This window comes from Pelophylax lessonae, assembly GCF_965119305.1.
Source record: "Pelophylax lessonae genome assembly, chromosome: 4".
Lineage (NCBI taxonomy): Eukaryota > Metazoa > Chordata > Amphibia > Anura > Ranidae > Pelophylax > Pelophylax lessonae.
In genome coordinates, this window is record NC_138771.1 from 62,458,676 (window position 1) to 62,602,854 (window position 144,179).

Here is a 144,179-nt window from a genome sequence, read left to right on the forward strand (position 1 = left end):
CTAGAAAATATGTGGTCACACCAGCACTGTCACTTCTACTGACCTGAGCCTGTGGCCGGAGAAATATGTGCAGGCTGTACACTGGGTGGAGCAAAGGGCGGGACCTGAGCGGAGCTTAGAGACACAGAGGTGTGGGGGGTGGAGCAAAGGGCGGGCCCTGAGCGCAGCCTGGGGACACAGAGGTGTGGGGGGTGGAGCAAGGGGTGGGCACTGATCGGGGCCCAGGGCGGACACAGAGAGCCTGGAACTTAGGGGTGGAGCAGTGGGCGGGCATTGAGTGGCGCTCGCGACGTACAGTGGAGTAGGGGTGTAAGAACATGACACAGAGGTGTGTAAGGGTGAAGCAGGGGGCGGGCACTGAGCGGTGCGGGAGACGTAGGGGTGGAGTAGGAGGCGGGAACTGTACTAAAGGAGGACACAGATGTGTGTGGGGGTGGAGAATGGGCGGGCACTGTGCGGAGCCTCGGGACACAGAGGTGTGTGGGGGTGGAGAATGGGGCGGGCACTGTGCGGAGCCTCGGGACACAGAGGTGTGTGGGGGCGGAGCTGCAGGGAAGGTGTATGGGAAAGTTTGGCGGAAGGCTGGAGCAGACACATACAGGAGATCGGACTTCCTAATCTCATCATGGAGCGGACACTGGGGACTTCTACCTGGGAGAGACACTGACAGCACACCGACTATGGCTGCACTGGAGGCAGGGGGGACTTCTACAATTTCTGGGATCACCAGCTGACGGGAGTGACACTCCTCTACATATAACGTTCTGTCTGTATACTCAGAGGAAGAGCTCATCTATATACTGATACATTGTATACTCAGAGGAAGAGCTCATCTATATACTGATACATTGTATACTCAGAGGAAGAGCTCATCTACATACTGGTACATTGTATACACAGAGGAAGAGCTCATCTACATACTAATACATTGTATACACAGAGGAAGAGCTCATCTACATACTGATACATTGTATACTCAGAGGAAGAGCTCATCTACATACTGGTACATTGTATACACAGAGGAAGAGCTCATCTACATACTGATACATTGTATACTCAGAGGAAGAGCTCATCTATATACTGATACATTGTATACACAGAGGAAGAGCTCATCTACATACTGATACATTGTATACTCAGAGGAAGAGCTCATCTATATACTGATACATTGTATACACAGAGGAAGAGCTCATCTACATACTGGTACATTGTATACACAGAGGAAGAGCTCATCTACATACTGATACATTGTATACACAGAGGAAGAGCTCATCTACATACTGATACATTGTATACACAGAGGAAGAACAGATCTATAAACTGATACATTGTATACACAGAGGAAGAACAGATCTACATACCTATACATTGTAAATAGTAGCAGTGCTGATCCTCACATTAATACACAGCATACATAGAGGATCTTCTCATTGATATATAGTATACATAAAGGAAGTGTTGATCTTTACATTGATACATTGTATACATAGAGGATCTTCACATTGATACATAGAGCATCTGCACATGTATACATAAAGGAAGTGCCAATCTCCGCATTGATACATTGTATACATAGAGAAGTGTTGCTTTTTACATTGATACATAGTAGCAGTGCTCTCCCTCTCCTGATCCGGTGTCTCTGGACGGTTTTACCCATGTTGATCACCTAGGAGGACTCTGCCACCCCCCCCCCGGAGGTGATGGGCTCAGCACCCAATCTCTCGCACCTCCGGAGCCTGTTCGCCGCCTGCGATGTGAATGGCTCCGGGTTGGTGGAGTTGGAGGACTTTGCGACGGTGTGCACGGATCTGGGGGTGCAGCCCAGTCTGGTCCGGCCTCTGTTCCGCAGGCTGGATGTGGATCAGGACGGGATCATCGACTTCCAGGACTTCGCTGCCCGCTTTGAGGAGGTATCCGAAGCTCTCAATCTATCGGCTTTCCCATCCACTGAGCCGCCCCCCGCCTGGGAGGAGCTGGAGAGGAGGCTGGGGGGAGAAACTCAGCACCTGGCCAGGTATGGGGTCCCTCTGTGTGTGTGGGTGGAGGGGGGGGGGTTCCCTCTGTTTGGGGGATGATTTGTTATCCTTTTATTGTTAGTCTTGCATGGAGTGGGGAGGGATTAGAACAGCTATCAGTTGTCTTTGATGTCTGTGTTCCTGTTTGGGTCCTGGTGACAGTTATCACTGACAGTGAAAGCCAATCCAAAACAGTAACAGAGGGGAAATCTTCCAATGGTGACAACCAAGGATTCCTTCACTATCTTGTGGTGGTTATGGGGCAGGAAGTGAATGGAATTCTCCCCAATGAAACACAGAAGGTTAAAAAAAAGTGGCTTTAACCCTCCCTGACTCTATCCAAAATAAAAACAAGACTTTGCCGTTAGTTCTTTTTAAAGCCCAACTACAGTCACATCTATTTTTATTATTTCTAAATCTGGCCATACACTATACAATCTGATTGTTATAGAGATCTACTAGCACTATGCAGTGCCTGCCTGATTGGATACATAATAATTGGGCTGTTTACATTAGTCCTTCTGTTAAAAGTAGAACTATAAGTAAAACATTTTCTATTTTGGATAGCGTAAGAGAGGGTTATAACCACTGTCAGGTTCTTTTTGCCATTTGTGCCTCTTTGGGAAGATTTTTCCTTCACTTCCTGTCCCATAGCCCAACAGGAAGTGACAGGAAATCCCTGCAAGTTAAAGGAAACTCTAGCCAACTTTTTCTCTTACAAGAGACCGCCACTGAGCCTATCCTTCTCCATTTACACGTGCCAACAGCCCAAAGGGGGGAGGCTCGTCCCCCGAAATGCGTTGGCTTGATCTGTACTCTCATTATTTTCAATAAAAGATTGTAATCCTTCCATCACTCTGATACCGGGTGCTCCTCTCTCCCCATCCCAAATATCTTCCCCATTGAAGTGAAATCACAGTTGTACCAGTAAGGTAGCAGCCCATACCTCCAAAGGGAGTCCAAGACCGCCACTCATCCGTGTAACCACCTAATGCTGACTTAAGAATTACTAAGGACCAGTTCACACCATAGAAATGGAGGAGTCCGGATGCTTCCCAGTTGCTTTTCTGCCTGCATGTTTTTGATGCGTTTCGGTGCGTTTTTGATGAGTTTTTGGTGCATTTTTGATGCAGTCCAGTGCATTTTCCCTTCTTTTTTCTTAACCTCAAATAAGGTTCCGGTGTGTTTAGGTGCATTCTGGTACGTTGAGATGCATTGTACAGCGTTCCAGTACAGTCTAGTGCAGGAAAAATGCAGCATGTTCTACTTTTTTTCTGGAACTGCAAGCACTTGTGTGAACTATGCCATCCACAGCCATATAACTAAAGCCCCGTACACACGTACCGATCGTCGGCCGACCGATCGGCCGTCTTTTGTCCAGGGATGTCATGTCTGTTGAAAACTGCAAAAGACTGCACACGAATTTTGTCGGCCAACAACAGCCGACTGCAGAAGTGATGTCCTGTTCTGGTTTACTTTCCTTGTCTTTTTTCTTTTCTGAGCATGCCCAGTCTTGCAAATCTGCTGTCTGTCGGCCAAAATCTGTACTGACTGGCGAACAATCGGCCGTTCTGGTGTTGGCCAACAAAAATTTTAATGCCTGCACGACAGATTCTGTTCGGCCGAAAATGCGCTGTCGGCTGTCGGAAGCATCATACTAACAAGCCTACAATCGGCCGATCGGTCGTGGGCCGAATATTTACGGCCGACAATCGGTACGTGTGTACGGGGCTTTAAGCCTTGTACACGCAACGATTGTTGGCTGTGAATTTTCGGCCAACATCCGATCGGCCGATTGTCAGCTTGTTAGTATGATGCTTCCGACAACCGACTGCGACTTTTCGGCCGAAACAAATCTGGTCTGCAGGCTATAAAATTTTTGTTGGCCGTCAACAGAACGGCCGATTGTTCGTCAGTCAGTACAGATTTCGGCAGACAAAAATCAGATGAGCAAGACTGGGCATGCTCAGAGAAGAAAAAACACACGGAAAGTAAACCAGAACATGACATCACTTCTGAAGTTGGTTTTTGTTGGCCGATAAAATTTGTGTGCAGTCTAGAGCACATTTCAACCAACACAACAACACTGGACAAAAGACGGACGATCGGTTGGCCAACAATCGTTGCGTGTTTACGAGGCTTTACTTTCCATGTGTTTTTGATGCAGAAAAAAAGACCACACTGGATTGCATGTGGTGTGAACTGGCCCTTAATCAGTCCAGTGTGGTCTCTATTTCAAGTCCGTTACGATATAGTACTGTGACAGCCGGAACCTGCCAGAATACCCAAACAATGGCTGCATTTAATTGGATTGGTTAACACAGTTTTAGGCCCGGCTTCATTGAACTTTTTATTTGAGCGATGTTTGGCAGGAGGTGGCCAACAGATTCACCCATTGAGTGAATTTTGGCCACCCATAAAGAACATTTTGGCTGATTCTTCAGGAACTAGCCCAAATTCACTCCATGTATGGCCAGCTTAGAGATATTCTACAGCTCTCCTCAAAAATTAAAAGTCATTAGAAACAAATACTGTAGCTGCTGACTTTTAACCACTTAAGCCCCGGAAGATTTTACCCCCTTCCTGACCAGGGGGTATTTTGTGATTCGGCACTGCGTGACTTTAACGGACAATTGCGCGGTCGTGCGACGCTGTACCTAAACGAATTTGACGTCCTTTTTTTCCCACAAACAGAGCTTTCTTTTGGTGGTATTTGATCACCTGTGCGATTTTTTGATCACACGCTATAAACAAAAAAACAGCGTCAATTTTGCAAAAATAACAATATTTTTCACATTTTTTTATATGAAATTCCCCCCAAAAAAAAGTAAAAATCAAAATTTTTTAAAATTTTCGGCCAATTTGTTTTATGCTACATATGTTTGGTAAAAAAAATTGCAAAAAGCGTATTTTGATTGGTTTGCGCAAAAGTTATCGCGTTTACTAACAAAGGGAAAGATTTTTGTCATTTTTGTTGTTTTTTTTTTAACGCGTAATGGCGGCGATCTGCGATTTTTTTTTTTTTTTTTTGCGGTACTGCGACATTGGGGCGGACAGATCGGACCCTTGACTGACATTTGTGACACTTTTGGGGTTACCAGTGACATTTCTACAGTAATCAGTGCTATACATATGCACTGTTACTGTAAAAATACACTGGTTGTGAAGGGGTTAACTTTATTTGGGAGGGAGGGGCTGTGTGTATCCCTAGGGGCGTGCTTTCTACTGTGATTGGCTGTGGCTTGAGCTGTAAGGACACTGATCAACGGATCTACATACTAGATCCGTTTGATCAGTGTCTTTACAGCGAGGAGAATGACAGGTGGCTTGTTTACACAAGCTGCCTGACATTCTCCCTCTCCCCCGCCGATCGCCGAGTGACCGGCAGACATCGGGTCCGCTGGTCACACGCGCGGGTGGGTCCGTGACCACGCGGGAGCGCGCCTCCGGGGGCGCGCGCTCGCTCCCTAGACCCTCACACGCTAGTGACGTAGCCCTACGTCACTTTGCCTGTGAGGGGCTGACTGCCGACGTAGATCGGCGTTAGGCAGTCGGCAAGTGGTTAATAAAAGGAAACTTACCTGTCCGGGGATTAACTGCTGTCCTCACCCGGGCCCCCCCCCCATAAAACGTGCCTAAGGACCCTTTCATGCAGTCTTTCTGATGAGGTCCTGTCAGTTTTTCAGGTGGACCTGTTTGGATGCTCCATGTACCTGAATGGAGCAGCGGATGTCAGAGGTGACACCCCTTGCTATCCGATCTGATCCTGTCCATGAAATCTGGATGGATGGAAACCCTATTTTCCATCCCTCTGGAGGATTGGATCGAATGAAAAACGGACAGGCGGTCAGTTCTCATCCGATCTCCCATAGAGGAGAGCGGGGATCTGACAACTCTGTCTCTGCAAAGTAAGTGGAGACCGAGCTGTCATCCGCCTGCTCAGCGGTGATCAACGGATCGATCCCCACTGAGCAAAACAAAGTCTGCCGGGGGCACCGCTTGTGTGAAAGGACCCTGAGAGTCGGTTCACACTACTCTGACTTGTCAGGCGACTTGGTTGCCTGACAAGTAGCTCCCAATGCTGTGCAATGGAACCGTTATAATCAGAGCGACTCAAGTTGCTCCGACTTAGAAAAAGGTTCCTGCACTATTTATGGGCGAAGTCGGAGCGACTTGCATTGACTTCTATTATGAGAAGTCGTTTGCAAGCCGCAATGAAGTTGCGCTGCACGGGTGACTTCAAAGTCGCCCAAAGTCCGGGCGACTTTGAGTCGGATTAGTGTGAACCGGCTCTAGAAGTTAAAGAGGAGGGGGAAGGAGGCAGAGAAGCAGAACTTAGGGTTGAAGTTCCGCTTTAAGATGAGCTTTATGCTTTATCCATTAAACTGGTGGTAGGGACCTAAGGATATAAGAACAGCCCGGGGCTCATGGTACAAATATCCCACTGAAGGGCGAAGAGTCGCTAGGACAGTGGGGTGTTATATATGGTCCAAATATCGGCCGGTATTACAGAAACCGGCCAGCATTTGGCCAGTGTGTATGGCAGCCTGTACAGCGATCAGCCCTGGTAGCCAATGGTTACAAGCAATGACTGGAAAGATAATAGAGGGGAAATCTTTCAATGAGGACTCTACTTCTGGTGACTTGGGAGTCCCCAAGGAATTCCCCTAATTTGCAGTGATTTCCTCTCACTTCCTGTTTGGTTATGGGACGGGAAGTGAAGGGAAATCTCTGCAATGGGACCCAGATGGCGAAAAAAAAAAAATCTGACCGGGTTTATAACCCTCCCTTGCTGTATTCTACTTTAAGGGGATCCCTATAGAAATAGCAAAATATCTATATATGGGAATCAGGACCACCTTCCTCCTGCTGGTAATCCTCTACTGATAACTAAAGATCAATATAGAGGGGATGGTCAGCAACCTGTAGATGGCGGACAGGTGACTGGTAGATGGCGGTCTGGGCTTGCTGACCCGCCATCCCCGGAACATCAGAGTGCAATGCAGAGGGACTACTTGTAAAGTTGGAGGTGTAGTAGGGAGAAAGAGCCGCATAAGCCGATGCCTCCTCTGTAGTGCCGGCTCCTGTCCCATGCGGAGTGATACCAACTGCACTCCACCTCTTATCCCTGCTAGCGGTCTCCAGTGTGGTTCCATCAGCAGGAAAGAAGAGATCTTCAGGTCAGTGTGAAGCAATACACTGGGCATATAGTATACGGCTGCTTTCACACTGATGTGTCATGGTTTACCCACACCGCAGGTGCAATATGGTGTTGCAGGTTTTCTGCACTTAGCCAAAGATATCTGTTATATCCTCCTGTTTTACCACCCCCCAACTTTACATGTGACTGAGCCCTAAGGGTACCGCTGCCGAATGCAATAAGGGCTTATTCACAAATGCAGCAGCACTGCTGCTCCTCTGAAAAGCGATCTGACTGTGTGTTGACAGGTGATGAGCAGGTGATATATTGCCTCCTCACCACCTAATTTAAACCCTTGATTGCCGTGCAATGCACGAGATTGCGACATGGTAGTACAGCAATCAGAGGTTTGAATTCAGGTGTGAGAAGGCGGCACTGGCCAACACCGTACCCGGTGATCTTTGACTTATTACATGTTGTTGAGGTAGGTCCTCACCTCTTTATGGTTGCTTACTCCGGATATAGAGGAATTGGGACCGTCTTCCTTCCTCTGGGGATACTTCTAGTGCAGGGGTGTCAAACTCAATTTAATTGAGGGCCACACAAGCATTATGGTTGTCCTCAAAGGGCCGGTTGTATCTGTAAGACTATATATATTTTTTGTCTCAGAGAATAGGTGCAGGAACCTAACCAGGCCCCCCCACTGAACCGCATTGAACTATGGGTGTGGCCAAATTGCACTAACAGTGGGAGGATCTTAAAGGGGCTTTAAATACCAGGAGTGTTGAATATGCGGAGCTCAGGGATGCACTACGTATAGTGTGCAGAGTTCAGAGGTGCCCTATGTACAGAGTTTAGGAGTGCGCTGTGTACAGAGTGTAGTACTGAGGAGTGTGTTACATACTGAGTGCAGGGTTTAGGGGTGTGCTATGCAGTGTGCAGGAATCGGCTCTCTTTCACATCTCTCTCCCACCCTTTCCTGGTGCGAGGGCCACATGAAATGGCCTGGAGGGCCGGATTTGGCCCGTGGGCCTTGTGTTTGACACATCTGCTCTTGTGATAACTAAAGATCTGTATAAGGGAATCGGGATCACCTTCTCCTTGCTGGTAATCTTCTAGAGAAGTGTTTCTCAACCTTTTTTCAGTCGAGGCATCCTTTAAAAATATTGACAGCCTTGAGGCATCCTATTCTAAAATGTAAACTATTAGTTTTACATAATGCAACATCCACACATGTAGGACACCCAACGTTAGAGGTGATTTATTCTTCCAAATCCAATACACTATTGCACGCTGGTACTGACTAGTAGTCCAATGTTTCTCTTCTTCCTCAGTTTTTCTCCATCACTCAGCAAATTTAACCTGACAGAGAGGGGCAAGGAAGAATCAAACAAGGATGACCGACATCCTCCTTATCAACTGATGATGTCATTGGTTGTTAGGATCGCTCTGCTGATCCCCGCTGAGCAGGCAGATGACCGATCCTGTCCGCTCCGCTGTGCAGAGCAGACATGGACAGAGTCCCGCTCTCCTCTATGGGTAAATCAAGCGTAAACGGACCGCCTGTCCATTTTCATTCGATTCGATCTGCCAGACAGATGGAAAATAGGACCATCATCCATCTGGATTTTGTGATCAGATAGCAGCGGGTGTCAGTGAATATGTGTCGACTGACAAATGCGCTGCTCCATAGGGGAGACTGCAAGGTCCGATCAGGCCCTCCTGAAAAACTGACAGGCAGACAGGATCAGAAAGCCCGTGTGAAAGGGCCTTAAGGTAACAGGTTTAACCCTTCCTGAAACGAAAAAAAAAAAAAAGTATACGCTTACTTTCATGGTTGTACAGTAATACCTTGGTTTGCGAGTAACCTGGTTTATGAGCGTTTTGAAAGACAAAGAACATTTTTTTTTTTTTTTTTTCTTCTTCCTTGACATGCGAGCGCTGTCTTGATATACGAGCAGTATTAGACTCACAATGTTAAAGTGGTTTAGTACAGTATAAGCATGCCATCCCCTCTGTTATATAACATTATGTCTCCCTGTACTGTAAATAAAAGATGTGGATTTCTACTGTATCAGAGTGTCTCCTGGTGCTCACGTGATTCCTCGTCTCTCTCCCTCCCCCCCCCCGGCGGGCAGGGCCAACCACTCCTGCTGACGTCTTCTGGGGAGGAGAGAAGCAGAGAGCCGTGGAGTCACGTGAGCGCCGGGAGACGCTCTGATACAGTAGAAATCCACATCTTTTATATACAGTACACAGGGACATGTAATGTTATTTAACCACTTTACCACCGGAGGATTTTGCTGCCTTACGTCTGAGCCACTTTTTGCGATTCGGCACTGTGCGACTTTGACAATTGCGCGGTTGTGCGACGCCGTACCCAAACGAAATTACGTCCTTTTTTTCCCACAAACAGAGCTTTCTTTTGGTGGTATTTGATCACCTGTGCGATTTTTACTTTTTGCGCTATAAACAAAAAAAGGGCGAAAATTTTGAAAAAATAAAAATATTTTTCACATTTTTTTATATGAAATTCCCCCCCAAAAAAATGTAAAAATCTAAATTTTTTTAAATTTTTGGCCAATTTGTTTTCTGCTACCTATGTTTGGTAAAAAAAAAATCACAATAAGCGTATTTTGATTGGTTTGCGCAAAAGTTATTGCGTTTACTAACTAAGGGAAAGATTTCTGTCATTTTTGGTGTTTTTTTTTTTTTTTTTTAACGAGTAATGGCGGCGATCTGCGTTTTTTTTTTTTTTGCAGGACCGCGACATTGCGGCGGACAGATCGGACCCTTGACTGACATTTTTGACACTTTTGGGGGTACCAGTGACATTACTACAGTAATCAGTGCTACTGTTACTGTAAAAATGACACTGGCAGGGAAGGGGTTAATTTTATTGGAGAGGGAGGGGTTAATGTATGCCTGGTGCTTACTGACGTGTGTGGGGGGGAGGTGACTGAGTGACACAGGGACAGATCGCATGTTCAGCTATGCTGAACCCTGCAATCTGTCACTGTTTGTCACTTAGGAGATCCGCCCGCTCTGTTTACAGAAGCGGGCGGATCTCCAGACTCGATTCCCCCGACGATCGGGGAAGAGCGGCGGCGATCGCCGCTGCTCCTCCCCTGGCCTGACTCCCGCTGTGACTGAAAACAGCGGGAGCGAGCCTCCGGCCACGCGCGAGCGCCGCCCACAAGGGGAGGAGTCCAGCGACGTAGGTCTACGTCGCTGGACGGAATCGAGCCACTTTGCCGCAGTACAGTCCCAGTGACTGGTCGGCAAGTGGTTAACAGAGGGGATGGCTTATACTGTACAGTCCTGTACTTTAGATATGACAGCAGCATATCTTTATTTATACCAATAAATGGTTGTGGAACAAATTATCTGAGTTTCCATTATTTCTTATGGGAAAGTTTGCTTTGATATGAGTGCTTTGGATTACAAGCATGCTGCTGGAACTAATTATGCTCGCAATCCAACCTATTACTGTATCTTGCTTTCTTTCCTCCATGTTGTTTTTGCGTGTTTTTTTTTTACAGTTTCTAGGAATGTATAGAATTCAGCCAGGTTGTTTTTTCTGGGAGCTGCGTGTTTCGTTAGGTAGGGTGGTTCAGCTATATAGATAGACATTGTTGTCTATTGTAGGGGTGGTCTTTGTGTAAAATTGTTGCTGTGTATCCTTGGAGACTAGTAGCTGTAGACAAGGAACTGTAAAAAGGAAAACCCATTTTTTGGCTGGATTGGCCAGTTTCCATTTGTAAATGTGGTTCCCTAACTACTTCACTCCCGGAAGGTTTACCCCCCTTCATGACGAGGCCGTTTTTTTTTGCGATACGGCACTGCATTAATCTAACTGGCAATTGCGTGATCGTGCAACACTGTACTGAAATAAAATTGATGTCCTACTTTTCCCCACAAATAGAGCTTTCTTTTAGTGGTATTTGATCACGCGTTTTTTATTTTTTGCACTAGAAACAAAAATAGAGTGACCATTTTGAAAAAAAAAAAAAAAAAAAATATATTTTTTACTTTCTGCTGTAAAACATATCCAATAAAAAAAATGAAAAAAAATCGAAATTCTTCATCAATTTAGGCCAATATGTATGTATTCTGCTACATATTTTTGGTTAAAAAAAAAAAAAAATTTAAAAATGAGCGTATATTGATTGGTTTGTACAAAAGTTATAGCGTCTACAAACTGAATCTTTATTTATTTATTTATTTTTACTAGTAATGGCAGCGATCAGCGACTTATTGCGGGACTGCGATATTGCCGTAGACAAATCGGACACCTAACTGACACTTTTTGGGGACCAGTGACACTAATACAGTGATCAGTGCTAAAATATAAACACTGTCACTGTACTAATGACACTGCCTGGGAAGGCATTAACATCAGGGGAAATCAAAGGGTTAAATTTGCTCCTAGGAGTGCTTTCTAACTGTGTGGGGGAGATGCTTTGAATGGGGGGGAAGACAAAGATCTGTGTTTCTGCTTAGCAGGAACACAAGATCTCCATCTTCCCCTCTCACAGAATCTGTACTGCCCCAGACCAGGTGCCAGAATTCATGTACAGGTACGTTATTTCATGCAGGAGGGCTGCCCTGCCGCAGTACATTTGCGTGGGGCGGTCCATAACAGGTTAGAGTCTATCTCCATGTTTACTTTCACTTTAAATCGTTTTTTTTTTGGGCCAAGTTGTCACAATCATAGTGATGCATTGTAAAAGTGATGTGAATAAGAACTACATACATTTTGTACGTGTCGGAATTTTTATTGAAACTGTTGCAATGCTTTCATAAATTTGGATTGCTTTCATAAAAACCTTTATGAGATTTTAAAGGGTCCATATTGCTAGGAATGCTAGAGACCCATTTTTCGATCGGGGTTCCTGCACCGCATTCCAATCGCACTGATATTTGCGATCTGCAACGTGCAAAGTTAACGACACCCCAAACACAGGTCATAAATGCAGTGCGTTTGCCTGCACCTGATTGCACTGTGTCACATGGTACAAAAGTACCAAACGTTCCGGATGTAGTGCGTTTCCAAATGTACTGCAAAAGTACTTGTGGTGTGGTGCGATTTCAGCCGATTTAGAGTGAATGGGCTGAAATTGTACTGCACAGAACTGCATATGAATCGCAAAGGAACGCACAACAGCATTACCATAGATCCTATACTGCCCGTGCCTTACATAACTTGTTACAAAGTTTAAGTGGTTCTAAAGCCTTAAAGCGGAGTTCCACCTAAAAGTGGAAGTTCCGCTTTCAGGACTCCTGACCCCCTGACATGTAATTTTTTTTTTTGGGGGGGGGGGGGGGAGCAGGTACCTAGTTTTGACAGGTACCCGCTCCCACTCCTGCTCAGGCGGCCTAGTTGACTCGAGCCAAAGTTATCTCTCCCCCTCCTTCCTGCAGTCTTCTGGGACACGTCACAGGCCCCAGACGATTGCCCTGCCATTCAGGACGCGCAGCGTGACTCCCGCATGCACAGTGTGCACCTGGCTTACGAAGCAGCAAGCTGTCACAGCCAGGTGCCCACACTAGTAATACAGGGGAGAGGGAGAGAACCAAGGGTTCGGACGGCCGCATTGCTGGATCGTGGGACAGGTGAGGGTGTGTTTAATAAAAGTCAGCAGGTACACTTTTTGTAGCTGCTGACTTTTTATAAACACAAAAATGGCTGGAACTCCGCTTTAAGGTTTTTCATCTTATTGCAGTCTATGCTTTAGGGTAAAAAACCTTTTGTGCTGCAGCTCCCCCACCTCTTTTCTTCCCTCTCACTCCCGCTGCTGTCTCCCTTCTCATTGGAAAGATTGGTAGCTTTATCTCTTTTGGTTGTGCCCCCACATTCGTCCCTCCTGGGAAAACGTCATTGGCTCCCACTGCTGTCAGTCATAAGCTGTGACACAGGAGTGGGGGGCTGGGCCCAATCCCACTGCTGTCAATCATAAGCTGTGGCTAGTGACGGCTGGGGCTCCATGGGCCCGGGGTGGGGGGGGGGTGTCAACAGACCGACCGCACCATACCCCCTCCCTCCCGGACCACACCGGGCTGCACACCATCCCCCCTCCCCGGAACCACAGCGAGACAGGAGAGGAGAGGACAGGAGAGGACAGGCAGGACCCCCCCCCCCCACTCACTTTGCCTGGATGCAGCAGCAGGCGGCGGCAGCTTTGGCCTTTTCCCCGTCTTCTGCGTCTCCTTTATCCTCCTCCATGCCCAATGGCATGGCTTCTCCTTTCGGCCAATCGGGAAACGGGTCTCAAAACCTGCTTCCTGATTGGCCAGGAGGAGGATCCATGTCACAACTGGGTGGGCTCGGGGTGCACTGCTCTGCTCTAATCACATGGTTAAAAAAAAAAAAATAAAAAGCCCCATTGAACTCCATGCGTCCGCATGTAGATTAGGGGGCCGGACGCATGGATAGGGGCGGCGCCCCTGCACCCCATATGACGAGCCGCCACTGGCTGTGACATGGGGGTGGGGGGCGGGGCCCAGTCCCACTGTCTGTCAATGGACGCAGCAGTGGGACTTGGGAGTGAGATGCTTTCCGTGGGGCATCTGCCAAAGGGGAGGGGCCCGGAGCACTGCTGGGGGACCCCAGAAGAAGAGGTTTGAGGCTGCTCTATGCAAAACCATTACACAAAGCGGGTAAGTATAGACATGTTTGTTATTTACATTTTTTTTTTTTTTTTTTTAAACGAGGCTTTAGTAACACTTTAGAGCCGGTTCACATTAGCGCAACACGACTCCTTACTACTTCGGGGGCGACTTGTGCATTACATTGCACCACGACTTCGGAGCGACTTGCAGGGACTTCACATAATGGAAGTCTATGCAGGTCGCTCCGAGGTCGCCCCGAAATAGTACTTTTTCTAAGTCGGAGCGACTTGTGTCGCTCCTATTAGAACGGGTCCTGTAGCGGTCAATGGACCGCGAGGGAGCGCGACTTGTCAGGCTGACAAGTCGCGCTAATGTGAACCGGCTCTAAATCTAGTTCAACCAATTGAAAAAAAACAAACAAATAGAAAACCTGCATATACACAATCCCTATACCCACAATTGATCCAGAGGAAGGCAAAAAAAAAATCAGTAAAGTATGATCCAATTTCCTGTGCAAGGGGGAGTTTGTTCCTTCCTGATCCCCCGGGAGTCAATCCGATATTTCCTGGGTCAACCACCCCTGGTGTTATTACCTATAAATGGTGTATAAATGCCTTCCCTTCAGCCAAACCTGGAATCCCTGTGTTAAATAGGGGGGCAGTAATATCACTCCCTCCATCATATGACAGGCTTAGCAATTGCCTAGTTCACTGACGGGAGGAAATCACCTTTTCCTATACCTGGAAGTATGTTGTTTTTTTCTTTTTTTTTTATGCAGCAAAGACTTATGTGGTGCAGAATTTCTGGTAATGTGAATATGAGTGGGGTGGGGGGTAAAGAACATAACAGGAAAACCTGCCACTGCTTTCCTCAATCTGAAAATGAGGAATCGAAAGGGTCAGATAATTAGAAAACAATGGTCATCATCCTATAAATTGCCATATTTAATTACATTCACAGCAGGACAATCATTTTCCATTAGTCTGAAATTAAAATGTCTCAAGCTGACTCAAGCACAACACCAATATGAGTGACATTTATGGATGTGGTAAAATCAAGCAACCTTTATATGATTTGCATTTACTGGCATGTGCATTCTATTCTTCAGAGTGCATTACATATTATTTCTGTAGCCTTCCTGGTAGAGTTGAAAGCTTTTCTTAGGGCCCTTTCACATAGGCTTTCCTGATCAGATCCACCTGTCAGTTTTTCAGGCGGATCTGATCGGAGGCTCCATGCACCTCTATGGAGTAGTGGATGTCAGCGGTGACATCTCCGCTGACACCCGCTGCTCTCCGATCCGATCCTGTCCATGAAATCCAGACAGATGGAAGCCCTATTTTCAGAGATGTATAGTAACTAATTAGAACTACTTCACTACTGTACTTAAGTACAGAAAGGCGGTATCTGTACTTTCCTAGAGTAGAATTTTTTTCTCCTACTTCCACTTTTACTTCACTACATTTTTTCAATGATTTCAATACTTCTACTCCGATCATTTTTTTTTGTGCTGCATAGTTACTCGTTACAATTATAAAAATGACCACTGCCAGAACAGTAGATGGCAGGTTTCATGAAGCTCAAAACATGTGTATTATCAGCGCATACGAAAATAAAAGCTACTGTATGTATAAATAAAAGCTGCATTTGAAATAATAAAAGACAATATGATGTTCAAACTTTTGACTTCTTTCTTTAATAACTACATAACACAGTACTTGTACTTTTACTTTCAGTACTTGAGTAGCAATTTTTTTTTCAAAACTACTGGTACTTTTACTTTCAGTACTTGAGTAGCAACATTTTTAAAAAAACTACTTGCAATACTTAAGTACAAAAAATGTTGAATACTTTAGTACTTCTACTCAAGTCACTTTTTGATCGAGCACTTCCACTTCTACTCAAGTCACTTTTTGATCGAGCACTTGTACTTTTACTCAAGTATGGGTTTCTAGTACTTTATATAACTCTGCCCATTTTCCATCCGTCTGGAGGATCGGATGAAAACAGACAGGTGGCCGTTTTCATCCAATCTCCCATAGAGGAGAGCAGGGCTCTGACAGCCGTGTGAAAGGACCCTGGCTCCATCCATACTTGAGCATATTCAGGCAATTTAAAGTCCTTTTTTTGCCTGTTTTTTTTTTTTCACGTTTTAGGAGCAATGTGCCATACAGGGGCTCCTTTGGGTCAGGAACATTTTTTTTTTTTGTCCCCATAGACTGTAGTAACTGGAGCACCTGAAAAAATGTGTGTAAAGGCTAGTACACACTATAAGAAAATTGGGCAAACATTTTCGTCCATAGAATTTTTGTATGATTTTCGTATAGTGTGTACAGATCTTTCCACAGCCCATTCAGAATTTTCGTACGAAAATTCTCGAAGGGACAAACTCCATAATGTTTCTTGTACAGAAAAAAAACTAACAATATTCGTTTCTGTCTTCGTACGATTTTTGTACAAGAAAAATCAGAAAAGAAAGACTGCGCATGATCAGAAACAGTAAACAACTTAAAAAAAGGCCTTTGTCGTACGAGAATTTTTGTACAACTTTTCTTTCATCGGTTCCGATTTACTGTGAAACAACGAGGAAAATCGGACAATCATTCGCCCAATTTTCTTATAGTGTGTACCAGCCTTTATACACACTTTGCAGGTGCTCCCATAATAAAAGTGTATGGGCCCAACAACGCATGCACCATTGAAGTCTGTGGGGCCAAAAACACACAAAGCTGCCTGGAAAAATCCTCCTCCTCTACTTCTTCTTTTTATGTTTATATTTTTTTATTTCACTCTATAGCAAAGCACCATACAATCTACAGATGATAGTCTTCATAGAGGAAGGAATACATAACAGGCATATATCACAGTATAATGAGACCAAAGAAGGTTAAGTCCACATCACAGAGATCTTACGTCAGTGTCAAAAATGCCATACGTCTCAGCCCATTGCAAGGCTACGTTACAATTGAGGACCCCATAAAGTTGTATCCTTATACCCACACACCAAGTTTATCAGCTGAGATCTGGACAACTAGTGCTGAAGCCAAGAGAGCAGCGGGATAGGGGATAAGAGACAAGCCTGAAGTAAAGGGGAGAGGGAGAAAGAGAAAGAAAATATAACAGATAAGAAGGGGGAAAAAGGAAAGGAAATGAGAGGGGAAGTATGGAAAGGATAAAGGTAAACCAGAGGTACATAATAGAGATAGACCGATTATCGGCAGGGCCGGAACTTTTGTGTTGCCAATATTTTTGTGACGTCATTCTGCCTTCTTAGGCCGCCTCCCTCGCTTTGGACAGTCTCGTATGGAGTCGGGACTAGTCTCGTGGGAGTGTATCACAGCCATACACCCACCCACAGCAGCCAGCCATGCACAGCCACAGGCCCTGTACCAGCCAGCCACAGGCGCTGTACCAGCGAGCCAGTCAGCCACCCACAGGCTCTGTTCCAGCCACCAACAGGCCCTGTTCCAGCCAGCCACAGGCACTGTACCAGCGAGCAAGCCAGCCAGCCCCCCACAGGCCCTGTACCAGCCAGCCCCCCACAGGCCCTGTACCAGCCAGCCCCCCCACAGGCACTGTACCAGCCAGCCACCCACAGCCCCTGTGCCAGCCAGCCACCCACCATAGGGTGCCAGACAGCCAGTCACCCACCCACCCACCACAGGGTGCCAGACAGCCAGCCGCCCACAGGCACTGTACCAGCCAGCCGCCCACAGGCCCTGTACCAGCCAGCCACCCACAGCCCCTGTGCCAGCCACCCACCTACCACAGGGTGCCAGCCAGCCAGCCACCCACCACAGGGTGCCAGCCAGCCAATCACCCACCACAGGGTGCCAGCCACCCACCACAGGTTGCCTACCAGCCACCCACCATAATGTGCCAGACAGCCAGCCACCCACCACAGGGTGCCAGACATCCAGCCACCAACCACAGGGTGCCAGACAGCCATTAAGCATTAAACAAAAATTAACATGTTCAGTACAAGATTTGTGTCAAAAATTGTCTTTATTTTTCAAAACATTAAATGTACAATATATCGGCCCATATCGGCCGATACGTTGTGACCAAAATACCGGTATCGGCCCTGAAAAAAACATATCGGTTGATCCCTAGTACATACTACATGATGGCCTGCCTTTACTGAGGCAGAGCCTGCACTACCAGTGTGGACATATAAGAGGCATAGACCTGCAAATATTGGTAATTATTAGACATGTGCAATTCATTTTGGTCCGGATGTAAATTTTTGGTTATGAAATAGTAACAAATATTCGGATATATCCGAATCTCTGAATGGAAAAGTAACGAATTTCATTGAAATCCATTAAAATTAGTTTAGTTTATTTGTTTTCCAACGAATTCCAACTTTTCAGAAAGATTAGAATACGGATCAGTCGAAAAACGATCGACCAATTTGAATTCTGTGTGAATAAATAGCTGGTTATTAAGCAGCCTAACGGGAAGCCGCATCCTCAACAAGCATGAGTCATCATCTGTCAGCGGACTTCCCCAATGACAGATGAATGTAAAGAAAAGAATGCCGGTGTCATAGATCAGCTGCGGAGCTAATCTGTGTCTTATTGTTTTTACCTTTTGCTGCTGTAGGTCTGCTGGCACCTGTGGTTCCACAAGCTTGTGCTCTGCTCTTGCTGTATTGACTTAGCAGCTATGGGTGTCGCCCGCTTCACCTGATGGTTAATATACCTTCCTTCCTGCTACTTCCTGTCCAACCTCCCATGTGTCTCCCTATGTAAATCCCACTCAGACCAGTTTCTGGTTTCTTGAGCAACACTTGTTCCTGAGCCCCTTCCGTGCAATCATTCCTAACCTGACTTCTCGTGGACGGATCTCTTGTGTACTGACTCCGCTAGTTCTCCTGATTAAGTTTGTTTGCTGCCCACCCTGACCTTGGCTAGTTATCCGGCTCTCCTTTTGCTCCATCCATCCGTGCCTGCACTGTGTCTTTGGGTACTCTCCTCAGGAGCAGGGTGAACCTGGAGGTCGTGACTTGAGGTCAGCACGCAGCTAAGTCCAAACTCCCGTGAGGGGGTCCCTGGCAGAACCGTGGCTGGCCCTTAGATTCCACGCCTCCGGGGAACCCGTGTCACCTTCTTGCCTGTGGGCTCACACCTGTAGAATTGCAACAGCCGGCAATAGCCCGACAAAAGAAAAATGTTAGAAAAAGGTGTAAGGCCCCCCCTCTAGTCCATACCAGGCCCTTTGGGCCAAAATGTAAAAAATAAAATTGCGTTGGGACCCCCCCCCCAAATCCATACCAGACCCTTATCCAAGCATGCAGCCTGGCAGGTCAGGAAAGGGGGGGGGGGGAGAATAAGCGCCCCTCCTACTGAACCATACCAGGCCACAACATGCCCTCAACATGGGGGATGGGTGCACCTTTCCCAATGTTGATGGGGACAAGAGCCTCTTCCCGACAATCCTGGGCTGTGATTGTCGGGGTCTGTGGGCAGGGGGCTCCCGCTGCTGTCAATCAAAAGTTGTGACACGGGAGTGGGGGGCGGGGCCGAGTCCCACTGTCTGTCAATGGATGCAGCAGTGAGACTCGGGAGCGAGCCCACACGGGTGCCCCTCATGGAAAGCAATTTTCCTTGGGGCACCTGATGAAGAGGAGGAGCCAGAAGTGCCGGCGGAGGACCCCAGAAGAAGAGGATCGGGGGTGTTCGTTGCAAAAACATTACACAGAACAGGTAAGTATAGGCATGGTTTGTTTTTATTATTTATTTATTTATTAAAACATCATACTTTTACAACCCCTTTAATTGAGGAGAATCTCTTAGGGTCCTTTCACACGAGCGCTCCGATCAGATCCGCCTGTCCGTTTTTTAGGCGGATCTGATCGGATCCTCCATGCATCCCTATGGGGCAGCAGATGTCAGCGGAGACATGTCCGCTGACACCCGCTGCCATCCGCATGCGATCCTGTCCGTGAAATCCGGACGGATGGAAACCCTATTTTCCATCCGTCCAGGGGATCGCCTGTCCGCTTTCATCCGATTCCCCCATAGAGATGCATGGGGCTCTGACACCTCCCTCTCCGCACACAGAGCAGCGAGGGAGCTGTCACCTTCCTGCTCAGTGGGGATCTGTGTTTATGATCCCCTGCTGAACAGCACGGATCCGCCTACGGTGGCAGACCGACCGTGTGAAAGGACCCTTACAGGAATGTTTTTTGGGTTTGAGGTCTGAGAACTAAGTTCTGCACCAAAAATTACTTGTAAAGCTCATATTTTCTTTCGTTGCCCACATTCTGCCTTTAAGACTGTAATGACATATTTTGTGACAATTATAATAATTAAATTTATACAATAATTACCTGTTTTGTCTACACTCACTTGTTGCATGCAAATTAAGGTTACATCCGGCTGTAACACTGAAAGTAGTGTAATAGCAGAGAACACGCTTTTTTGACTGCTTTGCCCATCCAAACTTTGTTCAGGTGTAATGCTGGAATTGTGCATTTTCCCACACTGCACAAAAATACACTGCCTTGTGCAGGCACGTGCGGGTGCCATTCGTTTTTTTTAAAGCCACCCTAACGTATCTAGCAAACACGCGGGTGTTCGTGCCCAGCAAAGTGCACTGTAAAGCAGTACCATGTATTTTGGCGCAGTGCAATTTTAAAAATCATGGCCGAAACTTGTTATGCATTTCACACTCATAGTGCAGTCCATTGAAATCTAAGGGCTGCCCTAAAATTCAATGTGTGGGGGAATGCGCAAAAAAGCGCATGTGCTCAAACGCACCTCCTGGTGTATACCAGCCCTTAAGCTAGGCATACACTAGTAAATTTAGGAACTAATCAGAAAAGATCAGAAAATTGAACGTACATTCTTGAAACCAAAAATTTAGATTCACAAGTTACCGGTATACTGACGACTCCGTCGCCACGGCCTGCTAGGACTTACGATGGGCTCCTTTCCTATACAGTATAAAACTATGGTGTCCCATATTCTTTAGCAGCGAGACTGACTATTACCTCAGTGTCGAAGTCATGTAACGCATTAAAGTTTTTGTTACCCTAAAAAAAAAAAAAAAAAATAGAGATCCTGTTTCCTTATAGCAGTACAGTGCTTGTGCTGTCTAAAGCCTCGTACACACGCAACGATTGTTGGCCGTAAATTTTCGACCAACGTCCGATCGTCCGATTGTCGGCTTGTTAGTATGATGCTTCCGACAACTGACTCCGACTTTTCGGCCGAACAAAATCTGGTGTGCATGCTATAAAATTTTTGTTGGCCGTCAACAGAACGGCCGATTGTTCTTCAGTTAGTACAGATTTCGGCAGACAAAAATGTGATGAGCAAAACTGGGCATACTCAAAGAAGAAAAAACACAGGAAATGTAAACCAGAACATGACATCACTTCTGAAGATGGTTTTTGTTGGCCGATAAAATTTGTGTGCAGTCTAGAGCACATTTCAACCAACACAACAACACTGGACAAAAGACAGCCGATCGGTCGGCCAACAATCGTTGCGTGTGTACGAGGCTTTACCTGCCTGTTACAAACTCACCGAGGACAGAGGCTTTTGAAGGAGACTGCAGGATAGCCTCTTGCCTACTGACTATGGGCCCTGGCTTTTAAGGGAACACTACTCTTTTTGAGGTGTATGCTCGGGGACCCTTGGAGTAATATTACTTTGGATTCAAGTCCCTGGCTCCCCAAGACACACAGAGTCTGGGACACTAGGTCTAGGATCCATGTTAAAGGCCTAGCTGCTTATTACAAATAAAGGACTGCTCCACACAGTCAAACTCATAGCAGAGGCTAATATCATCAGCTCAACCACCTGTCTTCCACACATTGTTAATTGTGCTAATTAACTCACCTATTGTCTACTGTGGGGATGTGTTTATACTTATAATAAGTATGTGTATAGTACTTCGATGTAGGAGAGGGACAGTCTGCTATTTGGGTCTCCTGATATTGTCTATTTAATAAGGTGTTCTGTGTTTATACTTAGGATTATGTGTAATGTACTTTGTTTTAGCCTTGTTGCAGTGCTTATTTAATTACCATGTTAACCGATTGCCGACCGCTGCACGACTATTTACTGCGGCAGTCAGCCCCGTACAGGCAAACCGACGTATAGCTACGTCGGTCGCCTACGAGCCTCTAGGGAGCGAGCGCACGCCACCGGAGGTGCACTCCCACCCTTGCTCGTTCACTGACATGTCTGCGCGAGTGACCGGCGGCTCCGATGTCTGCCGGTCCCCCGCGATCTCCCGGTGGAGAGGGAGAAAGGCAGGCGGCTAATGCAAACAAAGCCGCCTGTCATTCTCCCTGATCTAACTGCAGAGGCTACACGATCTTGCTATGTAGGATCGTATGTCTCTGTGGTTACATCACTAGCCACGCCCCTTTACAGTTAGAATCACGCCCCTAGGGACACACTTAACCCCTTGATCACTAACAAAGTTAACCCCTTCCCTGCCAGTGTCATTTTTACAGTAACAGTGCATATGTATAGCACTGATTACTGTAGTAATGTCACTGGTACCCCCAAAAGTGTCAAAAATGTTGGTTAGGGGTCCGATCTGTCCGCCGCAATGTCGCAGTCCCGCAAAAAAAATCGCAGATCGCCGCCATTACTAGCTAAAAAAAAACAATAAAAATGACATAAATCTTTCCCTTAGTTAGTAAACGCAATAACTTTTGCGCAAACCAATCAAAATACGCTTATTGCGTAAAAAAAAAAAAAAAAAATGTGAAAAATATTATTTTTTCAAAATTGTCGCTCTTTTTTTGTTTATAGCGCAAAAAGTAAAAATCGCACAGGGGATCAAATACCACCAAAAGAAAGCTCTGTTTGTGGGAAAAAAAGGACGTCAATTTCATTTGGGTACAGCGTCGCACGACCGCGCAATTGTCTGTTAAAATCACGCAGTGACGAGTCTTTGAGCAGGAAAATCCTCCGGGGCTTAAGTGGTTAATTTATAATATTGTCTGGGTCTGGATTCCCATTCACCTTTTGTTTTTGTCCAGATGGCTAGGTAATTAGCTCAGGTTATTTATGTTTCTGTATACAATTTCATCTGCATATGATGTAATCAGGCTCACCTGACCTGGTGTGGTATGTATTCTGTGTGAGTCTGTTCAATAAACTTTCCAGATCTTATACAAGCCAAGTTCTCGGCTAGTTTTGTATGGGGCGGCTATAATATCTGATATCTATGTTCAGACTGGAAGGAAGCGGTATACTGACGGAAGCACAAAAACTCAGTGTGTCAATTTAGTCACACTGCCACCTCTGGGAACTGTGAAAAACCTGGCCGATCCTCCCACTTCCTGTGTCCCCCTCACTGTGCTAACCACGATAATCATGGCTGCTGAGCCCTGATCACCGCAGTCTGCCTGCGCGCCTCTGTCATCCGCTGTTTCTCCTCTCTGCTGTCCCCCCTTCCCTCCCTGTCTGTCAGCTCCGTGTGTCTGTCTCCCCCCCCCCCCCCCCCCTGCTGCTGATAATAAACCAGTCAAATGTCACTGCGAGCCCCTCTCTTTTTTAATCTCCTGTCCTGCATTGTATAACTGCTTGTAAGAAACAATCCCGCTAAATACCTTTTTAAGAAGTGTTTTTAGGTCTATCATGTGACTCCCAGCCGCTGTAATACTACAATCCACGGCTACAGCAGGAGCCGAGCGGACAGCCCGGCAGTCACCTGACTACTGGCTGACGTCAGAGGGAGAGCTCGGCTCCTCCTGCTGTAGCCCTGGATTGTGTTATCAGAGCGGCCGGGAGTCACATGACACACCTAAAGACCCTTCTCAAAAAGGTATTTAGAGGCATTGTTTCATACAAACCGTTATACAATGCAGGATAAGAGATTGAAAGAGAGGGGCTGACAGCAAGGCAATAATTTAGGGTTACAAACCCTTTAAATGTTTCGGAAGTCCTCAAAAGGGTTAATTCCCACTACTTTTTTTAAGAAATGCACTGTATTCAATAATTAAGGTCTGAAACTTTTCTAAAGTAAGTGGAGCTATTGGGATTCTATCCTATTATCAGAAACCTAACAGCAAGTCTTTTACTGGTTCTGGATATTTAGGATTACTGGGTTTACTATAAAATATGGTGCGGGATAGTTTTAGTTGTTTTACTTTTAGTTTTCTGTTTCTTTTAATTTACATTTTACCTCTGGATACATAGGTATGGCACATGCCATTAAATTGCACTATCCACTTGATAGACCGACAGATTATGCATGATAGAGTGAAGTATTGCCCAGCGATAAGTGGATAAGGCATGACAAGTATGCGACTTCTAAAAAGTTCATGCATGTTTTCCTCTTTCCCGCGTTTTATTTTTGCATCAGCGGTACCTGCAGGTTCCTCTTATAAATATGTTGACCGACACTATTGTATCTACATTGCATTTAAACTTTAATTAAAATGAATTGAAAGAATCAAAAAATTTGGAAACTTCTACTAGTGTATGCCCACTTTTTTGCAATCCCAAGTGTGAATTTACATTACAAAACCGCACTGCTAACAATGTGCTTAGCAGTTGGCACGCCAATACAGGGCGGCCCCATTGACTTCAGACAAGCGGAGTTAAATTAGCTGTGCCATGGTATTGGGGATAAACCTAAATGGCTGCCATGGTACTTTGTAGTTGGATAGTTGAGGAGGTAAAAATGCAGATCAAATGTACGTTCTTAAAATGAAAAACTTCAAACAAAGTTCTGTGCATTGGCAGCTTTAGGCCTTGTTCATGCTCTTAGTAAGCTTACCGCCCCTCTGAAAAGCAATCCACAACGACGGTAAAGTTATGGTTTTCAGGTATTCAGGAGATGATGCTAACGCCTTGTGAATGCCCGCTTTTTGTTTGTTTTCCAATCCCAAGTGGGAATTTGCATTGCAATACTGCACAGCAAAATATTAGAAAATTAGATTCGAAAATTGAACGTACATTCCTAAAACAAAACATTTCAAAAGCTCTCCTATTGTCTGTTCACTTTTTTTTTCCAATCCCAAATTTGAATTTGCATTACAAAATTGCACTGCGACCACGTGGTAAGCAATTGGCACGCCATTACTGTTTAGTTTTTTTTTTTAATTAATTGAAGTGTACTTTTTCCCGAAAAATTGCGTTTGAAAGACCACTGCGCAAATATAGTGTGACATAAAATACTGCAACGATCGCCATTTTATTCTCTGGGGTCTCTGCTAAAATATATATATATATATTGTTTAAGGGTTCTAAGTAATTTTCTAGCAAAAAATACTGATTTATAACTTGTAAGCAACAAATGTCCGGAAAAGGCTTAGTCCTGGTTCACATTAGTGCGATGACAGACATTGCATTTGATTCGGAGCGCACTGCTCTGCAAATCACATGCGATGTCTGTGTGATGCGAATTTAGCCATACGGATACCATGGATGAATTTGCATCGCATTCGGACACAACTGGCACAGGACCCTTTTTTGATTCATGTCCGAACTGACAGTTCGCATTGCGATATGCGAACTGATCTGGAGGTGTCGTTAACTTTGTATTGACACCCCCAGCGATTCACATATGGCAGTGGGAATTGCCTGCGAGTTGAATGCGATGCGGGAACCCGCAGTGGATTTGCATGGTTCCCGCATCGCATATATGTGAACCGACACTTAGGCTACGTTCACATCTTGGCGTTGCTATTACGGGCGTTTTTATGGGCATTTTTTCAGGCGTTTTTTCAGGCATTTTACAGGCGTTTTTACAAGCGTTTTTTGTGCAGGCGTTTTTAGATTGAATAGAGACCAATGGAAAACGCCTGTAATCTGCCCAAAAAGAAGCTCATGTACTTTTTTGAGCATTGGGCATTTTGCTCATGGCGTCAAAACGCTCAGATTTGAACAGGGGCCATTGAAATGAATAGGATTTGTCTTCTTGGGCGTCTTGAGAGCTGATCCTAGAGCAGAAAAACGCCCCAAAACGCCTACATGTGAACGGAGCCTTAGTCTTAGTTAAACTTCCCTCATTTACAGACCGAAGTTTACCCCTTTGATCTAAAAGAACCAAATGATACAATGTTTCTCTTTAGCTCTCAGTGCTGAGCAATGTTATGATAAACTTTGCCAGCTGTTTTTTTTTTTCTTTATCAGCTGTGATGAGAGAATGGCTCTGCAATGTTACATAAATAGTGGAATTCCTGGATTAAAGTGTTACTAAACCCACAACAGTAAAATCAGTCTGTAGATGGAGAATAGCATGTTTGTTATATTCACTGTGTAATTTAAGTAATTAATCCTCTGCATTTTTTTAAAAAAAGGCTGTGTGATCCTGTATGCACAGACCCCCCCCCCCCCCTCCTGCACGTTCACCCTTCACAAGTCCAGATAACACACAGTAAGGCTGGCCATACATTATACAATTTTCTTACAATTTACTTTAGATTTACCTTCAACTATGTAGTACAAAGGCCTGCCTAAGGCCCCTTTTCACACGGGCGCACCGCCCGACAGTCTGTTCTGCTCAGCGGGGGATTGATCCGCTGAGCACGCGGATGACAGCTCAGTCTCCGCTCTGTGTGCAGAGAGGGAGCTGTCAGATCCCCGCTGTCCTCTATGGGGAGATCGGATTAGAACGGACCGCCTGTCCGTTCTCATCCGATCCCATCCTCCAGACGGATGGAAAATAGGGTTTCCATCCATTCAGATTTCACGGATCGGATAGCAGCGGGTGTCAGCGGAGGCGTCTCCACTGACACCCGCTGCCCCATAGGGATGCATGGAGCATCCGATCAGGTCCGCCTGAAAAAGTGACAGGCGGATCGGATTGCCCGTGTGAAAGGGGCCTAATAGTAGACAATTGAAAGTGATCTTTAATTTTGACCTCATATTATATGGTTTTTGGTAAATCTAACAGAAAATTGTAGAAGAAAGTATGTATGGCCAAACTAAGTGTAGTTCAGCTGCACATTCTTAGTTTGGTCTCTATTGCCGGAGAGAACACTTTGTGGTTTTAAGCTGAGCTATTCCGGTCACAAATTATTGACATCACACATGTGGGCATGTACACAGATCCTAAATGACAGCCCAGTTCTTCCCTCCTCCTCCATGCCCAGTAACTAAAAAAGAACGCAGTGGGTGGGATGTCACATCTTGATTGATGATCCACCTCCCAAAAAAGCATGAGGACACAGGCTATAGTGGATTTCAAGAGGCAGTGATTCCCATAAATGAGATAACACCACTGTACTGTGCATGTTTTTGCAGTGTTCTTTTTTGACTTCTCAACAGCATCAGTTACAGCCTGCAGACGCACATATTAAGGTCATAGATATTTCAACATTTTTAAAAATGTATTTCCAAATTTCTAAATTCTTAAAAAATACAGATCATGCCAAAAATGTGTTGTTTTCCTTTTTTTCATATTTGTGATCCTTCTTTCTCTCTTTCTGTGCCTTTCCTCCTTTTTTTTTATTCTCTCTCTCTCTCTCCCCCGTCATCCTTATCCCACTTGGCAACCCACTGCAGCCTTGCTAACACCCCACCCCCTGCCATTCTAATCCTCATCTTCATCACACCTGGCACCCCACTGCAACCATCCTAAAACACTACCCCCTGTCATCCTCATCACACCTGGCAACCCACTGCCACCTTTGCTAACACCCCACCCCCTGCCATCCTCATCCCACCTGGAAAACCACTGCAACCGTGCTAACACCTCACCCCCTGCCATTCTCATCTTCATCACATATGGCACCCCACTAATACCTTGCTAACACCCCACCCCTGTCATCCTCCTCTTTACCACACCTGGCACCCCACTGTAACATTCCTAACACGCTACCCCCTTTCAACCTCATCACACCTGGCAACCAACTGATAACTTGCTAACAACCCACCTCCTGAGAAAGCAGCTTATTCCAAAGGACAAGGGTCTCTTTCCCACAAATGTGTAGTGGCGGGTAGCGTGGTCTGTGGATAGGGGCATATTGAAATATAGAACACTATGTTAACAATAAAGATGCCACCCTAGGTGAATGATTAAGTGTTACTAAACCCACAACAGTAAAATCAGTCTGTATATGCACGCACCAAAGCATGCTTGTTATACCCCTTAGTGTGGAACCTAAGGGGTTAATCCTCTGCATTGTGTAAAATGGATGATCCTGTCTTCTCTGATCATCTCCTTCTACGGACTCCAAAAAAATAACCTAATATTTACAGTCTATAGAGTCAATCTGCACATGCTCAGTTTGGTGTGTATTGCTAGAGAGTTTTTTTTTTCATGGGAGGATGCATAGGACCAGCACAGGGCCAATCAGCACTGTTCAGACATGTTCAGACAGAGTATTCTGGTCTAGAAGCCTTATAGGACAATCGTGGGAGAAATGAAAACTCCTCCTACCAGCTATCAGGACTCCCAAGTCACAAGATTGCTCTAATTGCTATATACAGCTGATGAAAAAAGGTATTTATCAGTTTATATTTACTAATATAATTGTATTTCCATGTTCTGTGTACTGTGGGAGACCAGATATAGTGAATTCAGTATCTGGATTTAGTAACACTTTAGGATCGTGAGGAGGTTTGATTTGAGATCGCAATTTTTTTAACAATCGTGCAGCCCTATTTTAATGGGCACATTTGGCAAGCAGAAAAACCTGCCAAGCATGATATGCTGTGTTAAATTTGCCGTACCTCAAAATGCCATGGGTGCTGTAATGTGAGCAGACAGTGGCCACCAGGCAATTTTGTAGGTACTTCAATGCACTAAACCAAGGGACCTCCTACTGTGCATTGTGGTATGCTGCCCTGGAAAAATGCTGCGTGTTTGTTTGTTAATTACATTATAACATTGGCAGCCTATTCACTTGAATGGGCTTCCTAAGGCCCCGTTCACACTGGGGCGACGCTACTTCCCGGGGCGACCTCACAGATCGCGGCGCGCTGCTCGCACCGCTACCTCGGAGTGGCCGGCACGGACTACATAACATTGAAGTCAATGCAGGCTGCTCCAGGTCGCCCCAAAGAAGCTCCGGATCCTTTTTCTAAGTCGGAGCGACTTGTGTCGCTCCTATTGGAACGGGTCCACAGCTTCTCTATGCCAGGCGACCTACGGCGACCTGTCAGGCGACCAGGTCGCCTGACAGGTCGCTCCAGTGTGAACAGGGGCTAAAAGTAACACACTGGAATGATAGTGTCAATGGGCCCTTACTATCACGATGACAACAGTTTCACCAGACAGGAAATGGGGAAAGCTGTGCAGCGGAGACAAAGACAGCAAAAAAAAAACAGACAGGGGTTCTAACCCTTCCACTACTCTAAAACAAGCATTTTTAGTTTTGTCTGTATTTCTGTTGGACATTTTTGTTGCCTGGTGAAACCGTTGTCACTGGGACAGGAAGTGAGGAAACATTTCTGTAATGGAGCCCCAGATAGCAGTAAAACCAGGACAGGGGTTTCAACAGTTCCTTTCTTTATATAAAACAAAAAAATGTTTATCTGGACATACTTTACCAGAATATTGCTCCTATTCTGTCTATAAAAATCTAATTTTATTTTATTGTTATATTTGTTGGCTATAAATAGTTTTCTCCTTTGTCAGTAGGCTAATCCCCAGAAGACATCAACATTTTTTTTTTTTTTTTTAAGAGACCGTGACTAACATGATACTTAAAAGTGTACTCCCGATAAAAGACGTAATCAGTATTATATTAGAGAAGAATAAATACATATATGTACAGAATTTTGTTTTTATGTTTTTGAAAGTGTTGTTCTATATCAATTGTTTAAATTTACAATTTACTTTTTTTTTTTTTTAAATAAGGTTTCTTTTTAGCTGGCAACAAAATCCTACGTAATGTCTTGTCTGTACGTTGTATGCATGTAACATTGTGCTAATGTTACAGTGAGGGGAAAAAACTGCTGATTTTGTACGTTCGTCCACTGACAAAGAAATGATCATTCTATAATTTTAATGGTAGGTTTATTTTAACAGTAAGAGATAGAATAACAACGAAAAAAATCAAGAAAAACGCATTTGAAAAAAGTATAAATTGATTTGCATTTTAATGAGTGTAATAAGTATTTGACCTCTTCGCAAAACATGATTTAGTACTTTGTGGCAAAACTCTTGTTGGCAATCACAGAGGTCAGACAAATCTTTTAAGCCTAGTACACACGCAACGAATTTCCGCCGACCGGTCGTCCATCTTTTGTCCAGAGTGGTGTCGGTTGGTTGGAATGTGCTCTAGACTGCACACGAATTTTCCCGCACGACAAAATTCTACTTCAGAAGTGATGTCATGTGTTGGTTTGCTTTCTTTGTGTTCTTTCTTCTCTTAGCATGCCCAGTCTTGCTCATAAGATTTTTCCCTGTCGAAATCTGTACTGACTGCACGAAAATCGGACGTGTTTTGACGGAGGACAAAAATTTTATAGCCTGCACATCAGATTTTTTTCGGCTGAAAAGTCGGAGTCGGTTGTCGGAAGCATCATACTAACGACGATCGGTCGTCGGACGAAAATTCCCAGCAGAATTTCGACTCCTGTGTACGGGCCTTTAGTTGGCCACCAGGTTTGCACTCGTCTCAGGAGGGATTTTGTCCCACTACTCTTTGCAGATCCTCTCCGAGTCATTAAGGTTTTTGAGGCTAACGCTTGGTAACTCAAACCTTCAGCTCCCTCTACATATTTTCTATGGGATTAAGGTCTGGAGACCGGCTAGGCCACTCCAAAACCTTTGATGTGCTTCTTCTTGAGCTCCTTTGTTGCCTTGGGCGTGTGTTTCGGGTCATTACATAGTTGAATAGTAGTTGAGGTTGAATAAATACAATAGTCCATCCAGTTCAACCTGTGTCTGTGTGAATCATTTCCCATACCCCTGAATGTTTTTATCCTTGAGATGTATGTCCAAGAGTCTTTTAAAAGTAGCCATACTCCCCGGGTCATTGTCATGCTGGAATACCCATCCATGACCCATCTTCAGTGTTCTGGCTGAGGGAAGATGGTTCTGACCCAAGATTTGACGGTACATGGCTCCGTCCATCGTTCCTTTGATGCAGTGAAGTTGTCCTGTCCCCTTAGCAGGAAAACACCCCCAAAGCCTGTTTCAACCTCCATGTTTGTAGGAATGGTGTTCTTGGGGTCATGGGCAGAATTCCTCCTCCTCCAAACACAGAGAGTTGAGTTGCTAAAGAACTCGATTTTGGTATCATCTGACCACAAAACTCTCACCCATTTCTCCTCTGAATCATTCAGATGTTTATTAGCAAACTTCAGACGGGCCTATACATGTACTTTCTTGAGCAGGAGGACCTTGCGGGCGCTGCAGGATTTAAGTCCTTCATGGCGTATTGGGTTACCAATTGTTTTCTTGGGGACTATGGTCCCAGCTGCCTTGAGATCATTGACAAGATTCTCCCGAGTAGTTCTGGGCTAATTCCTCACCATTCTCATGATCATTGAAACTCCATGAGGTGAGATCTTGCATGGAGCCCCAGACTGAAGGAGATTGACAGGTATTTTGTGTTTCTTCCATTTGCGAAAAATCGCACCAACTGTTGTCACCCTCTCACCAAGCTGCTTGGCAATGGTCTTGTAGCCCATTTCAGCCTTGTGAAGGTCTACAATCTTGTCCCTGACATCCTTGGACAGCTTTTTGGTCTTGACCATGGTGGAGAGAGTGGAATCTGATTGATTGCTTCTGTGGACAGGTGTCTTTTATACAGTTAGCAAGCTGAGAATATAAGCACTCCCTTTAAGAGAGTGCCCCTAATCTCAGCTCGTTACCTGTATAGAAGACACCGGGAGCCAAAAAGCCAGAAATCTTGCTGACTGATAAGGGATCAATTAATTATTTCACTCCTTAAAATGCAAATCAATTTATATATTTTTTTAAATGCGTTTTTCTAGATATTTATTTTTTTATTCTGTCTCTGTTAACATAAACCTACTACTAAATTTATGGACTGATCATTTTTGTCAGTGGGAAAACGTACAAAATCAGCAGGGGGATAAAATACTATTTTCCCTCACTGTATGTACAACGTACTGTCAAAAAAGTACATTATGCCACCTAGCATTTTTGGTTGCTAGTATGCAGGCAGCTCCTGCCAACTAGCATCCTTTCTTGCTAGGATGAAGGTAGCTCCTGCCAACTAGCATCCTTGGTTGTTAGGACGCAAGTGGCTCCTGCCACCTATGGTTTTTGGTTGCTAGGATGCAGGTAGTCCCTACCACTTAGTGTTAATGGTTGCTAGGATGCAGGCAACTCCTGGCAATTAGCATCCTTTGTTGCTAGGATGCAAGTGACTCCTGTCATCTAGCGTTCTTGGCTGCTAGGAGGCAGATGGCTGCCGGCGCTTAGTGTTTTTGGTTGCTAAAATGCTCCTGCCAACCAGCATATTGGTTGCTAGGATGCAAGCCTTTTCTGTCAACTAGTGTCCTTCATTTTAGGATGCAGGTAGCTCCTGCGAACTAGTATCCTAGGTTATATACAGTGGGTAAACTAAGTATTGAACAGTTCACCATTTTTCTAGGTAAATATATGGTAATGAGACCCCTTTTATAGGCCATAAGTTGGGACTGAACCAGCTGATATTAATTTGCACTGACAAGGAGCAGGATTGCTTTTTAATTACTGATAAATTTAGGCTGGTGTCTTGGCTTTTCATGCCTTTTTGCACCTCTCTTTCTTCACGTTTTCAATACTTTTTTCCTTGTGTCATTCCGTTTTATTACACATAACTTAATTTCTGAACGCATTTGTTTTGGTTTAGTTGTATGTATGGATTGCATGGGTTGTTACCGATGTGGTGAAAATTTCATGTCAATAGCACCTTTAAAAATCAATTTACCTAGAAAAATGGCGACGCGTCCAATACTTATTTTACTCTTTGTACTAGTTGGTTGATTCACCCTCTCCATTAGTCCTGGTGACCAATATCACTGAAAGTGAAAGTAAATCACAAATTTTAAGTGGTCATTAGGACAGGAATGGAGGGGAAATATTCCAGTGGGGGCACTCACAGTTCTGGTAACTATAAGGGATTTTCCTCTTACTTCTGGTAACTATGGGATAGGAAGTGAAGGGAAATCTCCCCGATGGGACACAAAGGGCCAGGGGGTATAATCCTTCTTTCCTTCCATCTAAAATGAAAAAAAAGTTTTGCCTTCAGCTCTCCTTGAAAGACCTGGCCGCCTTTTACATTTTGAGTCACAGATTATTGAATTACTTTCCCCCACCTCTTTCTTAGGCCTTATTTAAGCAATTGATTCCCAACCAACTCACTATAAATCACCACCACTGGGCCATGACTAATCCGTAAGTTTTTCTAACAGGGGAAATGAATGCGAACCCTTGTGTGGCTTCAGACCTGTAATAATTGTGAATTACTGCAGCCTTGTCAAGTCAATTGTCATGGGTGTCTGCAGCCGGTACATCTGCTCACGTTAACTTGTCGGCAGTCCTACCCGAAGTCATGAGATGGCGGCAACAGATAAATCAGAACTGTGAAATCAAGAAATCTCATGCTTATTGGTGCCTAGCCAAAATCAGAATCCTTTTAAGCAAACTATAAAGACGTGGATCCACAAAGCTCGTGCAACATAAAGTTTCAGACCCAAAATAATTGTGAATAACTGCAGCCTTGTCAAGTCAGTTGTCATGGGTGTCTGCAGCCGGTACATCTGCTCACGTTAACTTGTCGGCAGTCCTACCAGAAGTCATGAGATGGCGGCAACAGATAAATCAGAACTGTGGAGTAAAGAAATCTCATGCTTATTGGTGCCTAGCCAAAATCAGAATCCTTTTAAGTGAACTATAAAGACGTGGATCCACAAAGCTCATGCACCATGAAGCTTCGTTCTGGCTTGGCTGGCCTAAAATGGGACAATGATATCAAAGCATCTAACACAATCCATAAAATATGTAAAAAAAAATGTCTGCGTATGATAACCTTTCCAGTGACTGTGATAGAGCGTGTTTGGCCGAATGCCTGTACAACTGACTCACATGTCACTGAGTCATCGCACTAATCCTCCACCTAGACTGCAAACATTTCCCGAGATGTCAGTGTAGGTCTACCTGACGGTACAGGAGCGGTGTAAAAACCGGCCTCAAGAGTTACACCTGTTTAATGAAGATAAAAGAAACATGCCATCGCCCACATTCTTTGCAGTCCTAGTCCCAGCCTGCTGCGAGTCCTTCCTGTTTTACTATGTTGATACAACTAATAATCCCCGTTTATTGCCTCTCCATTAAGGACGCAAGCAGTGTGCAATCATTGGCAATTAACGTATTCAGCAAACAGTAGAACTTCAGCAGAGGTTTGGTTTTCTAGACAAGACTTGTATGGATAGACTTCATTTGGAGTTGTTTATACATGTCAGCATTTTTAGAGCCCACATCAAAAAGTGCTGCTCATTTTATGTATCATATGTGAATTAGAGGCTTTGGTGATATTAGATGACTGCAAAAAAGATGCCTGCCTTTTTGAATTTTATGTATCTCTTACATATGTGGTTAGCATTTCTACCTTGTAGGCAGGTGCAGGTTGACCTCCATACATAGGTGGTGCTGTTGCATCCACCTTGCAGGGAGAGTGGAGGACATGATACTGTTTTTTTCACTGAAACGCGTTGGTTTTCTGTGTTGTTTACACCACTTTACAATAAAACTTCAAACAAAGATTTACTGTGCTGCTGGCTCTTCTCCTATACTAGAGTGGAGGACAAAAAAGAGTATTCATTCCTCATAGGCCTCCGTATGTGCCATCAGGTGGGCTGCTGTCCGATTAAACCTAGGTGACTGCTGCGGTCATCTTTAGGGAAGGCAAAGCTTACAGAAAGCCCTGGTTCACTGCAGTTGGCGTGCATTTTGCATATGACCAGGTTAAGGACAGGAACCCTTCTTGACAGGGAGAATATCCTAGCGTAGGGGAAGAATCCAGAGGAGGAGGGACAGCGTAGGGACTGTTGAAGATTTTTTGGGAAATGTTTCCACTACTGTGCGTACTGCATCTGCTTGCCCACCGCCCCTGCACCAAGTGTTGCCGACCCTGGTGTACCGCTCTCCTGCTGTGAGTTTCATCCACTGTTGTAAGTGTTGCTGTTAAGCCCTTACTGTTGAAGGGATTCTGCTGTGTCTGGAATGGCTAACAATATATTACGCCTTCTCCAACACTTTGTGTGCTATGTTTTTCTTCTGGGTTGTCCTCTACCCCTCAGCCTACAGCCTTGAAGCACTAGGGTCTTTGGGTCAAATCCCAATCAGCACACTATTTGCATGCAATTGCAAGTTTTTCCTGCACTTACGTGGGTTTCCTCCGGGTACTTTGGTTCTTTCCCACACTCCAAAAACATGCTGGTAGGTTAATTGATTCCTGTCTAAATTGGCCTCAGTCTGTATGGATATGAGTTAGGGACCTTAGATTGTAAGGTCCTTGAGGGCAGGGATTGATGTATGTCAATGTATGGTATGTAAAGTGCTGTGTAAATTGTTGTTTTAAAGGAAGACTAGGAATTAAGTTGTAATTTTGTTACTGGCCTAGCTTCCAGCTATATACATCACAGAGCAGTAGTGTCAGCTAAAAGAGTCTAAGGGGCACGTTTGTATCCACATGTCAACTTCTCATTTTCTTTTAATTTTTTTTTATAGAACTCCCAGTTTAAAAATATCAGGCAATGGCCATAGGAGTGCACATACTAATCACTCTGCATGGCACAGTCCCCCCCCCCCCCCCCCTGCTTGGACCCCCGATATTTCACCAAAGCCTCCTAACGGGGCTCCTAATAAAATAGTAAAAAAAAATAATTAAAGTAATACAATTTAAAAAAATATAAACTACTGACACTGTCCACTGCCCTACTTACACTGTCCACTGCCCTACTGACACTGTCCACTGCCCTACTGACACTGTCCACTGCCCTACTGACACTGTCCACTGCCCTACTGACACTTCCACTGCCCTACTGACACGGTCCACTGCCCTACTGACACTGTCCACTGCCCTACTGACACTGTCCACTGCCCTACTGACCCTGTCCACTGCCCTACTGACACTTCCACTGCCCTACTGACACTTCCACTGCCCTACTGACACTGTCCACTGCCCTACTGACCCTGTCCACTGCCCTACTGACACTTCCACTGCCCTACTGACACTTCCACTGCCCTACTGACACTGTCCACTGCCCTACTGACACTGTCCACTGCCCTACTGACACTGTAAAACTGCTCTACTGACACTGTCCACTGCCCTACTGACACTGTCCACTGCCCTACTGACACTGTCCACTGCCCTACTGACACTGTAAAACTGCTCTACTGACACCGTCCACTGCCCTACTGACACGGTCCACTGCCCTACTGACACGGTCCACTGCCCTACTGACACGGTCCACTGCCCTACTGACACTGTAAAACTGCTCTACTGACACTGTCCACTGCTCTACTGACACTGTCCACTGCTCTACTGACACCGTCCACTGCTCTACTGACACTGTCCACTGCTCTACTGACACTGTCCACTGCCCTACTGACACTGTCCACTGCCCTACTGACACTGTCCACTGCCCTACTGACACTGTCCACTGCCCTACTGACACTGTAAAACTGCTCTACTGACACCGTCCACTGCTCTACTGACACCGTCCACTGCTCTACTGACACTGTCCACTGCTCTACTGACACCGTCCACTGCTCTACTGACACTGTCCACTGCTCTACTGACACTTCCACTGCCCTACTGACACGGTCCACTGCCCTACTGACACTTCTACTGCCCTACTGACACGGTCCACTGCCCTACTGACACGGTCCACTGCCCTACTGACACGGTCCACTGCCCTTCTGACACGGTCCACTGCCCTACTGACACTGTCCACTGCCCTACTGACACTGTAAAACTGCTCTACTGACACTGTCCACTGCTCTACTGACACTGTCCACTGCTCTACTGACACTGTCCACTGCTCTACTGACACTGTCCACTGCTCTACTGACACCGTCCACTGCTCTACTGACACTGTCCACTGCTCTACTGACACTGTCCACTGCTCTACTGACACCGTCTACTGCTCTACTGACACCGTCTACTGCTCTACTGACACCGTCAGTAGATATACACATGCACACACACATATGTGTTTGAGCTTTGGGGTGCACACCTATGGCAATATAAGTATAGTAACATAGTTAGTACTAGTAATAAAAGCTGGAAAAGACATACTTATAACGGGGATTACCCCCTCCAGAAAGCTCTGTCCTTAGGTGCATGTTCTGCTGCTGGATTCCCCTTCCACATCAGTCCATATGAAAATGACATGACATGGGGTTCAGGTCAGAGTGGAATCTACAATATTATCCGCCCACCCCTGTGATGTAAGTGAAAGCAATAATAACACTCCCCCCCCCCCCCCTTCCCTTCATTGGTACCAGTGATGGAGACAGCAATATTAACACACTACCTGTACATTGGTTTGAGTGACAGGGGCAGCAATAATAACCCCTCTTGCTTCATTAGTGTCAGCGACAATGGCAACAATAATTACTGTCCCCCCTTCATTGGTGACAGTGGCAGCAATAATAACCCTCTCCTTTCTTTATTGGTGTCATTAACATAGAATAGATTGTTTTAGGCATACTGGTGAAATGTGAATACATTATGATTCCCTCCTAACACCACCACCCAACCTATATTGGTTAAAATATAACCAATAATAATAATATCACCCCCCGCCCCCTTCCCCTTTGCTGGTGTCAGTGAATAACCCCCTCTACATTGATGTCAGTGACCGAGACCGCAGTTTATTGGTGTCACTTTATTGATATCAGTCAGTACCAGGGACAGCAACAATAACCCTTCCCCTTCATTGGTGTCAGTGACAGGGCAGCAATATTAACCCTCCCACCTTCATTGGTGTCAGTCACGGGGCAGCAATATTAACCCTCCCACCTTCATTGGTGTCAGTCACGGGGCAGCAATATTAACCCTCCCACCTTCATTGGTGTCAGTCACGGGGCAGCAATATTAACCCTCCCACCTTCATTGGTGTCAGTGACAGGTGCAGCAATAATAACTCTCCCCTCTTCATTAATTTTAGTGACCGGGCCGTCAGTAATAACCCTTGCCCCCTCATTGGTGTCAGTAACAGGGGCAGCAACAATAACCCTCCCCCTTTATTGGTGTCAGTAATGGGGCAGTAATTATAACCCTCCTCCCTTCATTGGTGTCAGTGACGGGGCAGCAATATTAACCCTCCCACCTTCATTGGTGTCAGTGAAAGTGGCAGAAATAATAACTCTCCCCTCTTCATTCGTTTTAGTGACCGGGCCAGCAGTAATAGCCCTTCCCCCTTCAGTGTTGTCAGTAACAGGGGCAGCAACAATAACCCTCCCCCTTCAGTGGTGTCAGTAATGGGGGCAGCAATTATAACCCTCCCACCTTCATTGGTGTCAGTGAAAGTGGCAGCAATAATAATCCTCTCCCTCTTTATTAGTGTCAATGACAGGTGCAGCAATAATAACCCTTCTCCCATTCATTGGTGTCAGTGACAGGGGCAGCAATATTAACCCTCCCACCTTCATTGGTGTCAGTGACAGGGGCATCAATAATAACCCTCCTCCCGTTCATTGGTGTCAGTGACAGGGGGAGCAATAATAACCCTCCTCCCGTTCATTGGTGTCAGTGACAGGGGCAGCAATAATAACCCTCCCCTCTTCATTAGTGTTAGTGACAGGGGCAGCAATTATAACCCTCCCCCCTTCATTAGTGTTAGTGACAGGGGCAGCAATAATAACCCTCCCCCCCTTCATTAGTGTTAGTGACAGCGGCAGTAATAATAACCCTCCCCCTTCATTAGTGTTAGTGACAGGGGCAGCAATAATAACCCTTCCCCCTTCATTAGTGTTAGTGACAGGGGCAGTAATATTAACCCTCCCCCCTTAATTAGTGTCATTAACATAAAAAAAAGGATGGTTTAGGCATCACTTTTTGATCTTACATGTTAGCATGAAATGTGAAAACGCCATGTAGCTTAATCATGAAAATTATTTTGCATAGAAAATTGAAAACGGTTTTTCATCATTTTTATAGAAAGAATTAGTTATTCACTAAATGATTTACAGAGACTGTCTCTTGGGGAACTTCTTTAGAAACATATTGCTGTTATATGATGAAAAGATAGTATAATATTGTAAATTTTAAACTTTTTTCATGGTTCTAAAAACTACAGTATCTCACAAAAGTGAGTACACCCCTCACATTTTATGTAAATATTTTATTATATCTTTTCATGTGACAACACTGAAATGACACTTTGCTACAATGTAAAGTAGTGAGTGCACAGCTTGTATAACAGTGTAAATTTGCTGTCCCCTCAAAATAACTCAACACACAGCCATTAATGTCTAAACCACTGGCAACAAAAGTGAGTACACCCCTAAGTGGAAATGTCTAAATTGGGCTCAATTAGCCATTTTCCCTCCCCATTGTCATGTGACTCGTTAGTTTTACAAGGTCTCAGGTGTGAATGGGGAGCAGATGTGTTAAATTTGGTGTGATCGCTCTCACTCTCTTACTGGTCACTGGAAATTCAACATGGCACCTCATGGCAAAGAACTCTCTGAGGATCTGAAAAAAGAATTGTTACTCTACATAAAGATGGCCTAGGCTATAAGTAGATTGCCAAGGCCCTGAAACTGAGCTGCAGCACGGTGGCCAAGACCATACAGCAGTTTAACAGGACAGGTTCCACTCAGAACAGGCCTCGCCATGGTCGACCAAAGAAGTTGAGTGCACGTGCTCAGCGTCATATCCAGAGGATGTCTTTTGGAAATAAACGTATAAGTGCTGCCAGCATTACTGCAGAGGTTGAAGGGGTAGAGGTCAGCCTGTCAGTGCTCAGACCATACGCCCGCACACTGCATCAAATTGGTCTGCATGGCTGTCGTCCCAGAAGGAAGCTTCTTCTAAAGATGATGCACAAGAAAGCCTGCAAACAGTTTGCTGAAGACAAGCAGACTAATGGGCCATATAGATTTTCTGAAGACTTTTTTTCCTTTAGACTTACCAAAACCATATAATATGAGGTCAAACCTAAACACTTTCAATTTCTATGCAATCTGGCAGGCCCTTGCACTACATAGAAAAGGTAAATCTGAAGGAAAAAGTCTTCAGAAAATCTTATAGTGTGTATGGCCCTTAAGGACATGGATTACTGGAACCATATCCTGTGGTCAGATGAGACCAAGATAAATTTATTTGGTTCAGATGGTGTCAAGCGTGTGTGGCGGCAATCAAGTGAGGAGTACAAAGACAAGTGGGGGTGTCATGGTCTGGGGCTGCATGAGTGCTGCTGCACTGGGGAGCTACAGTTCATTGAGAGAACCATGAATGCCAACATGTACTGTGACATACTGAAGCAGAGTATGATCCCCTCCCCTCTGAAACTGGGCCACAGGGAAGTATTCCAACATGGTAACGACCCCAAACACATCTCCAAGACGACCACTGCCTTGCTAAATAAGCTAAGGGTAAAGGTGATGGACTGGCCAAGCATTTCTCCAGACCTAAACCCTATTGAGCATCTGTGGGGCATCCTCAAACAGAAGGTGGAGGAGGGCAAAGTCTCTAACATTCACCAGCTCCGTGATGTCGTCATGGAGGAGTAGAAGAGGACTCGTGGCAACCTGTGAAGCTCTGGTGAACTCCATGCCCAAGAGGGTTAAGGCAGTGCTGGAAAATTTTGGAGGCCACACAAAATATTGACACTTTGGGCCCAATTTGAACGAGTCACATGACACCGGGGAGGAAAAATGGCTAATTGGGTCCAATTTGGACATGTTCACTTAGTGGTGTACTCACTTTTGTTGCCAGCAGTTTAGACATGAATGGCTGTGTTGAGTTATTTTTGAGGGGACAGAAAATGTACACAAGCTGTACTCTCACTACTTTACATTGTAGCAAAGTGTTATTTCTTCAGTGTTGTCACATGAAAAGATATAATAAAATATTTTCAAAAATGTGAGGGTTGTACTCACTTTTGTGAAATCCTGTATATGGTCATACTACCAGAGAGTTTGAGGTTGATTTACTAATAGCAAATAGGCTGTTCACTTTGCAAGACAATTCCCCTTCACTTAGTGAAGGTTGAAGCTCTGCTGATGTCCATTATCCAATCAAGCACAAGCAAATATAACATTTATTTTATTGTCCTTGCATGTGATTGGGTATTATTTGCAAAGTGAATTTTCACCACATTCACTAAGTTAAGGGAAAAGTCCTTAGCAGAGTGAAAACTCTCTTGCAAGGTGAAATGTCTATTTTGCCTTTTTAATAAATTAAACCCAGTATGTCAAAATATATAATCTATGTATGTAGATGACATTTTGAATCTCAATATTTTCTTTTTAGTGATACCAGAGAACAGCTGTGGAACGTATACCAGGAAATCCAGGGGGTCCCGGTGCCCGGACTGCTTCAACAATATGAAAAGCTGATTGAAAACATGTCCTATGATTTCCGCACTCAGCGACTGAACACTGAAAAACTCGAATCTGTCCTCAAAAGGTTTGTGTGTTTGGGGACGGGGAGGGGGGGACAACAACCTGTAAAGAACCTCCTAGCATCTGGTACTGGATGGGGATCAATGAACATGCTTTCATGGGGACTGAACTTACTATAGGACAAAGGCATGTAAGGTGTATTCATATTTGTTGTAAGGGGCGTTTATTGTAAACAGGACATGGATGGTGTTTTATTTATTTATTTATTTTGCCTTTTATCTTCATTTAAAGCAGTATTAAACCCAATACCTAATGGGTATTATATAACAGTTTACTCATTCTTAGTGACTGCATTCGTTTTCTTATTTTCTTGCTTTTTTTTTACCTGGTGATCAGGCCAGTAATTCTGCCTTTTATCAACATTCTTTACTTGCCAAGTGGTCTAGCAAAAGTGGCAGTTACAGCTCTGTAACACTTGTGGTAAGCTGGTAGTAATTGTAGGCAGTTTAGTCATGTTTTTAATGCCCCTAAAGTTGCAAAGGCAACCACACACGGTTTTATGCATGCCGTAGTTGTAAAGTTTTTCTTCGCATCCGCAGAAAAAGTTATACTCCCTGTCACATTTAAGCAAAAGTGGCAGTTGGGTTAAGACAAACCAGTTAACACTAACAGAGCTGAATTAGCCCTAATCCTCTTCTTCATGCCCAAAATCCATTTGGAATGTGTGAGTAGGGGTTTTATTAAGTATAAAGCGTCTTTATAAAAATTGGATTTGTCTTATGTTGTAAATATTAATTTGCTCTAGTGCACACATTACTAAGTGGTAGACCGCGGTCCACACCTGGACCGAGTCAGTGTCTTAACTGGACCCATGGTCGCTCCATTTAGAAGCCAGTTTTCCCAGTCTACCAGCTGCTGCTGCTGTCATTATCACAGCAGAGCAGGGTGTGGGAGACACATGATGAGAGACACAGGAGCACTGGATGGAGGGCGGGAGCAGGCGCGACCCCGGATAACTTTCCAGATTAACCGCAGGTTATTGGTTGCTAGGACACAGAGTGGTCCTAGCAATCAGTCACCAGCTTGTTAATATACAAAGTTAACTCTGGCAGCTCCTGCTCCCACCCTCCATCCAGTGCTACTGTGCCTCCCATTCTTCGTCTGGCCTGCCTCCTGCTCTCCGCTCTGTGTAAGGTAGCAGAGTGAGGGGGGGGGAGAGGACCTGGCTCTAAAGGATGGGGGAGTAGGGGTATGTTTGTTGCGAGTGTAAAGCAAGCTCTACTGTGGAGGGGAAGGGGGGGTAATGTAGTAAAGGGGCAGAGAACACTACTGTTGGGGGGGAGGAATGGGGAAGGTGACGTGAAGTGGGCAGAGTTCCCTATTGGGGTGAAGTGGGGGTGTAAAGGAGCAGAGAGCACTACTGAGAGGTGATGATGGGGGGGGGGTCGATGTGTAGGGGGCAGAATGCACTACTATTGGGGGGATGTAACAGGGCAGAGAGCAATACTTTGGGAGTTTGATGTAAAGGGGCAAAGAAGACTACTGTTGGGGGGGGGGGATGGGGAAGGTGAGGTGAAGGGGAAAAAATGCACTACTATGGGGGAGGGGGGTAAAGGGGCAGAGAGTAATACTGTGGGGGCGGGGGGTGATGTGAAGAGGGCAATGAATTTCTTTATTCCTCATAGATGAATACATACAGACAGTGCAAAACAGACGTGTCAGGTTGACGTGTTTCATGATACAACCGATCACTTACTCATCATGGTTATGAGTAAGCGATCGCTTGTATCGTGAAACGCTTCAACCTGACACGTCTGTTGTGCACTGTCTGTATGTATTCATCTATGAGGAATAAAGAAATTCATTGATTTCAACAAATTACCTCGAGTGCGGTCTCACCTTTGGATTTCTACTGTTTGGGATGACGGATCTGACCTGCACCAGGCTCAGAGACTACACCTGAGCGGCTTTTCTCTGTGTGCTTTCTGTAAAATCTTTGTCACTATTCTAGAGGAATGTGTCCTTTCATCCGTGAAGGAATGAAGCAGGGAAATGCATGGAAAGGATTATGATACTCTTTAAGTTCAATGCTCTCTCTGTGCAGAAATCCATTCCTTCTTTGCTGAGGATCTAGCACAGCTTTCATTACAGGCAGTGATCCAGAACAATATGTTACTTCATTGTATTGAATTATCTGACGTGACACTCTGCTAACTTCCATTATCCGATCACTTACAAAAATACAGTTTAATTTAGTTCCTTGTACGTGATTGGGTATGCTTTGCAAAATGAAATGTTCATCACATTCACTAAGCTAAGGGAAAATTCCTTAGCAGAGTATTATGATTCTCCTCAATGCTTTCATCATGCAGAAATCCTTTCCTTCAATGCCGATCTACCACAACTTTCATAACAGCCAGTGACCCAGAACAAAATCACTTCATTGTACTGAATCATCTGAACACAGAACTTGCAGGAAAAAAATATTTTATCTTAAACACATAACCACACATTTATTAAAACGCTTCCCACTTTCTCATTGTCTTTACTGATGATAAATATTCCAAATAGTAAACTTAAAGCCGTATTAAACCCAGAAGCAAACATTTATTATATTGCAGCTTACCAATCATTAGATGTGGTGGCTGCATTTGTTTCCTTTATTAGGCTTTTTTCCCCTCTGTTTTATCTAGTGATCTGCCCAGTAACACACCTCCACTCTGGATGAAGGAGCACAGAAGGCTGATTTGGACAGCAGCATTTTCTGTCTGGGGGGGATGTTAGATGGACTAGCAGACTTAAATACAGTAACATATTGAAGTTGAACTCCAGCTAATACTTTATAGTTACAGCAAACAGTTTTTCTTTTTAGGATAAGTAAAAGCGGATTATTTTAGGTGCCCCTACCTGCCAATGTTAAGATGCCGACACCAGGGAGGGACCTCATGGGCATCAGACCTTTGGAAGGGAAGTGGATCTTAAAGCAACAGTTTTCTTCCCCTTCTTTCCTTAAAGCGGAGTTCCACCCTGGATTTGTATTTTTTTTTTTTAATACCCCCGGGACAGTCAGGGCTAGTGCATTCCACAATGGCTAGCCTCTGATCTGTCCCGGGTTGCACTTACCTGCAAGACGAAATACTTACCTTGCAAACGTCTTGTCCAGCGCTGCCATCTCAGATGTGGGCAGCTTGAAGCCAGCGCGTCCTCTTCGGCGTCTTCTTCCGCCTTCTGTGGTCCCACGATGCTCTGCGCCGGCCCCGACGTCACTTCCGGGTCGCGCGCGTCACCCCTCCACAGCTTCTGGGCATGCCCAGAAGCTGTTTAGAAGGGGATGACGCGCGCGACCCGGAACTGACGTCGGGCCGGTGCAGGCGCAATGATTCCTGGGAGCTATGACGTCCAGCTCCCAGGAATCATTGCAGAGCCAGGAAGTGACGACGGGCTGCGGCCGAGGAAGGAGGAAGAAGGAAGTAAGGTAAGTATATTTTCTTCGCTACGAGGTAAGTAAAAAAAAAAAAAATATGCGATTATCCATTTCTTTTTCAGGTGACCCGGAGCGAGAAGATGGAGGTAAGTATAAAAATAGGGTGGAACTCCACTTTAAGGATGCCAGCATGAATCAGAGTGATTCTGATTGGTCAAAGCAGTCATGTGCCAGCACGTGACCAATCAGAATCACTCAGATCGACCCCTGAAGAAAACTGCAGCTTTCACATTCCCAGACCCCTGCACAAGCTGCATGGGCAGTGAAATCTCATCCTTAATGGAGGTAAGTGCAGCAGGTTCTGGGGGGAGGGGGGTTAGGTGGGCCGAGGGAGGGTGTTTTGTGTTCACCTTCTCACATTTTGTGAAAGCTTATTTTTATTGGGCACCTCAAGCATTGGTGCCAAGATGATGACTTGGTGCTGAGAACTGCAAATCCGTGTTTTGGAGGGGATGGGGGGGGGGGGGGGGGGAATGAACAAAAACACATGGTGAATGTATAAACTCAATGCAAATGGCAACCTTGGCGTATTTTGGAGCTACCATGGCAATGTGACCGTTCTAATCTTTGTCCCCCTGATGCTTAACATTTCCTTTTATTTTAGGACTGAGGAGACCACGGCCATGCAGATGGCAGAACTTGAAGAAGATTTACAGCACCATTTGGCCAAAGTTGAAAATCAAATACGTGGACAGGTGAGAGGAAGCATCCCGTATAATGGGGAAATATAACAATGTTTTGCTTTTTACATAAACAGATCCCGATATAGACTATTTTAGTAAGTTATCATTTTATTATTGTTACTGTATTAACCACCACAATACAGGGCCAATTCTGACACTTCTCACATACATGTAAAAATGTACTTTATTTTGTTCGAAAACTACCCCCAAACATTATATATTTTTTTAAGCAAAGGCCCTAGAGAATAAAATAGTGGGTGTTGCAATGTTTTATGTCACATGGTATTTGTGCAGCAGATTTTCAAATGCAAATAATAAAAAAAAAAAAAATACACATTAATAAATTTTAGTGAACACAAACACAATATACGGTAATATCACTTTTTTGGTAAAATATAAAAGATGTCATACTGAGTAAATAGATACCAAACATGTCACGCTTTAAAATTGTGCACCCTCGTGGAATGGTGACAAACTACGGTACTTTAAATTATCTATAGGTGATTTTTTAAAGAAATATTGCTAGAGATGAAGTAGAAAGCACCACATCCCTTTGTTTAAAGTGGCTACAATGGAGGGGGGCAAAGTGGGACTTTAACGGTGCAAAATGATGGAGAAAAATCTGAATTCTCAAAAATTGTACATTTTATTACACATAGAAGGTGAGGACAAGACAGTCCTCACCTTCTATGTGTAATAAAATGTACAATTTTTGAGAATTCAGATTTTTCTCCATCATTTTGCACCGTTAAAGTCCCACTTTGCCCCCCTCCATTGTAGCCTATCTATAGGTGATGCTTTAAAAGCCTTTGCAGGTTAACAGTTTAGATTTACACAGGAGCTCTGATGTTCACGGTCATACCTCACATGTGTGATGTGATCACCATATATATACGTTTGCGGGACCAATGAATGTGTTCACCACTCCGTGTGAGCACAAGGTGACGGGGGCACTTTAAATGTTTTGATCACTTTCATGGCTTTATATTACTTTTATATTTCATGTAAACATCCCTTTTGTCAGCAATAGGAATGACCGGTACTGTTTATGGAGAGATGGGGGGTCTATTAGACCCCTCATCTCTCCTTTGGGCTCCAATGTAGCTGATCCGACCCAAACCCCTCCTCTGCACTTAAAAGCATTCAAAACGCCAAGTTTGACTGTTTTGAATGCTGTAATGTTTTTGAATTTGGCGCCGCCAGTACCCGGAAGTGATGTCATGACAACACTTCCGGATTTTTTTCATGGAGACCCGATCAGAGCCGAATGCGGCTTTGATCGGGTCTTCTCTTCGGCGGCCGTGCAGACTGGTTGCCCAGGTCTCCCAGTGGGACGGGAGACCCGGGCGAGCCGCGGGAGGGAAGGGACGTCCCCTCCTGCTCCTTGTAATGACAGCCGAGCTGCTTCTCAGCCGCATCTGTTGTCATTACAAGACAGCCGACCGTCGGCTATGGACGCCATTATTGGGGTGATGCCTCTAGCTGTAGGCATCACCCCAGTACAAGCACTTTCCGAAATATTGGCAATATCGGTAACCTCGGGTGCCGATTCCTATATATCGGGGAAAGTGCATATCGGCCCCCGATATATCGGCTTTGCCAATAATCGGTCGATCCCTAGTCCTAACCCTTCCCTACTCTAACCCTGAAAAAAATTTGGTCATACTTACACTTTAAATTTATTCACAGGGGAAGTTTGTTGATACATAATTTAAATGCATGCTTTTATGTATCCATGAGGAATTATGGGTACATAACCGCATGTAATAGATTTATAATTGTTTGCATATTACTAATACACATTTCTTGCGAAATTCAGGGCTTTTTTACACTTGTTTCCACTCTAAGACACATTAAAGAGCCTACCTCTTCAGCATGCTTTTTTTATGTGTTTTTGATGCTTCTGCCATGCTTTTTTTGAATCTTTAATGAAGCGTGCCCAATGCCCTGTGTGTGTGTGTTGATTTTCTCTTTGTTTCTAAGAGCCCCAGTAGAATTCAGGCTCATTAGTACCCTCGCTTAGCAGATCCCCAGCTCATTAGTATCCCCGTTCAGCAGATCCCCAGCTTATTACCCTCCTTCAGCAGATCTCCAGCTGAGTGGTAACCCCCAGCTCTGCTGATCCCCCCGCCCAGTGGTAACCCCCAGCTCTGCTGATCCCCCCGCCCAGTGGTAACTCCCAGCTCTGCTGATCCCCTGCTAAGTAGTAACTCCCAGCTCTGCTGGTCTGCCACTTAGTAGTATCCCTTAGTTCTGCTTATCCCCCACTCAGTAGTAACTATGGTTTTCTGATCCTCTTTTCTCTCTGGTCCCTGCTCACCTCCTGCTTTATTGCTCCAATGCTGAGTACTACGTATGACAGCTGACATCTGCCATTCACTCTCCAGTCCCATTCACTATCCATTTTAGCGTTCACATTTTGCACATCACGTGTGCTCTCTGCTAGTTGCTCCACTCCAGTCAAGACCCCGCTCACCTTACTGCTGCTCCACGCTGCACACCAGATGTGACATCTTCACCAGACACTCCCAGAATATAAACTCCTGAACCGGAAGTGACTACTGATGACATCTTTCTGGTTCGCTTGTTGGTTTCCCCTGTGCATCCTGGGATATCTCATACCTGCAATACCTCCAAAACCAAGCTAAGCTAACTTTAAATAAAAGCCTCTCACCAGCTGCAGGTGCTGTTAGCGAGCGTTGTGATAGATTACTTTGGAGGTTTTGAAGACACTTTGAGGCACCAAAAAAGCGACATGGGGTAAAATTTTTGAAGCAAAACAAATCAAACGCAATGTGTCAACAGGACTGTAAGCTTACGGTTTTATTTAGTGACAGATGCTATGACTGGCATTCAGAGTGCTTTAAAAAAGTGTGTCCAATGCCACATTTTGAAGCAAATGTAAACAAGCCCTTAAACTACTAACCGTAGATAGCAGAGAGATACACCACCATATTTTGAATAGACGTTCATATATTAGCATATAAAAAAAATACTGACGATTTTGTTTTTTTCAGGAACAGCAAAGACTCGAAGCTGCTCTTCAGGAGTTACAAAGGAAGCATGAAACCGAAAAGTCAGACCTGCAGGCCAGGATTGACCGGATGGCAAGGGTAACTTACACAGTTTTTTTTATGCACAGAAACCTCGGCCACCATGGACGCATAAGTGCGGCGTGTGGGTGCTAAGGCCCGCCTTCCCTGCCACCAAACATATGTATTATATGGTCAGCAAGAAGTTTTTAAAGCAAAAATTAAAAACATCTGTCTGTAGTTGAGTATTTAAGAAGTTTATCTTGGTGGTATTGTATGCAGTGTATGGTTCAGTACTTCCTTAGCTAACCCCTCCTTTTATAGTGGATGTACCCTGCCCCCTCTGCTCCCCATTCAGGGACTACCTAGACATCCTGCTATGGGGAAGTTACCTTTGTAAGGAAGCTTGTGGAAGCTGTGTGTTGTATTGCCAGCTTGGTCTGATGGTTCAGCATATATTTTTTAGCAAAGATAAATCCCTGTCTTAAAATACCTACTTAGCTTCATTGTATCTGACCTGCTTAGTGTTCATAATGTCAAAGTCAGTCATACAATTATTACAACTGAATCTGAGTTACCGTACCTTTCAATTGTTTACAGAGTTGTTGTTACTGGCTTGTATTTTCTATGTTCTTGATAAATATAAACTGAAGGAAAATAAAGACAAAAGGTGAAATACTAATTACCCAGAGTGCTTTGCTGTTGCGGATGTACTTTGATTTACTGTATGTGGTTAGGCAGGTTTTTCACTTGTGTTAGTAAAAATTCCTGTCTCTGAACTCAATACTTTACAACTTAAAGCAATACTGAACCCAATACAAAAATGTAATATATTGCAGCTTACCAATCCTTAAAATTGATGGCTGCTTTCATTTTCTTTTTTAGACTTTTTTTTTTCTTTTTTCTTTTACCTGATGATCTGCTGAGTAACAGACTTCCTGTCCTTAAGTGTTTCCACTATGGATGGAGGAGCAATGGAAACACTTTTAGACAGCAGCATTGTCAGTGTAGGTAGAGGGTAGTGTTAAATGTACTAGCAGATTTAGATGAACTTGACTAACAAATGAACTCTTTTTAATAATCAGTTGCAGCAACAGTTTTCTTTTCATTTTAAAGGTTTTACATAGATGAGTAAAATCTGACCATTGTAAGCACCCTTGTCAGTGTTAAATGGTTTGTCTCAACTCTCTAACTGCTACATTTTCTGGACAGCTTGGTCTGTTAAAGGAAGTTGAAAAATAATAAGACACTTGTAGGCAGGTAGAGTTTTATGCTGCCCTAGTTGGGAGGGTTAGTGTTAATTATGTTTCTTGGCGGGCTTTTTTGGGTCCAATCCACTGGTTCTGTGTGTAATAAAAAGGACAGGGGTCTGGACCCCAGCCCGATAGAGTTATCAGGAGTCCATGGGAGCGGCTGTTGGCTGATTGTGGTACCGCTGCGTCAGTCCTGCTGAAAGATGCCGAGACCAGAGTGCCAGTTAATAAATATCTGGCAAGAATAAAGGGACTGCTTATGTGACCCTTGCATGGCTCCCAACAAGGAGGGAAACATGGAAGAAGTAACTACCACCCCACTATCCCACCCCCCCCCCCCCACAACACACTGGCTGGGTCACCAGGCTAAAATAAGGAAAAAACATTAAAAAAAAAAGAAATCTAATGCAGCAACCACATCTAAGAACTGGTAAGCTGCAGTATATTAATTTTTTTTTTTTTTTATCTTTAATGCCGCTTTAATATAGTGCTTTTTAAGCTGCCTGAAAGTAAAATTGTGACCGGAGTATACACATCAAATGACTTGGATATTCACAACAAGCAATAAAAGCTGCCTGAAAGTAAAATTGTGACCGGAGTATACACATCAAATGACTTGGATATTCACAACAAGCAATAAAAGTGTTTTAAAACAAAGCCCCATTCACCTCTGTAGGTTTTGTCATTGTGGAGAAATTGATCTTCAAAATTTGCAACAGAGGCATCAAAATCTCAGCCCTTGTTCCCTTTATTTTCTATGGAGAGCAGAAACTTGACTGCCTGCCAGCCTTAAAATGCAAGCCAGGTATTGGAAACCAGCTGAAACCCAACTTAGGGTGCATTTAGAACAAGGCAATCTATTGTGGTGCATTTAATGCCTCATTCACTCAGCCATCGATCGCTGTATACACCCATATGATCAATGAAAAGCTCCATGGCTGTTCACATGTATTTGCACATGGAGGGTATGGGGTCGCTCATCTGTCCCTAGCTGTATGTAACAACTCCTTGTTAGACCGTGTTAACCATTGAATTGCTCAGGCTGGGCAGCAAACGTTGAAACACCTTGCCGTACCCACCACAGAAGTAAGCTGATCTGGGTAGTGTCTGGCCCTGGAGGCAATGTAAATGAGGCCTAAAACACACGGATCATTGCATGTTGAATTACTGCATTCTTTTAGTTTAAATTGGCTGCCAAACACCAACCACAACAGCTCTATAATGATACCTGCTGCATTTGTGGTAACATAGTATAACATCATTGTCACAATGCAGTTTTCTTGCAGCTGGCACTAATGAGTGCCCAAAGCAGTGTGGACCACAGGTTATACCATTTGTAGCCTTCATATTTAAACATTGGCATGTTTTAATTTAGGTTTTTTTGGGATTTGTCTTTACTGTAGACCAAAGATGAGAAGAAGGCTCAAGAAACCAAAGAAGAAAGTACTAAGCTGAAAAACCAAATCTTTGACCTTTCCCAGGTATGACCTAGTCTATTTGAATACAATATCACTCCAGTTTGGAGATCTTGCAAATGGAAAATGAAGAAATATGGTGTAATTCTACCATTTTGGTGGGTCAAACCCCAATTATCTATTGGTTCTTTTGCAGGACCTGCCCATATCTCCTTTTTGTATATATAATGTATGGGGTGCATTGATAAAATAGCTTTTCATTATGTATGTAGATTCACTCTGTGCGAATGTCGGGAAATTGAATATTATTTGGCTATTTTCTTTCCAGGTCAGATGTTCCTCCATTCATAAGTGTGAATCAGGAAAATACAGCATTATGTCCACTAGATGGAGCTCTTCCTATTAACTCCGTCTAGTGGTATTCTCCTGATTCACTCTATTCCTATGAATGAATAACATCTGACCTGGAAAGAAAAGAGCTTGGTAACATTCCGTTTTTCTGGCATTTGTCCAGAATGAATGTATAGGCAGTTTCACAGGAAGAATAACTTCCTATTTAATAAAAGTACCCCCAATACAGAAGGAATAGGAGGCCCCTGCTCATGGAACTTGCAATCTGAAGGGAGGGGGAGGTGTCACACAAGGTAATAACTGCAAGGGAAGATCTGATGGAAGTCTGCAGGGGATGATCTGATGACTTCAGTAAAGTTTTTAGGTGGAGGTGTGGTGGGCTTCCCTAAATAAATGAGTATTCAAGGATCGCCTAAAGGCAGACAGGATAAGAGCTGACCAGACATACTGGGATAGGGAGTTCCAGAGGATGGGAGAGGTTCAGAGAAAGTCCTGGAGACAAGCATTGGAGGAGGTAACAAAGGAGCTGGAGAGCAGGAGGTCTTGGGAGGAGCGGAGAGTAAGATTTGGGTGATATCTGCAGAGATTGGTGATGTAGATGGGGGCAGTGTCGTGAATGGGTTCATGAAAACAAATGTAATTTATTAGGTTGTTATATCTGTGTATGTAATTTCCATTATCTAAATCTGGGAGCAAGAGCATGAAGATGTCCTTTTATAAGCCTGGTACGCACGGGCCGAATATTGGCCGGTATTGGCCAGTTCAACAGAAGCCAGCCGACATTTGGCCTGTGTGTTTATCAGCCTGTGCGACAGAAGCCGGCCGAATGTCCCCCTGTCAGAACACAATAGCTCAGTGGAGAAGTCGCTGTACTAACATCATATAGTTAGTACAGCAGCTCCTCCGTTTTTTTTTTTCGCTCAGCCTGCTGGGTTGAACAAAAAAAAACTGATAGTGTGTACCAGGTATAGTCTGTATTTTCTAAGGGCTCATTCACACCAGCAGCTTCCCTGAATGCACAGCTGCGGGTGTGTACTGTTAGCAGCTGTGCAGATGCACCAAATCCGGTACAATTTTGTTATAACTTTATTGAAATGGTCTCAAGTGACATTTCATTTACTTGTATGCTGCTGTGGTTTTCAGTATGAAGCATGTACCCACATGCCAACCGCCTAACTGGGAATTTACGCCATTTACCTCATAATTTTGGTGCATCTAGATGGCATAACCCCGGTATAATTTTTTACCTTAGGCAGCCTGATTTCTGATAAAAGTGCTCCCAGCGGCGGATTCACCGCGGGATCACTTTTAGGAGTGGTGGGAGAGGTGCCCCTCCCGCCGCTTGCCGGGCTTACCTTTGCGATCGGTGAGCTCGGTAACCATCCGGCGTTGGCAGTGTTTTTTATAGAGATGAGCGATGGCAAGATATCCACCGCCCATCTCTATGCCCTTGGAGGAACGGAGCAATGTCATAGGTCACTTCTAGTTCTCAGGCCATCAAAACGTGCTTGTTTTTTTGTTTTCTTAAAGCAAAAGATACTTTTTTTTTCTTTTTTATGTTTTGCTTTTTAAAGGATAAAGGAGAGATTTTGGGTCCCAGATCTATCCATAAAGAGAAACTGTCATGCTGTATTGTTATCACAAGGGATGTTTACATTCCTTGCTATAGCAAATAAAATGATCACATTTTTTTTTTTTAAAGGGACAGTATAAACATATAAAAAATGTAATAAAATAGATGAAAATTTTTTTTTAAAGCGCCCCCGTCCCCACTTGCTAGCGCTTAGTGAATGCATACGTAGGTATCTCCCACATGTGTAAATGGTGTTTGCACCACACATGTAAGGTATCACCGCAAACCTCTGCGAGAGCAAAAATTCTAGCTCTAGACCTCCTCCGTAACTCTAAACCAGTAACCTGTTGACCTTTTTAAAGTGTCGCCTATGGGGTTTTTGTATTACTGCCATTCCACAAGCGTGCCCAATTTTAAAGCATGACATGTTAGGTATCTATTGACTTGGTGTGATTTCATCTTTCATATTATACAACAATTTTGGGTATATATTATTATGTTTTGCTTTTTGTTTTTTAAATTCATTAAAGTGTATCCTTTTCAAAAAACTGCTGCACAAAAACCGTGTGACATAAAAAATTGCAACTGTCATTTAATATTGTAGAATCTCTGCTGAAATATATATATATATATATATATATATATATATATATATATATATATATATGTATGCATGTATGTGTATGTATAGTTTGGGGGTTCCAAGTAATTTACTAGCAAAAAAATACTGATTTTTACTTGTAAACAAAATGTCATAAAAAGGGTGGGTTCTTAACTGCAGTGCTCATGATGTGAACTGACTTCATAGCAACCAAGGGACTTTCCCTTGCCTTTGTGTAGGAACTGTTCTGGGTAAAGTTGTCCACTGCAGCCCAATGCAAATGGTGTGAACAGGCCCTTTAATGTCTATTAATGTCCTCTTTTGTTAGGCACGATCAATAATGTTCTATGCAAAACTTGGAAGCATCAGCTGTAGTGTTTGTTCTCTGGATGCCAGAAACGTCCTCTACCTACCATTAGATCCGGCTCAATGCTTGTTCCTTATGGCATGACCCTACCTCCAGGCAGTTCCTACACTCAGTGCATGCATGCGTTTGATCAAACTATCCCATTGACAAGCTGCCAGCGGTATGACGGGGATTACCGTGAGCAGCTGTTACATATGCAATGCTTCAGCGTTCTCAGCCAGTATCGTGGCGCTGATCAGTGAGGTGTACTGAACACGGCGGGTTCCCAGTGTTTGTACTGGGCACGTTTCTGTGTAGAGAAATGTTTACTTTCAAGTTCACACACTGAACTTGTGAAAGGATCTGTCTGAGGCTACTACAATGCATACATTACTGCAAATAGGCAAAACCACTCTTCACTTCAAAGTTTGTTTTTATGGTTGATTGGGAGCAGGTACATAACAAACACATCTAAATGTTACATGCAGCATACACCTAAAGCTAATATACAGTGCCTTGCGAAAGTATTCGGCCCCCTTGAACTTTTCAACCTTTTGCCACATTTCAGGCTTCAAACATAAAGATATAAAACTGTAATTTTTTGTGAAGAATCAACAACAAGTGGGACACAATCATGAAGTGGAACGAAATTTATTGGATATTTCAAACTTTTTTAACCAATAAAAAAACTGAAAAATTGGGCGTGCAAAATTATTCAGCCCCCTTAAGTTAATACTTTGTAGCGCCACCTTTTGCTGCGATTACAGCTGTAAGTCGCTGGGGGTATGTCTCTATCAGTTTTGCACATCGAGAGATTTTTGCCCATTCCTCCTTGCAAAACAGCTAGAGCTCAGTGAGGTTGGATGGAGAGCGTTTGTGAACAGCAGTTTTCAGTTCTTTCCACAGATTCTCGATTGGATTCAGGTCTGGACTTTGACTTGGCCATTCTAACACCTGGTTATGTTTATTTGTGAACCATTCCATTGTAGATTTTGCTTTATGTTTTGGATCATTGTCTTGTTGGAAGACAAATCTCCGTCACAGTCTCAGGTCTTTTGCAGACTCCATCAGGTTTTCTTCCAGAATGGTCCTGTATTTGGCTCCATCCATCTTCCCATCAATTTTAACCATCTTCCCTGTCCCTGCTGAAGAAAAGCAGGCCCAAACCATGATGCTGCCACCACCATGTTTGACAGTGGGGATGGTGTGTTCAGGGTGATGAGCTGTGTTGCTTTTATGCCAAACATATCGTTTTGCATTTTTGCCAAAAAGTTCCATTTTGGTTTCATCTGACCAGAGCACCTTCTTCCACATGTTTGGTGTGTCTCCCAGGAGGCTTGAGGCAAACTTTAAACGACACTTTTTATGGATATCTTTAAGAAATGGCTTTCTTCTTGCCACTTTTCCATAAAGGCCAGATTTGTGCAGTATACGACTGATTGTTGTTCTATGGACAGAGTCTCCCACCTCAGCTGTAGATCTCTGCAGTTCATCCAGAGTGATCATGGGCCTCTTGGCTGCATCTCTGATCAGTCTTCTCCTTGTATGAGCTGAAAGTTTAGAGGGACGGCCAGGTCTTCGTAGATTTGCAGTGGTCTGATACTCCTTCCATTTCAATATTATCGTTTGCACAGTGCTCCTTGGGATGTTTAAAGCTTGGGAAATCTTTTTGTATCCAAATCCGGCTTTAAACTTCTTCACAACAGTATCTCGGACCTGCCTGGTGTGTTCCTTGTTCTTCATGATGCTCTCTGCGCTTTAAACGGACCTCTGAGACTATCACAGTGCATGTGCATTTATACAGAGACTTGATTACACACAGGTGGATTCTATTTATCATCATTAGTCATTTAGGTCAACATTGGATCATTCAGAGATCCTCACTGAACTTCTGGAGAGAGTTTGCTGCACTGAAAGTAAAGGGGCTGAATAATTTTGCACGCCCAAGTTTTAATTTTTTTTATTTGTTAACAAAGTTTGAAATATCCAATAAATTTTGTTCCTCTTCATGATTGTGTCCCACTTGTTGTTGATTCTTCACAAAAAATTACAGTTTTATATCTTTATGTTTGAAGCCTGAAATGTGGCAAAAGGTTGCAAAGTTCAAGGGGGGCGAATACTTTTGCAAGGCACTGTACGGATCAGTGAATTGGCACAAATTGCAGGTGTTGGGGATTGGGGAGGATAATAGTTGCTTGAAGGGATTATACACAGCTGCAAGGGGGGCATACAGCATGCATAAGTGTGTAGAACATCTGTAAAACGTTCCCGGTGTGGCTGTATGCGGGTATGCGCAAACACGCACACAGACAAATGCCTCAAGCATAGAAGTGATAGCGCCCACCACTATCTGCAAGCCCAGTGTTGGCATTTCATGTCAGAGCTTCTACATTTCATTTAGACATATCATGGTAAATCTCATATTTATGTCGTAGTCCTCTCTAAAGCTGACTACATTAAGATTATAGTTAATTAGGGCTGATTAAGGTTAACTAAGGCCTACTAATGGGCTAAACAGGAGCACAGTTTATATTTATTTATCTTATTTTTACTTAAACTTGCAAGGTTGCTTTAAATGACATCATATGAAGATCAAAAGTCGATTTGCTATGAAAAAACCCAGCAAAGTTACAATGAAGTGTAGCACTACTTCCAAGGGAGCTGCTGGTTATGGGTTCCCCTGGGTTACCATTAGCAACAGTAGAACAGTCTGACAAGTGTTTTACCTCAGACAAGAATCAGTCCAGTTTCTTTGGTTTTTATGTCTTATTTAGAACTTGGATAGGAGAAGGGATGAGTGGGATACTCCAACTGAATGAAACTATGCACAATAGGCAGAGACGACATGGATAAGTGCTGGTTAACGCTGAGTAACGCTGAAATTGAGCTAGTCACGACTAGGCCGCTGCTTCACTTTGCCCTTGGCTGTGAACGGTTTTGCTTAAGCTTCCTGAGGTAAACTCTATCCTGAGGTAAGCTGTACTCTGAGGTAGACTGTACTGCTGAACAACTTCAGGGCCCTTCCTGGCGCCCTCTTCATCCCTATCTTCAGGGTTCACTACTCTGCACCCCCTTTACTGAAACACTCTGAGTGAGCTGACTCCTTGATCCCCTGACTTCTCTGGAGTGGTCCCCTCTCTTAGGCAGACCCTTAGGCAGATCCCTCAGTACTCACGATACTGGTTTTCCCGAAGTCTTCTGCCCAACAGCTCCACTGGTCAGCACACTGGATACTCTGCAGCCCAGCTCCACTCCTGGTCCCTAGGCTGACCGCCTGAACCACCTTCCTCACTCTGCAGGAGGAGAGACAGCCGTCCACCTCCTCCTGGGACTTTGCTCCTGCCAAAAGACACCCTGTCACATGCTCCCTCCGGGTTTATAGCCAATCCCAGGATGCATTGCAGCAGTGCCCACTCACTGAGACAGCCATAAACCCTGGTGCACTATTGGTTAGGTTTCCTCCACTGTCCAACAAGCTCCCTTATTGGATAAAGTGGGGAGACTCCCCTAGACCCAATAAATCACACCTGGAAACATGGGACAGGTCAAACTATAAGATCAGGCTCTCCTGATAAGCAGAACAGAGCCACCAAATATATTTTCCTAGCACCTACCTAGGAGGGTGCTACAGAAGAATAATGACCTTGCTTTGTGGTAACGCTACTTGACACACAGGGGTTTATTTACTAAAATGTGAGAGTGCAACATCTGGTGCAGCTGTACTGTTTGGTGAGACAGACGCCAGTGCTGGTGGATGCATGCATTGAGAACTGGCTGATTGCCTATAAGGGTGGGTCATATGCTACTTCGGGAGAGGAAGTGCTCTGTACATTGAGTGCAAAGGGTGCCTGGAACTAGATACTGTGGTGGGGAACGCTTTATGTGTGCCTGACTCTGATGTGAGTTTTCTAATTCAAGCTTTTCGTATGCTGTTGTTGTCCTCTCAAAAATCTGAGGGTCAACACCATCTGGTAAGCAGGATTGCCCCCTTTTTTTCCACATTGGTGACGTGGGCACCTTTCTCACTGCAGTTGGTGTGGGGATTTTCTTCTACACCTTCTCAAGTTGTAATGTGTGGACTTCAAATTGCAGTTTTTCATAGAACGTGTCGGTGCTGAACCTTTTGTTTTAAAGCTGTACATGGTAGCCAATCAGCTTCTAAATTCAGCTTGTTCAATTAAAGTAGAACTATGGGCAAAATTTTTTTTTTTTCATTTTGGATAGAGAAAGGAAGGGTTGCGACCCCTATCAGTATTTTTTTTTTTTTTTGCCATCTCTGTCCCATTGTGGAGATTTCCCTTCACTTCCCTTCCCATAGCCAAACAGGAAGTGAGAGGAAATCCCTGCAAATTAAGGGAATTTCTTGGGGACCCACAGGTCACCCAAATTAGTGTCGGCATTGGATGATTTCCCCTCTTTTACTTTTCTGGGACAACCCAAAACTTTGGATTTTCTTTTACTTTCACTTTTAATGATAATTGTAAACAGGCCAAATAGAGAGGGTGAATCTCCCCAACGGGGGGCACAGACAGCAATAAAAACTGACAAGCCTTCTAATCCCTCTGCATTCTATCTAAAACTAAAAAAAAGTTTAGCCTTTAGTTATACTTCAAGCTTTGACAAAAAACGTTCTATGCAGAGCTGCTCCAGATTTTGCACTCTCCAGTTTTAGTAAATCAACCCCACAGAGAATGTCCTGCTACTGTCAATATACAAAAAGGCAGCAAGATCTGCTTCTGTGATACCAAACATGACCAATTGCTGGTTCGTGTTGCCGAAGAGCTCCTGGGGAAGAAGATGGACTAGTTGTGTTCCACACTCCCAAAGTATTTGGATTACATTTTTTGGACATGTGTAGCACACCCACTAACCATTATTGGTCATTCATATAATGGATATGGGGTGTTGAATCTCCTATTTTATAAAATTTTGGGTTTACATATTCTTTAAAGCTGTGTGCATCTGTCAAATGGTGAAAAACAATTTCACAGTTCCGTAAAAGTGATCAAGCAGCTCTACAGCTGCTTGGGTCACTTTTACTTGATAGCCAAGAGTCACCTGAACAAAACGGTAACAAGCTAATGGCTACTGTTTTAACCTCTTGATTCCCAAGACATATTTTTGAACAACCATATAATATAGTCATTTTACTTCTTAATAAGTGATTTGATTAGGCTAATACTCGTAGAGGAATTCTGGCTGAGAGGACTCCTACTTTTTTAAAGTCTGCAGTTGTGATCCTAGGGGGGCCACAGTAAAAATTAGTTGCCAGGGAGATATCCTGGAAGTTTAAAGCTATACTTCAGGTCTGATGGTGTCCTATCCACCACTGCTATTCTGACCACTTCTGTTCAAATGCTCTTATGTAACAAGTTTGGTGTTCCCTTTTTTAGGAGAATGAGCTTTTGAAAATGAACCTGCTAGAAACACAAACCAACATCTCCCTTCTACAGACTGAATTGGACCGGTTGAAGAATGACCTTTCTGATCAGAATTTGCACCACGAAAGGTAACGGTATATGTATGGGAATGAGAACAGCAACTGAATTGTATTGATTAGATATGGAGAGTAAAGCTGGCCATAACCTATATGAATTTTGGCTGGTTCCTCGTGATTTGGCTGAAATTTTCGCCATGGGTGCCCTGTCATCACCCTCCTGCCCAACATCCTTTGATTTAAAAATCAAATAAGCCAGACAAAATTTTTGCCTCAACAGTAGTGACATCCAATCCTATACAGCTGCTGTTTGGGTATTCGGACAGCCACCATTGCGGGTTGTCAGAATATAACAATTTATTACCTGCAGAGGGATATTAGTCCATCTATGCTGTTTAGCATGCATGAAGGAATGTTTTTTTTTTTATTTGAGCATGCATGAAGTAATCATTTTTCTTGTTTAGCATGGATGAAGGAATCCTTTTTATTTTTTTTTATTGTGTAGCACGAATGAAGGAATCGTTTTTTCTTTTGTTTGTTGTTTTTTCGTTCAGAAAAGAAAAGTCTAAGAGTATATGGCCAGCTTAGGGCATAACCACCCTTGTTCCCATCTGGTTAAAATAAAACTAAAGTCTCATCACAAATTAAGATTAAAACATAGACCCTCTCTGCATACATATCTCCATTAATGTGAAATCCTTCACTTCTGTCTTTGTACATCCATACTCAAGTTGCGGGTACACGTTCAAAGTCAGACACGTGATTCTGCGGCTAATATTTTCGCCCACTGACTCGTGCGCAATTTTCCATTTTCACATGTCAGACTTGTGATTCTTTGTCAAAGACAAACTTGCTATCCCTACTCTCAAACTTCACGTTAACATCCCGTTAAATGCAAGGTGGGGTAGGATGCAGATCAGGCATGCTTAAAGTGCTTAAAAGTGGTTGTAAAGGATTATTATTTTCTTTTTTTGTTACATAAAAAACATCTTTTCGTGTCCCCCGCTGGTGCTGCTGGCTCCTCATCTCTCTCCAGTGCCCCCACCGGAAGCCACTTCCCATGGGGGCAATTATACGTGCTCACTCTCGAGCCCCACTGCTGCGTCCATTGAAACAGACAGCGGAACTTGCCCCCTTCTCCCTCATCACTGGCTTTGATTGACAGCACTTGGAGCCAATTGTCAATGGCTCCCGATGCCCCAGCAAAGACCGCGAGACTCGGAAGTGAGGGCAGAGAAGAGCCGCAGACAAGCACAGCGCTGGGTTAAATGAGGGCTCAAGTAAGTATAAGGAGGGTGAGGGGCCAAAATCAATGCCTGAACATTTTTTACCTTAATGCAAGGAATGCATTAAGGTAAAAAAATGTTTAGGCTTTAGAACCACTTTATTGCAGTCTGCAGCAGGGACAAGCAACCTGATTACAACCAGGGTGCTGTTTAAAAGGTGGTTGTCACTGGAGTTCAGGCTACTTGAATAGAACAATTCTGTATGTCTACATATAAAAGGAACAGAGAACGTCCACTGACATGAGAGTTAAGCCTTGTACACACCACTAGTTCTTTTTTCGTTCAACCCCCTAGGTTGAGCGAAAAAAAAACCTGAAAGCTCCGGTTAGCGCTTCTGTACAGCTTCTGTACAACGATCTGATGTTAGTACAGTGATCTCCCCTGCTGTTTTCTGACCCCCTCACCAGAACATTCCAGTCAGCGCTCTTAGCCATTGGCTGAGAGCGCTGAACAGGTGTCGTCGGCTGTTGATTTTGCAGCATGCTTGTCCAAGAGGCTTCTGTCAGACCGGATGCCTTACACACGGGCCGAATGTTGGCTGTTTTTTATTGAAAATGTCCTATGTCGCCCGACATTCAGTCCGTGTTTACTAGGCTTAAAGGACGGCACACAGGGTATGGTAAGCAACACAAGAAAAAAAAGAAGGCTGTTCGATACACCTTAACGGTCAAGTCCACCTTTTATACCATGCTACATGTTATACCCATATTTAGAGTGCAACATGGTGCCAAGTTGCACCATCCCCACACCCAACCCCTCCCAGTCCTTACAGGATTGGGGGTTCTCACCAGCTGCTCCTGTCACATTTTGAATTTAGCGCAGCGGAGCAAGATTTGTAAAAAAAATAAACTGAAACTACCATGGCATAGGGACTTATGATAGTTCTCAATGGAACACAAGTAATCAGCATGCTTGTACTCCATTGGCACTTCCAGCAGCTCTGTAATCGAAAGTCCCTACCTTGGTACAGACATGGGGAAGGAGGAAGAGTTTGCAGGAGTCTGTGCACTGGTCATGGTTGCAATTGTTTGCAAATTTTTATTTCTGCAAATGTGGATGCATTTATTATTATTATTACTTTTTTTTTTTTTTCAAAAGGTAGACTTAGCCTAACAACAGCGGGAATAGATGGGTTTGGAATTATTTTCATAAAAAAAAATTTCAAGGAAAATTTTGATCCCTAGTCTTGTCATCACAACTCAATATAGCCACAAATTGGGGATGAGGTTATTTCCTACAAGTCTCTTTTAAGCCTCGTACACACGCAATGAATTTCCGCCGACCGGTCGTCCGTCTTTTGTCCAGAGTGGTGTCTGTTGGTTGGAATGTGCTCTAGACTGCACACGAATTTTCCCACACGACAGAATTCTACTTCAGAAGTGATGTCATGTGTTGGATTGCTTTCTTTGTGTTCTTTCATCTCTGAGCATGCCTAGTCTTGCTCATAAGATTTTTTCCCCATCGAAATCTGTACTAACGAGACGAAAATCGGACGTGTTTTGACGGTCGACAAAAATTATATAGCCTGCACACCGGGATTTTTTCGGCCGAAAAGTCGGAGTCGGTTGTCGGAAGCACCATACTAACAAGCCGAAAATCGGCAGATCGGTCGTCGGACGAAATTTTCCGGCCGAATTTCTACTCGTGTGTATGGGGCTTTAGTCTCTTGTTGCCATGCTTCCTTTTTCTCATCACCATTACATTACACTTACATTATATTTTTATGCACAAGGATTCCCTTGCAGCACATGAACTTTGCAACTGCCGCTCTCTACAGATGGTGCAGTACCCTCTTCACACACATTGCATTGTGCTTTTATAGGAAAAGGGACTTCATCATAGGTAGTGACAGAAAATAAAATATTACAATTTTAATTAGAATTTATGGTGAGAGGTATTCCCATCATTACATGGTTGGTTTTACTTAATGAGTCTTCTAGTGTTTGCTGCAGTCATTCGTTACACACAGAGCCAGACTTTGTGAAACTTTAACACACACTATAGTTAATCACACAGCAGTCATTATAGCTGAGCCACTTAGGCAGAGAAAGAAGAAAGAGATTAAAGATCTGGCCACTTCTGAGGTCCATTGACGTCAGGTGAGTCATAGCGGGATAGCAGACACTATTCCAACCGGAAGCTCTGCAGGAAAGCAGCTGGAAGAGCTGCTGATGATGTGCCAGCTATTATATACATGTAATTATATATAGTATTTATTTTTAATTTAACACAGGGAGAAGGATCTGCTGAAAACAATGATAGATGAAAGCAGAGGATATACTAGCCAAATCCAGATACTAAAGTGAGTGTAAAAAATTCTTCTTCTCACAGTTTGATTTATCCTTTTTTGCCCCTTTGCCCTGATGCAACCTAATACACCCTCCCCCTCCACTGATGCCTACTTACCATGTTCTGACAGCCACGGGCTTCATTGTTTGTGTACATCCAGCACCACAATTCTCACTGTCATGGCTGCTACTGTGCATTACAGCCCCATATACTTCTAGAGGGCTTTCTCCCTTTATCTTTGGCCTTGGGACATGGCTACTGTAAAGGGGATGCTCTGGGGAGTAGGAGGGTGGTCTAGGTTGGAGGAGAGTGGGTTGGGATTTAAGAGGGTGGGTTAGGTTGGAGGAGGGTGAGTTAGGTTAGACAAAGGTGGGCTAGGTCACAGGAGGGTGGGTTAGGATAGAGGAAGGTAGGTTAGGTTAGAAAGGGGTGGGCTAGGTTGGGTTAGGATAGAGGACATACGGTTGGAGAAGGGTGGGTTATGATAGAGGAGGGTAAGTTAGGTTGGATTAGGGTGGGTTAGGATAGAGAAGGATGGGTTAGGTTGCAGGAGGATTGGTTAGGATTGAAGAGGGTGGATTAGGTTGGAAGAGGTAGGTTAGATTGGAGGATGGTGGGTTTAGGTTAGATGTAGGTGGGTGTAGGTTAGATGAAGGTGGGTTAGGTTAGACGAAGGTGTGTTAGGTTAGACGAAGGTGGGTTGGGTTAGACAAAGCTGGGTTGGGTTAGACCAAGATGGGTTAGGTCAGAGGAAGGTGGTTTTAGGTTGGAGAAAGATACGTTTTATTGTTGGATGAGGGTGGGTTAGGATAGAGGAGAATGGGTTAGGTTGGAGCAGGGTGGGTTAGGTTATATGAAGGTGGTTTAGGTGGTAGGGGGGTGGGTTAGGATAAAGGAGGCAGAGGGGTGGGTTAATATAGAGGATAGTGGGGTAAGTTAGGAGTAGGTTTTTAGCAGAGGTATCTGAAAAGGCAGTGCATTTTCGGGTGTGGAATATCTATTGTGCTTTTTTGGCTGCAATTTTAAAAAGGTGCAAGGACCTTTTTCCTGCAGGTACAGCAACTTTTTTAAATGAATGGGCTGCTGTGCCCATGCTAATGCTTTCCAACCAACCGCATATGTGTGAATGGGACAGAAAAAAAACAATGTGTACATGCAAAAAACCAACAGATAAATAATCACATTCATTTATGTAAACCTAAGTTGGAATGTGATTGGCTGCTAGGGGGAAAACCGACCTGAATCATTCTTGACTATTCTAATAAACAATTCTCAATCTGTTAAAGTGTAACATATACATAAATAAATAAATATCAAGTGCTATCCGTGTAATATATACGTAAAAAAATAAATAGCAATGTGCTAAAAAAAACATGCAAACCCGTGACCATAAATATAATGTGAATCATAAATACATAAATGGCTTGTTTCCACTGAGCGGTACGGTTCGGTTCGGTACGGTACGCAATTTTTGCCGTTTCCAATGTGAATGGTACCCTAATTCCAAACCGCACCGTACCACTTTTTTGGGACCCTTTCGTTGGGGTACCAAGCACATTAGTACCGTACCAACAGGGTGGAGCTACACTCTGCAGAACTTTGATTGGTTGACAGAGAATCGTCGATCGCAGCTTTCCTGCTACACCACGTCTATCATGAAAGGGTACTATTGGCAGTGGAAACGCAAGGTGTACCGTACTGAACCGAACCGTACTGAACCGAACCGTACCGTACCACTCAGTGGAAACGAGGTAAAAGTGTCACAATTCCTATAGGTCTATGTAAAATTTCTGAAAATGTAAACATTAAAAATGTCATAAATTTTACATGGACCTAAAGGAATTGTGACACTTTATGTATTTCTGATTCACATTATATTTATGGTCACGGGTTTGCATGATTTTTAGCACATTGCTATTTATTTATTTATTTAATTACTTATATATTTCACGGATAGAACTTGATATTTATTTATTTATGTATATGTTACACTGATAGAACTTTAATTGCGTGGCATTTTTTATTTGTTTGATCCTACACTTATGAGAGAGTGAAGTGCTCGCTGCGGTATTTATTCAGTGCTCACTTCGATTGCTCGCAGGAATATTTAAATAAAATATAAAAAGTGACCATATATTAAATCTGAATATTTAATCCCTGAAAATCAACAAGAATACTTTGCCTTTGTTCTTATAAGACCACATGTCTTAACTTGCTTTTTCTGATTCCAGCGAGGCCAATAAGTCTCTATATGACAGTAATGACTACATGCGGTCAGCTTTATCAGACCTTGAAAATGAGCGCAGACGGGTGAGTTGTGTTTAGACAGGACAGAAAATGATGTAATATACAGGCTAAGAAGGTATTGACTGATTCATTCCATAAAGTGTGTTTCTTGAGGGTCTTAAAAAAAAAAAAATTTTTAATAGGCATTCATGCAGCGAATCTGCATGTACGTACATTGGTTCTGTGTGAATTTGATAAAACTATCATTCCTTAGGCTATTTTCTATACTAAATGAATGTTCTTTTATTATGGGCAGTAGTAAACTATGGCATTATAGCCGCTAGATAGAGCTGAGGCACATAGGAATTATATACTCTTTGTAACAAGGGATACAATGTAACAATTCTAGAGAATGCTAGAGGGAATTAGACCCCGTTCACACTGAAGTCAATGCAGGTCGCTCCAGGTCGCCCCAAAGAAGCTCCCATTAGAACGGGTCCACAGCTTCTCTATGGCAGGCGACCTACGGCGACAGGTCGCCCCAGTGTGAACGGGGTCTTAAAGTATAACTAAAGACAATTTTTTTTTTTTTTTTGATAGAGTGGAGCTCTTCTTTTTGTCTTTCCCCCTGTTTGGGAGACTCGCTGTCTCAAAAGGCCTAGTTAATGTTATCACTGAGAGTGAAAGTGAAGGAAAATCACAAATAGATTGTCACCATAACAAGAATCGAAATCTTCCAATAGGGGCACTAGCTCGATGAAAGTGAAAGAAAATCCCAAATTTTGTGACAGGAATACAGGGGAAATCTTCTAATTGGGACACTGGTTCTGTTGACAAGCATAGATTCCTTCACTTTGACTAACTTCCTATTTTGGCTATGGGACAGGAAGTGAAGGAAAATCTCCCCAATGGGACACAGAGGGTAAATAAAAAAATTGTATAACTAAACCCAAGAAAAAATCCAATAAGTTGCAGCTTACATGTGTTGGCTGCATTAGTTTATCTTTTTTTTTTCAAACTAGAAATGTTTTTAAAAATGCAGAAACTATCTGTCGATCCTGCCAGAAATGCAGTGTCCTTGTCACTTCCTGCGAGCTGAACAGAAGAACATCTTCCTTCCTAGCTATCTTCTGTACACTACCAATTGCCCTGCTTCCCTTTTAATGGAATGAAGCGATACAGACATGTTTGTAGTCCAGATCAGGAGAAGAGCCTAGAGTGACACCTGTGGCCCCCTCCATGAAAACAGTGGAGGAGGGACGTAGCCACCCAAGGATAAAAAGTGTGTTATTTGCAGGATTTCTAGGTAAAAATAAAGCAAAGGGATGCTTGAAAAAAGAAAACGAAGGAGCAGGGGCAGACTGAGAACATTCAGGGCCTCCGGGCAAAATAAATCTAGGGCCCCCTTCCAGGCCCCACCCATCTTCCACCTTCAGCCACACCCACATCCTGCCTCCAGCCACACCTTACACAATCTTTAGACACAAGGAACAAAAGTGCAATAATTTATAAACAAGTGCAATATAAATAATGAATGCAAAAACCGGGCCCCATTAGAGACTACAATGGAGTCTAATATGCTTGGAGGGGGGTCTTTCTAACAGAGGCCATCTCAGCGTCGATTAGAGAGCCTCTGTTAGAAAGAGTCCCTTCCAGGCCCCAGTAGAGACTACAATTGAGGGCTAATAGGCCATGGAGGGGGGTCTTTCTAGTAGAGACTATCTCAGTGTCCGTTAGAGAGTGTGTAAGAAAGAATCCCCACCAGGCCCCAATAGAGACTACAATGGAGTCAGTCTAATAGGCTTAGACAGGTCTTTCTAACAGAGACCATGTCCGTGTCCATTAGAGAGTGTGTTAGAAAGAATCCCCTCCAGGTCCCATTAGAGACTACAATGGAGTCTAATAGGTCCTGGAGGGGGGTCTCTTCCTATTCACAATAAAACACAACATAGCTCTCTGATATCTAGGCCAAGTTGGCTCCTCTTACCTTAATTACGGTTGCTGGTAGTGGGCCTGTGGCTTGCTGGCTGTGGGCCTGTGGCTGGCACTGGCAGGCTTGTTGGCTGTGTGCCTGTGGCTTGCTGGCTGTGTGCCTGTGGCTTGCTGGCTGTGGGCCTGTGGCTTGCTGGCTGGCTGTGGGCCTGTGGCTGGCTGTGGGCCTGTGGCTGGCTGGCTGTGGGCCTGTGGCTGACTGGCTGTGGGCCTGTGGCTGGCTGGCTGTGGGCCTGTGGCTGGCAGGCTGGGGGCCTGTAGCTGGCAGGCTATGGCTTGCTGACTGTGGGCCTGTGGCTGGCAGGCTATGGCTTGCTGACTGTGGGCCTGTGGCTGGCACTGGCAGGCTTGCTGGCTGGCTGGCAGGCTGTGGCTTGCTGGTTGGTGGCAGGCTGTGGCTTGCTCTGGCAGGCTTGCTGGCTGTGGGCCTGTGGCTGGCTGGCTATGGGCCTGTGGCTGGCTGTGGGCCTGTGGCTGGCAGGCTGTGGCTTGCTGACTGTGGGCCTGTGGCTGGCACTGGCAGGCTTGCTGGCTGGCTGGCTGGAAGGCTGTGGCTGGCAGGCTGTGGCTTGCTGGCTGGCAGCCTGTGGCTTGCTGGCTGTGGGCCTGTGGCTTGCTCTGGCAGGCTTGCTGGCTGGCTTGCAGACTGTGGCTGGCAGGCTGTGATATATATATTTTTTTTTTTAACAAAATCCGACTGGCCTCTGCGGCCTGTGGAGGCAGCGCACGTCGATGTCGCGTACGCAACGTCAGTACGTGACGCACCTCCGCTCACGGGAGGACACACACCATGGAAACACAGCACCAGCCTCTCCTCCTACGGAAGCAGCCCCTCCTCCCACCTACGTATTGCCAGCCGCCGGGACCCGATAGCCCGATATTGACTCTGAGACAACATCGGGTTGGTCGGGGTGCATTTTTTCTGTACTGGGTGGCATGCACCCTTCCCAGCTGGGCCCCCTTTCCCGGCTGGGCCCTTGGACCACGTCCGAAGTGCCCGACCGCTCAGTCCACCCCTGCTAAGGCGGCCACCACACCAAGGACAAATAAGCTGCAATAGATTACATTTTGGTTTTAGGTTTAGATACTTTAACCACTTAACGCTGAGTGGCCACATATATTCAGCCCCATTAAAACAATTTACCGTGCTGAGAGCGAGCTCCTTGTGCTGTAGCCGGTGGGTACCAGAAAGCTACCAATGCATTTTAGCGTTCGGGAGCTTTCTGATCATGTGACTGCTGTGACAGCCAATCACAGTGAATAAAACAGGTGTGTATTATCCCGCGCTCCCTAACCTGATGTGTCTCTCACTTCTACCCTGTGTCTGATGGCTGCAACCAAATAATTGTGTTCCCACAACTGCAAACGAAATAAAATAAAAAATGTTGGCTGTGCCTATCCGTGTGCAATCCAACTAATGTTTTTAAACCAAAACCCTACATTTAAACCACAACACTGCTATCAATATTCAGTGACAAACTTTCTTGTGTACAAAATAAAACAAATGTGACAATCCCAAATGATTATAATTCAATTAGTAGTGCTTTTCTTCTTTCAAATATTTTTCAAATATTTTTCCCTTTTAGAAGTGCTTCTCATATTCCGCAGTTTTTCCACCTTCACCCTTGTGGATTTCAGTTTATACAATTGTGCGGTGACTCCCACCACCTTTCACCACTGCGCTCACCTCCAGTTTAGACCTGTTTCCAGGCCTAAAATTGCTTTCCCCTGCTGAGGTAATTTCAGGATCCTCAGCTGTTCAATCTCCTTCCACTCTCCTCTCTCCTCACTGAGTTGGCTTTGTCTGGGCTTTCTTTCCTCCACGACCCCTCAGTATAAAAGATACACTCCCATTGTGTAGTATATAAAGATTTCACATTTATTGCACAATATCCACTTACAATAAAACTTGAGACAGTGCACTTTAAAAAAAAAAAAAAATCATCCAACGGGGCAGCAGCTCCCATATACTCCACAAAACAGACCTCTGTCCCCTGACTCCTCCCACACGTATCGTCACAATCACGTAACTTCCTCAGTGATTATCCCAATTTGGACATTTTTATTTAGGCGTGTACTCACTTTTGTTGCCAGCGGTTTAGACATTAATGTCTGTGTGTTGAGTTATTTTAAGGGGACAGCAAATTTACACTGTTACACAAGCTGTACACTCACTACTGTAGCAAAGTGTAATTTCTTCAGTGTTGTCACATGAAAAGATGTAATAAAATATTTACAAAAATGTGAGGGGTGTACTCACTTCTGTGAGATAGTGTGTGTATGTGTGTGTATATATTAGGGATTGACCGATTATCGGCAAAGCCGATATATCAGGTGTCAATATGCACTTTTCCCGATATATTGGAATCGGCCCCGGAGGTTACCGATATTACCGATATTTCGGGAGAGTGCTGTACCGGAGTGATGCCTGCAGCTTGAGGCATCACCCCGGTACCGGCGTCCATAGCCGACGGTCGGCTGTCTTGTAATGACAACCGATGCGGCTAAGAACCCGCTCGGCTGTCATTACAAGGACGTCCGGGGACTTTCTGGTGTCAGATTCAAAAAAATGACAGCATTCAAAGCAGCCAAACTTGGTGTTTTGAATGCTTTTAAGTGCAGAGGAGGAGTTTGGGGTCTTTTAGACCCCCAGATCTCTCCACAAGAGTACCTGTACAAAAAAATAAATTTTCTTTTAAATGTACAAAAATATTGACCAATATCGGCCGATACCGATATGCATTGGCCAAAATATCAATATCAGCAACGAAAAACCGATATCGGTCGATCATTAGTTTGTGTGTGTGTGTGTATGTATATATATATATATATATATATATATATATATATATATCACACACCCATGTTAAAATGGCAGGTAAAAAATTAGACAAAGATAAATCATTTCAGAACTTTTTCCACCTTTTAATGCAGCTTATAAACTGTACAACTCAGTTGAAAAACAAACTGAAATCTTATGGGGGGGGGGGATAAAAATAAAAAACTAAAATAATGTGGTTGCATAAGTGTGCACGCCCTCTTATAACTGGGGATGTAGCTGTGTTCAGAATTAAGCAATCACATTCAAATTTATCTTAAATAGGAGTCAGTACAAACTGTCATCATTTTTAAAGCAGATTTCCACTCAAAAGTTGAACTTACACTTATCTGATTCCTCCCTCCCTCCGATGCCACATTTGGCACTTTTCCAGGGGGAGGAGGGAGTGGGTACCTGTTTTTGATAGGTACCTTCCCCACTTCAGTCGAGGTATGTCAGCAGTTTGGCCCCCCTCCTCATCCCTCCTCCTTCCCTTGCTGCCGGACCAGGTAGAGAGTGCAGTAGGGAACCGGCTGTGAAGCCGTAAGGCTTCACTGCCGGGTTCCTTTACCTGCAATGGCGGCGACAGCACCGGACAGCCGATGGAAACATTGGCTTTGATGCTGACATCGCTGGATTCCAGGACAGTTAAGTGTCCTTATATTAAAAGTCAGCAGCTACTATGTGTAGCTGCTGACTTTTAATTTTTGGAGTGGGTGTAAAGTGCCGCTGTAAAGTGCCTCTGATTAACACCAAATAAAGAAGTTCAGCTGTTCTAGTAGGTCTTTCCTGAAGTTTTCTTAGTTGCATCCTACAGCGAAAGCCGTGGTCCACAGAGAGCTTCCAAAGCATCAGAGGGATCTCATTGTTAAAAGGTTTCAGTCAGGAGAAGGGTACAAAAGAATTTCCAAGGCATTAGATATACCATGGAACACAGTGAAGAGTCATCATCAAGTGGAGAAAATATGGCACAACAGTGACATTACCAAGAGCTGAACATCCCTCCAAAATTGATGAAAAGACGAGAAGAAAACTGGTCAGGGAGGCTGCGAAGAGGCCTACAGCACCATTAAAGGAGCTGCAGGAATATCTGGCAAGTACTGGCTGTGTGGTACATGTGACAACAATCTCCTGTATTCTTCATATGTCTGGGCTATGGGGTAGAAGAAAACCATCCAAGTCCTGTTAAATTATGTAAAAACACATCTGAAGTTTCCCAAAAGCATATGAGAAGGTTGAACTTTTTGGCCATAATTTAAAAAGATATGTTTGGTGCAAAAACAACACTGCACATCACCAAAAGATCACCATACCCACAGTGAAGCGTGGTGGTGGCAGCATCATGGTTTGGGGCTGTTTTTCTTCACATGGAACAGGGGCCTTAGTAAAGGTAGAGGGAATTATGAACAGTTCCAAATAGCAGTCAATATTGGCCAAAAACCTTCAGGCTTCTGCTAGAAAGCTGAACATGAAGAGGAACTTCATCTTTCGCATGACAACAACCCAAAGCATACATCCAAATCAACAAAGGAATGGCTTCACCAGAAGAAGATTAAAGTTTTGGACTGGCCCAGCCAGTGCCCAGACCTGAATGGAAAATCTGTGGGTGATCTGAAGAGGGCTGTGCACAGGAGATGACCTCACAATCTGACAGATTTGGAGTGTTTTTACAAAGAAAAGTGGGCAAATATTGAAAAGTCAAGATGTGCCATACTGATAGACTCATACCCAAAAAGACTGAGTGCTGTAATAAAACCAAAAGGTGCTTCAACAAAGTATTAGTTTAAGGGTGTGCACACTTATGGAACAATACTATTTTAGTTTTTTATTTTTACTTCCCTCCACCTAAAAGATTTCAGTTTGATGTTCAACTGAGTTCTACAGTTTACAGGTCACATTAACCACTTCCATACCGAGTCATGTAAAATGACGCCGGCAAAGTGGTTGTCTAGATCCGGGCCGCCGTCATATGACGTCGGCCCGTTCTAGCTGCTACTGCGCGCCCCCGGCGGCGCGCAGCGGCGCGATCAGGGATGAGGCTCGTCCCTCGGACATAGCCCATCCCTGATCAAGGTAAACAGCCAATAGAAATTGGCTGTTTACCACGTGATCGGCTGTGTCAATCACAGCCGATCACATGAGCGGCTCCAGCAAGAGCCGCTCGTTCTCTCTGCAATGCGCGCCCCCGGGGGCGCGCAGAGCAGCGATCGGGGACGAGACTCCTCCCTTGGACAGAGTCGATCCCCGATCTAGGTAAAGCGCCAATGAAATTGGCTCTTTACCACGTGACCGGCTGTGTCCAATCACAGCCGGTCACAAATGTCAACAGAGAACACATTAACTAGCTGTCACCGTGTTCTCCTCCTCACACACTGATCCTGTGTGAGGAGGAGATTGTGGTAACAGCTAGTTACCAACTACAGTGCACCCTAAACACACTGATTGCCCCCCCCCCAATAAAGAGCACATGTCACTAGCCCATCAAAGTACCCGAGTACCTGTCACCAGCCCATCAGGTACTCAGATGACAGGTACTTGGGTACTCTGATGGGCTGGTGACAGGTATTCGGGTACTCTGATGACAGGTACTCTGATGACGGATACTCTGATGACAGGTACTCGGGTACTCTGATGACAGGTACTCGGGTACTCTGATGACAGGTACTCGGGTACTCTGATGACAGGTACTCGGGTACTCTGATGACGGGTACTCGGGTACTCTGATGATGGGTACTCGAGTACTCTGATGACGGGTACTCGGGTACTCTGATGACGGGTACTCGGGTATTCTGACAGGTACTCGGGTACTCTGATGACGGGTACTCGGGTACTCTGATGACGGGTACTCGGGTACTCTGATGACAGGTACTCGGGTACTCTGATGACAGGTACTCGGGTACTTTGAGTACCTGTCAACGGAGTACCCGTCATCAGAGTACCTGAGTACCTGTCACCTACCCATCAGAGTACCCGAGTACCTTCCACCTGCTCATCAGAGTACCTGACGCCTGAAGTACCCAAGTACTTGCCGCCTGCTCATCAGTACCCATCACTACTCATCAGTACTCATCAGTACCTATCACGTATCAGTACTGATCATCAGTACCCATCAGTACAGTATCACCTATCACCTATCAGTCAGTGAGTACTACTCATCAGTACCTATCACCTGCCTGTCACCTGCCCATCAGAGTACCCGAGTACCTGTCACCTGCCTATCGGAGTACCCGAGTACCTGCCACCTGCTCATCAGTACCAGAGTACCTGTCACCTGCCCAACAAAGTACCCGAATACCTGTCACCCTTCATACAGCCACCATGTCCAAGTCCAAAAAGGTTTATATACGTCCTCCGTTTAAACCTAAATACCGGTGTTATGGCAGCAGATAGCTGCCATAACCCTGGTATTTTTTTAAACGGTGGACGGTTGGCTTTCCGATAAGGGTGGTCCCAGCGGCGGATCACCCTTCCGGGATGGCGGAAGAAGCGCCCCCCCCCCTTCCGACGCGTTCCGATCCTTTTCCCCGCTTACCGGGCCCGCCAGCAGCGGGGAAAACGATCCGGTCCCGAATCCTCACAGACAGGATGTCGAGTGAGGGCAAGCTTGCCCTCACTTGACTCTATGGTCTTGGAGGACCGGAGCTACGGAAAATGTTGTTGCCTAGCAACCGGTTTAAAGGTCCTTTTTTTTTTTTTTTTTTTTCATTTTATATTATAATTATTTTTTTTTTTTTTTTTTCTATCTTTTAGTGTACTTGTGAGATCTGAGGACTTTTTGACCCCAGATCTCACAAAAAAGAGGTCCTGTCGTGCCTATTTCTATTACGAGGAATATTTACATTTCTTTTAATAGAAATAAAAATGATCAGTTTTTTTTTTTTTTTTAAACGGTGTAAAAATAAAAAATAATAAATAAAATAAATAGTAAAAAAAAAAAAAAAAAAAAAAATTAAAGCGCCCTGTCCCCGTTAGCTCGCGCGCAGAAGCGAATGCATACAGAAACCCCGCCCACATATGTAAACGGTGTTCAAACCACACATGTGAGGTATCGCCGCGATCGTTAGAGCAAGGGGAATAATTTGAGCCCTAGACCTCCTCTGTAACTCAAAGATGGCAACCTGTAGAAATTTTTAAATTGTCGCCTATGGGGATTTTTAAGTACCAAAGTTTGTCACCATTCCGTGAGCGTGCGCAATTTTGAAACATGGCATGTTGGGTATCTATTTACTCGGCGTAACATTATCTTTCACATTATGGAAAAAAATTGGGCTAACTTTACTGGTTTCTTATTTTTTAATTAAAAAAAGTGAATTTTTTCCAAAAAAATTGCGTTTGGAAGACCGCTACGCAAATACGGTGTGATAAAAAATATTGCAATAATCTCCATTTTATTCTCTAGGGTCTCTGCTAAAAAAAAATATATAATGTTTGGGGGTTCTAAGCAGTTTTCTAGCAAAACAACTGATTTTAGCTTGTAAACACCAAATGTCAAAAATAGGCCTAGGCAAGTGGCTAGGATGCATGATGATGCTCCTTGGATGTTAGGCCCCTCTATATGGCTAGGCTGTGAAAAAGTCTCACACATGTGGTATTGCCATACTCAGGAGGAGTGGCAGAATGTATTTTGGGGTGTCATTTTTGCTGTGTACATGCTATGTGTTAGGAATATCCTATAAATTGACAACTTTGTGTAAAAAAAAAAAAAGTTTTCATTTTTTTCCCACATTTTCCAAAAACCTGTGGAAAAAAATTATATGTTCAAACGACCCATAATGCCTCATAGAATATACGTTGGAGTGTTTGCTTTCCAAAATGGGGTCATTTTGTGGACTTTTCCATTGTATTGGTGCTCTAGGGCCTTGAAAAGTGTGATAGGTAGTAAGAAAGTTTTATGTGTATTTATGCTCCTAGAACGCCTGAATGTGCTTCTTGGACGTGGAGTCTCTTTTTGTGGCCAGGCTGTGTAAAAGTCTCACACATGTGGTATCACCATACTCGGAAGGAGTAGCAGAATGTATTTTTGGGTGCAATTTTTGCTGTGTACATGCTATGTGTTAGAAATAGCTTATAAATTGACAACTTTGTGGGAAAAAAAAGAAAAAAAACATTTTTTCTTCATTTTCCCAAGAATTGTGGGAAAAAATTACAACTTCAAAAAACTCACAATGCCTTTTACTAAATACCTTGGACTGTCTACTTTACAAAAAGGGGTCATTTGGTCGGTATTTGTACTGTCCTGACATTTCAGGGCCTCAAGAAAGGAGATAGGCCGTCAGTACATCTGGTGTGATCAATTTTCAGTAATTGGTACCATATCTTCTAGACTCAATAACTTTCACACAGACTAAATAATATACACTAATTTGGGTTAATTTTACCAGAGACATGTAGCAGTATACATTTTGGCCCAAATGTATGAAGAAAAATTTATTTTTTGCAAAATTTCATAATTGAAAATAAAAAAAAGTGTTTTTTTTTTTCAAAATTTTTGCTCTTTTTTTGCATATATCACGAAAAAAAAAAACCCCAGTTGTGATCAAATACCACCAAAAGAAAGCTCTATTTGTGTGAAAAAAATGATAACAATTTTGTTTGGTTACAGTGTAGCATGACTGAGCAATTGTCATTCAAAGTGTGAGAGTGCTGAAAGCTGAAAATTGGTCTGGGCAGGAAGGGTGTCTAACTGCTCTGTATGGAAGCGGTTAAAGGTGGAAAAAGTTCTGAAATGATTTATCTTTGTCTCATTCTTATTACTTATTATTCTCATTACATCACAGAAACCTGACATTTAACAGGGGTGTGTTGATTTTTTTATATCCTATATATATGTGTGTGTATTTATAATATGTATGTGTGTGTGTGTGTGTGTGTGTATATATATATATATATATATATATATATATACACACACACATTATTTTTTTACTATAGTAAGGGCCCATTCACATTTGTCTGTTTTGTTGCAGCAACTTCAATTTGCTGCGTGAAATCCAATTCTTCCCTATGTGGTTGGTTACATCTACTGTATGTGCCGCTGTTTAGTGTGAAAGACAAAGGAACCACTAGGGGCCCATTCATTCCTACACGTGTGTATGACCATTGTACGCCACATTCACACAGAACAGTGTAAATCCAGAGCAGTAGCATGGAGTGGAAATCAGTAATAAATGTGTATGGATGGGGGGGGGGGGGGGGATGCACAGAGAAGGAAGCAGTGTTTAACTGTAGAAAGAAATGGATTATGTCTTTCATTGTTCTCATATGTACCTTCTACTATTTCAGCATTCCTCTCCAAACCCACAGAAAGAGCCACCTGTGATTACCTACAGCAGGTACGGTGTAAATGTAATATAAGGACACCAGTTCAAACAGCACAAACCTTCACTAGACCCAGCAAATATTTTTTCTGTTGTTTAAAAAGCATTTTATGACCATATCAAGCCAAACATAAGTTGTCCTATATAAAAAAAACTAATACTAAAAAATGCCATTAGCCTATGTCATTATTTGATCAGCTGAAATGCATTTTTTTTTAATGGTATGGGGAAAACCTATTTTCAGCACCTAGGCAAGAATTACTCCTCCTCTGTCCCCCACCTGCCTGCCCGAAGCCTCCTGGGATAGCCCCATCACTCACGCCAGGAGGCTTCGCGCCTATTTAGAAAATGCTGCGCATGTGCAGTGCAGTGTTAATTTCATCAAAATTTTCGTCAGCTGCATGTTTTCAGTGAAAAACTAAACGAAAATAGAATTCGAATGAAGTCAATTGACCAAAACAAGCACAAAAATCTATTCCAATTTTCATAAATGAACAAAAACAGAACAAAAATGTGAGAGTGGGACGTTTCCCCACCTGAACTGCCAATTTTCTCAGAGCTCCGCCTGTCTGTTAAAGCCCCGGCCCCCTGACATGCCGTATTGGTTGAGAGATGCAGCCCCCTCTGTCTGCCTGCTTGCTGCATGGTAGTTCCGGAACCATGCCTTGCAAACCACATGGTGAGTGTTTCCTCTCTCAGCAAATTAGCTTAGGACTGTGCACTCCCTCACTCCCATTTACTTCCCCATCCCCACTACATGTTATTAGATTTTTATTCAAGGAGGATATAACTAGTTTGGAAATTCTAGGGCAAGGGTTTTCAAACGATGGCCTTTCAGCTGTTCAGGAACTACAATTCCCATCATGCCTAGTCATGTCTGTGAATGTCAGAGTTTTACAATGCCTCATGTCATGTGTAGTTCTGCAACAGCTGGAGGGCCGTAGTTTGAGGATCCCTGTTCTAGGGCAATGCCTAAATAATGCATTACAATTTAACTAAATCCATTCGATTTTGGTCGACTAAAATACAACTAAAAATAAAACAATCCAGATAACTAAAATATGACAAAGTAGAATGGCATTTTATTCAAAAGACTATGACTAAAATGAAATTGAAATTTGACGTCAAAATTAAAACTGGTGCAGTGCAGCATCATCAGGAGGCCAGCCTCATCAGCAGCATCATCAGGAGGCCAGCCTCATCAGCAGCATCATCAGGAGGCCAGCCTCATCAGCAGCATCATCAGGAGGCCAGCCTCATCAGCAGCATCATCAGGAGGCAAGCCTCCTGATGACGTCACAAGCAGGATGGTGTCATGGGGTGTGGTGACTTTCAAAGGGGTTACAGCTTGATTCACTGGATAGGTGAGTAATCTATCCAAAAAAAACACTTAATTGCAAAATTGGTGATTAATTGTTGCAGGGAACAAGCTTACTCATATCTTCCAAAATCTCAGGATATGCTATTTTTAAAAAAAAATAAAAAAAGCAAAAATGTGATAAACAGTATTTTGTATATCTTAGGGCTTTTTCAGATTTGCAGTTATTATTGACCCCATCTCTAAAAAGCGATCTGTGGTTCACTTATTGGTGACTCTTGTTTTGACCAGTGTAATGCATTATACATTTTTGATTTTTGTCAATTTGACTTGATGTACGTCTATTGTGCTTCTCCTGTTGTGTCCTTGTCAATAGCTATGGAGGAGACGATGACCCATATCACAGATTTTCTGATGTAGCCTCATGGGCCAATAAATGTAGAGACAGCGGAGTATCCCTTCCTCGCAGTCTTGGATACAGCGACGCGGAAAGCTACGCCAGTGACATTGGAAGTGACCACAGTCAGAGCTCTGAGGAGGCCTGGGAAGGAAGTGCCTCCCACGTGAACTCCGAAGCAGAGGTAAGCGTCTTCTTTTCGGACCTTGCGCAGCCAGCCAGGTTGCTTATTTTACAAGGATTCCTTATTCCAAAGTAGGAAACTTGGTTGGCTGTATAGCAGTGACAGATCGACATTTGCTTTATTCTGCTTAAGTGTGTCTTACATAGTTACATAGTTACATAGTTTGTGAGGTCGAAAAAAAGACAACAGTCCATCCAGTTCAACCTATGATGTGTGTGTGTTTGCTGTTAATCGTACATTGTATACCCCTGTATGTTGTGGTCTTTAACCACTTGCCGACTGCTCACAGTATATTTACTGCAGCAGTCAGCCCCTCACAGGCAGAGCAGCGTAGGTCTACGTCGCTAGCCTGTGAGGCTCTGGGGAGCGAGCGCGCGTCACGGACCTCCCCCGCGCGTGTTACTCGGCGATCGTCGGTGGAGAGGGAGAAAGGCAGGCGGCTAGTTTAAACAAGCCGCCTGTTATTCTCCCCTGTGTAGAAACAATGATCATACGGTTCTACTATGTAGGACCGTTGATCACTGTTCCTACACCTCAAGCCACAGCCAATCACAGTTAGAATCACGCCCCTAGGGACACACACCACCCCTTCCTCTCAAATAAAGTTAACCCTTCACTGCCAGTGTAATTTTACAGTAACAGTGCATATGTATAGCACTGATTACTGTAGAAATGTCACTGGTAACCCCAAAAGTGTCAAAAATGTCAGTCAAGGGTCCGATCTGTCCGCCGCAATGTCGCAGTCCCGCAAAAAAAATCGCAGATCGCCGCCATTACGCGTTAAAAAAAAAACAACAAAAATGACAAAAATCTTTCCCTTAGTTAGTAAACGCGATAACTTTTGCGCAAACCAATCAAAATACTCTTTTTGCAATTTTTTTTTACCAAACATATGTAGCATAACACAAATTGGCCGAAAATGTTAAAAAATTTAGATTTTTACATTTTTTTGGGGGGGGGAATTTCATATAAAAAAATGTGAAAAATATTGTTATTTTTGCGAAATTGACGCTCTTTTTTTGTTTATAGCGCATGATCAAAAAATCGCACAGGTGATCAAATACCACCAAACGAAAGCTCTGTTTGTGGAAAAAAAAGGACATCAAATTAGTTTAGGTACAGTGTCGCACGACCGCGCAATTGTCCGTTAAAGTCACGCAGTGCCGAATCGCAAAATACCCCCTTGGTCAGGAAGGGGGTAAAATCTTCCGGGGCTTAAGTGGTTAAGGTGCCCATCTAATAGTTTTTTTAAACTATCGATGCTCCCTGCTGATACCACTGCTTGTGGAAGAGAATTCCACATCCTTACTGCTCTGACAGTAAAGAACCCCCTACGTATTTTAAGGTTAAACCGTTTTTCCCCAAGTTTTACTGAGTGGCCACGTGTTTTATTGTATTCCGTGTCTAAAGCTAAATCTATTTTTTTTTTTTTTTTTAGTTTTGGATAGTGGTTAGAACCCCTGCCCTGTTTTTCTTACTGTCTGTGTCCTCATTAGGAGGATATTCTCAGAGTTGCCACCTGAAAAAATTTTCAATGGGCACTTGTCCTGGTGGCAACTGTCTAAGCTCAGGTTGGAGAGATTGTCTTGCACTTCCTGTTGTGTCCACAGAACGGGAAGTGGGGGGGGGAAACTTCAAAATCGGTCGAGCAGTTTCTACCCTTCCCTACTCCATCCACAAAGACAAGTTTTGGCTTTAGGTATACTTCAATGGTATAGGTCCATTTTATTGGTCCTTTTGTCTTAAAACTAGAGTAATGAGTTGGGGATATTTGGATTACATTCCATAACTATAAGGAATACCTTAATGGTTATAGAGTACCAGTGTGTGTTTTCTAGCTCAATTATTAAATCATAGAGGAAATAATGAAGGGAGGTGAACTCTGGCCATCTGAGGCTGCCTGAGCCCTGCTGGTATCTGGTTGTACTCAGTGGTATATGCCCCTATTCACTGCCTTTAGGTGTCAGTGAACCTTGTAAGCAGGAAGTCCACAATGTAAAACATCTTAGTGAGCCCCTGTCAAGCTTTTTCAATGCAGCAGAGAAATGCTATAGAAAGGAAGAAAATGAAGCTGCACTCGGTGAAACTCACACTGTAGCATATGTTTTCACTGCAACCGGCTTCCATACATAGCCCCTGCCCTAAGCAATCCATATTCACCTGACGTGTTTTAACTCAGTTGGGCTACGAATGAGCCAAGTTGGGGTGAAATGCGTCAGTGGGCATGGCTTTAGTGTGGGGACTATTTCTAGAACCCTGTGACAGTGAAAAAACACTACAGTGTGACTCACAGAGTGCATCCTGATTTGCTGCCATGCTATTCATGCTGAGTGGGACGAGCTCTTAGAACCCGGAACCTGGGGCAGCTTGAAAAGGTTCAGTTTTCCTTAGAAATACTATAGTGCTGAACCTACAAAAGCAGGCTTCAAATGTTAACCTAAATTTTTAAAAACTTTTCAACGCTACTATGCATTCTTGTAGTTTACTGCTTTTCTCAATCAGAACACGTCCTTTTTTTGTTATCCCGACTGGCACTTCCATTTTTGCAGTATCCACTATTACTAGTGCATTCTAATGAGCCCCCCCACCCATGGACTGCAGTGATGCATGCTGCCTCTCTGTGTGCCTTCATGGACAGACAGCACAGAGAGGTTTGGGAAGAAAAGATTATGAGTTCCACTCATCTGCTATAAGTGACACTTTAGCATGTCAGGTGGAGAGACCAAGGGAAATTTTTAGTAATTCATTGCACATGCACATTGCTAATACATACAAGGAACAATGGGAGATGTATTCCTGCCACGTGGGTAAGTACTCCTGAACCAAAAGGTGCATGGAGGAGCTGGAGCTGTGGCAGTAACATTTTTCAATTATGAGTATTTATTCGCATTGTTGATCATAATAACTTCTAGTCCAGTGTTTAACTGATCTAGAGCGGTGGTTGCCAACCAGTGGACCACTGATGGTCCACAAGAAAATGTTGGTGGTCCCCAGGGGTTCTACCGCAAATCAACAATGTGGCGGATGTATACTGCCCAATGTTGTTTCCAGTGTTGTTCCCAATGCAGGCTGACAGTCAATACTGTCAGCGCCCATTGATACTCAATGCCTCCTTTGTATTTCCGGCTCCTGTGAACTCAGAGGGAGGCGCAGGGAGTAGTGCAGGGAGTGGGAGGTGAAGAAGGAAGGGACTTCCAATGGCAGCGCTGATCACAGACTGTGGGAGGGAGCACAGAGTATGAGTACATGGCTGGATAAGGAGGTGAGATCCAATGATGAGTCTGTGTAAGGCAGCAGTGTATTTTGGGGGGTGCAAAAGGGGGCAGAGAGCCGAAGTATTATGTGTATAAGGCAGTAGTGTAATTTAAGGGGGGGGGGGGGAGCAGAGGGCCAGAGCATTGTGTGTATAAGCCATGTAAAATGCATGTTAGTGGTCTGCAGGATTCAAAATTGTGAGGTCCGAAAGGTTGGTGACCACAGGTATAGAGTGATGGTTTAATAATAAAAATCGAGGACTTCTACTTTAATATTACTGGATTGGAGGTGATTGGAAGGTGAATCCTGATTGGTTTTTATATAGTGCACTGCACACATTACTAGTTGCCTGATTGAATTAGTTTGTACACCTCAGCACATCAGCCAGAACACTATGAGCACCCACCTAATTTTGCTCAATTCCTTACACTTGCACATTTATTTCTGCTTTCAACACATCAACTTCTGAGACAACATGTTCACTTCGCTGCCTAATATATCCCACCCACTTTTAGGTGCCCATGTAACGAAATAATCAATATTATTCACTTTACCTGTCAGGGGTCATAATGTTATGGCTGATGGGTGTATATTTTATTGGACCCTGAGGGCCAGGATTGTAAAAGATATGCCTGGACAACATACATGTTATTTATTACAACTGACCAGGAATACAGCATGCTTTTCCAATATCAGCCATTCCTATCCTGCTGCATGAAATAATTGTGTCTTTATTTTGCCAGACAGTAGAAGCCAGATCAGAAATTGATGGAAGAATTAAGTGGACCCCATCTCGGCCTCTAAGCCGCAGTGGTTCTACTGCCTCTTCAAAAAGGCGACTTCCTGCGTTTACACCCAAAGTAAGTACAATGCACATTACTATCTTTTAGGGTATCTTGTACATTAGTGGATCACTTTTCATAGGGCGTTTGATAGACAGTGAGAAGGTTTTGTGACTCCTCCACATCACCTGTTTTAACCCCTAAAAACCGGCACCTAACACCCTGCAACAACATTCATTGCACTTGGCTGTGGTGCAGCCTATTCAGTTAAATCAGTTATGTTCAGGGGGCTGTATTGCCTGCCAAATGCAACTGGGGGATCATTTTGTTTCAGAATATGCCTTTGCAGCTTAAGGGAGAGTTTGGGGAGTGGTAAAAACACAGCTGGGCCCCTTTTTTTTTTTTTAAGCTAAAGTGGAGTTTTAGGTAGATGTGTGAAAATTAAAGTATGTAAAGGATGTAGGAACCCCCATTTCTCAAGAACCTCGTGCCTCAAGAACTCAGAAGGGAATACACTGTGGGGGGGTTAAGAAAGTGTACAAACCTTTAGTTTTGGTTGCAAAATAGTGCAGATAGTAGTGCTGTTCAGACCTTGATTACTAATTACATGTGTTTTCTATATACCAGGGATCTCCAAACTTTCTAAACAAAGGGCCAGTTTATTGTACCTCAGAGTTTAGGGGGGCTAGACTAGGGCCAATGGGAGTAGAAGATGTCCTGGAGTGCAGTTGGAGGACTAGTGCCCCATCATTGACAGGAATTGCGCCCCATCATTGGTGTCAATGGAAGTAATTTTGCCCATCTTTGGTGTCAATAGAAGGAACTGTTCCCTTTTAATGGTGTCAATGGGAGAAATAGTTCCCCTATTGTTGGTGTCAACAACAGGAATTATTTCCCATTGCTGGTGTTAGCGGATGGAATAGTGCTCCGAGGTCCAGATAAAGGCAAGCAAAAGGCCGCAGTTTGGAGACCCCTGCTATATATAGTCTAGGTCAGTGGTTCTCAATCCTATTGTTACCAGAGCCTGATAAATTCTTCCATAACCTTCCAACAGTAAAACAAAATTTTATACTCGCACAAAAAAAGTATGGCAATGCAAAATATGTAAGGTGTTGGATGGGGCTGGGTGTCATTGTGGGGGGATGAGGGTTCTGGAAGGAGTTAAGGGACTCTGCAGCAGACCTGGTGGTCCTATAGGGGGTGAACTTTCTGGAGGGGACTGGGAAAAACTATGAGTGATAGGGTCTCTAGAGTGGGCTGGGGTCTATCCAGGAGGCAGAGAACTTTGCAGGGATAATGTTGGAGATTAGGAGCACTATGGGGGGCTGGAGTCTGTGAAGATGGCTGGGTGGCACTGTGGGAGATTGGGAGGAAATGTGGGACACTGTTGGGGATTAAGAGAGCTATGAGGGGGGGGGGTCTGGAGGCTGTGCAGCAGGCTGAGTCGCACTGTGGGAGGCAGTGTGGGACACTGTTTGAGATTAAGAGCGCTAAAATGGGCTGGAGGCTGTGAAGGTGCCTATGTGGCACTATGGGAGATTGGGAGGCAATGTGAGACACTGTTGGGGATTAAGAGCACTATGGGGGGATTGGAGGCTGTGCGGGTGGCACTGTGGGAGGCAGTGTGGGACACTGTTGGAGATAAAGAGTGCCATGGGGGGCTGGAGGCTGTGCAGGTGGCTGGATGGTACTGTGGGAGATTGAGAGGCAATGTGGGACATTGTTGGAGATTAAGAGCACTATGGGGGGGGCTGGAGGCTGTGAAGGTGGCTGGGTGGCACTGGAAGAATGGGAGGCAATGTGGGACACTGTTGGAGATTAGGAGCACTATGGGGGGCTGGAGGCTGTGAAGGTGGCTGGATGGCACTGTGGGAGATTGAGAGGCAATGTGGGACATTGTTGGAGATTAAGAGCACTATGGGGGGGCTGGAGGCTGTGAAGGTGGCTGGGTAGCACTGGAAGATTGGGAGGCAATGTGGGACACTGTTGGAGATTAGGAGCACTATGGGAGGCTGGAGGCTGTGAATGTGGCTGGGTGTGGCACTGTGAAAGATTGGGAGGCAATGTGGGACACTGTTGGAGATTAGGAGCACTATGGGGGGCTGGAGGCTGTGAAGGTGGCTGGGTGGCACTGGAAGATTGGGAGGCAATGTGGGAGACTGTTGGAGATTAGGAGCACTATGGGGGGCTGGAGGCTGTGAAGGTTGCTGGGTGGCACTGTGGGAGGTTTGCTACTTTGGGGGCTAGGGAGCACTGTGATCCAGTATGGAAGTTTGAGGACACTTTGGGAGCTTGCGGGAGGCTATGATATGGCAGTGGGCTACGGCCTGGTGGAGGAGAACCACTGGTCTAGATACCTTATATTAGTCACATTTATATTGCTGATTTGGTCCTAGCTTATGTTTGCAAACCTATTTTGTACCTGTGTTCCGTACAGAGAGAAGGTCTGGCATTAGAAGAAGGCTCTCACTCCCCAAGTCCAATTTATCGTCTTGTTCTGGCTGGGGATGCTGGGTCTGGGAAGTCCAGTTTCCTTCTAAGACTGTGTCTGAATGAATTCAGAGGAGACATTCCCACCACGTTAGGTCAGTATATCTTTTATATACTTTAAAAAGCATTGCTGTTTGGTTTTTTTTTTTGTCGATAAATGTTCATCTGTTTTATTGTTAAATAAGTACAGGTCTGCATTCAGCCAGGAATAATCTTTCATTGGGGTGACAACACCGAACTGCTGATAGGTTAGCCTGATGTATTGTATGAGTAGTTATATGCATCACCGCTGTGCGCCTAATAAAGTTATTGTGACCTATATTTATATTATTACGGTAGTGCAGACTGAGAAATGGGCATGCCTGGTAAAATAGCTCAAGTTTGTGACTTATTAATGAAAACCGTGTAGATCACTAGTTTACAGTGCAGTGCTGCATGGCTCTTCTAGCTTTTCTGGTCAGCTGTGCTGTTGTCCAGTAAGGTAAGTGTGGTACTTTGGAGGTTAATTTCGGTAGGTACGGTATTAAACCCAAAACCAAAATTGTTATATATTGCAGCTTACCAACCATTAGATGTGGTGGCTGCATTTGTTTTCTTTAGGCTTTTCCCCCTCTGTTTTCACCTGGTGATCTGGCCAGTAACACACCTCCTGTATTAGAGTGCCCCTGTTCTAAAATTTTCTCGGACCCGTGAAAAAATCGGACCTCGTCACTTCCGGTTATAGGAGTCTCAAGTGCGCATGCGCACAAGACATTATCTTGGTTTGGTAAACTTATAACACATAGCGGGCAGCTGAATGAGAGGAGGCGGGGCTGAGGTGGGACGGAAGACACACCGCCGCGTCATCTGCAGAGCTGAATAGAGGAGGCGGGACGGAGGTGCGGCCGTGTAATAAATGCAGGACTTTAGCGACTCCTTCTGTTTTATTATCTTTAGCAATTATCGTATTATTTATCCTTAGGATTTCATTACATTTACTGTTTATATAATACAAAATAAGAAATACTAAATGTAATGAAATCCTAAGGATAAATAATACAATAATTGCTAAAGATAATAAAACAGAAGGAGTCGCTAAAGTCCTGCATTTATTACACGGCCGCACCTCCGTCCCGCCTCCTCCACCAGCTCTGCATATGTGTCCTCCGTCGCACCTCAGCCCCGCCTCCTCTCAATCAGCTGTCCGCTCTCTGTTATAATTTTGCCAAACCTCGAAAAATGTCTTCTGCGCATGCGCACGGACGACTCCCATCAGCTGTTTTGTGATGCTCTGTCACCGGAAGTGACGAGGTCCGATTTTTTCACGGGTCCGACAAAATTTTACAACACCCCCACTCTGGATGAAGAAGCACAGGGGGCACAGCAAACAGCAGCATTGTCAGTCTGGGGGGGAGGGGGGTGTTAGATGTACTAGCAGATTAAATACACTAACAGATAAATTATAAGTTACAGCAAACATGTATTTTTCCTTTTAGGAATAAAAGGTTTAACCACTTAAGCCCCGGAAGATTTTACCCCCTTCCTGACCAGGGGGTTTTTTGCGATTTTTTTTTTTTTTTTTTTTTTTTTTTTTTTTTTTACTGCGTGATTTTAACAGACAATTGCACGGTCGTGCGGCGCTGTACCTAAACTAATTTGACGTCCTTTTTTTCCCACAAACAGAGCTTTCTTTTGGTGGTATTTGATCACCTGTGCGATTTTTACTTTTTGCGCTATAAACAAAAAAAGAGCGTAAATTTTGCAAAAATAACAATATTTTTCAATTTTTTTTATATGAAATTCCCCCCCAAAAAAATAAAAAAATGTAAAAATCTAATTTTTTTAACATTTTTGGCCAATTTGCTTTCTGCTACATATGTTTGGTAAAAAAAAATCGCAAAAAGCGTATTTTGATTGGTTTGCGCAAAAGTTATTGCATTTACTAACTAAGGGAAAGATTTCTGTCATTTTTGGTGTTTTTTTTTTTTAACGCGTACTGCGACATTGCGGCGGACAGATCGGACCCTTGACTGACATTTTTGACACTTTTGGGGTTACCAGTGACATTACTACAGTAATCAGTGCTATACATATGCACTGTTACTGCAAAATGACACTGGTAGTGAAGGGGTTAACTTTTTTGAGAGGGAGGGGCTGTGTGTGTCCCTAGGGGCGTGATTCTAACTGTGATTGGCTGTGGCTTGAAGTGTAGGAACAGTTATCAACGGTCCTACATAGTAGAACCATATGATCACCATTCCTACACAGGGGAGAATGACAGGCGACTTGTTTACATCAGCCGCCTGACTTTCTCCCTCTGCAGCGATGATCGGCAAGTGTCCGCCGGTCACACGCACGGACTTGCTGGGGAACGAGCTGGGGCGGGAGCGCGCTTGCCCGCTATTGGCTCCCTAGCAAGTGACAGGCTAGTGACGTATATATACGTCCCTTTGCCTGGCCGGGGCTGACTGCCAAACGTATATCGTCGTGCGGCGGTCGGCAAGGGAGCTTGCTCTTTAAAAAAACAACATACTTACTGTCTGGATCACCAGGTTAAAACAGATTAAAAGAAAGCCTAAAAAAACGAATGCAGTCATTCCGTTTAAGAATTGGAAAGCTGTAATATAATAAATGTTTGCTTTTGGGTTTAAAACTGCTTAAAGCATATGCATGGAAATAATTTTAAATCTTATATTAATTTCCACATTGTCTTTCAATTATATCTAGCGTACTTCTATTTATCTGAAAGACCCTGAAGTTTTAAAATTACTTTGTGAAGATCCTCACCGTCTGCACGTTTATTTTAAAAGTGATAAAAATAAATCATTGGGCAGTGTGATCATACCCACATACAGTATCCGACTGTACTCAGGGCCGGCCTTTGGGGTGTGCGAGCTGTGCGGCCGCACAAAGCACCATGGGTAACAGGCGCCACGTGGCCATCACAGCTCGCAGCAGTCAGTTACTCACAGCCAGGACGAGTCACAGCAGAACTGTCTGGAGAGGGGGCTGGCTGAAGATCAGCGCACCTGAAAACAAAAAAACGGCCAGGGGCTGCCGCCGCTCGGAAACGCTCGTACACGCTCGGCTATTCTCAGGCAGACGGCGCATGCGGGGTGACGTACTGGCGCCGACTGCGCCATTTTTAAATGCAAGGCGGCTCTCCAAACGGTAAGTGAGGCCCCTCCGCAGCCCCTGCATCTCCTCAGCAGTGTTGCGGGCATGGTACAGGTGATTCTCCACTCCAGGAGAATCTCCTGTACCATGCCCACAGCACTTCATCTTCTGTACTATGCCCACAGCACTACCTCTCCTGTACCATGCCCACAGCCCTGTATGTACCATGCCCACAGCCCTGCATCATGCCTATAGCCCTGCATCTCCTACACCATGCCTGCAGCCCCTGTATCTCCTGCACCATGCCCGCAGCCCCTGCATCTCCTGTACCATGCCCACAGCCCCTGCATCTCCTGCACCATGCCAGCAGCCTCTGCATCTTCTGTACTATGCCCGCAGCAGTGCCTCTCCTGTACCATGCCTTCAGCCCTGCATGTACCATGCCCACAGCCCTGTATCATCCCCACAGCCCTGCATCTCCTACACCATGCCTGCAGCCCCTGCATCTCCTGCACCATGCCCGAGGCCCCTGCATCTCCTGCACCATGCCCGAGGCCCCTGCATCTCCTGCACCATGCCCATAGCCCGTGCATCTCCTGTACCATGCCCGCAGCCCCTGCATCTCCTGTACCATGCCCGCAGCCCCTGCATCTCCTGTACTATGCCCGCAGCCCCTGCATCTCCTGTACTATGCCCGCAGCCCCTTCATCTCCTGCACCATGCCCGCAGCCCCTGTATCATGCCTGCAGCCTCTGCATCTCCTGTACCATGCCTGCAGCCCCTGCATCTCCTGTACCATGCCTGCAGCCCCTGCATCTCCTGTACCATGCCTGCAGCCCCTGCATCTCCTGTACCATGCCTGCAGCCCCTGCACCATGCCCACAGCCCCTGCATGTCCTGCACCATGCCCGCAGCCCCTGCATGTCCTGCACCATGCCCGCAGCCCCTGCACCTCCTGCACCATGCCCGCAGCCCCTGCACCTCCTGTACCATGCCCGAAGCCCCCCCATCTCTCTCCGATTTGTTACAAAAAATGTTTTCCTCTTTGTGTATATTTAGGTAACCAGGGGGCGAGGGGTGAGGATGGACGCCACAAGATTAGCTCGCACAGAGCACCTGAACACCTAAGGCCGGCCCTGACTGTACTTATTGATGCACAAGGGTCCCTATATATACTGTTATAGAGACATTAGACATCAGAGGAAAGTCATGTAATACAAGAATTTCTTGCTACGAACAAGGTTGGCCCTGGGGCTGGTAACTAGTGGTGTGGAAGATGGAGGTGCAGTGCACTCTAGAACTGGTATGCTGAGGGATGATGGACTGTTGGAATGCACTTTAATTACACAAGGCTTGTTAGTGTGCATGTCCAGATGATTTGTGCTCATCCCAATGACCAATTATACCTGGACACTTCTGCCCAGGGGATTCAACATTCCAACCCTTAATCATGAACTCACATTGTGCTACCTGCACTAATGTGAGCCACAGACCTATTCAGAAAGTGTAAATTGCTTCCTTAAAATTATATTAAAGGATCCATTTTTTTAAGTAAAAATAATATGTCAAACTTACCTGCTCTGTGTAATGGTTTTGCACAGAGCAGGCCCGATCCTCCTTTTTTCAGGTCCCCTGCCGGCGCTCCTGTCCCCGCCCTCCTGCTGAGTGCCCCCATAGCAAGCAGCTTGCTATGGGGGCTCCTGAGCGGCTGCTCCATGTGTCCATTCACACACACACAGCTCGGCTCAGCCCTGCCACTGCTCTCTCCTTATTGGCTCACTGGCTGAGATTGACAGTAGTGGAAGCAATGGCTCCTGCTGCTGTCTCAGCCGATGAGGAGGGAGAGACCCAGGAGAGGCTCCCGTGCACAGCGCTAGAGGAAGATCAGGCACAGGTAAGTATTAGGGGGAGCTGGGGGGGCTGTTGCACACAGAAGGTTTTTTACCTTTATACATTCTAAAAAAAAACCTTTAGCCTTCACAACCACTTAAAACTTAAACCTGGCAATAGTTGGTTTTAATCCCTTCCAGTATGGCAGGGACAGGCTGAGATGTGAACCATCTATGGGCAGGCTGATTGTACCTAAGTCAATGCATTGATCGATATGGGTACAACCAGCAACCAGAACACCTTATATATATTTTGCCAGCAGCTATAGCCACCAGCAATATTCATTGGGTTCTGCCATGGTTGCAGGAAAGAAAATTGCATCATCTATAGCCTGCTTAAAGCTATGGCTCCCCCTGCTGGTACATTGTATTCTGACAGCAAGACTGTTCACCCTGTTCATTCTGCAGAAATTGATCTAACACTTGACTTCTGTTGAACAGGGATGGGCCACACACTGGTTTTAATATGGCCAGTCCCTGCTGAAACATCTAAGGCCACCTAAGGTTTAGATGAAATAAAAAGAAAAAAAAAACAGTACAAGGGACAGTACTTAAATTAAATGGGAACTGTCCCTTTTTTAAATCTTCTGACTTAATTCAGTCACTGGACCTGTCACAGGCTAAGAATGCCGTCCATGCCCCCCCTTTCCACCCCTCTTCCATTTATAGAAGCTGTAGCTTCCATCAGTGGAAAAGCGCTCTTTGAATAGAGGACATCGAATGAGTGAAAAGCACCACTTATAGTGATAGCTACGATCTTTGAGTGCTGTGCCATGTGGCTTCCCTTCTGCACACTGACCACCAAGGCTTGCTTGCTCAGAACTGCCTCCATTCACAGGACACCTTATAATTTTTTAATGAATACAAGGGGTTTTCTGGACGAGGTGGTGATTGTGACATCACACCGCCACCGCTACACCTCTCTCAATCAGAGAATGCCTTATATTCATTAAAAAAAATTCCAGGTGTTCTGTGAATGTAGGCTGAGCGAGCGAGCGACCCTCTATAGGTCCTATACAAAAGGCACGGGGTCAGGATAATCGCAGAAATCATTGTAATAGTGCCAAATACTACAGTGATTTGCAGCTTCCACAGCAATCATTCAGGCATGAGATATGCATGGTTGCATTGTGCCAAGCTGGACCAATGTAGGTATGTAATGCAGACCATACCTGAATTTCCGCTTTAAGACTCATTTACTTGGGCATACCTATCTTTACAACTGTGCAAGGGGCCATCATTGCCCGCATCAGATGGTCCATGCATCCACATGCAGGCAGTCCCATTCAACTGTATTGGGATGCAGAGGCTGCACAGACACAGTCATTAGTCCCAATTTTGACAGTCACACAGGTGCGTGTACCTGAACGCACAATCCCTGCATTCGGGGACACGCACATTTGTGGCTGTCAAATTGGGACTTGTGTCTGTGCAGTCACTGAATCCCATTAGACATAAATAGGACTGCCTGCACGTGGATGCATGAGATACCTGTGCATCCCATGTGGGCAAAGACAGTCCTTTGCACAGGCATATGGATAGGTATGCCCGTGTTAATGAGGCCTTGAGCAAAATGGGGCTGATTTACTAAAACTGGAGAGTGCAAAATTTGGTGCAACTCTTCATAGAATCCAATCAGCTTCCAGGTTTTTTTTTGTGTCAGAGATTTAACAAGCTGAAGTTAGAAGTTGATTGGCTACCATGCACAGCTGCACTAGATTTTGCACTCTCCAGTTTTAGCAAATCAACCCCTTTGTGCATTTTGCAAAGAGCAGTTTCTCTAGAGCAGGGGTTGGGAACCTTTTTGGCTGAGAGCCATGAACACCACATATTTTCAAATGTAATTCCATGAGGGCCATACTCTATATTTCAGGGGTCGGAAACCTTTATTTAATATTCATATTCATGGGCCGCAGCTATACAGTGAGTAGATGGAGCCATGTGAAAGTGCCTGGAGTCCGGTCGGGAAGAGAGCAGAGCAGGCAGGTATGCAATGAGGCCGGAGTGGTGAAGCGCCTGCGAGTGATGGAGGTGAGTATAGGCCCTGAGAAAATGGCGGCCGGCCGCTGAAGGCCTCAGAAGTGGAAGTGAGAGGCAGCTCCCACTGGTCCCTAGGTGCCAGAGGGGAAGGAGATAGTTTCTGTCGGGGCACAGGTAGCGGAGGGCAGGTCTCCTTACCAGGCGGTGATTGCCAAGGCCCTCAGATGCACAGCACACGAGGCGGCAGCGGTACCGTGAGTAGGCCGCGGGGTCCGTAGTGCGGCAATCCGATCACCCAGAGATGAACTGAGGGTAGCGGTGGGTAGCCCACAAAGTGTACCGTCGATCGGTGCAAAAATCTCCTTGGCACCGGGCACAGCTACGTGGATGGCACTGGATTGAGTGGTAGACACGACGGAGCTCTGGAACTACACGTCCAGCGTGGCTCACGTCTGGACACGCCCGCCTTTATTAAAGATTTGTCTGTGAGTCAGATGCAGCCATCAAAAGAGCCATGTCTGGCTCACGAGCCATAGGTTCCATACCCCTGCTCTAGCATAGTTGCCAACATTTAAAAAAAATTTCCAGGGACACTTTGCAGCACAGCTGTCAATTACCCACCACACCCACTTCCCTAAAGCTCAGCCCACTCAGCATAATTAATCTCCGCCTATTTATCATCAGATTATAGGGTCTACTCAATAAAGAGAGAATTACAAAAACTACTGTTGGGAATCGGTGCAACGTTGCACAGATGCAGACGGTGCCATTGCATTGCATGTCAAATCAGACCAATGTGAAGGTGGGCTAATAGAGGGGTGCTCAACTATATGAAAACAAAACAAGTCACATCTGGGTGAGCCAAGATGGTTTTTATAGAGAAAAAGGTATTTATTCAAAATTACCCCATTAAATACATGGCAGTTAGGGGGATAGAATTGTTGCCAAACTTCACAACTTCATTACAAACTTAGCAGATGATTGTTTAGTAAATAAATATTTGACCCGAATAAGAAGCTGTTTGAGAAAGTGGCTAACTTCAGCAGTCAAATAAGAAGCCAACTTCAGCATCCTAAACAAAACATGAGGCCTCTGCATTGTAAGAACAGTGATGAGAGAGATGACTTACCTGAACTACTTACCCATCACCCCAACCCTGACCTGTGGCCCCTCCATTCACCTCAACCCTACCCCCCCCCTAATCACCCCAACCCTGACCTGTACCCCTCCATTGCCCATCCTTGACCTGTGACCCCTCCATCACCCCAACCCTAACTTATACCCCCTCCATCACCCCAACCCTAACCTATAACCTCTCCATCGCCCCATCCTTTACCTGTGACCCCTCCATCACCCCAGCCCTGTGACCCCCCCCCCCCACTGTCACCCCAGCCCTTAACTACTCTTACCTGAACAGTGTGGGGTGATCTCTCTGAGTCGCATATATACGGAATTTGGGACCCTTTCACACTGAACACCATTGACTGCATTTTGAACTGCACTTAAACTGTAAAGATAGCCCAAAACCAAAGTAATCCTATAGGCATAGTTCAGGAGGACATGATACAAGAGATGATCAGAGACTGGGGAAATGATACAAGAGATGGTCAGATACTGAGGACATGATACAAGAGATGGTCAGAGACTGAGGACATGATACAGTAGATGGTCAGAGACTGAGGACATGATACAAGAGAAGGACAGAGACTGCAGACATGATGCAAGAGATGGTCAGAGACTGCAGACATGATACAAGAGATGATCAGAGACTGAGGACATGATACAGGAGATGGTCAGACACTGAGGACATGATACAGTAGATGGTCAGAGACTGAGGACATGATACAGTAGATGGTCAGAGACTGCGGACATGATACAAGAGATGGTCAGATACTAAGGACATGATACAAGAGATGGTCAGAGACTGAGGACATGATACAGGAGAAGGATAGAGACTGCAGACGTGATACAGGAGGTGGTCAGAGACTTGAGGACATAATACAAGAGATGATCAGAGACTGAGGACATGATGCAAGAGATGGTCAGAGACTGAGGACATGATACAGTAGATGGTCAGAGACTGAGGACATGATACAGTAGATGGTCAGAGACTGCGGACATGATACAAGAGATGGTCAGAGACTGCGGACATGATACAGTAGATGGTCAGAGACTGCGGACATGATACAGTAGATGGTCAGAGACTGAGGACATGATACAGTAGATGGTCAGAGACTGAGGACATGATACAGTAGATGATCAGAGACTGAGGACATGATACAAGAGATGGTCAGATACTGAGGACATGATACAAGAGATGGTCAGAGACTGAGGACATGATACAGGAGATGGTCAGAGACTGAGGACATGATACAAGAGAAGGACAGAGACTGCAGACGTGATACAAGAGATGGTCAGAGACTGCGGACATGATACAAGAGATGATCAGAGACTGAGGACATGATACAGGAGATTGTCAGAGACTGCAGACATGATACAGGAGATGATCAGAGACTGTGGACATGATACAAGAGATGATCAGAGACTGTGGACATGATACAAGAGATGGTCAGAGACTGAGGACATGATACAAGAGAAGGACAGAGACTGCAGACGTGATACAGGAGATGGTCAGAGACTGAGGACATGATACAAGAGATGATCAGAGACTGAGGACATGATACAAGAGATGGTCAGACACTGAGGACATGATACAAGAGAAGGACAGAGACTGCAGACGTGATACAGGAGATGGTCAGAGACTGAGGACATGATACAAGAGAAGGACAGAGACTGCAGACATGATACAAGAGATGGTCAGAGACTGCAGACATGATACAAGAGATGGTCAGAGACTGAGGACATGATACAAGAGATGGTCAGAGACTGAGGACATGATACAAGAGAAGGACAGAGACTGCAGACATGATACAAGAGATGGTCAGAGACTGCAGACATGATACAAGAGATGGTCAGAGACTGAGGACATGATACAAGAGAAGGACAGAGACTGCAGACATGATACAGTAGATAGTCAGAGACTGTGGACATGATACAAGAGATGGTCAGAGACTGCGGAAGAGCACTAGGGGGGCAGAAAGCACAGGGCAAGCAGAGAGCAAGGGCACGGGGGGGGGGGCTGAAGAGAATTAAGGGGGGGGTTTGGAAAGCATTGCAGGGGGGTTAGAAGGCGCAGGAGATGGAGAGCACTGGGGGGAGGGGGGGACAGGTAGCACTGGGGGGGGGGGGCAGGCAGGGAAAACCAGGTGGATGAAGAGAAGGGGGGAAACTAGAAATCACAGAGGGTGGAGCCAGGGAGCACAGGGGGGTGGAGAGCACTGGGGGAACCAGAGAGCATGGGGGGGATGAAAAGCACTGGGGGGGGCTAAAGACCACTGGCGGGGGGGGCTATGGGGCACTAGGGGGGGGCTACTGGCACTGAGGGGAGGCTAAGGGCTTTGGGGGGGGGGGCTGGAGAACACTAGGGGGGCCAGCAAAAGAAGTTGTATAGGAGGGGGATGGTGCAGCTGCATATGGAGGAATTGATCTTTCTCTATTCTTCCTGCAGCCACAGAATACTGCAGGAAGAATAGGGAAAGATCAATTCCTCCATATGCAGCTGCACCATCCCCCTCCTAGCAGCACACACACTGACTCGGGCACTCATCTTGCTTGTTCTCGCTGCAGCAGCGCCCACCCCGCCTCCCCCCCGGACTGTGAAGGAGCTGTCACTGCAGCCGAGCTGCCTTCACAGTGAGAGATGCCGGTGTAGACAGCTCTCCCCCACATTGACCCTTACTATGCAGAGGGACAGATAGACACACACAGGAGAGAGAACTCCTCACACGGCTCCTTACCAGGGGGACAATAGCAGACTTCGGGCGGAAAGAAGGGGCGCATTCTCGGCTCACAAACTTTCATTCAAATTAGACTGTAGCCTTCATCTCACGATACTACACTGCAGCACCGCCCCCACAAGAGCTATAATTGGTTGTGATTAGTCCTGCCTTATGATGGGCATTTTCTGTGTCCAATGAGGTTTAGCAAATTACGGGCAGCCCGAGGCAACACTGATCTCCCGGGACTAGTCCCGGGAGACTAAATTACACGGGACAGGGTCCTTCTTCCCGGGACTGTCCCGCCAAAAACGGGACAGTTGGCAAGTATGGCTCTAGGGCTTAGTTACTGAGAAGTTCTGTTAACTTTCATCATCCAATCATGTGCAAGCAAAAATGCTCTTTTTTTTTTTGTTATTTTCCTTGCACATGATTTGATATACTTTGTAAAGTAAAGCTTTACCTCATAGCTCTGAAGCAACTGCACTTTGCAAAGTACACAGTGCGACCAGCTTTGTATTTGCATTTCTATTTAATTCAATTCCTGATCACCTGCTCTGCCTCTTCTATCTTCATATCTCTTGCATTTAGGGGCTGATGCACACTGCAGCTCAAATAAAAAAAACTGCTTTATGGTGTTCTAACTGCAAGGTTGCTATAAACATGTCAGATAAGAATCCTTCTCTTTACATTTTAGGAGTTGACTTTCAAATGAAGAAACTTCTAGTCGATGGGCAATATACAACGCTGCAGATCTGGGACACAGCTGGCCAGGAAAGGTATGGGCAAACCTTGAATATATATTCCTAGCATTGCTGATAAGACTATTCATGTGCAAATATAGCACTCTCAGTTAACTCAGTAAACAAAAATTTAAAGGGCTAGTCTATCCAAAACGGATATCGAACACTGGACTATAATGTGTAACAGCACAGTGGCTTAGTAGTTGGCACTTCTGCCTTGCAGCACTGGGGTCTTTGGTTCCAATCCCCATAAAGACACTACCTGCATGGCGTTTGCATGTTCACCTTGAACTTTTACCTATGACCCCCCCCTTTTCATTCTTCTCATACAGGTATGTGCAGTAATCTCTCAGTGTCAGTGTCAGATTGATTGTGTTTACTGTGTTACAGGTGTCCCTGCAGGACTAAGCTTCCTGTTTGGCAACTGTGTCAGGCCTGTGAGAATGGCTGCACACGTCTCATACTCTTATCTTCAGCTGGTAATAGTTAAGCAAGCTTTATATAATAATATCCTGCAGCTGATACTTTAGGGTTAATTTACTAAAACTGGAGAGTGCAAAATTTGGTACAGCTCAGCATAGATACCAGCTTTCGGGTTTTATTGACAAGCTTAAGGCCCCTTTCACACTATCCGTCCGGACGGATTCCGTTTTTCTCAGCGGGGGATCGAGCCGCTGATCCCCCACTGAGCAGCAGGAGGACAGCTGTGTCTCCGTGCTGAGTGCGGAGACACAGCTGTCAGTTCCCCATGCATCTCTATGGGGGAAATCGGATGGGAACGGACCGTCGGTCCGTTGTCATCCGATCCCATCCGATCCGATCCGCTGGACGGATGAAAAATAGGGTTTCCATCCATCCAGATTTGACGGATCGGGTCGGATGTCAGAGGATATGTCTCCGCTGACATCCGATGCCCCATAGGAATGCATGGGGGGACCGTTCAGATCCGCCAAAAAAACTGGCCTAAGTCCCCTTTCACACAGGCTTTCCGATCAGATTCAGCTGTCAGTTTTTCAGGTTGACCTGATCGGATGCTCCATGCAGCCCTATGGAGCGACGGATGTCAGCGGAGACATGTTCGCTGACACCTGCTGCTATCTGATCTGACGTGGTCTGTGAAATCCAGACGGATGGAAACCCTATTTGCCATCCATCTGGAAGATCGGATCGGATTAAAACGGACAGGCGGTCCATTTTCATCCAATCTCCCATATGAGAGCAGGGATCTGACAGCTCCATCTCTGCAAAGTAAGCGGAGACCGAGCTGTCATTCGCCTGCTCAGCGGGGATCAGTGGATCAATCCCCGCTGAGCAAAATGGTGTCCGCCGGGCGGAAAGCACGTGTGAAAGGACCCTGAACAAACTGAAGTTAGAAGCTGATTGGCCACCATGCACAGCTGCACCAGATTTTGCACTCTCCAGTTTAAGTAAATTAACCCCATATAGTTCCATAGGCTGATTGGCCTGTAGCTGGTCCTAAGCTACAGGCCAATCCATGGCTAAAGGAAACCCGGTACAAGAAAAACACAAAGGCTGCTATTGCTAACCTCTCATTCTGAAAATGCAAGCTGACCCCCTTGCTTTAATACTTTGGGCCACTGAAATGAAACAAGTTATGACTTTTCTCTGAGTTTCCTAAACTGCCCTTTTATTCCGGGTCTGCGACTGCGAAAGTGCTGAAGCCAATTGGACAACGTTAAAGCCAAGCAAGGTACATTTCCAGAAGGAGGTTAGCAATACCAACCACCATATTTCTTTCATGGCGTGTTTTATTTAAAGTTTAGGTTTAGGTATGGCAATTTTTATATGGTTACATTGATTAAGCTTGGACAAAGGTAAGTATGTTTGTGCCATAAAAGAAACCACCACATAGGGTACAGCACCTCTAAGGCTACCAAAACCGTTTCTAATAAATACTGGACATAAAAATAAACTTCATGGACAAGCATTTGTCATCTGGGCTTCCATATAGATTGCCTCTTCCAGTACACAAATACGGTGTCCATATTTAGCCAGCGGGTCATTTGGGTGTCCTTGCATAACATCCATAGGAGAACTAGGGGTCAATTGGGATTGTTAGGGCTTGAGTGGGTCTCTGGGGAGGGTGGAGTGGTGTTGGGGGGGGTGTTAGTGGTGTTGGGGGGGGGGGGGGTGGCATAGGGCAGTGATGGCGAACCTTGGCACCCCAGATGTTTTGGAACTACATTTCCCATGATGCTCAACTACACTGCAGAGTGCATGAGCATCATGCACTCTGCAGTGTAGTTGAGCATCATGGGAAATGTAGTTCCAAAACATCTGGGGTGCCAAGGTTCACCATCACTGGAATAGGGGGACTTTCCCATAGGTGTTGCAGGCATGCACTATAATATAGTTTATTAATGTCCAGTATTTATAATAAACTGTTTTAGTAGCCTTAGAGGTGCTTTATCCTATGTGGTGGTTTCTTTTGTAGTGTGAATTTTTTTGGATGCATCTCCCCTGATTAGGGTGTTGGCACCAAAAGATTACCCAGAACCTTATTCTTGTGGGTTTTTGCAGTATGTATATGCTGTATCTGCGAGATCCCTGTGGAAGCTGGAAACCACTGAAGTAGACAGTGCCACGCCAGGGATGTCCATTAGCTTCTGGGTCGTGTGCCAAGTGGCTGCCCACTGAACACAGGAGGTTGCTCACTTGGCACGGCCCCTTTCAGGGAACACTGTGCATTTTCTCCATGAATGCAAAGCATTCTTTGATTGGAAGAGAAGGCGTGGCGGGGCGAAGGTGTTACAATCTCCATCTCATCCATTCTAAGAACACTTTGTATTCATTTACAAAATGAAAACCATTTTCTGAATGGGGTCTGTGACAATCAGGTGTCCTCTGGCATTCAGTAAGAAGCAGGACAGACACTTGGCATGGGACCTAGATGCTAGTAGAGATCACTGTAGTAGTGGTGCCCACAGGTATGGCACATACTTACATTGGTCCAAGCTGGGAACTGTAAAAATTGGCATGCCTAAACTTCTAGCTAAATAAAAAACTTTTTTTTTTAGTTTTGGATGGAGTGGAGAGGGACTACAACACCTGCCAGGCTTTTATTGCTGTCTGTGTGCCTGTTAGGGAGATTCGCCCCCTCTATTTGTCCTGGTGACCATTATCACCAAAAGTCAAAGAAAGTCCCACATTCTATTGGCCGCCAGAACAGAAATAAAGGGGAAATCTTCCAATGGGAACATTAGTTCTCGTGAGTACATACAAGGGATTTCCCTCACACTGGAAAGATTGCCTCTCACTTCCTGTTGTGGCTATGGGACAGGAAGTGAAGAGGAACTCCCCAATGGGACACAGATGGCAAAAAACCCTTCCAGAGGCTATAACCCTTTGTTATTCTATACAAAATGAAAAAATAAAAGGTTTTGCCTTTTAGTCCTACTTTTAGTCCCTCCAAGTCAGTGTCACTTATGTACTCTTATCCCAAACTGCTATATAATCAGCATTCTTAAGATTCTTAGCTGGGAGCTACAGAAACTTATATTTTTGGCATTTATTTTGATATTTCTATGTGTCGCTATTACTTGCAAGAACATGCACATTCCCATAGAGTTTATGGATATAGCAGTTTAGAATCCAAGGGCTGTAATCCTATCCCTCCTTTAGTAAGTGCACAGATTAACTTTTTTCTACAGAACCTTTTTAATTTCAAACATTTGTTTCTTGATGAAGTCCAACGTATATATTTGTACTCTTAGGTTCCGCAGTATAGCAAAGTCTTACTTCCGGAAAGCACACGGGGTACTGCTGATGTATGACGTCACATCAGAAACGAGCTTCCTCAATGTGCGACAGTGGATCGATGAGATCAAGGTAGGCTGGGATGGAGGAGGCCTCTTTTTTTGCAGACATCTAATACTTATGATTGATACCATTTAGAAATATATATTTGTAATCCATATGTCAGATTTCTCTCAGCTATTAGATAAATACTGCTGTTCAGCGGGATGGATTTCTGCTTGGTTTATTTTGCTGAGATTTATTTCTGCCTCAGGCATAGATTAAGGGTTCCTATGCACAGCCTAATTATAAAGAAGATTAGAGGTTGTTTTAGACTTCAAACCTAACTTTAGGAATTTGAAACAATCTTCTCTTGCAATACCCCACCAAAACCCACCCAATGCTTCTTATGTTTAGAAGAATAAGGAGTATGGCTTTGTTCACACGGGTTTACTTAACCACTTCAGCCCTGGAAGGTTTTACCCCCTTAATGACCAGGCCATTTTTTGTGATTCGGCACTGCGTTACTTTAACGAAAAATTGCGGGGTCTTGCGACGGTGTACCCAAATACAATTGATGTCCTTTTTTCCCACAAACAGAGCTTTCTTTTGGTGGTATTTGATCACCTCTGCGGTTTTTAGATTTTGCGCTATAAACAAAAAAAGATCGACAATTTTGAAAGAAAAAAAACCCGCCATATTTTTTACTTTCTGCTATAAAACATTCTTAACAAAAAACAGTCAAATTTTTTTATCAGTTTAGGCCAATTTGTTTTCTGCTACATATTTTTTGGTAAAAGAAAATCCAAAAAAGCGTATTTTAATTGGTTTGCGCAAAAGTTATAGCGTTTACAAACTACGGGATAGATTTTTGGAAATTTTTTTGTTTTTATTAGGAATGGCTGCGATCAGCGTTTTTTAGCGGGATTGCGGCAGACAGATTGAGCCCCTAACTGACATTTTTGACACTTTTTGGGGACCAGTGACATTAAAGAGGAAGTAAACCCATTAATTTAACAGTTTGAAAAAAAATGTGCCGGAAATGTAACACTCCCATTGATTGTGCTCTCAACCAAACTGTCAAGCCATCCAATGGCTGGTATCATAACTGATCACATGTGCAGCATCATGGCAGTTGAATATTAAACAGAGGCCAAGATGGCAGCTTCCTTGCTTGAAAACGATAGGAGGGTTTCCACTTTAATACAGTAATCAGTGCTAAATATTATGCACTGTTTCTGAATAAATGACACTGGCAGGGAAGGAGTTAACACTGGGTTTGATCAAAGGGGTTAATGTGTGCCTAAATATGCTTACTGTGTGTGTGTGGGGGGGTGTATGTGACAGGCACAGAGAGATCGAAGTTTCTTATCTCCCTGCCTGTCTGACAGAAGACTCGCCTGCTTTGTTTACATAAGCAGGCGGGTCTTCTGTCAGTTTATTTGAGGATTGCGGCAGGAGCAGCGGCCGAGACTTCGTGCACGGAATCGCGTAGTACTACGTGATTTTGTGCAGCCGAGCCGCCCTGCCGCTGTAATACTACGGTGGGTGGTCGGCAAGAGGTTAAATATACACCTGTGCGAGGGAGTACTGTGCAACCACATGCGGGCAGTCCCATTCATGTCTATTGGAAGCAGCAGTTGCAAGGACACAAGTGCTGCTCCCAAGTTGACAATTGGTGCTGGTGCGTGTCCCCAAACTCGTACTGTCTGTGTTTAAGGACACACACCCACACAAATGTCAAATAGGGAGCAGCGGCTGTGTCTCTGCAACCGCTGTGCCCAACTTGACATACATGGGACTGTCTGCATGGGGATGCACGGAATACCTATGCATCCCCGTGTAGGTAAAAATGGTTTCCACATGGGTATACACCCATGTAAACAAGGCCTAAAGTTTGCCATACATGGTTAGTTTTTGTTTCCTTCGGTCAGCAGACTGAGTGAAAAAAAAAGACAAACCAATTTCTACATCCACACAGAGGAGGTGGATGGAGGAATCCCCCCACTGGTACAATGTATTCTGGCAGTGGAACCTGCCACTCTCAGAATACACTGATCAGCGGCTGTGGCCGCTGATTGAGGAAGCTTTTCCACCATGCCCCTTTTAAAGAAGTTGATTAAACAATCTGCTTCTGTCAAGCAGGGACAGCCACACACTGATTGAAATTCGGCTGGAGGAATTTTGATTAGTCTGTAGCCAGCTTAAAGCGGAACAATACTCTGGGGAAATCAAGGATGTAGAAAGATCTGGGGGTTCTAGTGGAAGACAGACTGAGCAATAGCATGCAGTGTCAAGCTGCAGCTATCAAAGCCTGCAGAATATTAGCATGCATAAAAAGGGGATCTACTCCAGAGCTAAAACTATAATCCTGACATTTTATAAAACTCTGGTCTGGCCACATCTGGAGTTTTCTGTCCAGTTCTGGTCATCAGTCTTTAGAAGGGATGAGCTGGAAAGAGTGCAGAGAAGTGCAACAAAATTAATAAGGGGATTGGAGGACCTCAATTATGAGGAACAACTACAAGATTAAAAAAAAATTCGCTGGAGAAGGCATGCTTGAGAGAGGACATGATAGTGATTTACAAATGCCTCAATGGTGATCCCAGCATAGGAAAAAAGCTATTTAGTCTCAGGGAATGTAAGAGGACACGGGACACACAATGAGAATGGAGGAGAAGCAGTTTAAATTAGGCTTCGTAGAGGGTATTTCACTTTCAGGGCTATAAGAATGTGGAACTCTCTACCACAATTGGTGGTGTCAGCGGGGAGTATTGATATTTTTAAAAGGCTCTTGTATGTGCATCTTAAAGGACACAACATACAGGAATCTGGGAAATGATTATCGACACTGACACACACACACCTACACAGGTTGAACTGGATGGACTATTGTCTTTTTTTCCAACCTTAACTACTATGTAACTATGCAACTCTACACAGCTCCGGCAATGCGGCATCCTCAAGCTCCCCGCTCAGCCGCTGACATCTTCAGGTGGTCGGCTTCTGGGTCTCTATCGCTGGCCACTGTCATTGGCCGGGCGGGGATGACTTCAGTCAGAATTAGCATACGCAGTTCACTGTACAAAGGCAGACTGGCAGGTAAGTAGCTTTAATGCAGAAAAGACAAAGCATGTCTCTTCTGCATTCAAAAACCTGCCTGTCCGCTAATATTATTTCCATAGGCTAAAGTTCCACTTTAAGCTGCTCTTGTCTGCAGTTGCACACTTGCCCCCACCATATACACTATATTACCAAAAGTATTGGGACGCCTGCCTTCACAGGCACATGAATTTTAATGGCATTCCAGTCTTAGTCTGTAGGGTTCAATAGTAAGTTGGCCCATCCTTTGCAGCTATAACAGCTTCAACTCTTCTGGGTTTAGGAGTGAGTCTATGGGAATGTTTGACCATTCTTCCAGAAGAGCATTTGTGAGGCCAGGCGCTGATGTTGGATGGGAAGGCCTGGCTCACAGTTTAATTATGAGCTAAACTATTTTTTTTCATTATACTTTTACATTTAGATGCAGACACTGTTCAGGTATTTTATCAGCCACGCCGGCAGTCAGAATACTTTAGCTGGCATTGCTTATTCATCTATCCACATTGTTTAGCGTGGAAAGGGTAATCAAGTGAAAATTTTAGGTAGGACTAGGGCCCGGTTTATACTGGTGTGACATGCGCTCCAACTTTGAGAGCACAAGTCGTGCCCCATTAAGTGCAATGGAACCATTCTAATACTAGTATAACTTCGACTTAGAAAAAAGGTTCTTACATTACTTTTGGTGTGACGTCAGCTCAACTTGCATTGACTTCTGTTAAAGAAGTAGTATGCAAGTCATGCCAAAGTCATGTTGGAGTGTCGCTTCAAAGTCGCAGCAGTGTGAACTGGGCCTAAAGGATAAACATTTTTTACCTTGTTGCATTCACAGCATTGAAGTGGTTTAAAGGCTGAAGGTTTTTTACCTTTATGTATTCTATACATGAAGGTAAAAAAAAAAACCTTCTGTGTACTGCTCCCCACAATATTCACCTGAGCCCCCTCTCAATCCAGTAATGTGCACGGGAGCTTCGGCTGTTCCGGGTCTCTGTTTCCTCATTGGCTGAGACAGCAGCGGAAGCCATTGGCTCCCACTGCTGTTAATCACAGCCAGTGAGCCAATGAGAAGAGAGTGAGGATGGGGCTGAGCTGTGGTTCTATGTGTCTCATGGAACAAGCAGCTTGCTATTGGGGGCACTGGTCAAGGCGGAGGAACCAGAAGCATCAGCGGGGGACCTGAGAAGAAGAGGATTGGGGCTGCTCTGTGCAAAATCATTACACAGAGCAGGTAAGTATGACATGTTTGCTTAAGGAAAAAAACAAAAAAAACCTTTCATATTACTTTAAGGTAAAAAAAAAAATCCCCCAGTACATTTACAACCTCCCCATCTTCAAACAACCTGCTGTTTTTGTCACCACTGCCAGGCCCTCCATGATCAGCGCTGGAATTTCCTGGTTGCAGAGGAGAGGTGGGGGTAGAGTAGAGTAGTGATAGGCACCTGCAGCTGTGTGTCAGAAGCTAGGAGCGGTGACATGGCTTGCCAGGTGCTGTGTGATTTAATGGATGCATGCAGCCTGGCCTGCAGTGCATGCCCGATTGTCTCCTTTGCAGCCAGCTAAGCAAAGGAGACATCTGCAAACAGGGAAGCAAGGGTAGCAGTCTAAGTACCAACCAGGAAAGGTGAGTTTTTAAAGTGTTTGTTACCCTTAAAAAAAATGATACTCTTCCTTTATAGCAGATTAAACAGCACAGTGCTTGTGCTATCTAATTTGCCCCTCTCTTAACTGGCTGATCCTGACACTTCCTGTGTCCCCCTCTGTGTTCTGACCATGATAATCATGGCTGCTGAGCCCTGATCACCGTGGTCCACCTGCATGACTCTGTCATCCGCAGCTCTACTCTGTCCCCCTCATCCCCTCCCTCCCTGCCTGTCAGCTCCATAATTGTGTCTCTGTCCCCCCCCCCCCCCCCCCGCCGCTATTCGGAGAGAATAAAATATTACCAATTGCCACTGCCAGCCCCTCTAATTTTATGTAGGCATACCACACTGTATAATTGTTTTATTAAAACTAAGCTTGTAAATACCTTATTATAGCTACCGTGTTTCCCCGAAAATATGGCTACAAAAAACACACTAGGGCTTATTTTCAGGGGATGTCTTATTTATTTATGGTATGTAAAAAGACGATCTTAAAGGGATTGTAACCCTAAAATAAATAAATATTCTGATCCTTTAAAGCATGGTAGACAGCACAGTGTACTGTCATTTAGCCCTCTTTATGTTCTAAAAAACCTGGAATAAAATAATAAAAAAAAGTTCTCTCCCCCTCTCTCCCTGTCAGCTCAGGAGTCAGCATTATGATATTCTGTAATCCCAAAAATAAACCTTGGATAAAGTCATTGTAAAAATATGTAATCAATTTTGTAAAAAGAATATGTAATGTGCAGTGTGTCTCCTTTTGTAACTTTATTGTGGAAAATACCTTATTTACAGCGCTGCTGGGCACTCACGTGACCCTCCAGAGCTCTACTTTCCCTCTCCGAATACTGCAGAAGGAGGGGCTGAGATCAAGGATTTTACTAAGGCTTATTTTTGGGGTAGGTCTTATATTGCAGCCATCCCTGAAAATCATGCTAGGTCTTAGTTTCGGGGTAGGGCTTATTTTCAGAGAAACAGGGTATCTTCATGCCGGTCATGTGAGTCCCGGGCGGTCTCCTACTCTGATTTAGAACTACAGCAAGAGGGGCTGAGCAGCCACATGACCTCCCCGGCTGAGGTCAGAAGGAGATCTCGGCCCCTCCCACTGTAGCCCAGGGATCTGATTAGGAGACCGGCCGGGAGTCATGTGACCAGCTTGAAGATAGCTATAAAAAGGTATTTACAAGCTTCATTTGAATAAAACACTTATACAGTATGGTATGCCTAGATATAATAGAGGGGCAAGCAGTGATATCCATTCTTGTGGTAACAACCACTTTAAGGAAGCAAACTTTATATTATATGCAAGTCTAAACTTCCTAGACTAAAATAAAAAAAAAAAAAACTAGTTTTGCGTCACTGCTATATGTATGGCCTACTATAGGGCTGGATCACATCTGTCTAATGCATTACCATTCAGCTCTAAAAAAGCATACATTCTCTTGAAAGAACACCAATGCTGAATTTTTTTTAACCCCCTGCACACAAAATGCACATAAAGTACACAAGTGTGATCAGCGCCTTACTCATCAAGAGCTTTCTATGGATATGAAAACAAATTGTAATCTCTAAAGAGCGGGGCCTTCTAATTCCTCTTGTATTGAACTGTATTGTAACTGTACTGTCTGCCCTCATTTTATCAAGTGTTGCGCAAACTGTTGGTGCTATATAAATCCTGTATTATAATAACACTCTTCCAAGACGGGGAACAAGTCCAGAATAATGTCATTTACACGCTGTTCACAGTACCTGATTACCTTTTTTTTTAATCACAAAATTAATTTTTCTATTTAAGAATTCCTGTGAAAAGTCGATCCCTCTAATGCTGATTGGCAATAAGACTGACCTGAGGTCAGAAGGTAGTGAATCGAGGGTAATCCACACTTCAATGGGGGAGAGGCTAGCGATGGTAAGTGGACAATAAACGGTTTGTCTGATCATTGAATGGCGTGTGGGCACTCCGGTCTGCATGGCTGTAAATGTGCTTCTTTTATTTCTAGGCCTATGGCTCCCTCTTCTGTGAGACGAGTGCAAGGGATGGAACCAATGTAGTGGAAGCTGTTCTTCATCTGGCCAGGTAAACTGACCACACTGGATTATTATGTAAATGTATTATGTAGACTTCCCCAAGTCTTTGAGGGCAGCAAGACTGTGGCTATCTGCTTTATTTTTTTTTTATGCGCTATAAACAAAAAAAGAGCGACAATTTTGAAAAAAAAAAAACAATATTTTTCACATTCTTTTATATGAAATTCTCAAAAAAAATGTGAAAATCTAAAATTTTTTAACATTTTAGGCCAATTTGTTTTCTTCTACATATTTTTGGTAAAAAAAAAAAAAAAAGCGTATTTTGATTATTTTGCACAAAAGTTATTGCGTTTACTAACTTTGGGAAAATTTTTTGTCATTTTTATTGTTTTTTTTTTTTTTTTTTACTAGTAATGGCGGCGATCTGCGATTTTTTTTTTTTTTTTGCTGGACTGCGACATTGCGGCGGACAGATCGGACCCCCAACTGACATTTTTGACACTTTTGGGGGAACAAGTGCTATTACTACAGTAATCGGTGCTAAAAATATGCACTGTTACTGTAATAATGACACTGGCAGGGAAGGGGTTAACCCTGTGGGTGATCAAGGGGTTAAATGTGACCCTAGCGTGATTCTTACTGTGGGGGGGGGGGGGCTTGTGAAGTCATCACAGAGACATGTGATCCTATATAGCAGGATCACATGACATCTGTGATAACTTCAGGGAGAAGTACGGACGGCTGTGTTTACATCAGCCGTCAGCCCTTCTCTGTCAGCAGCGGAAGATTGCGAGTGGCTGGCGGCCATCGGAGCCGCCTGTCACAAGCACTAGGTTGTCTGCTGACGAGTGGGGGTGGGAGCGCGCCTCTGGCGGCACGCGATCGCCCCCTAGCTCCTCCCAGGCGAGTGTCGTACATGTACATGGCTTTGCCTGGGAGAGCCAGCCTGCCACAGTACATCTGCGGCGGCTGGGGCTAAAGCGGTTAAAAAAATAAGCCTTTCTTTACCAGTTTTCAGAGGGCCGAGCATTGCTCACGTGACCCGTCAGCTCTCTCCTCTCCCCGTCTGACAGCTGCCTGCATTGGGCAGGGCCGAGGATTCCTCACTGATGTCAGTCGGGAGGGGAGGAGGAGGGGAGGGGGAGAGGAGAGAGGCGGCGGTTCACGTGAGTGGCGAGTGGCGCTCTGAAAACTTGTAAAGAATGGCTTATTTTAAAAAAAAACACTAGTTCCCCCTTACATCAAGATCCCCATAAGAGCCCCCCCTACTTCAAGGTCCCCACCAGAGTCCCCCATTACTTCAAGGTCACCAACAGAGTTGCCCCTTAAATTAGGGTCTCCACCAGAATCTCCTCTTACATAAGGGTCCTCAATATTGTCCCCATCGGAGCCCCACCTTACATTAAGGTGTCCATCACAGTTGTCCTCTTACATCAGGTTCCCCATCTGAGCCCTCTTTTACATCAAGGGCCCCATCAGAGGTTCCCCTCTTACATTAAGGTCCTCTTTAGAGTCCTCCCCTACTTCAGGGTCCACAACAGAGCCCTCCCCCTCACTTCAAGGTCCCCAACAGATTCCCCTCTTACATCAAGGTCCCCATCAGTTTTCCCCCCTTACATAAAGGTCCCCGTCAGAGTCACCCCCCACACAAACACACTTCAAGGTCCCCAACAAATTCCCCTTTTACATCAAGGTCCCCATAGGAGCCTCCCTTACATTAGGGTTCCCATCAGGGTCCCCTCTTAAATCAAGGTCCTCATAAGGGCCCCCCAAACATCAGGGTCCACATCAGAGCCCCCCTTACATCAGAGTCCCTGTTACATCAAGGTCCCCATAAGAGCCCCCATTCAGGTTTCCCATTAGAGTCCCCTCTTACATCAATGCTCCCATCAGAACCCCCCCCCCTACATTATGGTGCCCATCAGAGTCCTTCCTTACATCAGAGTCCACCTTAGGAGTTCCACTTTACATCAGATTCCCTATCAGTTGTCAGCCCTTACCTTGCTTACAGTGTGGCTGTAGTTAGTGTAGCAGGTATAGACGAAGGGTGTTCTGCCCTGATGTGGAAAGTACATCATTGGTCAGTAGGACAAGGGTGGTCCTAGCATTCAACTAATGGGATGAGCACAACGCAGCGAGGGTAACCTGACCCTTGCTGTGGGTTGGTTGCAATCTTCTAGCAGGCTGGATTTGGCCCATGCCCTAGACCTAACAAAGCATCTTAATTTATGCAATTTAGAAAGGGGAGGGATACTATTGTCTAATTCTTGGAGTTGAGCTTTAAAAACCCATTTTCTTTTCGTACATCACGGGACACAGAGCCATAAATCATAACATATGGGTTTATAGCCACCTATAGGTGAAGGACACTGGCAACCAATCAGAATTGATGACCCCCTATATAACCCCTCCCACACAGTAAGTTTTTTCACAGTGTCTAAAGGTGAAGGTCGCTGTGGAGAGTTGTTCCACGGTTGCTTTGTTTTAAAGAAGAAGAAAGAAGATTATGCTACATACCCCAATCTAAAGGGTTCGCTATCAGATCCATCTAAAACAGTCAATGGAATAAAAAGATGGTACCTGAGCCTCGGGGAGCAGATACGAGGTTTTGCCTGTAACGCTGTCCTTTTTAGGTGCTGGACCCTTGGAATACCAAAACTCCAAGGCGCTCTGTGCTGGGAGCTCTACAGGTCCAAGGCTGTGGCCCATATCCAAAAGATCTCGGGGAGGGAAAGAGTACGTTGCTACCTGTAAAGAGGAAGAGCAGGCGTCCTTCCTTTAAAATCCCCAGCACTCATAATACCAGTGCGTCTAATTCCTGGCAGTGGCGACTGCTTCAACCGTCTGCATCCGGACCCAAGTTTTCAGAGCAAGGTAAGAAAAGGGGTATGGGTGGAGTACATTCAAGACAACTAGGTTGTCTCCACCATTTCACAGGGATACAAGCTGGGATTTCGAGTGTTCCCGCATCCTCGGTTTGTAAGGTCAAGTATTCCAACAGATCCCCTAAAAAGAAAGCCTCTCTTTTCGGGCATTGGACCAGCTAAGATCACAAAAGGGTGATAACCGAGGTTCCAGAGAACAAAAGGTTTAAGGATTTTTACTCAAACCTGTTCATAATCCCCAAACCAAGCGGGGATGTGAGACCTATTCTGGATCTCAAAGCTTTAAACTAATTTCTGAACGTTCGTTCTTTCCGCATGGAGTCAATTTGTTCAGTCATAGCCTCCCTACAGGGAAAGGAATTTCTAGCATCCATCGACATCAAGGATGCATATCTGCAGGTGCTTATATTTCAAGCCCATCAAAGGTTTCTTTGTTTTGCGATAGGAAACCATAATTTTCAGTTTGTGGCCCTGCCCTTCGGGTTAGCCACAGCTCCAAGAGTGTTCACAAAGATCCTAGCTCCTATATTGGCTGTGCTAAGGTTCAAGGGATATCTGTAATAGGATATCTGGACAATCTATTACTAATAGATCGATCGGAGTCGGCTCTAACCCGAAATGTCCTTCAGACAGTACAATTTCTAGAACGTCTGGGTTGGTTACTGAACTTGGCAAAGTCAGCATTACAGCCGGTCCAGCATCTGGAATACCTGGGTCTTCTTGTGGACAAGGTGCAGGCAAAGATATTCTTGCCAGCAAAAAGGGTCTCAGACCTGAAGGATCAGGTTCGGTCAAGAGTGAGGCTGAGATATCCTTCTATTTGTCTTTGCATGATGTTACTGGGGAGGATGGTGTCCACATTCAAGGCTATTCCCTATGCTCAATTCCATACCAGACCCTTACAGAACAACATTCTGTCTGCATGGAGCAGGAAAGTTCAGTCCCTGGACTGGCCCATGTCCCATGGCGGAGTCTGAATTGGTGGTTGTTGAACAGAATTCTGGTAAAGGGGAAATCCTTTCTTCCAGTGACCTAGAAGGCAGTGACCACAGATGCTAGTCTCTCCGTCTGGGGAGCGGTTCTGGAGGAAGCTACTGTCCAGAGGAAATGGTCTTGGGTAGAGTGTCGTCTCCCCATCAGCATTCTGGAAATTAAGGCAGTCAGTCGGGCTCTGAAATTCTGGACGCCCAGACTTCGGGGTCACCCTTTCAGGGTGCAATCTGACAAAGCCATTGCCGTAGCTTATGTCAACCATCAAAGAGGCTCAAGGAGTCGCTCAGCCCAGAAAGAGGTGAATATCATCCTGTCCTGGGCAGAGAAGTTTGTGCCATGCCTGACAGCAGTTTTTATTCCAGGAATAGAGAACTGGTAGGCAGATTTTTTGAGCCGTTAACAGATGTTTCCGGGGGAATGGACCTTACATCCCGAGATTTTCCAATCGATCTGCCTACACTGGGGGGTCCCAGACGTAGATCTGTTGGCATCCAGGTTCAACAACAAGTTGGAGAAATTTGTGTCCAGGACTGGGGATCCACTCGCAGTCGGGGTGGATGCTTTGTTGACTCCTTGGGAGGAGTTTTCCCTGATTTATGCCTTTCCTCCGGTGCAGCTGATACCGCATCTGTTGCGCAGGATCCAGCTAGAGGGGAAATCAGTAATTCTGGTAGGCCGAGGAGGATTTGGTATGCACAAATCCAGAAGTTGGCAGTGACGAGGTCTTGGGCTCTTCCACTGCGTCCGGACCTGCTTTCCGTCCGATATTCCACCCTGCTGTACAGTCTCTAAATTTGATGGCCTGGCTATTGAAACCTTAATCTTGAAGGAGCAGGTTGTATCTGGCCCGGCCGTTCATACACTGATAAACGCTAGGAAACAGTCTCTAGAAATATTTATTACAGGGTCTGGAAATCCTACATTGCCTGGTGTGAAGCCAGGAAATGGCATCCCCGCTCATATATTATAGGGAGAATTCTAGCTTTCCTGCAAGCGGGTGTAGATATGAAATTAGCTTTGAGCACGATTAAAGGGCAAATTTCAGCTTTATCGTTTTTTTTTCCAGGAACCGATTGCTTCCCATTTGTTGGTTCAAGCCTTCGTCCGGGGAATATTGCATTTGCTTCCACCTGTGAAGTCACCATTGTGTCCTTGGGGCTTGGATTTGCTGCTGGCAGTTTTCCAAAAAAAGCCTTTTGAACCTCTGGGGCAGGCTCCCCTGATTCTTTTGACCAGAAAACTGGTCTTTTTGATTGCGATAACTTCAGCTAGAAGGGCATCAGAACTAGCAGCTCTTCATTCTTGATATTTTATCAAGATAGGGTGATTTTACGTCCACACCCAGATTATTTGCCAAGGTAGTGTCTGCCTTTCATTTGAATCAGGACAATATACTACCTTCTTTTTTTCCAGATCCTCACTCAGAGGAGGAAAAGTTATTGCATTCTCTTGATGTAGTGCGTGCACTTAAGTTTTACCTAAAGGAGACCGCTCAGATTCATAAGACCGAGAGCTTGTATTTGCTGCCAGAAGGGCCCAGAAAGGTGTTGGCAGCATCTAAATCTACGATTTCACGTTGGATTTGCCAGGGTATTACTCAGGTGTATGGTTTAGTAGGAAAGGTTCCACCTTTTCCTGTAAAGGCACATTCTACCAGAGAAGTAGGTGTCTCTTGGGCACATTGCCATCAAGCCTCTATGGCTCAGATTTGCAAGGCCGCGACCTGGTCGTCGGTACATATGTTCACTCGTTTCTACAGAGTGGATGTTGGGATCCAGGAGGAGTCTGCTTTTGGCTGCAGTGTTCTACAGGCAAGGGAGAAATCCTTCTTTTGGGGTCAGATGATGGTATTTTTTGGTGTCCCCCTCCCCTCAGATGCATTGCTTTGGGACATCCCATATGTTATGTTTTATGGCTCTGTGTCCCGTGATGTATAAAAAAAAGAAAAATTGATTTTTAATTTATACTTACCTGTAAAATCTATTTCTTGAATTACATCACAGGACACAGAGGTCCCTCCCCTTTTCTATGGCGTCTTTATTGCTTGCTATACTGGTACTTCCTGTGTGGGAGGGGTTATATAGAGGGTCATCAATTCTGATTGGTTGCCAGTGTCCTTCACCTATAGGTGGCTACATAACCCATATGCAGGGCTGCCGCTAGAAATCCTGGGGCCCCATACAGCCTACCTGACAGGGCCCCCCTCCACCGAAAATATCAAAATTATATTATCACCCCCTCCCCCATTCCCTCTTCCTAGCAGAAATCCCTCCCAATCACCCCTCACAGCGCAACCCCCCAAATCCCTCCACAAATTCACAACCCCATCCCCGTACAGAGTGCAGGGGTCAGGAATGCATTACGTACAGAGTGCAGGGGTCAGGAATACATTCAGGAGAATGCTAGATACAGAATGCAGGGTTCTAGAGTGCAATATGCACAGGGTTCAGGAGAGTGCTAGATAGGGAGTAGTGCCTTACTAAGCTGACCAAGATTTCCCATAGATGCAAATGTTAGACAGGGAGCAGTGCCATACCAAGTTGACCAAGATTCTCTATTGAGGCCAATGTTAAAAATCAGGAGTAGTGCTATACCAAGGTGACCAAGATTTCCCATTGAGGCCAATGTTAAAAATTGGGAGTAGTGCTATACCAAGCTGTACATAGTAGCGAATGTACATAAATGCCTCTGTACTGCACCTCTTCCCAGCTGCTACAACCTCTGCAACACACACACCTCTCCTCTGCCCTTATCTTCCCCAAAGGTCCCCCATCTTCCACATGATTTCCTTTCTAAAATACCTTTCTGTTGCTGGCGGCCATATCTTCCTTTCCCTTCTTCCCTATGCACGTGTTGCTTGACACAGGGGGCGGGTCTGAGTAGCAGTCCCGCCCATTACCGACATCACAGCATGAATTTGACAGGTGCAGTCTCTCATTGTGGCTGCATAGTGCACACCCAGCTGGTTTGTTAGCCAATCCCTGGCTGTTCTTAATGTTCCCACTGCTGCAGGTCCTTCTGAGCTAGAAGATAACATTTATCACCAGAATTATGCCGGACAAAGCCTCTGGACAGCGGTACGGTGGGACAGTCCTGCCCAGGTTGGGAGGTATGCTGTCATCCTACTGATCTTCCTGCTGTCCGGGCTCCCCTATGTGCCGGGGCCCCATACAGGAGTACTGGCTGTACCCCCCTGATGGCGGCCCTGCCCATATGTTATGATTTATGGCTCTGTATCCCATGATGTACTTCAAGAAATGGATTTTACAGGTAAGTATGAATTAAAAATCCATTTATTAGACTTATGCTTCCTTGAATTTGCTGACAATTAGTTTTCTTCATAATTTTGAATATAGAAACTGGCAGTCAATGAGGTATTCCCATGTTGTCAGTGTACAGTAGGTATATAATTAAACACTTCTCGCTGCATGTAGATTCTGTGGAGTAAGCCATATAGTCATCATGTATTTGTGCTTTCTTTCCCCGTACAGAGAAGTGAAGAAATTGGTGGATCCTGCGGAAGAAAACAGAGAAGCGGTGACTAAACTCAGTATTTCAGACAAGAAAACTAGTTGTTGCAAGATCTAAATATTTAATTCCAAGACATACAAAACATGAAGGAACACATCACTGTGATGGTTTGCACAGCACTATTTTCTATTTTAAGATTTTTAAGCTTTACATGAACAAAACCATTCTTTGTCAAGAAGGAAAATAAATGAACTCTCAGGTGAACAAAGACTTTCTTTACATTGCTATACATCTTCATTTTTGGACATCCAGCAGACCCTTTCCAGCCGGTATAATCTTACAGTTCAGAGTGCATTGATGGTGTGTATAGTGCAGCCATCCACAAAGACCAATCCGATTTTAGTTTACTAAAGTCAGATCAATGATAAAAATAAAGGTTGTTTTGAGCAGCAGGGACTGGCCGAATTTACATGAGTGTGTGGGCATCCCTGCTAGGCAGAAGCCAAATGTTTAATTGAAAACTGTCTAAGGGACCTGTTGGAAAATTTTCCCTTGACCAATGGCTGCAGCCAATTAGCTGCAGTCACTGATTAGTGTATTCTGACAATGTCCATGGAACAAAAAATAACCCCTGAGGATTGGGACTTTCAACGGCAAGAACCAGGACTTGAGTATGAAAATATATAAATTTTATTACACGTATTACAAAGATGAAACATACATAATCACACATAGAATATATAATAAAAACAAGGTCATAGATACGTCTTGGAACCAAGAGGGTCTGAGGTGTCTGGATCGGACTACATGACAATGTCCAGGTGGGGATGATTCCTCCCTCCACCTCTTTGTGGATGGGAACAAAAAGTACTAAGGCCCCTTTCACATGGGGCGGACTCCGTAAAGTGCATCTGCCTGCTCATTGGGGAATCTCTCCACTGATCCCTACTAAGTAGGCAGATGACAGGTCCTTGTCTGCTCCCCTATGTAGAGCAGACATGGACACAGTCCCGCTGTTCTCTATGGGTCAGTCAGATAGAAATGGACCGCCTGTCCGTTTCCATCTGGCTGTTATCCGATCAGATCCGAAAGATAGATGGGGAATGGATCCCCATCCATCTGTTTTTAGCAGACAGGATCAGATCAGGTGCCAGCGGATGTCAGCGAACACATGTCCGCTGACATCTCCTGCTCCATAGAGAACAATGGGTAGTCCGATCAGGTCCACCTGAAAAAATGACAGGCGGACCTGATCGGATCACCTGTGTGAAACCAGCCTAAAAGTGTATGGCCAGCTTTACTTTACTACCTTATTTACGGTATGTATCTATACCACAGCCAATGTCCTTATAGATTAGTGGTATCATTTTGTGCCTTATACCTTTCTAGGTTGAATATTGAGAAGCCCCATACTGCTTCACCGTGAGCAGAAACAGGTACACTTTAATTCTGACAACTGGTTCTTTACTGCCTTTATGGGCTCACTCACACAGATATATGCATATTTTCTGCACGGAACAGATTCTTGCTGGCAGAGCTAGCAGAAGATCCTGAATAAAGTACTCTCGTTTAGACACATACAGTTCTTATAGCGACTTTACGTGCGTATGCATATATATATTCCAGCATACTATTTCCACCGCACCGCACACCTTTATGCAGAGATGTCTGTGTATGGAGACCCGTGCTGGAGCGACTATTGTCTGGAACCCAAGACCATCAGAAGGAAAGAGTGTCACCAGTACACCACAGATCTCCAACATGGGTCCAAAGCTTTGATTAGCAATCACGTCTTTACAGCAGAAGAAAGCCTCGCAGGACCCCTTCATCGTGGATGCGACGATGATGTCACATGCCTGATGAAGGGGTCCAGGGAGGCTCCAAAAAATTGCTTCTGCTTTAACGATGTAATTGCTGAGTAAAGCTCTAGACCCATGTTGGGGATCCATGGTGTGCTGGTGACATTCTTTCGTTCTGCATATACACATTGATACATGCAGATACTGTGTGTACGGTTCCAGATGCAGCTGTATCCTACTTTTTTTTGGACGCTGCTAAATGCACTATATGTATTGGTGTGAGTCTCACGCTGTCTGGAGAAAAACTAGTGTACACTTCCTCGATGCTGCGTATACCAATACTGTAAACCATACAGTGTGTAATATATATATGGGGGAGGGGGGGAGGGGTATCGCGCTTCAGGGTAGTAAAGCACCTAGTGTATTAACTAATCAGTGAACACTAACCAAACATGTGTTCAATATTGTAAAGTGAAATCTGTGTGTCACCTGTAAATAATGAAAAAGTGTATTTCTAAAATAATAAATAATATCAAATATCAAAACTCTCTTCAATTATATCATATAAGGCGCATCGGTGTCTTCAAAATTGATGTATATATAAAAATATTTACCTTCTTAAAACAAAATACATTAGTGGATTCTTAAACCACAAAAAAATCAAAAGGTGACAGTAAAAGTGCTCAGTGCTTAAATTAACGGGTGAGTGGGTAATTTTATGTCCCTAGTATTCAGTCCTTATAAAGTGCTTAAAGTGTCCAAACAAAACACAAATCAATTGTGTTGAAGAGTATCTGTGGTCTTCTTCTTCTTTAAAAATGTGACCTCCACCTAACACCGTGTGAAATTGTGGGGTGCTTCTTCTCAATCCTTACCCCTAAGGGTGTGCTACCTGCTTACCTTAAATTATAAGGTAATGCGCCTTGTGCTATAGGTCGGCTACTTCTCTCCTCTCCTTCTTTCTCCTATACACAGGGATGGTGTCCAGGCTGTATTGTATAGATCGGGGTACAGGGGTTCTCCAGATGTCCCACGGATCTCGAAATTAAAAGCTCACATAGTGTAATATTGCCATATTTAAACCGCTTTATTCAAATAATAAAATACACTTACAAACAGACGTTTTAAAATTTGCGCTTCTGGCTGCAAACAGGTATGTTGCGGTCCGGTTAAAATATGGCAATATTACACTATGTGAGCTTTTAATTTCGAGATCCGTGGGACATCTGGAGAACCCCTGTACCCCGATCTATATAATACAATATAATATAATACAGACTGGACACCATCCCTGTGTATAGGAGAAAGAAGGAGAGGAGAGAAGTAGCCGACCTATAGCACAAGGCGCATTACCTTATAATTTAAGGTAAGCAGGTAGCACACCCTTAGGGGTAAGGATTGAGAAGAAGCACCCCACAATTTCACACGGTGTTAGGTGGAGGTCACATTTTTAAAGAAGAAGAAGACCACAGATACTCTTCAACACAATTGATTTGTGTTTTGTTTGGACACTTTAAGCACTTTATAAGGACTGAATACTAGGGACATAAAATTACCCACTCACCCGTTAATTTAAGCACTGAGCACTTTTACGGTCACCTTTTGATTTTTTGTGGTTTAAGAATCCACTAATGTATTTTGTTTTAAGAAGGTAAATATTTTTATATATACATCAATTTTGAAGACACCGATGCGCCTTATATGATATAATTGAAGAGAGTTTTGATATTTGATATTATTTATTATTTTAGAAATACACTTTTTCATTATTTACAGGTGACACACAGATATCACTTTACAATATTGAACACATGTTTGGTTAGTGTTCACTGATTAGTTAATACACTAGGTGCTTTACTACCCTGAAGCGCGATACCCCTCCCCCCCCCCCCATATATATGCTAAATGCACTGCTCGTTTTTGTTTGTAGGTGCAGCAGTGTGTATGGCCCCATAGATTTAGATACAAAATCTCTGTACACATCTAAGCGCAGCGTTTTAGAGATCTGTGTGAAGGAACCCTAATACTAAAAAAAAGACTGTTAATGTTCATCTATTTCTTATGGTATTTTGTTATTCTTGTTTCCGCAGTAGTAAAAAATCATTTTATGTTATAATAATATAATATTGACCTTTCTAACATACTTTTAGAAAATGTAAGCTGAAATATTGTTTTTCCAGGTTTGGCATGTATATACTGCACATGGCAGAACAGTAGTAAGGAATGCTCCTCTGTGAGGCCATTTACCTTCAGTTTCTTATTGAAGCATTGATTTTCTAGTGCAGAGAGCTCACTCTTACAAAGCAGACACCTTGAGGGCTCATTCACACCATATCTGCATGAAAACTGATGGGAAAACTGCGCAGATTTCACTTGCAGAGACATGAGTTTACATCGGTTTTCCTGTGCGTTTCAGTCCGTTTTCATGCATGTTGACATCAGTTTTCATGCACCTCAGTTATGTGCCGTTCACACTAATGTTGATGTCACGTCAGTTTTTTTTCCTGTGCCGAAAACTGCAAACATGTTGCAGATTCCTGTGCAGAAAAAATCTTGATGTTGTGGTGTGAACAGGGCACATAGAGAACCATTGTTTTTTTGTTCCTGTGCAGAAAAACTGAGGTCTCTGCACCATGATGTGAACGAGGCCTCATAATTGTGTATATGAACAATGGAAGAGTTCTGTATAGTGTGGTTTCCCCTCTGGTCTTTACAAGATAAATACAGAAACCGCCATTTCTATCATTCTGAAAATGCTAGTTGCTTTGCCTGGTTTCCTGGAACCACAATCCCCATGATCTCTGCAGGGGTGGATTTGGACCCCTTGTCTACTCCTTTGATTGTCCCCCTGACCTTTATTGGATTACGGTTGTACCTGGACCTTTCTTTTACAAAGGGGTTTTATTAAAATTTAATTTGACAAATTAGTTCAACAAGGAGATGGTTACATCGTACCTGGACCTTTCAGTAGTGGTGTCAATTTTAATTTTTGTTATATTACACTACCTTCCTAGGAGAGGGCGTAGATCCTCTGGGGTGTAGAAACTGCCTGTCCAGAAACCAGATCACCTACTTCTCAAAGAACAAATTCCAAGCTAACCTCACATGTCTAGTGCTATTTTTCCATTTTCCCTAATATACACCTCGTCCAATCGGAGAACAGCTTGTATTCAGTGCAGAAATACAAAGGCATTCTGTGATTGCTGGAGGTGCCGTAAAAGCAACCCATATGTGGTCAGTGTGCAGAGGGAAGCCACTTGGCACAGGGCCTGGAAGATCACGAGGATCCCTGTGGTAATATTTACAACTGCTACAGTGATTGACGACTTCCTCCACGGTCTCAGGTATGAGATATGTATACTTACATTGTGCCAAGCTGGAGATGTAACTATGCAATAAAGATCATACCTGGAGTTCAGACTTTATCCGCTTACTTTTTTCAGCTCAGTGACTCATCAATTTAAAGCATGAGGTTAGCATGACAACAGGGCAACTAGCATTTTCAGGAGTGGTCAGCAGTGGCAGACTTCATATTTTTCTCATGACACTTCAAAGTGAACCTATCCTTTGGCCATGCAGGGTTGAGGGCTTTCTCCCACCCCCCCCCCCATGTGACAGCAGGGGGTACCTGAGCACCCAATCACCAAGCACAACAGTTGTCACATAGAAAGAAGGGGAGTGAATCCATACCTGGAAGTACCAGTATTCCTCTTCACACCCAGTAACTGAATGGCGGGAGATGCAAAGGGCAGATGAGCATGTGCAGCTTAGGAGGGCAACCATTAAAACTAAACTAAAATCCGCAAATACCTTCACTTTACCAACCTCTTCTCCCTGACTTCTTATGAGTGCCAGCTCTTTAACCATCTTAATTGGCTCACCAGAAATGACATAATAACCATGCATATGTGTGGGAGTTTGTTCATTCTGGCACCAAGGTGTGCCGAGAAAGTACATTGATCTGTGCATGTACACCGCAATATACACTCCAAAGATGTTTGCTAACAGGCAGGTATATTTGTTTAATAGGAAAGACATTGCATAATTATTCTGCCAAAAATACTCCGCCTGCTCGCAGTTTTTTCCTTTTTTCACTTTAAGTGAATCTGTTGTTTTGTTCGGCATGGGCAAAGCACAGTTTTACTTTAGGCTCCATTCACACTTGTGCGACTTGTCCTGCAACTTTGGACATCAGTTACATGACAAGTCGTTCCCCATGTTTTGCAATGATATATGATATATATTCATATATGTGCGACTTAACCACTTTAAGAAAGGAAGATTTTGCTGCCTAATGACCAGGCCCTATTTTGCGATTCGGCACTGCGTTACTATAACAGACAATTGCGTGGTCGTGCGACCCTGAACCCAAATTAAATTGACGTCCTTTTTTTTCCCACAAATAGCGCTTTCTGTTGGTGGTATTTGATCACCTGTGCGATTTTTATTTTTTTGCTATAAACAAAAAAAGAACGACAATTTTGAAAAAAAAAACAATATTTTTCACATCCTGCTATATGACTTTCTCAAAAGCAAAATGTAAAAATCAAAATTTTTTAAAATTTTAGGCCAATTTGTTTTCTGCTACATATTTTTGGTAAAAAAATTGCAATAAGCGTATTTTGATTGGTTTGCGCAAAAGTTATCGCGTCTACTAACTACGGGAAAGATTTATCTAATTTTTATTGTTTTTCTTACTAGTAATGGCAGTGATCTGCGTTATTTTGCGTGACTGCGACATTGCAGCGGACAGATCGGACCCCTAACTGACATTTTTGACACTTTTGGGGGTACCATTGACATTACTACAGTAATCAGTGCTAAAAATATGCACTGTTACTGTAATAATGCCATTGGCAGGGAAGGGGTTAATACTATTGGTGATCAAGGGGTTAAATGTAAGCCTAGGGGAGTGATTCTAACTGTGGAGGGGTTGGGCTTGTGAGATGACCATAGAGACATGCGATCCTATGTAGCAGGATCGCATGGTCTCTGTGATCATCCGAGGGAGAAGGATGGACGGCTTTGTTTACATCAGCCGTCCATCCTTCTCTGTCAGCGGGGAGAGATCGCCCCCTAGCTCCTCCCAGGCGAGCGCCGTACATGTACGGAGTTTTGCCTGGGAGAGCCAGCCTGCCGCAGTACATCTGCGGTGGCTGGTCTTTAAGTAGTTAAAGTTGCAGCAACTTCAGATTAGTTCATGGGCTATTTTGGTCTGACTTTCATGCAACTTTAGGGCCAAAGACTTCAATGTTCACCCTCAAAGGTTGCATAAAAATCATACCTGAATGTTATACATTGCAAGAGATGTGCAACAGTTGTCCATTATCACTGGCCAAAGTCGTATCCAAGTTGCACCCAAGTTGCGTCAAAGTAGCACCAAGGTTGCACTCCAAAGTCAGTGCAACGTACAAGTGTGAATGGATCCTTAAGCAACTGTGAATAAGTTACAATGTGTATGGCACATGTTTTTCTTTTTTTGTGAATGTTTTTTTCTTTTTATTTTTTTTAATTGTGTATGTTTTTGTTATTTACAGTAGAAATGCTATTTTGTTTAAAGTGGATGTAAACCCCATTCATGAAATCTGACCTGGGCACATATATCTGTAGTGTTTACTTATCTCTCTCCAAAGCTCTAAGTCCTGTGTCTTTCTGCTGCTCTATTCCTCTGTTATCAGAATGATAACTTCTGACAAGTTCTCAGACACAGGAGATAAAATCAGCTGGAAATTTGTGTCGGGGGAGGTAGCTTAGAGACAGATAAGCAGAGAGCTGGTCTATTCACAGCACAGCTCTGCAAGTTTCTTCTTTCCTCTGCCTGTAGGGGGGGGGGTGCCTTTCCTTCAATCAGCTGTCACACAGTGTATGCCCAGACTCCCCACCCACTGCTGAAACAGGAAGAAAGATTTGTAACATGATGTGCACTTTCTAAAATATGTAGAAAGAGAGAGACACCAGATATACATGTAAAACTTATGTAGGGAGATTTCTCTCATCTGAGGCTGTTCACTTCATTGGGTATATGTGAGGGTTTACATCCACTTTAATATCATACACACATTTTAAATGTTCCTGGGGACATGCTTAAACTGGGGTCAAATCTAGTAATGCTGACACATGGGAGTCTAATGCTAATTATCCCCATAATTTACCTAATACGTTTATATCCCAATAATGGCCAGCTTCATCTAGGGGCCATAATGCGGTATTTTTCTGAAATGCTTAAATTGGGAAAATACTGCATCCTGGCCACTAGATGCAGCTAATGAACAAAGGTTATAAATGTATTTGGCAAATTAAGAGGATTATCCATGCTGGTTGTGTGCATACTTAAGATATATGCACAGCAATGTATTTCATAAATAGTCCCCTACTGTCATTGTGACAGTAAGTGAGGGAAATTTGTTTAAATGGAGTCCTAGATACATAATGAAAAATGTGACAGGGGATCTAATCCATTGCTGGTGTATCCAAAAGCAAAAGTAGTAGGTTTTGGCTGAGTGTACACTTTAGCCCAGTGCATAATTTATAGAAGCAACTGCATAGCTTTGTAAATGGTCTACATCTGTAGGCAAACTGTCTGAATATTCCAAAAATGTACTCTGTACAATTCTGTTTATAACTGACCAACACGGAATTTATGTGAAAACTGCCTGTCTGCATTTGCCTGGCATAAGCTAGACTAGATTGGTCTCTATGGTTTATACAAGATGGTATCCATATGTTATGTTAACCTTCAATTACATCGCCAATAAATAGTATCTGTTATACTCTAAATATGCTAAATAAATGATATGGCTTTATTTTTATGTTAAATAAATTTTTATTAAAAACAAAAATCTTTGCATACATTGATTCGTGTATCATACTAGCACATCATGACAGACTTCCCTTTTGAAACAGGGCCCTCCGGTGCTGAGCGGTCAACACTCCGGCGCACTTCCATCTTCGCTTGGTCTTCCTTTTGGGTTTGTGCTTTCTGGGCGCTTGAATGGGCAGGCACAATGATGTCACTCCCACACATGCACAAGTGAGTCACTATCACGCATAGCTACTCTGCGCATACGCCGGTGAGATCATTGGCTGTAGCTAATGTGAATATCTTCTATAAAGGGTTTAGAAGATATAAGCTACAGGTATAAGCTTACCTGTGGGTACAAGTTCATACTAAGAGTTTACTAAGGGGTAAAATACATTTAATAAAATATGTATTGCCTAAACCAGCATTTTTTTTTAAATAACTCATAGCCTAACTTTAACAGCTCTGACCATTCTAAAGTGGTCTAGAGTCTAAACCAATCTTGTCAATTTGGCTTTAGTTAAAGCCTTGCGAAAATCCCTGACTAATGGACTTCTACTTCTACCTGCAATGAACATACATCAAACACAATGCCCGCAGGCTGATGCCAGCCAGGCCCTTGCACCCAGTTTTTCAGCCACCTCCGGCTTCCCGCTGTCATTCCTAAACACAGAAGCCTTTTGTGTTTACAAGGACAGCTTTGCTCTGGGGAGCTCGTGGTGCAGAGATCAGAGCCGAAGAGGAGGGGGTGGAAATGAGATGACAGCCTGTACTGCACACTGTGTGTAGTGCACCCCTAAACCCTGCACTCTGTATGTAACGCACTCCTCAACCCTGCACTCTGTACATAACACACTCAGGAACTCTGCATGTGGTGTACCGTATATACTCGAGTATAAGCCGAGTTTTTCAGCACCGAAAACGTACCCCTCGGCTTATACTCGAGTCAAAAAAAAAAAAAAAGTTCCCGCCGCTCCGACGTGTTTAAGATTTAAAAATGGCGCCGCCCGGCGTATACATGTCACCGCGCATGCGCCGCCACCGCTCAGGACAGGTCGGAAATAGCCGAACGTATACCAGCTTTCCCGAACGGCACGTGCGCAATGACGTGTCGGTGCCAGGTGGCGCCATTTTTAAAATGAAGGCGCCTCTGGAACAGGTAAGTGAAACACAGCCGCACTAGTATGCCCGCAACCCCGCATCCTCTTGTACCATGCTTGCCACCCTGAATTCTCCTGTACATGCCAGCCACACTGCATTCTCCTGTATCATGCCTGCCACCCTGCATTCTCCTGTACCATGCCAGCCACCCTGCATTCTCCTGTACCATGCCAGCCACCCTGCATTCGCCTGTACCATGCCAGCCACCCTGCATTCGCCTGTACCATGCCAGCCACCCTGCATTCGCCTGTACCATGCCTGCCACCCTGCATTCTCTAGGCTTATACTTGAGTCAATCATTTTCCCCATCTTTTTGTGGTAAAAGTAGCGGCCTCGGCTTACAGTGGGTACGGAAAGTATTCAGACCCCCTTAAATTTTTCACTCTTTGTTATATTGCAGCCATTTGCTAAAATCATTTAAGTTAATTCTTCTTCCTCATGAATGTACACATAGCACCCCATACTGACAGAAAAACACAGAATTGTTGACATTGTTGCAGATTTATTAAAAAAGAAAAACTGAAATATCACATGGTCCTAAGTATTCAGACCCTTTGCTGTGACACTCATATATTTAACTCAGGTGCTTTCCATTTCTTCTGATCATCCTTGAGATGGTTCTACACCTTCATTTGAGTCCAGCTGTGTTTGATTATACTGATTGGACTTGATTAGGAAAGCCACACACCTGTCTATATAAGACCTTCCAGATCACAATGCATGTCAGAGCAAATGAGAATCATGAGGTCAAAGGAACTGCCTGAAGAGCTCAGAGACAGAATTGTGGCAAGGCACAGATCTGGCCAAGGTTACAAAAAGATTTCTGCTGCACTTAAGGTTCCTAAGAGCACAGTGGCCTCCATAATCCTCAAATGGAAGACGTTTGGGACGACCAGAACCCTTCCTAGAGCTGGCCGTCTGGCCAAACTGAGCTATCGGGGGAGAAGAGCCTTGGTGAGAGAGGTAAAGAAGAACCCAAAGATCACTGTGGCTGAGCTCCAGAGATGCAGTCAGGAGATGGGAGAAAGTTGTAGAAAGTCAACCATCACTGCAGCCCTCCACCAGTCGGGGCTTTATGGCAGAGTGGCCCGACGGAAGCCTCTCCTCAGTGTAAGACACATGAAAGCCCGCATGGAGTTTGCTAAAAAACACCTGAAGGACTCCAAGATGGTGAGAAATAAGATTCTCTGGTCTGATGAGACCAAAATAGAACTTTTTGGCCTTAATTCTAAGCGGTATGTGTGGAGAAAACCAGGCACTTCTCATCACCTGTCCAATACAGTCCCAACAGTGAAGCATAGTGGTGGCAGCATCATGCTGTGGGGGTGTTTTTCAGCTGCAGGGACAGGACGACTGGTTGCAATCGAGGGAAAGATGAATGCGGCCAAGTACAGGGATATCCTGGACAAAAACCTTCTCCAGAGTGCTCTGGACCTAAGACTGGGCCGAAGGTTTACCTTCCAACAAGACAATGACCCTAAGCACACAGCTAAAATAACGAAGGAGTGGCTTCACAACAACTCTGTGACTGTTCTTGAATGGCCCAGCCAGAGCCCTGACTTAAACCCAATTGAGCATCTCTGGAGAGACCTAAAAATGGCTGTCCACCAACGTTTACCATCCAACCTGACAGAACTGGAGAGGATCTGCAAGGAGGAATGGCAGAGGATCCCCAAATCCAGGTGTGAAAGACTTGTTACATCTTTCCCAAAAAGACTCCTGGCTGTATTAGATCAAAAGGGGGCTTCTACTAAATACTGAGCAAAGGGTCTGAATACTTGGGACCATGTGATATTTCAGTTTTTCTTTTTTAATAAATCTGCAACAATGTCAACAATTCTGTGTTTTTCTGTCAGTATGGGGTGCTATGTGTACATTCATGAGGAAGAAGAATGAACTTAAATGATTTTAGCAAATGGCTGCAATATAACAAAGAGTGAAAAATTTAAGGGGGTCTGAATACTTTCCGTACCCACTGTATACTCGGGTCGGCTTATACTCGAGTATATACGGTACTCTAGTTATTACTACTAAAGCAGCAGTTCTACTATCTGCCCTGCCCTCTTCTATTTTTGGCACTTTTGGCGGGGGGGGGAGAGAAACAGGTACCTGGTTTTGAAACGTAACTGCTCCCACTTCGAGTTGGAAGTTCTCCTTCCCCGCCCACAAGCTTCTGGCACATGTCACAGGTCCCAGAAAGCTGTGGGACCATTCACAAAGCACAGCAGGCAGCCGGCTGCCCACAGTAAATATGCCAGCACTGGGAACTCAAAGACCAGCAAAGAATCAGTTCAGGTGAGGATGGTGGTGGACCCCTGGAAAGGAAAGTGTCCTTTTATGAAAAGTCAGCAGTTACAGTATTTGTAGCTGCTGACTTTTCCATTTTTTTTTTTATCCAAACTGAAGAACCGCTTTAAAGTGGTAGTAAGCTCTTGTGTGCCATTTTTACATACAAAGTTAAATTAATATCTCCTAAACATGCACAGTTTAGGAGATACTCCAGTGAGCAGCTGCCAGTGACCTCACATAAGAGAGAATGTCTAAGTTGCCTGCATGCATCCCAGGAGGCCTCGGGGTACTCTTTACAGCATTAGCTGCGACACATCATCAGGGAGCCAGTTGTCACTGCCTGGTTCCTGCAGTTGACCCCTCATTACACATAATGCATGCATGTAATCAAGGGGAGCAGCTCCTGATATCAGAAAAGAACATAGCAGCACAAAACCATGTGTGCAGAAGTGGAGGGGCACTGCTAAACACAGCTGGATTTGATGGGCATGTATGTTTCTTTTGGAGGTAACACGGAGAAAAAAAGGTAATAGGTGAAAAAAACATAGGTAGGGGGTGAATTTCCTCATTTGCAGGTGGAGTAATCCTGTGGCTCCCATCAATTTAGACCTTCGCACCTTGTTCCAGTTCTCACTCTGACTTCTACTCCTGCCCATGTTCTCAGCCTTCTGCAAACTGACCCACAGCCTGTCATGCCACTCCTACTCAGCACTGCCACCCCAGAAGCAGCTAAAAGGGCTGGAGGGACAGCCAGCAATGTCCCTAGAGGAGTAAGCCTTCCCCTGCAATTCCTGATGGGCAAGGGCAGGGTGAAGTTAGTACCTTCCCTGTGACAGCCTGGGGCTGATTGGTCATATATTCTCCCCCTGAGATACCTCAAAGGCTGCTTTTCTGACAAAACAGGGTTGTCGTAGAGTGAGCTGGGTGACTATAAGGATCTACTGTATATTCTCAAGCCTATCACCCACTTCAGCATTTGATTGAAAGTCTTGAAGTCTGTAAAATGTTTTTCTTGGACCACATCACAGGACACCAGGTACTTCATATTCTTAAATACTTTCATTATGCTGCCAAAAAATAGGCAATAGGCAGGAATCCCGACTGCCCTAGCCAGCTTAGCCTCAGTTTTGTAGCAAGTAATAAGGAACAGGCATAGAGGGGAGGGATCCCTGTGTCCCGTAATGTATGACAAGAAAATGATTTTACATGTAAACCAAAAATCATTATTTCTTAAACATAAATCACAGGGTACTTCATATTCATGGCTATTAGGGATGCCCCAAGCACTGAACATTAAGGGTGGGCAACAACAAAATGGCCAAAAATGAAAACAGAATAGGGGAAATCCCACTACAAAGTCTCCTACAAGATCTTTTGCCGAAAACTGCCATCTGCAGAGATGAATATCTACCTGGAAGCACTGACACTCCTAGTGGAAATTGCCTTCTATTTGATACCATAGACCTGAGAAATAGGCTGCCTAATCCACCTAGAAACAGTAGATCAAGATGCAGCCTGACCCTTGCAAGGACCCTTAGGAAGAACAAACGGGGACTCAGACAGTCAAAACGAAGCTATAGATTTTCGATAAATTAGAATAGATGAAACATCTAAAGAATGACGCACCTTCTCCTTAGGATTAAGACAAAAAGTTGGTAGCACAATATCTGGATTCAGGTGGAATGAAGGAACCCCCCTAAGTAAAAAGGGGAGGGCTGAGGTCTCAACGCCACCTTATTCTGGTTATCCTGGTGGAGAACCAGGGAAGGTTACTTGCACAACCAAATCTGAGAATCTGCTAGCCAACATAATGGCAACCAAAAGACAGCTTCCTGCTTCTCCTCATCCTGGGGATGTACAGACACTGCATTCCCCACAAAAGCATGTTATGGGAAGGAAAGCACCCTCAGAGCACATAACCCAGGCATTCCAAACCAGTGAGGATGCTTGAGAGCTCATGACACAAAACAGAAATGGCTGCTGAAAAATTCTCCCTTGACACAACCAGATGAACAACAGTATAGTGCCCCTGAAACTGTAGAAATACCTATTGAAGAGCAAACTGTCCTCCCTGCACAATAGAGGAATTCAGGGGCCCACCTTATCACCCTTCTCCCCACCTCTGTGCCTGTGTAATGCCATGGCTTGCTGAGGGTCAATAGACCTGTTTATATGTGGGAGTGACCATCCAGCTGAGAGAGGGGTCTGCCAAGGCTAGGCACCCATATGGCAAGTCATCCCCGATTGACAAATGTCCCAATACTAGCGGGGAATGCCGCTGCCTTTTTTTTTTTAGTGCCCTTTCATCTGAGGGTGGCAGAGTAACCCAGAGGCTCCATTCACATCTAGAGGTATCTATTTTTACAAGCGTTTTGAGTTGACACGTGACCAATAAAAAACAGTAAAAATGCCTGTAATCTGCCAAAAAAAGAAGCTTGTGTACTTTTTTGAGCCACAGGCATTTTGCTTAAGGCGAAAAAACGCTCAGATGTGAACAGGGGCTATTAAAAATGAATAGGATTTGCCTTGTTGGCTATTTTTAAGAGCAGGGGCTTAGCGAAAAATCGCCTAGATGTAAATGGAGTCAGATAGTCATAAAAAATGAAGCACTTTGTGTCCTTTAATGTATGATTAAGATAAAAAGAATTCCTTCAACAGAAGAGGGAGCTTAGGTCTTTACTTCTGAACACTAGTCAAAAACTGAGCTGCCCCTGGCAGATGGGGGATTTGGCCACCATTAGGGGGTGCCTCTTGGCTGTGGTTTTGTTGACCACCATCACCGAAACTAAAAATCCAAAATTTGCAGCGGGCACAAGATCAATGAAAGAGAGGAAATCTTCCAGTAGGGACTCTTGTCCAGGTAAAAACTGCCCCAAGTCCCACACTTCTTGGTGGGCCCGAGATATGAAGAGCAGAATATATTGGGCAGGTATTTTTGTGAAATGCAGATTGTTTTATTTTTTTATCTTAAAGTCTATGATTTTTATTCAAAACAAAAAATCATGGTATACTTACCTCCGCTGTGCAGTTGGTTTTGCAGAGTGGTCCAGATCCTCCTCTTCTGGCCCCTCCCTCCCAGTGAGTGCCCCCACCACAAGCAGCTTGCTATGGGGGCACCAGCCAAGTCACAGCTCCGTGTGTCCATTCGGACACGAAGCTGAAGCCCGGCCCCCTTTCTCTCCTCATTGGCTGACTTTGATTGACAGCAGCAGGAGCCAATGGCGCTGCTGCTATGTCTCAGACAATCAGTAGTGAGAGTCCCAGGACGGCTGAGGCATTCGTGGACATCGCTGGATAGTGATGGGCTCAGTTAAGTATTAGGAGGGCTGAGAGGGGCTTTTTGTCTTAATGCATAGAATGCATTAGGATTAAAAAAAAAAAAAAAAAAAAAACCTTGACTTTACAACCCCTTAAAAATAACATCTAAGTTAAAGTAAGTGTACAGGTTGGTATTCATTTAACAGGATAATTGCATGCTCTGACTTATTCTCAGCTTAGTGTGTTCTGTACCCTTTCAAAATGAAAATGGGTTGCATTATCTGAAGCTATCATTCCTGAAGTTGGCTTCTCTGGCTGGGATGCAGACATACCATATAGCTTGGTGTGTTTATTATATACAGTTTGGTAAACCCCTTAAAGGTTGAGATCTAGTTACTGTACAACAAGCAAAAAAAAAAAACTCAGATTGGGAGGCAGGAAGTAAATGAATAAAAAAAATTGTATCCACAAATGATTAAAGCCCAACTCCAGACACAATAATTGTATGTTTAGAGCGGCTTCATCTTTACCTCAGCTGTTTCACACAAATGTCCTTCAAAGTTTCAGAACACAGCATTTTTTATTTCATGGTAGCGTGTGATGGAGATTCTCTCACAAACTGTGCAATCAATATAATATATATATATATTTTTTTTTTTTTTAATTTTGATTCATCAGTCCAGAGCACCTGCTGGCATTTTTCTGCAACCCAGTTCCTATGTTTTCATGCATATGACATTGAAACAAAGCTAAGCAACTCAACTATGCATGAAAATATAGGAACTGGGTTGCAGTAAAAAGGGAACAGGTGCTCTGAACTGAATCGAAATGTGAAATATTTAGCTATAGCGGGAGGCAGTTTGTTGGTGAAGGGCTGGAGAGCAGTACAATAATGATGAGTGTCTGCAGGCAACAGTAAAGCATTGTGGAGTTCCTTGCAAGTCTAGGACTGCATTTCTGCAAATTGAGTTGGAGATTTGGTCAGGATCACGGATGTCCTCAATGCTGAGAAATACAGGCAGATATTTATCCATCATGCCATACCATCAGGGAGGCGTGTGATTGGCCCCAAATTAATTCTGCAGCAAGACAATGACCCCAAACATACAATGTCATTAAGAACTATCTTCAGTGTAAAGAGGAACATAAGAGTCCTAGAAGTGATGGTTTGGTCCCCCAGAGCCCTGATCTCAACATAAGAGTCTGGTATGGGATTACATGAAGAGAGAAGGATTTGAGGCAGCCAACATCCACAGAAGATCTGTGCTTAGTTCTCCAACATGTTTGGAACAACCTACCTGAGTTCCTTCAAAAACTGTGTGCCGCGGGCCGTATCCACCTTGTGGACTTTTTGGGGGAGTGAAGGTGGTCTCTCCACAGGAGCGTTGTCGAGGACCGTTGACCCTCCACTGGACTTTTGGAATGGTCTCCAGCTTCAGCATTTCCTCCGGGGGGGGGGGGGTCCTCCGCCTCCCCGGTATCTCTCAACCACTGACCGACCTGGAACGGATCTGCTACAGACAGGAACCAACGCGGACCACCCTCTCTGTCGCCTATGCGGTGCTGAACAGTCCCCCCAGCCCCCCCCCCCCCCCCCCACTGCCTTTTCCCCTCCTTTTCTTGCCCACTGGGAATCTGACCTCCATACCACTTTCACGAAAACCAAAAGAGATAAGATCCTTCTCTTTGCGCATAAATCCTCTATCACCACTAAGATCCAGGAAACAGGATATAGGGTACCATCTTTATTGCATTGTTGTTTCCCTCTGATATCGGATAAATGCTGGCGTTGTAATGACGCCACGGGGACAATGTTTTATATTTTTGGGAATGCCCGATGGTCTAACCTTTTTGGCAAGCGGTGGCCAGCGTTATCAAACAGCTTACCAACGTTGACGTGGCGGACGATCCTGCGGTGTGCTTGCTGCAGCTCAAATGACGGCACGTTAAAAAATACAAGTCCTCTCTGACTATTCAGCTTTTAAATGCTGCCAAAGCCTGCATCCCCCTCTGCTGGAGATCACCTGCTGCACCCACGAGGTCTCTATGGTTTTCCAAGGTTAAGGAGCTTCGGGACATGGAAGACTTGTCAGCTACTTTGTACAATCAGGAACAAGCTTTTCAGGACAAATGGGGACCAAGGGACTACATCACATGTATGGACGCTTACCTGCGGGAGCTTCCTGTCTCTGACTAGGGCTCTGGGGGCTCGGGCCTGGGGACCCGGGTCTCAGCGGTCCCTTCAGCTTCCTTCCTGCTCCCTCATTCCCTCTTACTTTTTCCTTTTCACCCTGTGCGTTTCCTGCTCCCTTCCTCTCGCTCTCCCACCTGTGCATATCTACACTTTCTCCCCACGACTGGGGTCTTCTGTAGCTTCTATCCCTATCACTTGTTCATTCCCTGACTGACCCCATGGTTTGGAGTTATTGCTTTCTGCTCCTGCTCTGTACAGGAGCCCGCCCGTCGGTACTACCCTGGTACCTGTCACCCATACGTTTTCTAGAATTGAGGTTGTTTACTTGTTACTCAATCTGCCAATCTTTGCAACATTTGATATGTCGGTTACATTGCACTCCCAGGAGGGGACTGATCCCACCTTTGTTTCAGTTGACTATACCCATTTCACCGCTACTGTAACCTTTGGTGGAGCGCTATCAATGGCGCTGTTGTCAGATTGTACGGTTTCATTTTTACCTGATGTGCCTTAACTCTGTATTGCAACCTCTTACTAAATAAAGAAATAAAAAAAAAAAAAAAAAAAAAACTGTGCGCAAGTCTACCTAGAAGAATTGATGCCTTTTTGAAAGCAAGAGGTCACACCAAATATTGATTTGGATTTCTCTTCTGTTCATTTACTTTACATTTTGTTAAATGATAAAAATAACCAATTAACACTTCTATTTCTGAAAGCATTATTCATTTACAGTATTTTTTTTTTTTTTTTTACACCTGCCTAAAACATTTGCACAGTACTGTGAATATGTATATATATTTTACAGACACACAGATCAGTCACGACATTATGACCACTGCCAGAAAGTAAATAACTCGTAAATACAAATCGTAAATGGTCTCACAACAATGGCACTGGTGGAATATTTTAGGCAGCATCCTCTCAATTCTTCATGTAAGTGAAAAAAAAAAAAATGAAGTATGCCTAAAGCTTCATTGACATAGGTGTACTTCAGTGTGTATTCATGTTTGCTTGCACAGGAATGTACAAGTGTCCTGTGCATCCCATCCATGTACATAGCCCCGGCCCCCAATTTGAGATCTGTGCAGATGTGTGTCCCCAAAGGCAGACACAGTATAGAAAAGATTTAAGAAAACTGGAGAGTGCAAAATCTGGTGCAGTTCTACAAAGAAATCAATCAGCTTCCAGGTTTTACTGTTAAAGCTTAACTGAACAAGCCGATTGGCAACCATGCACTGCTACACCAGTTTTAGCAAATCTCCCCAATTGTGTTCAGGGACATGCACCCACACAGATGTCAAATTAGAAGCAGCGACTGTGTCCATGCAGCCGCTACATCCCAAATGACTTGACCTGCACAGATCATGTATTCAAAAAGGTGACAATACACAAACAAGACAAAAACTACCATCTTTTAGACTGGTCCCTTAAAAACGTAAAAAAAGAAAGACACTAAAAATTTTCACGGAAAAAAAGTCACTTTATTAAATATTTGACAAGGTCTACCGTGATTACAAAAATGACAGGTTACTTCAGTCATGGTAAAGCACCTTGTTCAGCGATAAACTCAGTGACAGGTATTTGCAATAGCTGACTTAATCAATTGTAGATCAGCATGCAGAAAAAGCTAAAAGGTAAAAAAAGGGGCCTGAATTTTGTGCAGGTTGGGGACTGAGTGGTGTATATTTATAATATGTACATGTGGCAGAAAATTTTACGCTACTGTTTTTTTTTTGACAAAAAGGAAACGACTGGGAACAATGCACAGCGAGGGGAAGAAATGACTGCATCAGGGCAAACAAAACCATTTAGTCAAATGTTTTTTTTTTCACGTTCTGAATGATAGATCTTCAGGTCATCGTCTTCTGCCTTTAGTCACGCAGCAATCCATAGATGCTATTTTGGCTCGTCTTTTTTCTCCAACGCCTTTTTCTGTTTTTCCTGCATTATTTGAGCATCTCTACAATAAGAAGGACAAAATTGTATTTATTTTTTTTAAATCAAATGAAAAAAATATATATATATATATTTTTTTTTTTTTAAAAGCACCACTGCCTCCCCCTCCCCCTATGCACAGAGGTGAACACATATGAAAGTCTTGCATGCATATGTAAACTGTGTTCGCACACCCCACATCTGAGGTATCACCACATACTTTAGAGTTACAAAGGAGGTCTAGAGCTGGAATTATTGCTCTCACTATAAACTGGTGACCTGTAGAAATTTTTTTAAAATCGTACACCTGAGATTTTTAAATATTGCAGTCTTACGTATCGAGCATGTGCAATTTAAAAGCATGGCATGTTAGGCATTTACTCGGCTTACCATCATCTTTTATATCCTCCTCTGCTCAGGTCCCTCTTGCGCACTCCTGGCACCTTCCTCCTGATAGGTGCCCTCACAGCAAGCAACTTGCTATGGGGGCACCCGAGCCAAGTCATAGCTCTGTGTGTCCATTCAGACACAGAGCCGTGACCCAGCCCCACTCTCTCTCTCTCCTGATCGACTTTGACAGCAGCAGGAGCCACTCACGCTGCTGTCTCAGTCAATGAGAGGAGTCCGAGGCAGCTGAGAAACTCCTGCAACAATCACTAGATGGAGAGGAGCTCAGGTAAGTATTAGGGGGGCTGAAAGCTGCTGCACACTTTTTATCTTGATGCGTATAAAAAAAAAAAAAAAAAAAAAAAAAAAAAAAAATTGTTTTAAAAACCACTGTGCAAATACGGAGCGACGTAGAAAATTGCAATGACCACCGTTTTATTTTCAAGGGCCTCTGCTTAAAACGAAAAAAAAAAAAAAGATATAATTTATATATATATATATATATATATATATATATATATATATATATATATATATATATATATATATATTTATATTTATTTATTTATATTAGGGGGTTCCAAGTAATTTTTTTTTTATTTTGTTTTTCTAGAAAAACACAACAAAAAAGCGTCAGAAAAGGCCTGGTCTTCAAGTGGTTAAAGCTCTACAGCAGCCTCTCTCAACCATGGTTTCATGAATCCCTAAGGTTCCTGCAGATTTTGCTAGGGGTTCCTTAAACTGCTGCGGATTGACCTTCCCATCCAATGGGGTCTGTAAAGTTTTGGGGCCATTGCCACTTGACAGACCCAGCAGCATTACGCCAATGATCTGATCACCACTGTAAAGAGGGTATTCTTACCATTGACCTCCAATTTAAAAAAGGGACATACTTCACATTGACCACTGATGAATTGGCTTTTGCCAAGGGTAACTCAAAAACAGAAAACCAGAGTTAGGTACCTGGTAACTCTTTTTCTAAGAAGTTTTTCAGAGCAGCACCTGAGAGATAGGCTCCTCCCACCTGAAACAGGAAACACATTAGTCCACCATTTTAAAAATGGCAGTCATCTTCAGCCTCAGTAATTTTCAAGTACCGAAGGAACACTCCGTAAGCTCTTTGAATCCTGAAAGCCCCTTTTATAATGTTGTTTAGGGTGGGAATGGATGCTGCCCTTGGAAGACTTCTTAGAAAAAAAGAGTTACCAGTTACCTAAACGTTTTCCAGGGCAGCATCTGAGGATGTAGCAAGCGATACTTACTAGGGAATAAAAAAAAGTCTGGAGCACATTGCGACCAAGTATCTGATCCTGACTGGACAGCTGGTCGATACGGTAATGCCTTGGTATTGAAGCTCGACCATGTCGCTGCCCTGCAGATCTGCTCCAGTGTTGCCCCAGCTCTTTCTGCACTTGCTGATGCCCAAGCTCTGGTTGAGTGGGCTGTGACTCCGCTCGGCGGGGCGAAGTTTAGTGCTTGGTAAGCTGTTTGAATAGCAAGCTTTATCCATCTGGTTAACGTACTTTTCAAAGCAGACTTCCTTTTGTTCACTCCTGCATGGAGGATGAATAGAGTGGTTGTTTTTTCGCCACATTTAGTTCTTTCGAGGTAATCCTGATCTTGCCTACATCCAGCTTGTTATAAGTGACTCTTTTTCTACTATCCATAGAATTTGGAAGGGAAGGAATAACCACCTCCTGAATTCTGTGGAAAGTTAAAGACATTTGATAGGAAGGATCGGTCTGGTGTGGGAATAAATTTATCTGACAAACAGTAAGGTTCTATCATGGATAGAGCCTGAACTTCACTAACTCTTCTTGCGGATACCAGCACCACCAGGAGTACTGTTTTTAGTGTAAGGTATTTATCCGAACTATCCTCCAGTGGTTCGAATGGTGCCAAGAGGAATCCTTTGAGTACCGTGGCGAGGTCCCATGTTGGAGTTCTGCTGCACTTCATGGGTGTGGCTTTTCTTAAAGAGAGAAGGAATCTTTAGGAGTGCGTCTTCCGCCAGAATAATATCTAGGTGGGAAGATAGGGCTGCCACTTGAACCTTCAAAGTGTTATGAGAAAAGCCCTCCTCCACTCCTTCCTGTAAAAAAAAAAAAAAAAAATCTAAGATTGCTGGAACAGCCCCCTTGTCGAGGTCCCCTTTGTTCTTGTACCAGAAGACAGACTTTTTCCTCACTTTCTCCTAAATGGCTCTAGTCACCGGTTTTCTGCTGGCTAAGACGGTGTTAGACAGACCTTTGTTCTGCAACTTCGTCCTTTCAGGCACCAGGTGGAATACTTCATGACCTTGTGGCTCAGGTGGCTGATAAACCCTTGCGACAGGAGGTTCGGCATGTCTGGAAGTATTAGATGAGGCTGTATGCCGAGGTTTCTTAAGTGACTAAAGCAAGATCCCCTTTGGCTTGAGTCTGCATGGGATCTTAGAGATAGTAGCTGCTTTACGTCGTACACGCTCTGCCCTCAGTCCTGCATGCAAGCAAGATATGCTTTTTTGTAGATTGGCATTTTGTTCATCTGCTGATTCTCAGAATAGTAGCTCGTCTGGACATGGCCCTTGCCCTATTACTTGCCGTCTTAGGTTTTTTAGGGCTTCGTACCTTCGCTTTGAGCAGATCCTGGGTACTGACGGGATACCAACTGGCAGAGGTGTATATAGAAGAGACATCTTAGGCATCTTTGATAGCTTTTCGCTATCAGTACATGTGGATGGACCTCCTGTCGATCCACTGTGACTATGAAGATTCTCAGGTACTTGGTCGAAGGGGCGAGAGGAAAAAAAAAAAAAAAAAAAAAAAAAAAAAAACTACTATCAAGTAGCTTACTTGATAGAAAAACTGTTTTCCCTGATTTCCTCCACTGGCGAGCGAGGAGCGCCCCCCCCCCTTCTCCCTGCCCGGAACCATCATTGTTTTTTTTTTTCTTTAGGAAGGACGGCTTGAGGATAAACTCCTCTTTGCCTTGTTTGTTTTGTCCAGAGCTTTTTTAGACCAGTCTTAACAAATCTTCTAGATTGGCAAAAACGGAATTTTTGTAAAATCTTACCTGTAAAATTCCTTTTTCTGAGTCCTCCGACAGTCGCCGCCACTTCATATTCATCACTAATGGGTTATTGACCTTTGCTCCGCAGGAGTAGCTAGGCAACAAAATTTATTAATATCAAAGCTTTTAGCATATCCCACCCCTAGGGGGTGGTCCCCTCAGTCAATACCTCCCTGCTTCCTGCATTCCCAACTCAGTTTCAGTAGCATAGCAGTAGAGTACATAAACAAACCCCAAAAGAGGGGCGGCGACTGTCGGAGGACTCAGAGAAAGGAATTTTACAGGTAAGATTTTACAAAAAGTCAGTTTTCTCTTACGTTCTCCGACAGTCGCCGCCACTTCATATTCATCACTAATGGGGACGTCCCATAGCAGTGTAGACATGAGGGGTGGGAAAAAATGCAGCCGCGCCTAAAGCAACGCAGTACCCACATCAGAGAAAAAGGAACCTTACCAAAGTAAGAAAACCAACTGAGTAACAGGAAAAAAACTTGCTCAACAGGAGCAACCACCCAGGAACACAAAGTAACCTAGGGATAAAGACATCCCAACAGCCAAGGACCCAAAAACAAGGGACCCTAAGGCACCGCCGCACTAAGAACTTTGCGGCCAAAGGAAGCATCAGCCGATGCCTGAACATCCACCTTGTAGAATTTGGAGAAGGTGTGAACTGACGACCAAGTCGCCGCCTTACACACCTGGGCCACAGAAGCCTGATGACGATAGGCACAAGACGTACTCAGAGACCCGGTAGAGTGCGCCTTCACAGGGAAAGGAGGAACCTTCCCCTTCAAAGCATAGGCTTGCACAATGGTCTGTCTGATCCATTTGGCGATGGTCGCAGCCGACGCTGCCATGCCCTTCCGAGGACCCTCTGGAAGGACAAATAGAGAATCCGACTTGCGAAAGGACTTGTTCGGGCGATCAGGGTTTACCTGTCATCGACTAACATCCAAGGAATGCAAAGCCACCTCCTTTGTCTTGCCTTCGCTTTGCGCGAAGCCTAAGCATCAAATGTCCTCATTGAGGTGAAATTCCGAGATCCTCTTCGGAAGAAAAGGGTTAGGTCGTAAGACCACCTTATCCAAGTGAATCACCAAGTAGGGAGAGCTGCAGGACAAGGCTGCCAGCTCCGACACCCTGCGAGCCGAAGTGATCGCTACCAAAAAGGCAACCTTCTTGGACAACAGAGACAACGAGATCTCCCTGATCTTTTCAAATGGAGCATGCTGTAACACGGACAGAACAAGGTTCAAATCCCATGGAGGTAAAGGATCCCTCCGAGGAGGGGCCAAGTGTCGCACCCCTTGAACAAAGGTGCTAACCAAAGAATTAGACGCCACAGGGCGTTGAAAGAGAACGGCCAGCGCAGAAATCTGACCTTTAATTGTGGCCAACGCCAAACGCTGGTCCACGCCCGTTTGAAGGAAAGCCAACACTCTCGATACTGAGTATGAGCGAGGGGAATACCCCCTGGACTCACACCAGGTAAAATACGCCTTCCAAGTACGGTAGTAAATCTTCCCCGAAGAGGCCTTCCTGGCCTTGATCAAAGTGGGAATGACCTCAGGGGAGAGACCCCTATCCTTCAGGACCTGGCTTTCAACAGACAGGCCGTTAAAGCCAGCGACTGTAAAGCAGGATGGAATATAGGTCCTTGAGACAGGAGGTCTTCTCGAAGAGGTAGATGCCACGGAGCGTCGACCGACAGATTCACAACAGGGCCGGTCCCAGGCGGGTGCTTAGGGTGCAGTGCGCCCAGGCGCCGCCTGGTGGGGGGCGCACTATCCTCTCCCGGCCGGAAGTCTCTCACTGCAGCCTCGGAGCTGCCTGCTATATTCTTGTAGTTGTGAGCTGAGGCAGGGGCGGACGTACAGGGGCTGTGGGAGTCGCCATGGTGACCTGGCCCCATGCTGCAGGGGGCCCTAGAGGGCCCCCTGTATGCCTGGATAGGAGGAGAGGCAAGGACGGCTGAGACGGATCTCCTCGATCCTCAGCACAACTGTCTCCCATAGGAAAGTGAAACCAGTGTGTGCTGTGCTCTCTGCCTCCCCCTAGAGTGCAATACCCGGCAGGAAGGAAGGAAGCAAAAAGGTACAGCACTGACGTTTTTTTTTTTTTTTTAAAGGCTTTCTCTATGTATTTGCATTTATCCCTGTGTTATTGTGTAGATGGGGGTGGAGGATGTGCCCTCCTCTCTTTTTGTTGTCACAGGCTCGATGGCTCCCCTGCACTGGAAGAAGCTGTCAGCCCGACTCCTTCATTACAATGCCAGCCTCATCCTGCAAACTCCAGCCAGGGGCCTCTCCTAGGGCCACGATCCAGCCCACCCCCAGCACAGACAATAGACAGAGAGGAGAGACATGGGATGCCAGTCTGTGCCTGGAGCCACACACAGCCAAAGCCCAGCAACCCACCATCATCCTTCCATCTATATACTGCCTGCCTTTGTACACATCTACAGCCCTTGCAGGAGCCATACACAGCCAGAGAGCTAAGTATGGCTCCTGAAAGGGCTGTAGCAGTGTACATCATCAAATTACTTCTATTATACCCGACAATACATCCAAGTCTATGGAGAGCTGCCTGTGTACTCCGCTACAGCCCTGGCAGGCGCCATACACAGCCAGAGCCCAGCAGCCCATCACCCTTCTAGATCACATCTACTGTACCCAACATAAAATCCATGTCTATGGATATCACATCTATTACACTCCTGCCTGTATACCCCGCTACAGCCCAGGCAGGTGCCATATACTTGCAAGGGCTCGTGGCAGATGTATTGGCAACTTTGGTTCCAAGTGAACATACACCAAGATATTACTAATAATCAATGCACATTAAAGGTGGCCATACACGCTACAATCCCATTGCCCAATCTTCTTTAGATCGACTAGCAACCATGTAGCTCAATGCTATGTATGTGTGTGTTTATATATGTGTATGTATTATGTGTCTGTGCTTATATATGTGTGTGTATGTGTGAATGTATATGTGCTTATATATGAGTGTGAATATGTGTGTATGCTTATATAGATGTGTGTGTATATGTGCTTATATATGACTATGAATATGTGTGTGTGTGTATGTGCATACATGTGTGTTTACATGCGTGTATGTATGCACATTCATTTTAATCCTGACCCCCTATATTTGTACAATCAGAAGTGTTTTTTTTTCCAGCTTGTTCATAGTACTAGCAAGAAAATGCCATTCCTCTGAAAAGCGATCCATGCTCATATCGCTTTTCAGAGGCATTTGGCAGGCGGTAAAAAGGCATTATGTTGCCTCCTCTATTTTTTTCTTTCCTAATGGTTGCTGCGGGGGATCTGTCAGGATGAAGCCTTTACTGAATGGAGAGTCAGTGATCCATACTGATCACTGACTGTCTATTCATAACTGAAACATAGTAAACTGTGTTACAATGCTTCAGTATGTGAATGAATGGGGAGCTCTGTACAGAGCTATCCCTATCCATTTATTCTGTGCAGCTGAGGCTTCAGAGAAGGAGATGGAAAGCTGTGTCTCAAAGGTGGAACATCAGAGGTCTGTTTAGACTCCTGATATTTCACCAAAGCCCTCCAACGGGGCTCCTAAAAAAATGTAAAAAAAAAAAATTTAAAAAATATTATATTGTAAAAAAATTTTAATAAAAATAATAAAACTACTGACACCTGTGGCAGAACTACCACACAAACATTGCACTTGCCACTGGCCCTGACATTCCGCCACTGGGCTGGGAGGGAAGGGCCCCACCTGGGGGTCAGGGGGGCCCTTCATGGTTTTTTGCATCGGGGCCCTGAAGGTTCTAGTTATGCCACTGAGCTGAGGGAAGGAGCGACAGTGGGGGAGGAAGACAGGACAGAGGGAGATGCCGGTTTCCAGTTCCAGCTTTAAAAAGGCAAGCACAGGACAATGACAGATCATCAGGTGAGGTGTAAACATTGATGGGATGGATCGCTGAGTGTAGTGTAGCAGCTGCCTCTCCTTACAATCTTCCTCTGTCTGTTACTGCAAGCAGGCTGGGGGCTGCTCAGAGAGTTCCAGTCCAGCCCCTTTTTCCCATGCAGAGCTGTGGAGGAAGAAGTCTCATGGCATGTGTGTGAGTGTGACCAGCCATGCGATCCCACAGAGCCCAGCATACCACAGAGCCCAGCATACCACAGAGCCCAGCATACCACAGAGCCCAGCATACCACAGAGCCCAGCATACCACAGAGCCCAGCATACCACAGAGCCCAGCATACCACAGAGCCCAGCATACCACAGAGCCCAGCATACCACAGAGCCCAGCATACCACAGAGCCCAGCATACCACAGAGCCCAGCATACCACAGAGCCCAGCATACCACAGAGCCCAGCATACCACAGAGCCCAGCATACCACAGAGCCCAGCATACCACAGAGCCCAGCATACCACAGAGCCCAGCATACCACAGAGCACGGCCCCACAGAGCCCAACTTACCACAGAGCCCAGCATACCACAGAGCCCAGCATACCACAGAGACCGCACCACAGAGCCCAGCACACCACAGAGCCAGGAATCAGGACAGGCAGCCAAGAATCAGGACCAGCAGCCAGACCCCAGGACCAGCAGCCAGACCCCAGGACCAGCAGCCAGACCCCAGGACCAGCAGCCAGACCCCAGGACCAGCAGCCAAGAATCAGGACCAGAAGCCAGCCCCAAGGCCCCAGCAGCCAGACCCCAGGACCAGCAGCCAGACCCCAGGACCAGCAGCCGGACCCCAGGACCAGCAGCCGGACCACAGGACCAGCAGCCGGACCACAGGACCAGCAGCCTAGCCCCAAAACCAGGACCAGCAGCCAGAAATCAGGAGGACCAGCAGGCCAGCCCCAGCAGCCAGACCTTAGGACCAGCAGCAAAGCCCCAGAAGCCAGGCCCCAGGACCAGCAGCCAGCCCCAGTACCCATTATTTAAGATAAGTGAAGTCTTCTAGTCTTGGGCCTGGGCATCAAAGTGCTATTAATTAATATAATATTGTTTATTTTTCTATTGTTCAGTGACACTCTAATGTAGTCTCTCATGGGGGCTGGCGGGGACTCTTTCTATCAGAGACTCTCCAATAGGCACAGAGAGGGCCTCTGTAAGATAAACCCCCCTCCAGGTCCCATTAGACTCTGTTGTAGTCTCTAATGGGGCCTGGTGGGGTTTTTTTCTAACATAGACTTTAAAATGCACACAGAGATGACCTCTGTTCGAGAGACCCCCCTCCAGGTCCCATGATACAACCCCATTGTAGTCTCTAATGGGGCCTGGTGGGGGCTCTAACAGACTCTCTAGCAGAGGCCCTCTCTGTGTTCCTTGGAGAGACCCCCTCCAGGTCCCATTAGGAAAGGGGAGGAGTTAGTAAGATGACCACGCCCACACGGGGGCGCCATAAATATTTCTGCACCCAGGCGTCTGTTACCCTAGGATCGGCCCTGATTCACAAGGTCTGTGTACCAAGACCGGCGAGGCCAGTCCGGCGCCACCAGAATCACCGTGTGCGGTTCCGAGGCCAACCTGCGAAGGAACCTGGACAGCAGCTGAATTGGTGGAAAGGCACACATCAGATGATACTGACGCCAGGGCGCCACTAACGCGTCTGAGGCGTCTGCCCGAGGATCGCGCGTCCTTGCTACGAACCTTTTCACCTTGTTGTTTAGACGAGATGCGAACAGGTCCACATCTGGGGACCCCCACTTCGCGCACAGCATCTAAAAGACATCCGGGTGAAGGGACAATTCTCCCTGGTCCGGGGTCTGGCGACTCGCGATAATCCGCCTGCCAGTTCTCCACCCCCGGAATGTGAACTGCCGTTATCGCCGGGACGTGCGTCTCGGCCCAAGACAGAATGTCGGCCACTTCCCGAGCCGCTCGGGCACTCCTGGTGCCCCCTTGGTGGTTGATGTAGGCCACCGCTGTGGCATTGTCCGTCTGCACCCGAACCGGACGGCCCTGAAGCCATTTCGTCCAACGCAGAAGGCAGAGATTTATTGCTCGCAATTCCAGAATGTTTGATCGGAAGGGAGGATTCCTCCTCTGACCAAGTTCCCTGGGCGGACAGAACGCCCAGAACACCACCCCAGCCCGACAGGCTGGCATCCGTGGTGATCACAGTCCACGAGAAAGGACGAAAAGACTTGCCCCCGACACCGCCGGGGACCGGAGCCACCACAGAAGATCCCTTCTGGTATGACGACTCAATGAGATCTGTAGATCCAGAGATTGCGGTTGCCCGTCCCACTCGGCCAGAATCTCTGCCTGGAGACCCCGCGTGTGAAACTGGGCAAAAGGGATCGCCTTGAAGGCCGAGACCATCAATCCCAGACACCTCATACACGTCCGGAGGGACGAGCACTGATTGTCCCTGAGGGACTGGACTGCGTCCTGAAGCGTCCGGAGCTTGTCTTCCGGCAGGAAGACCTGCGCTTGAGCAGAGTCCAGGATGATTCCCAGGTAGGGAAGACGAACCGACGGACACAGAGTTGACTTTGGAAAATGTATCGTCCACCCGAACTCCTGCAGAGTCTGCATCGTGATGGACAGGTCGGTCACCAGGCCCTGACTGGTCGCAGACCGAATCAGGATATCGTCCAGATACCCCAGGACAGAAATGCCCTGGGCTCTCAAAGCCAGAACCGGCGCAAGCACCTCGGTGAAAACCAGCGGAGCCGAAGCGAGACCAAAGGGTAACTCCACAAATTGGTAATGATACTCCGCAATGGCGAATCGAAGGTACCTCTGGTGACCCTCGAAAATGGGGATGTGAAGGTACGCATCCTTCAGATCGATGGAGGCCATGAATTCCCCCGGAACCAGGGCAGCCACCACCGAGCGCAGGGATTCCATGCGGAACTTGCGAACCCGCACAAAGCGGTTCAGAGCTTTCAAGTCCAGAATCGGACGTACCTTGCCCTCCTTTCTGGGCACAGTGAACAGATTGGAATAGAACCCCCGAAATCTGTCCCGATGAGGCACCGGAACCACCACTCCCTGGGTGCAGATCCTGCAAGCGCTCCGGAGTCAGCTGAAGGTTTGAGGGGAAAAATCTGCCTGCCGGCCAAGAGAGAAACTCGATCTTGAATCCAGATCGAACGATTTCCTGAACCCACCTGTCCCGAATGC

General features: G+C 44.7%; 2 protein-coding genes across 2 annotated transcripts in view; one reads left to right on the top strand and one right to left on the bottom strand.

Annotated features, from left to right (window-relative positions):
• The first annotated feature begins 1,583 nt into the window (after positions 1-1,583).
• On the top strand, positions 1,584-114,697 carry LOC309553467 (ras and EF-hand domain-containing protein-like). Its single transcript, XM_082254672.1, has 17 exons — positions 1,584-2,014; positions 41,141-41,296; positions 45,321-45,411; positions 48,417-48,512; positions 51,088-51,165; positions 59,364-59,479; positions 62,927-62,995; positions 65,214-65,292; positions 76,301-76,350; positions 78,030-78,234; positions 82,233-82,349; positions 84,709-84,856; positions 96,260-96,341; positions 100,040-100,154; positions 106,596-106,709; positions 106,801-106,877; positions 114,198-114,697. Exons 1-17 carry the CDS (start codon positions 1,701-1,703, stop codon positions 114,292-114,294), a joined length of 2,004 nt encoding a protein of 667 aa, XP_082110798.1. The 5' UTR covers positions 1,584-1,700; the 3' UTR covers positions 114,295-114,697.
• An 18,438-nt stretch (positions 114,698-133,135) lies between these two features.
• SERF2 (small EDRK-rich factor 2) overlaps positions 133,136-144,179 on the bottom strand; it is a 23,963-nt gene continuing 12,919 nt past the window's right edge. Inside the window, exon 3 of the mRNA XM_082252746.1 lies at positions 133,136-133,637. Within this exon, the coding sequence (XP_082108872.1) occupies positions 133,574-133,637 (64 nt within the window). The 3' untranslated portion in view covers positions 133,136-133,573. The remainder of the gene's footprint in view (positions 133,638-144,179) is intronic.

Excerpts from the sequence above, each read along its gene's own strand:
- LOC309553467 (XM_082254672.1), top strand. The coding sequence starts at position 1,701 with ATGGGCTCAGCACCCAATCTCTCGCACCTCCGGAGCCTGTTCGCCGCC. Across the intron at positions 78,235-82,232 it reads ACGTGAACTCCGAAGCAGAG|ACAGTAGAAGCCAGATCAGA; the intron begins GTAAGCGTCTTC and ends TTATTTTGCCAG. Across the intron at positions 96,342-100,039 it reads GACACAGCTGGCCAGGAAAG|GTTCCGCAGTATAGCAAAGT; the intron begins GTATGGGCAAAC and ends TTGTACTCTTAG.